Source organism: Eubalaena glacialis, chromosome 13 (assembly GCF_028564815.1).
Source record: "Eubalaena glacialis isolate mEubGla1 chromosome 13, mEubGla1.1.hap2.+ XY, whole genome shotgun sequence".
Lineage (NCBI taxonomy): Eukaryota > Metazoa > Chordata > Mammalia > Artiodactyla > Balaenidae > Eubalaena > Eubalaena glacialis.
Genome location: NC_083728.1, coordinates 78,811,143 through 78,950,825, shown reverse-complemented (window position 1 = coordinate 78,950,825; position 139,683 = coordinate 78,811,143). Strand labels below are relative to the sequence as shown.

The following is a 139,683-nucleotide window of genomic DNA, read 5'->3' as shown; positions in this document are numbered from 1 at the left end:
TCACATGAGGAAATAAAGAACATCAATAAAGGAAACTATATAAGTACATAGAAAAGACAGTATAAATATATTTTGTTTATAATTTTTATATTTTAAAGACAACTGCAAACATTATAAAACAATATACCCCAATAAAATAAAAAATAATAATAATTAAAAAAATAAAGACAACTGCAAAAAGCAATAATTGTAAAACTGTGTTTATGGGCTTATAATAAATAAAGATGTAACTTGTATGACAATAATAGCACAAAGGGGACTTCCCTAGTGGTGCAGTGGTTAAGAATCCGCTTGCCAATGCAGGGGACACGGGTTTGAGCCCTGGTCCGGGAAGATCCCACATGCCGCGGAGCAACTAAGCCCACGCACTACAACTACTGAGCCTGCGCTCTAGAGCCCGCGAGCCACAACTACAGAGGCCCGCGAGCCACAACTACAGAAGCCTGCACACTGAGAGCCCATGCTCCACAACAAGAGAAGTCACCGCAATGAGAAGCCCACGCACCACAACGAAGAGTAACCCCTGCTCACCGCAACTAGAGAAAGCCCATGCTCAGCAATGAAGACCCAAAGCAGCCAAAGATAAATAAATAAATTTAAAAATAAAAATAATAGCACAAAGGAGGAGTGAGAGAAGGGAGCTATATAGGAGCAAGTTTTTATATACTACTGAAATTAAGTTGGCATTAACATGAACTAGATTGTTTTTTTTTAAATAAATTTATTTATTTTATTTATTTATTTTTGGCTGCATTGGGTCTTCATTGCTGCATGCGGGCTTTCTCTAGTTGCAGTGAGTGGGGACTACTCTTCATTGCGGCGTGCAGTCTTCTCATCGCGGTGGCTTCTCTTGTTGCAGAGCGTGGGCTCTAGGCACGTGGGCTTCAATAGTTGTGGCACGTGGGCTCAGTAGTTGTGGCTTGCAGGCTCTAGAGCACAGGCTCAGTAGTTGTAGTGCATGGGCTTAGTTGCTCCGCGGCATGTGGGATCCTCCCAGACCAGGGCTCAAACCTGTGTCCCCTGCATTGGCAGGCGGATTCTTAACCACTGCACCACCAGAGAAGCCCAACTAGATTGTTTTAAGTAGAGATGTTAATTGTAATACCCAGGGAAACCACTAAAAAAGTAACTCAAAAGAATAGAATAAAACAACAAGGGAATTAAAATAGAATACTAGAAAAGATTTAACACAAAAAGAAAGTGGTAGTGGAAAAACATAGGAACAAAAAAGAAAAGAATTATAAATAACAAATAGCCAAATGACAGACATAAATCCTATCTATTAGCAATTACATTAAATGTAAATGGACTAAACACTGCAGTCAAAAGATAGAGATTGGCAGAACAGATTTTAAAAACCCAACGTGATCCAACTATATGCTGTCTTTATAATCAATGACATCAATAGGTTGGAAATAAAAGGATACAAAAAGATATGCTATGCAAAAGCAACTATAAGAGATGTGGAATGGCTATACTAATTACCAGACAAAACAGAATTTAAAACAAAACTTGTTACTAGAGACAAAAGACATTTTATAATGATAAAAATGTTGATCCCTCAGGAAGACATTATAATTATAAACATATATGTACCTAAAAACAGAACCCCAAAATACATGAAGCAAAACCTGACAGAATTGAGGGGAGAAATAGACAATTCAACAATAATAGTTGGAGACTTTAATACTGTACTTTCAATAATGGACGAAATAACTAGACAGAAGGTCAAGAAGGAAACAAATCCAACAATAGTGGAGTAGGTTTCCCATTTATTTCATTGCTAGGGACAGTGAACAAATACCACTGCCAAAGATCTCTGCTAGCCAAGAAATCAGATTGCCTGGTGGTCCCTGCTGCCCTTTACAGTTAATGGGTCCACCTTATCTGGATCCCATCATACCCACTGATAGCAGGGAGTCCAAATAAATGGTGATACCCCCTACAGTCATACCTGGCCTACAAAAGAGAATAACCAGAGCATGGTTATTTCAAGCATGGAGATGCTCCCTTCAATGTTTTAGCAAAGGAATTGTCTCTGGATCCTCTCACTGAATACAGTTGACAGATTACACATGATAAATCAGTCTATCACCCAAGCCTTTGGATTCTCTCTTCTGTGTGATGCCAGGAGAACTCTAGTATCTCAACTTCACTAAATGTAGACCACTATTAGGTCTAAATTTCAGTCAGCTAACCAAATAACTTCTTAGTGCCAACTTCAGGTGTGTGAGCTAGCACATTAAATCTGGGATCTTTAGTAAATACACCCATATAAGTGAATGTGGCCCTATCTAGTGTTATATTCTACCCTCATTGGTCTAACACCCTTAGAATCCATTCTCACACACTCCTTAGGTTTCTGCCAACGTATTAGCAATGTATTGCTATTCTTTTGATGTGTAAGCTGTTTCTTCCTGGATCATGGTGTGTACCTGTCTTCCTGAAATGTGTTGAGACTTGACCCTTGTTAAAGGCTTAGAGGCAACAGGGTAGTTGTGGTGAATTTTGAGTGGAATGAGCACCCCCTTTCAAGGCATTTGCTCCAGGTGAGGTTATCACAGGGTTTTCAGACAGAGAACAGCTAGTCTCATCAGACACAGAAGAGCAAGCTACTTCCACTGGCAAAGGAGACTCAGAATGACTTGGGAGTTCAATATTGTCTGCTTCATCTGATTCCAACCAGATGCACCCTTCCGAATTTCTGGACCTTATTCTTCCCTGATTGATGCCCTAGTTTTCCCATGACAAATTTGATAAGAGTGTGAATTCAACTGTCATTATAAATCATCAACTTACACAATTAAATTTTGTGTTTGACTTTTAGCAATATCAGCCCTGGGTCTACATAATTAAAAGATAGTTTTAGGACTGTCATGTAAGTATCCTGGTTCTCAGATTGTGACTTGTGCTGGAAGTTAAGAGACCCGAGTTTGTCATTTTCTCTCTGTAATCACCCAAGTGCACTGCAAAGAATCCATCCTACACCACAGGTCTGAGTCATTACTACTGCTGTAGGAGTCAAGGGCAGCAGCCAGTTGGGCTCCCAAGGCATGAGCTTCAGTTGGCACCTCATCACAATCAACCACAGGTGAGAGTTTGATTAACTGTGATGCCACTGCATACCATGGATTGCTAGCATCCCATTTCCCATTGGTTAGGAGCTCAGTACCATATCATTGCAAAATCCCATCTTTGTGAGTTTTTCTCCTGGGACCACTCCCAGTACCAATTATTATATCAATCAAGGTCTAACCAGGAGAAAGAAGCCACAATGGGAAAGTTTAACATAAAGCATTATTAACAGGGGATTGGAATAATAGGGAATTGGCTAATTAGAGCTAAAGACAATTCTGAAGAATACAGAAACAGCGGTATTAAGATCAGCTACTCTCCCTAGGACTGAGATAGAGAGCCCAAGGAAGAGTCCTCTCCCACCAGGCTGAGATCCAGACTTCACTTGAAAGGGCATGGCAGAGAAGTCGCTGACTGCCTCACCAATGAGACTTCCTGGAAATTTGCCCTCTGGGGTGTCATGCTAATCATGGAGCACTGCTGGAACCAAGATTGTAGGAAGTGTTCTCTACAGGAACCCAGTGCTGGAGAGAGCTTTGCCAGTACAGGGATCAAGCACTGTAGAAAGTCATACCATTGTGCAGTCAAGAGCTAGATGTATAATCAGGGAGAGCCCAGTGCTGGAGAAAGCTGCACCAAGAATCAAGCACTGTTGACGTTAGAGAAAGTGCTCTCGGTAAGAGCAGAGTGCTGGAGAAAACCAGACTGCTACCAAAGTCAAGTGTTGGAGAAAGCTTGCTCTGCCGGAGATCAGTGCTAGAGAAAGCCTCATGAGGTGCAAAAGAAGTCTGAAGTGTTGAGTCCACTCACTGCAAAGTCAGCTTGTGGTCTGGGGTCTGTGGTGATCACGTGGGGGTAGAGAGGGTGTGGCAAGGTGGTTGCAAGTTGGGGGCTGCAAGCTCCTCAAAGGACTCCTCACTTTCACACACATCTAAGGCAGGGAACCACTGGATGTGCCCCTGCAAAACTGTGCAGCAAGCGCAAGAAAAAAAACAAACCTCAACAGGACCAGAGCCAGGAAAAGCATCCCCTTCCTCTTTCAATGTCCCTCTAGCGCCCTCTACTGACAAAGCTTAACTGCAAGGAGAAATGCATAAATAGTCCAGTCCAGTCCAGTATCTCAGAGCAGATACTAGAGCCTGAATTTGGAGCTGAGAGGCAATAAATTGAAAACTGTCATAGTGGCAGAATCCCCACATAGGGTCTCTGACCCACAGACTGGGGACCAATATGGCAAGGAGGGCTAAGTGAAAGTCCCACTTCCTACAAAGACAGCAAACCAGTAAAAATACCACATCCCTGGGAGAAGTGCAGAGATTCATGCCAAAGAATTGAAAGAAGAGGGGTAGTGAGACCTATCACATACCCATTTAACCCGCCAGTCTGGCCTGTGCAGGAGTCAGATGGAAAATGACGGTGGACCTTCATGAACTTAATCAGGTGACACTTCCAATTGCAGCTGCTGTCCCAAATTTAGTACCTTTCCCCTGGTATTTGGTATGCAGCTATCAACTTGGTTTTTCTTCCATACCAGTATGCAAGGTCCACCAGAGCGGTTTCCTTTTTAGCTGGCAAGGCCACCATGTAACTTCAGGTGACCTCAGGGCTCTGTCAGTTCCGCTCTGCCGTAATAGAGTCTACAAAGATCTTAATCATTAACATCCCACAAAACACCACACTGGTCCACTATATTGACAACATTACTGGATCTGATGAGCAGCAAGTAACAAGTACTTTAATTGCCCTAATAAGACATATGCAAACTAGAAAGTGGGAGATAAGCCCCACTAAAGATTCAGTGAAGTTTCTGGAGATGCAGTGGCCTAGAGTATGAAAAGGTATCTTCTCCAAGGTGAAAGACAAGTTGCTCCTCATACAACCTACTCCCCCTAAAAGAGGCCCAGTGCTTGGTAGGCCTATTTGGATTTTGGAGGCAGTGTATCTTAACAATAGAGTCACCTGGGAGGTGCCAGTTTTGAGTAAGGACAAGAGCAAGAGAAGGCTCTGTGACATGTTCAGGCTGCAGTACAGCTGCCCTATCTCTTGGTATTTATGATCCCCCAGAGCCAGTGATACTCCAGCAAGCACCAAAAGCAGAATCAAAGCACAGACTCATAGGATTTTTGATAAGCGTAGGCTCTTTTCTATAGATAACTATTCTGCTTTTCAGCAACAGTCTCTGGCTTGCTATTGGGACTTGGTAGGAACTGAACACCTAACAAGGTGACATCAGGTGACCATGCAACCTGAGCTTCTCATCATGAATGGGGTGTTGTCTGACCAACCCAACCACGAGGTTGGGTGTGCACAGCAGCAATCTATCATCACTTGATATAAGAGACCAGGCTTGGAAAGGTCCAGAAGGTGCGAGCCATTTACAGGACCAGGTGGCTCCTGTTGCATGGTCTTCTCTCCCTCAATCACTGGCTATGACTTTCTGGGGTGTCCCTTACGCCCAGCTGACTGATGAAGACTCAAGCCTGTTTACAGATGAGTCTGGCTGATAGGCCGTTATGACCTGACAGTGGACAGCTACAGCCCCCGCTCCCCAGCTGGGTGAACCTGGAGGACAGTGGTGAAGAAAAATCCTCACAGTGGACAGAACTTCGAGCAGTGCATTTTGGCTGTTGACTATGTCCGGCATGAGAAATGGCCAGAAGTACGGACCTATGCTAATTCATGTGTCAGATAGGATTTCCTTCCTTTTCAAGGCTGAATAATATTCCATTGCATGTATATACCACATTTTGTTTATCCATTCATCTGTTGTTTCTATCCCTTGACTATTGTGAATAATGCTGCTATAAACATGGATGTTCAAATACTTTTTTTGAGACTCTGCTTTCAATTATTTTGGATATATACCCAGTAGCAGTGGAACTGCTGGATCTTTTTTGAGGGCCCACCATAATACTTTCCATAGCAGCTGCACCATTTTACATTTCCACCAACAGTGAACAAGGGTTTCAATTTCTCCACATCCTCACCAACATTTATTTTCTGGGTTTTTTTTTTTTTAATAGTAGCCATCCTAATGAGTGTGAGGTGGCATCTCGTGGTTTTGATTTGCATTTTCCTAATAATTAGTGATGTTGAGCATCTTTTCATATGCTTGCTGGTCAGTTTGTGTATGTTCTTTCGAGAAGTGTCTTTTCAAGTTCTTTGCCCATTTTTCAGTCGGGTTGTTTGTTTTATTGTTTTTATATTGTGGGAGTTCTTTAGATAGCCTGAATGTTAATCGCTTATCATAGAATCTAGGGATCTTTTTGATGGGACCTGTAGATCGGTATTTTTTAAAGCTCCTTCGCATGTCATCTCTTAGGAAATGAGACAGTGTGTTTAAGTTAGTTCTCATCAGGACAAATGGGTATATCATCCTATAGGAATAGAGCGTTGACATTTCCTACCTGGTTACTGTATGTATCCGTCAGTGCTGTCCAGTCATGGTAACCCTGTTCTTCCAGGGTCACTGGACTCACAGTTCCCTGGGTCTATTCTTTCCTCCTTGCACAGATAGAAATGAGTTCATATTTATGCCTTATAAATAGAGGAAGAATAGAAGAAACAAAATATCCATATATTAACACTCTCCTACTTATAAAAAGCATCAAAATTATACATATCTATTCTCATCACCTTTCTTTATGTAAGAAAGGTAGTACAACTACCTTTTTGAAGACTTGATATTAACTATACTTTTGGGTAGCTTAGGGTCTCACAGCCTTTCCCAGATATTTCCCTTAAGCATAACGATCGTCATATTTTTTAGGGTGCTCAAATCGTTACAGCTTGGACAATGGCAGTCCATTTACTTAGCGTCTTTCTCTTTGTAACACTACCCCTGACATCCTTGAAAATATCCTTGCTTTCTGGCCTCAACAGGATGCTTGTAGACCCATCCTGATTTTTCTTGTATCAAGAAATGGAATCCACTACCCTCCTAGGACTCCTGGTTATTTTAATGGTAAATAATATGACACCAACATCTGGGCATTAGGGGTATACATGAGAGTTAGTAGCGGGGTACTGGACCTCACCTGGTAGAAAGAAGTGTTCTTTTAGGTACAGGTTTTTTGGTTTTTGTTTGTTTTGTTTTGTCTTTTGTTTTTGTTTTTTGCTGTGCGGGGCAGCTTGTGGGATCTTAGTTCCCCAACCAAGGACTAACCGGGGCCTTCGGCAGTGAACGTGTGGAGTGCTAGTCACTGGACCGCCAGGGACGTCCCCATTACAGGTTTATATTGATCTTTCCAATTTAACATATCGCTGCTGTGCCCTGCCTTCCTGGCGGTCTGTGGCTACCATGATGCTGCCCTTACTATTATCCCCACCCGATAGCTGAACAAACTGAGACTTTGTAAGAGGTTATGTAACTTGCCTGAAATCACACTGCAAATAAGTGTAGAGCTGCCCGGCTCTATCAAATTTCAGAAACTGAGCTCCCACAGGGCCCGGCCTCCACCTCTGCCCGATGTCAGAAATACATCGTTTACAAAGACTTTCCACCAAGTTGCCCCACTTAGAACTCCCAAGGCGGGGTCTTCCTAGTCTTGGCTGGGGTGAGGAGAAGAGAAAACACTACAGCTTCTTCTTTCTTCACTGCAGGATTCGGGAGTGAGGATGACCAGGAGAGCCCTCCACGAGAAAGGCCTGAAAACAGAGCCCCTCAGGCGGCTCCTTCCCAGGAGGGGCCTCCGGACAAACGCCCGGCCCAGTTCTGCGGTGCCTCAGGACCCCAGAGCTCCCGTGGGAGGAAGCAAGGCCCCGAGGGCACCGAGGACGACCCCCCAGGGGAAGGGGAGGTGAGCCTGCTCCCCAGGCAAGGCGAGGCCCTTAGGCTTCCCTTGGCCGCCCCAAGATCCAGCCACCCACCCGTGCCCCCGAGGGTGCAGAGAGCTTCCCAGCTCCACAGCCACCGCGGGATCATCGGGGGCGAGCGGTCCCAGCCTGACCCGAACCTAAGGCCACAGCACCCATCTGGCTCGCCACCGACACCCGCACAGAGCGGGCTCGACGACACCCCAAGTGTGGGAAGGGCTTCGGGCACAATCGGACCACATCGAGCGCCTGAGGACGCATCGCAGCCAGAGGGTCCGGAGTGCTGGGTGCGCGCCCGGCCTCCACCCGGGGAGGGGCTGCACGGGAAGCGCCCGGGCCTCCGCCAGCCTCCGGCCAAGGCCCGGGGAGGCAGCGCACGCGCAGAGACCCTGCGTCACACGCCCATCTCCCCACCCCCTCCCTCCTGCCTCCCCAAAGGCCCACGGATGCCCCGCCTGCGGGTGAGTTCCGTTGATCGCTGGAGGACCTGCAGCAAAACCTCCCGGCGGGGCCAGCCTCGCCAGTTCCCCGGGAGCCCACGGGGTCGGAGACCTTCCCGCCCAGGCGCCCGCCTCGCCCAGGTGGGGATGCGGAAGGTGGCCTGGGCTGGCTGGCGGGGAGCTCACGACGCTTCTGGCACAACCCTGAGCCGCCCCCAACAGACCCGGAAAATCCCCACCTGGAGAAGGCCCGGGGCGAGTGAGCCCTTTGAGCGGTTCCAATGGCCGTCACCGAGTTCTTGCTTGCCCACTCCACTGCTGGGCCCGTCGTACTACGAAATAATCACGTCTCCCATTGGTTGAGGGCTTACTCCGTGCCAGGCTTTGTGATTTATGGGAATGACCTCATTCAATCCTCACCACATTCCTGTGCCATTGGGGTTCTCATTATCAGCATTTTACAGAAGGAGAAACTAAGTCTCAGAGAGGTTAAGGGACCGGCCCAAAGTCACACAGCCAGTATGTGGCAGAACCAGCATTCAGACCCAGGTCTGCCTGCCTGACTCCACAGCCCGCCCCACGGCACTGCTTCTCCTGCCGGTACACGAGTGAAGGGTGCAGGTTTGACAGGACATCTGCTTATGAAGCATTCATTTTTCTCGTGGTAATTACCTAAAACACTTTTTATACTAAAGTGAGCAGATACTCCCAGGAATGAAAGTGAACATTTGTGCCAAGATGGAAATGCAACTTGAGACGTCGGAGATATTCCATGCCAAGGTCAAGGCTTCAGGCTCAGCCCCTGACTCCCTGAACTGACCTCTTCTCAGACCTCTGCCTTTGGAGGGATGTTGACCAGGGAAGCTCTGCTGCAGGGCCAGCTTCTGTGTGGAACCTTCCTGGAGGCCAAGAAAGATGGCCTCTCCCCAGTTTGCCATCCCACTGAATTGCTTAGGAAGGTCATCGAGTTTCTCTGGGCTAAGGTTTCTAAATTCCCCACACATATCAATCTAGGATTGGGGATTGAAAAATTGGAATTCTTAGGAATTCCTGAAGTCATGTTATTCTGTATTTTTCATAACTTTCTATATTTTTTTTAATAAGAAATAAACATTTAGTAGTAGTTACAAAGAACTGTAGGCTATAGCAAATATTCAAAACCAGGAAAATACCAGAGAACATTACTGGGTAGTATTTGGATAACGAAATGTTTAAACCTTCAACAAGATCAACTACACTACACAGAATCATGTGTTGAAATTGCCAATTTAAGGACTTGTTTCTAAAACTTTTTACTTCTCAGAACATCATTCATAGAATTTGTATAAGATATACAATACATGTAAACAGGTTAATATTTTAATCTGTGAGAATGACTCACTGTTAATAACGAGTAGGGCCACGAATACGTTTTTTTATTTGTTTGTTTGTGGCGGCTTGTGGGAACCTAGTTCCCCGACCAGGGATCAAACCCAGGCCCTCAGCAGTGAAAGCGTGGGGTCCTAATCACTGGACCGCCAGGGAATTCCCACGAATACGTTTTTTACATGGCAACAGCTGCAAAAAAAAAGACTGATTAGTTGTGATCACTTATCTCCTATGTACTTCGGTCCCAAGTTCCAGAAATGTCTACCTTAACCTTGGACTCTGTATCAGCGTTTCCTTCTCGTGCCGTGCTTTTTACTTGACATCAGTGGATTCCTTCAAACCAGGAATTCCTTGATGTTTATCGTTAAGCATTCGTTCTCACAGGAGAATTATAATAGTTTTTCCTGTTTTCCCAATTTCTTGACTGATTATTTTTGGGATTCAGAAAAACACAAATTTCAGGACTTCCCTGGTGGTCCCATGGTTAAGACTCCACGATTCCACTGCAAGGGATGCAGGTTTGATCCCTGGTCAGGGAAGTTTTGCATGCTGCGGGGTGCGGCCAAAAACAAAAACAAAAACAAAAACAAAAACAGAAATTTCCTGAAAATGGTCGGGAAGGACTTCCTGCATCAAAATGCTCTTCTGAGCTGAGTAGGGTTGGCAAGGCAAATATGCTGCAGAAGTAATTATCCTGTATAGCATAAAGCCCAGTCACTGAAGTTTCATGGTTTCAGGAACCTCAGAATCAGAAGATCCAATGATGGATTCCAGCTCTGCCAGTTCCTGGTTGTGAGACCTTGGGCAAGTCACTTTACCTCTCTGAGCTTCAATCTAATGGATAGAATGATACCTGTGAAATAACATGCTTGCTTTGTGAGGCGGTACTGAAGAAGGGTTAAAAGTGTGGCTTTGGAGTCAGACAGTCTGAGGTTTGAATCCACTGCTTACTACCTCTTTGATCTGGGGCAAGGTCTAACCACTCTGAGCCCCATTTTTTCTCTTCTGTAAAATGGAAAAACGGATTGAACCCATTTCATAGGATTTTGGTGAGTTCAAATGAGATCACCTATGAAAACACTTAACACAGAGCATGGTACACTGTGAATGCTTGATGTGTGTGGACCAGTATAGTTATTACCTGCTGTATCTACTACCTCACAGGGCAGTTGTGAGGATGAAAGGGAGGTTATATTGTGGAAGTGCTTTCTAAGCTGTGAAATGGTCATCCACACACTTCCCTTTCCTTCAGAGATGAGATGGCCAGAAGCTCCTGGCAGACATCAGTGGTTTCTCCCAGTAAGGAGCCCAAGAATACCTACCTGTACCCACAGAAGGTAGCTGTGTTGAGGAGGCAGTGTCACCATGGTTACCTGGAAAAGAAGGTTTAGTTGCCATCAGGTAGGCAAACTCCAGCATCATCTGACTGTGGGCACACTTGGGGGAAAGCCAGTTTTCAGAAGGAAGCTTTGGAGGAAGGACAATATTTAACAGAGCCTGCCCACCATAGGTTTGTTTAATAGGGATCAAATCAAGAGAAGGGGGCGTGTAATAGAAGGTGGTGAGGGGCTGTTTGACTGTTGTCTGAAGCCCTCTTATTGGCTGAACTTAGGAAACAATTCTATTAGCCGGAACCACTGCATCCTGCTCCTGCCATGTGTGCACTTATGATGCTCATTCATTCTTAGACTGTGGACAAAACACGAATCAAAGGGCTCTCCAAAGATGATCTTGTGTAATCCTGACAGCAGCCCCATAAAGTAAATACTAGCATTACTCCCGTTCTGTAGCTGAGGGCTTGGAGTCTGGGAAAGTTAAGTCCATCGCCCAAAGTCACAAAGCCTATATGTTGTGGAGTCAAGATTCAGACCAAGTCCAAACCCTTAGCCTCCGCCAGTCTTCCTCAACTCACTGGGTGCCAGATGCTGAGCTTGAACAAGGAAGAAGGAAACACAGACGTATAGGATTAGTGCCTCAAGTGGCCTCCTCTCTTGCCTTCTGTAACAACTCTCTCTCCCCATACTATGCCTACTTTTCTGGACACTGTTTCTTTGCTTCCAGGGATGTTTTTCTCTGCTTAGCCCTTAAGTCCAGGTTTTCTGGGCCCCATCCTTGGACTCTTTTCTTTTGTACAGTACTGTGAGAGATCTTTATGTCCACAGCTTCAGCTGCCAGTCATCTCTCCTATTTTTTATTTTTTTATTTTTTTATTTAATTCTTTGGCTGCGTCATGCGATTTGTGGGATCTTAGTTCCCCGACCAGGGATCGAACCTGGGCCCTCAGCAGTGAAAGCGCAGAGTCCTAACCACTGGACCGCCAGGGAATTCCCCGTCTCTCCTTCTAATCCAGACTGCCCCTCTGAGCACCAGCTCAATCCAGCCAACTGCCTCCTTGACATCCCCTCTGACGTTCCAGCCTCCCAACCGAATTCATCCTCTCCCCCTTAACATGCCTCGCCTCCTGAGTTCCCCTTCCTCCTTACCATGGCCTCCTAGTTTCAAATACTGCTGTAGTGGTGAGGAACCCTAGAAGTCTTCCTAGATAAAGCCTCTTGAGTCAGTTCTTGGGGCTGGAGAGGGACTGTGGGGTGTGTGCTTTGAGAGCTGCCATGGGTTTGGGGGTGAACTTGGAGGGTAGAATGCATCGTTTAATCAACTGTCTGCTAAGTGCCCGGCAGTGGGCCTGGTCTAATAGCAGGGGTGGAGGACACAATCATGAATGAAACAGACAGGATCCCTGGCTTCAGGGAGCTTTCAGGCCACTAGAGAATACGGACCTCAAGCAATCCTCCCCAAATACCAACTCTTACAAACTGTGACAAGTATCATGAAGGAAACGTTCAGGGTGCTATGAAAGAACGTGGTAAATCTATACTGGGTGGGGGGAGGGGGGTCAAAGGCCATTTGGAGAAAGTGACAATTACTATATTCCTGAGAACTGAGTTGAGGGAAGAGAATTCCACATAGAAGCAACCGCAGGTACACGCACAGAGACCCAGAGGTGGATGAGAACGCGGTGTGTTGGGAAAACTGAAAGGCAACTCGTGTCTATGGCTCTGAGTATGCTGGGGCATGTGGGCAAGACAAGACTGGCCTGGTTGGCTGGGGACGGTGGCAGGTGCCTTGTGGGCCATGGTAAGGAGCCTGGATTTTTTGGTTTAACTTTTTATTTGGAAATAATTTTGAAGTTACAGAAAAGTACGAAGGGCATCCGTATGTCCTCTACTCCAAACTCATCTGTTAAAAATTACTTGTTCTCCCTCTATATGTAGTATATACATGCGACTTTTATTCTGAACTATTTGAGAATAAGTTGCGTACATCTTGTTCTCTTACCCTTAAATACTTAGAATTTCCTGCCCCAGTGCAGTACAGTTATCCACTTCACTAAATTTAACATTGATGCAATATGGTACCTAATTTACCATTCACTTTGTCAATTGTCTCAATAATATCCTTGATGTAGTATTTTCCCCTCTAGTCCAGAATCCAGGCTAGAAACGATGTATTGCATTAAATTGTCATTTCTCTTTAGTTTCCTTTAATCTGGAATAGTTAGCCTTTGTCTTTTATGACATTGACATGGTGGAAAATGCCGTCTTCCCCTTTAATAGAATGTTTAATAGAATGTTCCTCATTTGAGCTTTGTCTACTGTTTCTTCATGATCATATATGGGTTAAGAATTCCCGGCCGGAAGACTGCATAAATGTTGTCGTATCCTTCTCAGTGTGACAGCAAGAGGCACACCATGTCTGTCTACTCCTCCTTAGTGATTTTGTCTGATTTCTCCAATCTCTAGTTGAAATTTTCCCCTCATAACTGATAAGCCGTCCGGGAGATACATTACAACCATGCAGCTACCCTATTCCATAGATTATTAAATAGATGAGATTGACTGTCTCTTCATGATTCTTGCCTGAATCAGATCAGTCTTTATTACGATGGTTACAAAATGATGACTTCAACTCCAGGACTCCCTCCACTTGACATTCTTCTGCCTACTTATTTAATATTTATTATTAGTAGGGACTTTGAGATTTATATTATTTTCCAATAGTTTTATAGTTATTAACCTTACTTATTTTGGTGCTCAAATTGCTCCAGATCTGGGCAGTGGGAGCCCCTTAAAACTAGAAGCCTGGTTTTTATCCCCACTTCAGTGCAGTAGCATGATTCTGTTTGCACATATGACCACCTTTTATTGTGTGACAGTGTCGTAGGGGCACAGACATAGGGAGACCTGATGGGAAGCTCTTGTGTAGTTCAGGAGGGAAACGTGGCTTAGACTGGGGTGGTGACATATTGGATGGAGAGAATGGATGGACGTTGGAGGAACTTTGGTGGTAGAATCGGCAGGACTTAGCGGGTGCGGGTGGGGGGTGAATGTGTGAGCGGTCAGAGAGGGAGAAGTCAGGAGTGACCGAAGTGGCTGCGGGGATGGTGGAGTCGTTTACTGACGTGGGGAAGACAAGCAGAGTAAGGGGGTCAGGTGGGATGGGTATTTTAGACAGTTGAGTTTGAGATGTCTTTGACATCTGAGTGAAGGAGTCAAGTAGACAATTGGATATATTGTTCTGGAGCTGACGAGAGAAGTCCAAACCAGAAGAAAATTTAGGACTGCCACAGATGGATGATTTCTGAATCCACGGTCCTGGATGAAATGCTGTGAGAGGGAAGTGTAGAGGAGAGAGAGGGATCAGGCAGGGGAATCCTGAGGGACTTCACTGTTTAGGGGTCTGGAGGTGCGTGGCAGGAGATGGCAATGGACGGGTCTGTGGGGTCAGATCCCATGGAGCCTGGAATGTCAGGCCAAATCCTGAAGGCTCTGGGAAAGCATTGAAGCGTTCTGAGTAGGGAAGTGAGTGACAGGGAATGATTTGAGTTTTAGAAAGATCGTTCTGAGAGCCAAGCAGGGATGATTTGGAAGGTCATGACAGTAGCTAATGCTACGGTTCTTTCTAAAGTATATCGGTTTCTCTTTTGCCACTGGAGCTTGCTCAGATGGCCACATGCACCTGAATGTCCTCTCCTTGTCCATCTGGGCACAAAAAAAGATAATCCAAACATCTGCCCCAGCTGCTCTTATCAGTCCCAGGTAATGTGACAGCAAACCCCCATCTCCTTGCCTCATTTTGGCTGGAGGCTTTTTTGGGGGGGGCGGGGGATTTGAACCTTTTGAGTCAGACAAAGTGTAGGTGTGCAGGGGATGGTCTCTGAGGTTTGTGAGAGTCTGTTTAGAGACGGTGATCCTCTGCCCCGGCCTGCTTTGAGTTTAGCGTGGTCTCTGTCCCCCGGGCAACTGCCCATTTAAACCTGTATGTCGTCCCCTCCCCACACCCACACATGCAGGGGGAGGTGGGTCGCATCTGGAACAACATCTCAATGCATCCTCTCCTTAGCAGGGGTGGTGCTGTGCAGGGGACCTGCAGTTCTGCCCAAAGGGTGTCGGCACCTGTTTGGATGGAGACACAAACAACCAAAAGCGGACATTTTAAGAGGCCAGAGGGAGGGGCAGATGCTCTGGAAGCCCAGGAAAGGCAAGATTGTTTCTAGTTGGAGAAATCAGGAAAGGTCCCCTGAGAAGGTGGCATTTGAATCAGGCCTTGAGGGTAGAAGATTATTCAGTGGAAAAGAGGAAACAAAAAAAATCAAAGTCCTGCGTCCTCATATTTTATTGACATTGTCAACACAGTTGTTATTGGTTGCATAAATATCCTGTTAGGCAGATCCTCCATTGTTAGTTCTCTGACTGTTGGAATAATTCATACCAGGCCTCGTGACATTGGCTTGGGGCTTGGGGCTGGGCAGTGGGGACAGAAGCAACTTGGGACCAAATGCAACTCAGGAATCAGTGCTTGAGCCCACCGGCTCATTCCTCCATTCAGCAAGACCCACCACATCCCAGGCCCTGAGGCTACGACGACGATGAGGAGGCCGTGGTTCCTGTTCTGAAGACCTCACGTTGCTAGAAAGGGCGTCACAAGTGGAGAGGATTTATTGTAGGGCGTGGGTACATGCTGCCGTAGAGGCACAGCGCATACAAGAAGCGGTGCTGACACAGAGAAAGCGGCTGAAGGGAGCTGAGGCCTTGGGAGCAGATGAGTATATCAGGCAGAGTGGCACAGCGAGAAGGGGGGGAGGTCGGAGGACACACGTCAGAGGACCAAGTTCACATGGAGCACAGCAACATACTTCTCTGTCCACAGGTCGGAAGGCACATCTCTCCTACTCTTAGGCTCCTGGGCATTCATTTTTTCTGTTTTCTATTTCAGATATTTCCTTTCCCATTTTGGGGGTGGGGGAGTGTTTTATACTCTTTTCCAAAATCTCAACTTGCATGCTTAATTCATTTGTTTTATTTTTCTCTTTTTGACACTAAAAGCATTTAATGCTATTAATTATGCCTCTGCAGATAGCTTTGACTGTATCCTTTTTTTAAAATTATTATTATTTTCTAAATAGTTTGCTTTTTATCCTTGATTTACTTCTTGTCCTAAGGGTAATTTGAGATGGTATTTATGTTTTTCAGTTTCTGAGTGGTGTGTTTTATGTTATTGTTAGTTCTACTGCATTTTGTTCCGAGACTGACTTCTAGAATTCCCACTTTTCAAAATTTACCAAAATATTCTCTGTAGCTTAATATTTATTGAATTTTGTCACTGTCCATGAAACTTGAAACGAAGGTACACTGTTTTCAGAGTCAAAAATTTATATGTTCATATCTTTTATGTCCTTATTTATTTTTTGATTATTTGTTTGGAAAACGTGTTAGAATATTTCCAATAAAACTGTTTCTCATGTTTCTTCTTGTATTATGAAATATTTGATTGCATGGATCTTTGTTGTTATTTAACACATATGAAATTAAACCCCTTCACTGTGAAGTATACCTTTTATTTTTAATTTTATTTTACTTTTTATTGACGTATAGTTGATTTACAATGTTGTGGAAGTATACCTTTTAGAGAGTGAGGTTAAGAGCTCACATTCTGGAGTCAAGACAGCCTGGATTCACACCCCAGCTCCACCATCTCTCAGCTTAGATTCCTTATATGCAAAATGGAGCTAATAATGGTATTTCCAAGTTTGGATTTTCTAAGCACAAGCTGCCTCTTCTCTTTGCTTGGCCCTGCAATTTTTTTTTTAAAAAATGGTATTTCCCTTGTCTCTTGTATAGTTGTTGGATTAAATGAGATGATGAATAGAAAGCATTTAGAATGCTGCTTGGCACAAGGTAAGCGCTCAATAAAGCCAGAATTCACTGTTACAACCATTGTTATGTTGCCTGACTGACCATTCCTGGCATTCGAGGCCTCTGTTGTGGAGAAAAGGTCTCTAGGAACCTCTTTCTTTTTCTCCATCCAGTAAACATTTGGTAAACAGAATGCTGCTTCATGCAGAACTTTAGAAGACATTGTGGGGAATTCCCTGGCGGTCCAGTGGTTATGACTCCGTGCTTTCACTGCCAAGGGGCAAATATTCAATCCCTGGTGGGGGAAACTAAGATCCTGCAAGCTGCGCCATGTGGCCAGGAGGCATTGTGGAAAACAGGAAGAAAAAAAAAAAAGCTGACAACTTCCCAGCATGCAAATGCAGTGACACACTTTGGCTTTGATGGTGGGATCACTGGGTGAGTGTCAGTGGCCTGCTGCCACTAATGTGGGGGTGGGGAGGGCAGGTAGGACGGGAAAAGAGGGGGAGGACCCAGTCTTCCCTGGATATTGTATTGAACACTACTGTCCAGCCCTCAGAGCCTCACATCCCTTCCACCAGGGCTGTGAGCCGGAACGCTATAGGATTCCTGCCAATAGCTTCCACCTGCAACCTTCAGATGCTTGCCCTCAATGCTGGAGCCACTTTCCCCATGGGAACTTGCATGTCACCATGCCCTCCCTCCCCCAAGGGAGCTTATAGCCAAAGACTGGTGTGAAGTACAAAAGCCCAGCTCCTTGGCCTGAAGTAGGACAAACTCTAAGGTGTTATTTATATCCCAGAGCTGCTAACACACTTGCTAACCTGCCTACTTCACTCCCTTACTGGTTTTTCCTGGGAACACTTCCTTAATACATCACTTGTACTTTATTTATTTATTTATTTATGTTGGCTGCGTTGGGTCTTTGTTGCTGCGCGCGGGTTTTCTTTAGTTGCATCGAGCGGGGGCTACTCTTTGTTGTGGTGCGCAGGCTTCTCATTGTGGTGGCTTCTCTTGTTGAGGAGCATGGGCTCTAGGCGCGCGGGCTTCAGTAGTTGCAGCACGTGGGCTCGGTAGCTGTGGCTCGCAGGCTCTAGAGCGCAGGCTCAGTAGTTGTGGCTCACGGGCCTAGTTGCTCCGCTGCATGTGGGATTGTCCCAGACCAGGGATCGAACCCATGTTCCCTGCATTGGCAGGCGGATTCTCAACCACTGCGCCACCAGGGAAGCCTCCATCACTTGTACTTTAATCCTTGGCCCAGGTTAAGCTTCCAGGAGAATCTGACCTAAGATAAACTGCTTCACTCCCTCCTAACAGGAGGAATTCGGATGTGGAGAGAACATAGTAGTCAGTTTTTGTCTCTTTGGTTGCAAGGGACATCAACCCCAAAGGTACTAGCTTAGACAAAAGGGGGGAGTGGTTAGAAGGATGCTGGGATATCTTAAGTAATCACAAGGAGGAAATGAGTACACCTGGGCCACAGAAGCATCTGGAATCAGGACATTCTCTCCCCAACATATTTTTTCTTTTTGGCCGCACCACGTGGCCTGCGGGATCTTAGTTCCCTGACCAGGGATTGAACCCGTGCCCTCAGCTGTGAAAGTGTGGAGCCCTAACCACTGGACCACCAGGAAATTCCCCTTTCTCCAACTTTACTTATGCTTTTACTCATGTCTGCTTTATTCCCTGAGAGTTGTATTTCCAAATAACTGGAAATGAGGCTGCAAAAAGCATCTCCACCTCACCTTCCTCAGCTCTGCCCCTGGTTTGTCCAGCATGCTACCAAATGGCCACAACTGGGGATAAGGAGTTATCTAGTCCCCATGAATCTCTTCTATTCCTAGTGAAAGAGGGGCTGTGACCAGAAGGAAGGAGCGGTGCTGGACAAAAAACAAAAACAAAAACAAAAACAAAAAAAACCTAGATGCCCACCACACAGTTCTTTTGATGAAGAATGAAGTTAAAAAGGCATGGCTTACTTGTATACCCATGTTCACAGCAGCACTATTCACAAACCAAAAGGTGAAAACAACTCAAATGTCCATCAACAGATGAATGAATAAACAAAGTGTGGTATATACATACAATGGAATATTATTCAGCCTTAAAAAGGAAGGAAATTCTGATACATGCTACAACATGAATGAACCTTGAAAACATTAGGCTAAAGAAGTAAGTCAGACACAGAAAGACAAATATTTGTTATGATTCCATTTATATGAAGTACCTAGAATAGGCAAATTCATAGAGGTAGAAAGTAGAATAAAGGTTACCAGGGGATAGTGGGAAGGGGCATAGGGAGTTATTGTTTAATGAGGTCAGAATTTCTGTTTGGGGTGATAAAAAAGAAGTTTCAAAATGGATAGTGGTGATGGTTGCAAAAGACTGTGAATATATTTCATGCTAATGAATTGTGCACTTCAAAAAGGTTAAAATGAGGTGTTAGGCAGGGTTCTCCAGAGAAACTGAACCAGTAGGATAGAGATATATATATAAAGAGATTTATTATATGGAATTGGCTCGTGCAGTTATGCAGGCTGAGGAGTCCAGACCCAGGACAGCTGATGGTGTAAGTTCCAGTCTGACTCTGGAAGAATCATGGAACAAAAAATATATGACACACATAAAACAAATAGCTAAATAACAGAAGTAAATTCTTTACCAGCAATCACACTAAATGTAAACCCTTCTATTAAAACACAGATCAGGACTTCTCTGGTGGCGCAGTGGAATCTGCCTGCCAATGCAGGGGACACAGGTTCAAGCCCTGGTCCGGGAAGATCCCACATGCCACGGAGCAACTAAGCCCGTGCGCCACAACTACTGAGCCCACGTGCTGCAACTACTGAAGCCCGCGCGACAAGAGCCCATGCTCCACAACAAGAGAAGCCACCGCAATGAGAAGCCAGCGCACTGCAATCAAGAGTAGCCCCTGCTCACGGCAACTAGAGAAAACCCGCGCTCAGCAATGAAGACCCAACGCAGCCAAAGATAGATAAATAAATAAATAAATAAATAAATACAGATCAGTAGCTTGGATTAAACAAAAACAAAAACAAAACAAAAAAACCCCCCAAGGCTTCCCTCGTGGCGCAGTGGTTGAGAATCTGCCTGCCAATGCAGGGGACACGGGTTCGAGCCCTGGTCTGGGAAGATCCCACATGCCGCGGAGCAACTGGGCCCGTGAGCCACAGTTACTGAGCCTGCGCGTCTGGAGCCTGCGCTCCGCAGCAAGAGAGGCCGCGATAGTGAGAGGCCCGCGCACCGCAATGAAGAGTGGCCCCCACTTGCCGCAACTAGAGAAAGCCCTCGCACAGAAACGAAGACCCAACACAGCCAAAAATAAATAAATAAATAATTAATTAATTAAAAAATAACAAAAAAAGAAGGCCGCATCTTGTGATAGGAAGTGAATAAAATTTCAAAAAAAAAAAAAAACCCCAAGGATCCATCTATATGCTCTCTACAAGAGACTCACTTTAGATATAAGGACACAAAGAGTCCTTTAGAAATAAAGACTCACTTTAGATGTAAGTAAAAGAATGGAAAAAAAGATATTCCATGCAAGTAGTAACCAAAACAGCTCTGGATTGGCTGTATTATTATCAGAAAACATAGACTTTAAATCAAAAAAAGGTAATAAGAGACAAATAAGGACATTATATATTAATGTTTTTTTTTAAACAGGGTATTTATTTACTTATTTATTTTTGGCTGCGTTGGGTCTTCATTGCTGTGCGTGGGCTTTCTCTAGTTGCAGCGAGCGGGGGCCACTCTTCATTGCAGTACGTGGGCTTCTCACTGTCGTGGCTTCTCTTGTTGCGGAGCATGGCTCTAGGCATGGGCTCTAGGCACGGGCTTCAGTAGTTGCGGTGCATGGGTTCAGTAGTTGTGGTACACGGGCTCTAGGTGTGCGGGCTTCAGTAGTTGTGGTGCAAGGGCTCAGTAGTTGTGGCTCACAGGCTCTAGAGCACAGGCTCAGTAGTTGTGGTGCACGGGCTCAGTTGCTCCACGGCCTGTGGGATCTTCCCGGACCAGGGCTCGAACCCGGGTCCCCTGCATTGGCAGGCAGATTCTTAACCACTGCGCCACCAGGGAAGTGGTTAAGAGTTTTTAATTTCAGTTATTGTACTTTTAATTTTTAAAAGTTCTATTTGATTCTTTTCAAGTCTGCTTGGTCATTTGGTGGCGTTATTATTTCCTGCTCCTTGGCAGATATTTTAAGTCTATGTTTTATTTCTTTAAACATAATAATCAGAGGTATTTTATAATTTGGGTGTGATAATTCCAATATAGGAAATGTTTGCAGGTTGGTTTCTTCTTTTGGTTATTTCTCTGTATCATTGGATATTTCTATCAGTATATTCTCCTTGAAAACTTATTTGGGGGAATTTGTATTTGCTTCTGTCAGGGCCCAAACACAGGCAATCGACAGCCAATTTAAATTTACAGCTTGATGTTTTTGCTTTTGACCACACAAGTGAGGTGATTTGGAGCTACATATCCACCCCAGGGCTGGCTTGTCATCACAACTTCTCAGAAGTAGTTTCTTCTCCCAGCTCCTGGTTTACTGCTGTTCAATCACGGCAGGGGGTGTCTCTCCGTAAGCACCGGGCAGACGCAGGGCTTGAATTTCTGTTCCGTGAAGCCTGCTAAAGTTCATCTAGTTTGGCATATGCTTTCAGGGTAAAAGAAGTTTGTGTTCAAGTTCCTCTCTGGGTTCACACTTTCAGCTAAATTTTAGTCTGATAATTCCTTCTTTGTTCTTCAGTACTTTTAAGAAAATTTATTATTATTATTATTCCACATTTTTATTGTTTTCAGCGAATAGATTGCTCTGAATAGCCTGCCATATTTACCAGAAAGCATTCTATGCTTTCAAGCTTCAAAAAATATTATTTATCTCTTATCTTCTCTCATTTCGTCTCTAGTTCTCTTTGTCTTGTGTACTTCAACCTGTTGAAAAGGTCTTTACTTTCATTTTAAAGGAGTTTTAAGAAAAGTCAGAGATAAAGTGCCTACAGACCACCATATTTAACCAGAAGTCTCCCATTAACGTCATTGTTATATAATTTTTACAAATAAAATAATAAAATTCTAGAGGCTGGACAGGATGCTTCTCTCTGGTCCTGTCACCTGATGGCTAAATTTCAACTTGGGGGAAGGAAATAGTTGTTCCACAAGATGAGCCCTTTACTAGAGAGTAGATACCCTTCCCTCCCTCTGTCTTATCAGCCTCAGTCTTCCTTGCTGGACTGACTGCACACACCACTGCTCGCACCACTCCTTCCCCCGCCCCTCACCATAATCAAGATTTGGGGGAATAAAGATTGCCTCCGTGGTTTAGATTGAAAAGATTTCCCAAGTGATTCTGATATGACCTCATCATTAATTAGAGAATCACTGGGGTAGCTTACATAAGTGAGAGGAAGCTTTCTTGATTCTCAACTAAGTTAACTGAACCCTGTTATGTGCTCTGGTCACCCCTGTGTTTCTCTGATTGAAAAACTCCACCTGTAAATATTGATTTTCCCAAGACCCCAAGTCTGGTCCACCCCCGGCCTTTTCTATGTCAATTGATGGCGATTCCTTCCGTTGTTCAGGCCACAATCCTTAGAGTGATTCTTAATTCCTGTCTTTATCTCATATCCCATTTCCAATTTTGGGGGAAACCTTTTGGGCTCTACCTTCAAAATATATCCAGAATCTGACCACTTTTCACCACTTACACCACCACCACCCTGGTCCAAACTACCCTCATCTCTTACACACTAGCAGGCCTTTTTTTTTTTTTTTTTTTTTACCAAGCTGCTTTTATTTTATTTTAATGTCTATCTATCTATTTATTTATTTATTTGGCTGCACAGGGTCTTAGTTGCAGCATGCGGGATCTTTAGTTGCGGCATGCAGGATCTAGTTCCCTGACCAGGGATGGAACCTAGCCCCCTGCATTGGGAGCACAGAGTCTTAACCACTGGACCACCAGGGAAGTCCCTTATTTTATTTTTGGCCATGCCGCTCAGCTTGAGGGATCTTATTTCCCCGACCAGGGATGAACCTGGGCCCTCGGCAGCCCGAGGAGTGTGGAGTCCTAACCACTGGACCACCAGGGAATTCCCTAACATGCATTATGCAATTACCTTGTAGCAGACTTCCTTGCTTCCATCCTTGCACCTTCGATTGATTACCAACACAGCAGCCAGAAGGGTTATTTTAAATATGTCACGTAATGTCACTCTTCTGCCAGAAACCCTGCAATGGCTCCCTATTTCAAAGCAAAAGCCAAGCATACAAGACCCTGTAAGATCTGCACTCCCTGTCCCCTCAATCGTTTCCCACCACTCTCCCTTAACTCACACGCTCCAGCCACAGTTTTCTCCTTGCCGTTTTTCAGTAATACCAGTCAGATGTTCCCTCTTGCCTTGGATACTCTCCCAGATAGCCCACTGGCAAACCGTCTTGCCTCCTTCAGTTCTTTGTTCAGATCTCACTTTTGCACTGGTGTCCAACCTGGCCACCTCGTTAATGATGCAACCTGCTCCATCTTACCTTGCTCTACTTTTTTTTGGGGGGTGGTGTTATTCATCTTTTTATTGTTAAATTGTAAGAGTTCATTATTATGACTCCAAGTCCCTTCAGATATATGAGTTCCAAACATTTTCTCCCATTCTGTAGGTTGTCTTTTCACTTTTTTTTTTTTTTTTGGCCGGGCAGCACGTGGGATCTTAGTTCCCCGACCGGGGATCAAACCCACACCCTCTGTGTTGGCAGCGCGGAGTCTTAACCACTAGTCCTCCCTTGCTCTACTTTTTTTTTTTTTCCCCACAGCCTTGTCCCATCTTCTAACACACTACGTAAGGTATGATCTTCCCTCGTTAGAATACAACCTCCAGGAAGGCAATAATCAGGTTTGCTCACTGAGCCCAAGCACCTAGACCAGTGTCTGGCACCCAGCAGGCGCTCAATAAATGTTCAATTTAAACATTAAATGCTTGTATTCCTCGCAATACTACTACCACCGAGAAGTATAACTAACAATATCGGGTGGTTTTTGGACTCCCACTACCTTCGCCCACACCTAGGAGAGCAGCTACTTCGAATTGGAAACACGGAATCTTCAGTTCACCAAAGCTCTTTCTCTGCTCAGCTTCTCGAAATTGTGTGTCCCAGGCTCACGGTTTCCAACCTGGGCGAGGTCCCAGTCCCCAGCCCCAGGGTCACGCCAGTGATTGTACCCAACTCATCCAACTAACCAATCAAAAATCGCCGTCCTTTTTTTTCTCTTGCCCCCGTAAAGGACTTCGCTTTCCGATTGGTTGTGCCAAGAGGGGCGGGACGAAGCAATTTTGGCAAGGGGGGTTTTACTCTAGGGCGGTTGCCTAGGTCACCGCCCGGCTTTCCGGAAGCTGAGAAAAATGGGCGGAGCGAGGACACCCCGCCCCTATTCACGATCTGGCTTGGGATTGGTTCGCAGCTTGCGGGCCACGCCCCTAACCCGGACTCGCACCGCGCCCCAAGCGGTCCGCTGCTCCGAGCCGGGTTACGAGGAGGTCCTGAAGGCTCCTCCCTGGGAAGGGGACCCCAAAGGCCAGGACACCTGAGCCCCGCCCCGAGTAATCGCCCCGGCCCGACGCAAGTAGAGGTGCCTCTGCTGGCAGGAACCCCTAAGATCACATTCATTCATGCTACAGTGCGAGACCGTAAGTCTGGATCCAGGTCCAGTAAATTCCGAGAAACCTGGCCGGGGCCGGCACCTCTTCTAAACCGCTGTTAAAAGAGGTTTTGGATTCTACATTACCTCAAAGGAGCCTTCCCCGACTGACAGGCCCTATTCTTCATGGAAGTCTCTGGGCTCCAGCTTCCTCAAGTGTAAATGAATAGTGCCCCGCTATGGCACTCACTTGCTGTTTGGCCTTAGACAAGTTATATCCTATTTCTAGGCCTGTTTCCTCATCTTGACATGAAGGGACTGGACTAGATGTTCTCCAAGGTCCCTTCTAGTATTCCTTCCTAGCTATGAAACAGCCCAGGTAACACGTATAAAAGTTCTTCATAAATATTTGACCCGTTATATAAATTGTAAGCAATGTACGTCGCTATCTTCTCATCCTCCTTACTTTCTGTACCCAGCAGTTCCAGGAATGGAGGAAGAGTCTAGGGTGGCACCTAAAAATGAAATACGGACTGTCAACAGATACAGAAAAGGCTGACTGCCTGCCGCTCAGGAGATGATGCTGGAGAGGAGGGTGGAATAATCTTTAACCCCCTCATTTTACAGAAGAAAAACTTTGAGAGGAGCTGAGTCAGGCTGCTAATGGGAAGAACCAGGTTTCCTGACTTGACTCCATGATTGGTCCCTTTACACTTTACAGTGTTGGCAAAGAGATGGCATAACTGTGTTAAAACAGGTTAAAAAAATTGTTCACAGAAATAAAAGCAGACGATGTAATCTGCAGCACTTCCCACTTTCATTTACTTAGGATTCCTCTCCTCCTGACATTTGGGGTGACTTACAAAGAAGAAATAGAGCAATAAAAAATAAAACAGAAGCAAGTTATTTCCGTCTTCTGCTTTTCCTGTCACCTTTGTCTCCTTGGAAGAGCTTCTCAACTTCTAATGTTCCAAACCCACCTTTGTAAGACTCTTCAGTGGTCACCCACCCACCTTCCAAAAAAAAGGGGGAAAAAAAAAAAGGCAACTAAAACCAAAACCAAAGTGGGCCATTTATACAAAATGTCCAGCCTAGGCAAATCTACAGAGACAGAAAGTACATTAGTGGTTGCCTAGAGTGGAGGGGGTGGGAGTGAAAGGGCAGAGGGGAGATTGGGAAGGGGGCGGACAAGAAGTGACTCTGATAGATAGGATGTTTATTTGGGGAGTGATGAAAACGTCCTAAAATTACGGTGATGGTTGCACAACTCTGTGATTAGACTAAAATTCACAGAATTGTCCACTTTAAGTGAAGTATACAGTATGTGAATTCTACCTCTATTAAGCTGTTATAACAAAAGAGGCATATCAAAAAGCAAAACTAAAACCAACCAACATGTGCCTTTGCTTCTTCCCTAGGTTCTGTGTGTTTAATCCTCTCACTCTTAGGGGATCTGGGCCATCTGGCCCTGCAGATGTTTCCTGAATCTCCAAATGTGTCACCTCCAGGGTTGCCTGCCTCCTGCTCCTGCCACCTCTTCACATTCTGCAAGGCTCCATGTAATAGAAGGAAGCATGCTAGTTCCCCTGACCACCTGCTCACCCCCCTCCTCTGCCACCTCATTTCTTGGCCACTCTGGATGGCACTGGGATAAAGAAAGGAAGGACAGACAAGGCAGAATAGAGGTGAGTCTTGCAGGAGATTGGAGAAGTGAGAATCGATCTAGGGCAAAATGAGAAGAAACGAGGGCTTACCCGGTGGCGCAGTGGTTGAGAGTCCGCCTGCCAATGCAGGGGACACGGGTTCGATCCCTGGTCCGGGAGGATCCCACATGCCGCGGAGGAGCTAAGCGCGTGTGCCACAACTACTGAGCCTGTGCTCTAGAGCCCGTGAGCCACAACTACTGAGCCTGCGTGCCGCAGCTGCTGAAGCCCGCGCGCCTAGAGCCCGTGCTCCAGAATGAGAGAAGCCACTGCAATGAGAAGCCCGCGCACCACAACGAAGAGTAGCCCCCGCTCACAGCAACTAGATAAAGTCCGCGTGCAGCAACGAAGACCCAACACAGCCAAAAATAAATAAATAAATAAATAAAATTAAAAAAAAAAAATGAGAAGAAACGAAGGGGAATGTTGAGAAGGAAAAGAATCAACTTCACTTTTTGTGTTTTCTTTTCCCCCTCCTGGAATACTTCAAGGATAGCAGATGGCACCTGAGTCGCTTTCCTTGGTCTAGGTTGTCTTCTTTCTAGAGTTCTTGAAGGGAGCAGCAGACAGGCAGTCGTTACACATCTGCTTCCTGTCAGTCTTTCACATGAAAGCTCATCTTCTTAGAGAAGTCCCCGCCCAGCCTCCCTCTCCAAAACTGCAACAACTTCCCTGACCCCGACACTTCCTAGCCCCCTTCCCACTTTGTTATTTTGTTTTTCTGTCTTCCTTAGAATGTAACCTCTGTGAGGGCAGGACTTTTTATTTTTTTATCTGTTTGAGTCCCTGGGTCTGGCCCAATGTCCTCCTCAGTCTCAGATTTTTTTTTTTCTTTTAAAAAATTGAGCTAAGGGACTTCCCTGGCCGTCCAGTGGTTAAGACTCCACGCTTCCAATGCAGGGGGCATGGGTTCAATCCCTGGTTGGGGAACTAAGATCCCACATGCTGTGGTGTAGCCAAAAAAAAAGAAGAAAAAGAAGAAAGAAAGAAAAAAAATTGAGTTAAAATACACACAACATAAAATTTACCATCTTAACCATTCTGAAATGTGCAGTTCTTTGGTATTAAATAGAGCCTCAGATGTTTGGAAGGAGCAGAGTGCTAAGCTCAAAAGCCCTGGAATCAACCCACGTGGACTTAGCTCCTGGCCAGCCTGTTACTATGTGGCCTTAGGTGAGTTACTCAGGCATTAGAGCCTCGGCCTTCTCTCTGTGAAGAGGAGATACTCACAGTATTGACGCCATGGCCCTGGAGAGGCTGGAAGGCCATGGGTGTGAAGCACGGGGCAGTGCCTGGCTCAGAGAGAGCCTCAGTACATGTGAACCATTGTTGTTATTCTAGAGCTTGGAATTCAGAATCAGAATCAGGTTGGGTTTCACTCACAAGGTCACGTGGATACAGCTCGGTCCTAGATGTAGCTTTAGCTGAATCCTGAGCAGAGCCTCCAGGTTGAGGGATCTGTGAAGTGCTCCTGGCTTTCAGGACTGAGTAAGCCTCTGCTCTCTGTTCTCTGGGGCTGCCTCTCCATTCCTCTGGGGCTTGGGGGAGCAGGGGGTGCTGCTTCCAGCCATGGGACTGGACTGAAACTCGGTATTTATTGCTTGTCTGGGTCACCTCCTTATGCTCCTTATGGCACCTATTTCCTTAGCCATTACCACGTGTCTGCTATGTGCCGGGTACTGTAATGGTTGCTAGGGCAGTGCAAAGATAGATCCAATTTGGACCCCATCCTCGAAGATCTTACAGCTCAACCAGGAGGATAAGACATGTGTGACTGGGCCATTTATCAGTTGATAATTATTTATTGACTGCCTACCATGTGCAAGATGCTGTATAAGACATTGATTCAGGCACGGCCATAGAAATCCAGGGGAGGGAGAAATGATGGTGGCTTAGTCATACTCATCTAACCTAGTGCCTGGCTTCCAGAAATGCTGATGAGACGGATGGGGTTGGTTGGATGTTTGGTTGTCAGGGAAGGTTTCACAGAATAGGAGAACAAGCCGAGGACATTGCTGAATAGAATCTACTCACTGGAGAAGATACTGCAAAGATATGGTCCTCCGGTTCATCTGAGAGGCTGTGAGGCAATCTAGCTGGATGTGAGGGTTCCTGTAGGGCAAGTGGAAAATTCAAATGGAAATGGGGTCCAAGAAAGAAAAGGAAAAGCATGAAGGATGCTGGGAGCTTACTCCCTCTGTTGTCTTTACACAAAGGTCCCTCTGGATTTACTTTCCATTTGAGTCCTTTTGATAGAAACCCAGGAGCCAAAACCTACTTCTCTATTCTAGGAAAAACATCAGTGCAAGCACAACAGCTGATCCTCAGGCTCAGAGACAGGGAGGATTCGGGAGTGGACGGGACTAGGGTGAACTGGGAAACACAGCCCTATCTAAAAGGGGGCAGCCACTGCTCGGTTCAAACTAGATGTTGGAGGCAAGAACCTGGGCCGACTGTTTCCAGCTCTTTTGATGGATTGAAAGCTGGAAACCTGTTTGGTTTTTTCTTTAATGGAATCTCCCAATGTTAAATATCAACTCAAATTTTGTTAATTTTATTTCTTTTTTGGCCGTGCCACGCGGCACATGGGATCCTAGTTCCCCGACCAGGGATGGAACCTGTGCCCCCTGCATTGGAAGCACGGAGTCTTAACTACTGGACCGCCAGGGAAGTCCCAACTTGAATATTGAAAAGAAACTCTGCGACCATTGAAACACATTTTCCAACTGTAGCTATCAGTCTATAACCTCTATTTAGGGAACCAAGACAGATCAGGTTAGAAAGATGGGCTGAAGTGAAGTTTCAAATGGTCTTGAATGCCATGCTTATAGAGGTCTGACTTGAGCCTATAGACTTCAGTTTAATAGACTAAAAGGGTTGTTTGAACAGGGGAGTGGCTTGATGCAAGGGTTTGGGGGCAACTGGAGTAAAGTGGGGAGGTGTGGCATATGAAATAACAGGGGAAGCAGTCAGGATTGAAGGTTACTGCAACAACGCAGGTTTGCAACAATGAAAGCTGAAAGATGGTGGCAGTGGGACTGGAAAGAGGTTGGGAAAAAAAAAATAGATAAAGACTAACAAGATGTTAAGGAAAAGATGGGGGAAGCAGAGGGGGTGGCAGGAGAAAAGATAACTGGGAGTTCCAACTCGACTTAGAATGAACCAGCTCTCTCGCAAAGAGAAAAGGCCAACCAGCTTGGTTTCAGGCCTGCTGAGTTAAAAGAAGTTAGCCTGATGCTAACCCACCACCCGAATGCTGAGCCGGTAATGAGTCCGCGGGCCAGAGCACCGCGACGCGGTCCTGGCTCCGCTCCTGGCCCCCTGAGGGTCTGGGACAAGCCCGTTTATAAATTGACTTTATGAATCAGTCGCCTACAAAATGGGGGTGATGCCGCCGGCTTCTCAGGGCGGTTGTGGGCGTTAAGCAGGAGGCGGACGGGACCGCACTTGGGAGCGGGGAGGAACGAGCGAGCGCATTCTTACCCCGGGCTCTGGAACGTTCGAGGTCTCGGGGAGAGGCCGGCGAGGGCCCCGGCGGGCGACCGGGCTGCTGGCCCTTCCAGGAGAAACGGCCGCCCGCCCCGCGCCTCCCCCGACCAGCCTGCGGCGGAGAGACCACAAGCCTCCGGGAAGGCCAAGTTCAGGGGCACCACCCCCCACTCTCCGCACCCCGGGGGGCCCCTGGTCTGCGCGGGCCGGCCCTCCCCTCCCCAGCTCAGTGCCCCCTTTCTGGAGCCCTGCCCCTCCTCCCGTCCCCAGCTCATCCTCCCCGCGGGGAGGCCCAGGCCGAGGCGGGGTCCGAGCGCCGCAGCCCGGAGCCAGCCCGCCCGATTCCCGAGTCCCGACACTGCCGGAAGCGCATTTTCCTCCCGCCCCCAGCGCGGCCTCTCTAGGAACCCGGGGTGCGGGCTTCTCAGTGAGAATAACCCCTTCGGCCCCGGCAAGTGAAATCGGCTTCTGGAGGAATTGGTACACTTGCTCCCTGAGAAGGGCTGAGTTGCCTGGTGCTCACTCTGGGGGACGTTTTGATGATTCTGGTGCCTAGATCAGGAGGGCGAAGCCCAACTGCCTCGGTTTCTATCCCAGCTCGGCTGAGGTCATTTCACCTCTCTGAGCCTTGGCTTTCTTATCTGCAAACATAACCAAGCTAGCTCAAAGGCTTGCTGTAAGGATTCGATGAATTAATACATGTAAGCACTTAAAAGTGTGCTTGACACATAATAAGTGCTCAATAAATGCTAGCCAACGTCATTATTATTACTGTTGTCTTTTTAAAAAGGTCTGTCGGTAGAGGGTCAGTTTTGTGACACAAGAATAAGGAACACGGTAGAGACAATAGTAAGGGCTGCTATTGATTGAGGACCTTCTTGCTAGGTTACTTACAGACCTTATCTCTATGGCCTTAGGGCAATTCTGTGAAGGGAGTATTATTCTTTGTCCCATTTTATAGGTAACTGAGTGTATGTCAGTCTGATTTGAACTCAGATCCCTCTGATTCCAGGGCACATGCTCTTCTCCTCCACACTGCGTCTCTGATATTGAAAACTTTTTCTGGGAATTCCAAACTAAAGCATCAAAACAGACATGGATGTCTAGTTAGTCCAGAGCTGAGGAGGCTGTGCAAAATCACCTAATTCCTCCAACAGGACAAAAGTCAATAATGAAGGGTACTGCCCCAGGATGGACACCATCCTTGCCTAAAGAAAAGGATCTTGTGACCTTAAAAAGAAGCAAGTTGCGCGGATTCCCCTGGAGGTCCACTGCAGGGGGTACGGTTCGATTCCTGGTGCCGGAACTGAGATCCCACATGCCATGTGGTGCAGCCAAAAAATAGGAGGAAAAAAAAGCAAGATGTAGACGTCCAAAGAGAGAAAGGCATTGAGCATACATTTTAAGGATAAATTAAAACCATGTTTTTATGTGCAAAAACGATTACCATCCAGCCCGACCTTTCACACACCCTGTGGAAACCTCAGGGGCCAGTCTGACTGGCCATTTCTTCCTGCTTCAACTCCTCAGGGTCCCTCTGGGCAGTTTTCACTGGGCTCTAGCACTTAGTACTACTAAAGGTCCTTAGAGTGTGTGGAAGCCTGGAGAACGTGGGCGGCTGTTCTTTCTTCCTTTCATGCTCTAGGGATTTAGCAACTAGACAGGCATGCAGGAGAGCAGCCCAGGAGAGGGTGGGCCTGGAAGCTGTGAGTGAAAGGGGTGAGAGGCAATGGGAGATGAGAACTGGAGTTGGTGGGCACCAACTTTCTTCCCCTCTCCCTCCCCATGTCCTTAGCCACGCTGCTCCCTCTGCCTGGTTGAAGCTTTGAGACAGCTAGACATTGTCCATCCTGTCGCTTCTGCGAGAAATTGTGGGGCTTTCCCAGGATCACTCCACAAGTTAATGGTTTAGTCAGGACTGCTTAGGACACAAATATCTCATTTAACGTACCCAAGGCAGGAAAAGGAGCGTGAGGCCACAATGGTTCAAAGACCATACACACTTTCTCCAGTAAGGAAAACCATGTCCATACAATACAGGGGAGATGTTTTCTAATAAGATTTCTTTTACATTTTTCCTTTTCACTTCTTTTTATATTTTGAAAAAAAATTCAAATGGTATAAAAAGATAAAAGTGCAAAGCCAGCCGGCCTCCTGCCTCTGGCTGCCCCATCTCCTACCAACATCTGCTGAGGTGAGCATGTTACCAATTTCTTATGTATCTTTCTAGAGATACTTTATGCATATGCAAGCATCTCCTTGTAGAAAAACATAAAAATGATAGCACACTGGAGATACTTGCTTTTCCCCTGGCTTTTTTCACATAGCAACATTTTTTTAAAATAAATTTTTAAATTTTATTTATTTATTGTTTCTGGCTGCATTGAGTCTTCGTTGCTGTGCGCGGGCTTTTTTCTCTGGTTGCGGCGAGTAGGGTCTACTCTTCGTTGCGGTTCATGGGCTTCTCGTTGCAGTGGCTTCTCTTGTTGCGGAGCACAGGCTCTAGGCGTGTGGGCTTCAGTAGTAGTGGCACGTGGGCTCAGTAGTTGTGGCGCATGGGCTTAGTTGCTCCGCAGCATACGGGATCTTCCTGGACCAGGGATCAAACCCGTGTCCTCTGCACTGGTAGGCGGATTCTCAACCACTGCGCCACCAGGGAAGCCCTCACATAGCAACATATTTTGGAGAATGTTTCGAGTCAGTTTGTACATAACTAGTTCATTTATTTTCACAGCTGCTGAGTATACCATTATATGGATACACCATAATTTATTTAATCAGTTCCCCTATTGGTGGACATGTAGGTTATTCACAGTCTTTTGCTATAAAAACAACATTTCAGTGCATATGATTGTGCATACATCTTTGTGTGCACGTGTCACCAAGCCTGTAGGATCTAGAAATGGAATTGTTGGGTCAAAGGGTGTGGGCATTTTGAATTTTGATCCGTGTAGCAAATTTTTCCTTCCTCCAAAGAGGCAGTGCAGATGTATCCTCTTATTAATCATGTTTGAGAGTGTCTGTTTCTCCACAAAGTATATAATCAGGCTATTTATATTTGATAACTTCTTAGGTTAAAAACAGTGTTTCATGGTTGTTTTTATTTGCATTACGAGGTGTTTTTTTAAAATAAATTTATTTATTTTATTTATTTATTTTTGGCTGTGTTGGGCCTTTGTTGCTGCACGCGGGCTTTCTCTAGTTGCAGCGAGCGGGGTCTAGTCTTCGTTGCGGTGCACGTGCTTCTCATTGCGGTGGCTTCTCTTGTTGTGGAGCACGGGCTCTAGGTGAGCGGGCTTCAGTAGTTGTGGCATGCAGGCTCAGTAGTTGTGGCTCACGGGCTTAGTTGCTCCGTGGCATGTAGGATCTTCCCAGACCAGGGATCGAACCTATGTCCTCTGCATTGGCAGGCGGATTCTTAACCACTGTGCCACCAGGGAAGTCCCTGAGGTTTGTTTTATAACCAACACTGGTGAGAGAAAATTGAAACCTGACATTGGAGGTGTGAGATTTTAAGAAAGCATCATGCTGCTTTGAACTAAGTCACATCTGATCTGACTTGGACGAAGAGAATGAGAAAATTTGCCAATGAGCTCTAAGCCACCTGACTCCTTGGAGAAGAGGTACAAAAGACAGAGACATGAAATCACGATTTTCAAAAAAGGGGAAAGATATCAGTAACACAAACCAACGGCCAGGAATCTTGATGTTTAACTCAGCTGGAATTCTAAACCAGACCATCAAATGGATGATTTGTGAGTACAACGGCATGGTGTAGGGAAGAGGAAGGACACTGAGTCCTATCAGACTGCAGTAATCACAGCTTTTACCTAACAGGGTGACCTTGGGCAAGCTACTTCATATATCTCTGAACTTCTACTTTTTCAGCATAAAATAGGGGCAGTAATAGCCATGTGCCAGACTTATGGCAAAAACTAAAATAACTCATGGAAAATGCTTGGCACAAAAGATATCAGTGGGAGTTCCCTGGCGGTCCAGTGGTTAGGACTTGGGGCTTTCACTGCCGTGGGCCTGGGTTCAATCCCTGGTCCAGGAACTAAGATCCCACAAGCTGCACAGTGTGGCTGGAAAAAAAAAAAAAAAGATATTAGTTAAAATGGAAGGAAGGAGGTCAAACCTGAGCCCTCTGAGGTTATAGGCCCTAGACATCTGAGAAAAGGGGAAGAAAGCTGGACAGATGATCTGGAGATAGAACAGCTGTAAGCCAGAGCAGCTTGATTGCCCCTGTAAAAGGCAGTCTTTTTCCAAATCTAGTGATCAGATCTCAAGGGTGAAAAACCAGACAAACAAAACCTCCAAATACTATCCCCCTTAAAGCTTGAAACAAAACCATCTTCTTATCAGTTGGGTATTTCTAGGGCCACCATGTTTCATTGTTTGTGAATGGCCCCTGGAGATGACAAGGAAGAGATACTGTGTATCTAATCTACCAACCCCAAAAAGCCTAAAGATGCATGTTGTAGTTAATCCCCTTATTGGGATTATGACTGGGATGTGTAATTTGTAATAGTGTCTTTAAAACCGGCTGAATTTATGGCAGCCATGCTGCTTATCATGCCCCGTCGGGGCTTTGTTTGCCATCTGTCTCTGTGTTGGACTGGATCCAGAATTAGGGGATGGGTTGAAGACATGGCCCTCGGCATCTCAAAATGTCATCTTGATGAGGACTCACAGGAGAACTTTCTCCCAAACCTCACGTGAGTTTTGTAACCAATATTTGCTTGGGCCTCTAGAAAGCTCAGCAAATCTGTAACCCACTTTTAGCAGTTGTAAACAGAGCTTTATACATATGTATTGTATACCAACCCTAGATTCATGTTATCATTTCACCCCCTATTTTCCCTTTGCCATTTTATTTTTTATCTTGATCGTGATACTCTACTACTGCTACTGTCTGTAATTATGGCCAGCGTTTTAGCGGCTGTGAGGCTTACTACATGCCAGGCACCTGTTGCAATGCTTCAAGTCTTTGTTGAAACCAAGCAAGGTACAAATAAAGAAACAAACACAACTGCCAGATTCCCTCATCTCCCTTATGGTACCAACTTAAAGGGGTCATTTTAATATCTGAGGCCATAAATCTTAGAGAAAGGCTGCATATCTTTGACTTCATAGTTCTGCTTATGAACTTGTATTTGGAAATAAACAGACCTACAAAGCAAAACAAGAACCTCTCAGCAGTCAGAAGGCATCAGTCAGGGAATTCCCTGGTGGTCCAGTGGTTAGGACTCTGTGCTTCCACGGCAGGGGGCCCGGGTTTGATCCCTGGTCGGGGAGCTAAGAGCTCGCAAGCCGCTCACTGTGGCCAAAAAAGTAAAAGAAAAATGAGTCAAATTGAAGGAAAAATATCAAATAAATAATAGTACAGTGGGTACCCGGATGTGGCAAAGATGTTAAGTAGAACTTAGGAATCCCTGAGGTCAGACCCAGACAAAGGTGAGGGCAGTTATCTAGGAGACACTGTAGTCAGGGAAGGAAGAGGTAGGATTTAGCTGGATTTCGAAGGAGAGAAGCCGAGTCTTAAAGCTGGGAAATCCAAGACCCCCAGATCCCAAGATTTCACAGTTGATCTGTGGCCTAGAACATGTTATCTGACTTGTTTGAAGTCCCATTCCCTCGTGAGTAAAAAGAGGATGATAATACTTGCCTCTCAAAGGTATCAGTAGAAACAAATGCCTTCATGTGAATGAAAGTGTAAGTTGTAAAATGCTTACTCAATGTGAGCTACTATCAGGGCCTAGATTTAAGTTGGCTGGTATTTGGTCAGGACCCTGCAGACACACCAGACTCAGCTACGTGGACAGGAGGAGGGGAAGCGCTTTAGAGGAGGGGGAGGGAGTCAGGGCTTGGTGAAAGGCCCAGAAGCAGGACAGCCCTTACTCTGTCAGGGGATGGGTGGGGTGGAGCCCTTGGTACGTGCGAGGGTGGGGATTACCTGTGAGGGAGGCAGAAAGGCTGCGTTAGGATAGGGCCAGGCCCTCCAGGGGTTTGAACTTCACTGTTCTACAGGCACAGTTCTAGGTTCCTTGAGGGATGTCAATGGTGGAATCAGGCTTCAAGCTTTTGAGAGCTTCCCGATTTTTTTAAAAGCATTTTAATGTGTGTGATAATATAATACTCTCCTCCATCTGTCTTCAGCCTCCTTTCCCTTGCTTAGGCCCCAGCAGAGCATTTGTTCCCAGGGCTGATGGGAACCTCTCCAGAAGGTTAGTCCATGCGTCACATATGGGTAGGAAATCAGTTGAATCGACTTAATCTGACTTGGATTAGTACAAACCTGAAAAGGAAATCAACTTTTTTTTAAATCCCACAATCTCCACTCTTAACCTTATACTCTAAATATTTGCCATTTAAAAAGTGCTTGTTTTTTCTTTTTCTCTAAATTGGAAATCATCAAACAGAACAAAAGATTACAAAGCTAAGTCTCGCTCTTACTTCAGATTCTCAGTTCTCCTCCCCAGAAGCAACTACTTCCAGGTACTTATGCAAACTCCCCAGAATAGTCAAGATATACACAAAAGTTATTCACAGAGTCGGACTCTTGTGGTTGGAGAACATCTGAGCGACCATGTCATTTTGCAGAGGTGGTAACTGAGGCACTGAAAGCTTAGCAATTAGAGTTAGTTCAGATCATACCTTAATGCAAATATTTGGTTTCAACACAGTATACAAAGATTTCGTTTCTCTTCATTTGTATTATATATATATAGAATATACACATTTACTTAATATATAAGTTAATTTTATTGAATTTTTTTTTAAACTTATTTATTTTTGGCTGTGTTGGGTCCTCGTTTCTGTGCGAGGGCTTTCTCTAGTTGCGGCAAGCGGGGGCCACTCTTCATCGCGGTGCGCGGGCCTCTCACTATCGCGGCCTCTCTTGTTGCGGAGCACAGGCTCCAGATGCGCAGGCTCAGTAGTTGTGGCCCACGGGCCCAGTTGCTCTGCGGCATGTGGGATCTTCCCAGACGAGGGCTCGAACCCGTGTCCCCTGCATTGGCAGGCAGATTCTCAACCACTGCGCCACCACGGAAGCCCTAAGTTAATTTTATTTATGCAATGATATATGTGGTCTTCAGTAACTTAATCAAAGTTATTTTAACTTTATAAAAATAGAAAAGTTCTGTAATTTCCAAAAATTAAAAAAACAAACAAACCATCTCTGTTGAGAATGAGGACCATGGAGTCATTCAGAGGGCAAACACTGCAGTGCCTTTGGGGAGACCCATGGGCACCAGATGGGCAGGGAGAAGTGAAGGACACTGGAAGCAGGACAGCCGCCTGGAAAGTCACTGTGGTAATTCAGGAATGAGAACCAGGGGGCTGCAGTGGCCTGGGACAGGGGGATGGAAGAGGTGGATGGACTCAGCAGGGGTGCCATAGGCCTGAGGACCTACTGGCTAAGGGGTACAGAAGATGGCACCCCCCAGGCTTGGTATTGTGTAGGGAAAAGGAGTCGGCGAATCTGGGATGAGGGCGAAGTGGACGGGTCTGTTTGGCAAATGGAGAGAAAGAGCTAAGGCTTTGAGGACGGGGCAGAGCTGGGCAGCTAACAGCTAAGGATTTGGAACTGACCACATGCAACAGGAGATTTCTGAGGAAGAGAATGTAAAGGAAGGACTTGGTTCTGAGCCTTAGGGGACACGGTGGTCGGGAGGCACCAGGAGGGAAGGACTTTTTGTGACAAGGCTTAGGAGCCAACACTGGCTCTTGAGCAGTTCCTGAGTCTGGAATCTCAGACTCTCAGAGGTGGAAGGGACCTCCCAGGTCCCCAGACCCAGCTCTTGTCCCACATTTGAGGACCACATTCCTGAATAGCAGCTCCCAATATTCCCTGTGGGCATGCACATCTCTGGGGAAGAAGGCCCCATCTGTTCCTGGTGGCAGCGTCTGGCAGCCTTTCTGCCGGTGGTTAGACAGCTGTCCTGGTGACAAGGTGCCTGGGGTGGTGAGGTGAGTGGCCTCCTCCGGCTTCACCTTCCCAGTCCTTGCATCCTGCCCTGAGAGCGTCCCCATCCATAGAGCAGGGGATTGGAGTGTCTAGTCGTGGCCCCAAGTCCTCCCAGATTACTCAGGACATGGTTTCCAGACTCCTGGCTCTCCTGCCCACCAGGCTGAGGGCTGTGCCCTCTGATGAGGAAGACTGAGGCAGACCTGGCTAGAGTTGGTCAGCTCCAAATTCTTGCATCATCTCATTTAACCCTCCCGTCCCTTGGAAACCAAGGCTCATCCTCTTTCCAAAGAAGAGGAAGTTAAATCTCCAAGAGGCAAAGTGAGTTGCCCAAGATCATACTGGCAGTGAGGATGGAGCAGGGTTTGGATCAGGATCTACCTCAGGACCTCACTGCTCTCAAAGCAACCTGGGCCTCAGGGCACAAGGCCCTGTATTAAGGGGCCATGTGGGAGGCTCGTGAGCTGTGACCAAGAAGAACATGGTGGTGGGTTGTCCATGAAAGGCAGGGAGTCAATCCAATCCTCATCCTTCCAGGAATCCCCCTGCCAGGAGGGTCTCCTTCATGGCCACTGTGCCAGCTGACTATAGGCAACAGGACAGCACACTGTCGTCTATAGTCAGAGCGCCCTTTGCCTCCCTGGAAGCAGGACAGGAAACTTTCTGGAAAATGGCTTGGCCCACCCGGAGTGCCCTGCCCTTCCCAATTCCTCTCTCCAGCTCCTGGAGCAAGATGAGGAGAGAATGGCGCGGCTGAGAGGCTTACCCTGTGGTCCCAGAAACACACACACACACACACACACACACACACACACACACACACAGACACACATACACACGCAGCCAACCTGAGCCCTGATGGTTCTGAAGTCAGCATGCCTGGGTTTGAATCCATCTCTGTCACTAGTAAGCTGTGTACAAGTGACTTACTCTATCCTCAAATAATAATAATATTGGTTTCATGAGCTGTTTTGAAGGTTCATGGAGTTACTACACGTAAACCCTTGGAATAGTGCCCAGCACGTAGTGAATAATCAAAGGAACTACGTCAGCAGACATCATCCTCCTATTTATTACTCTGAACCTGGTAGACACAGATCAAGGGGTACAGAATCAATAGCTACAGTTAAGTGGGTGCTGGAGCATCAACAGTGAAAGATGATTAATATACTGAAACCACCTTTCAGCCTCACGGTTGGGGAACACAAGAGGAGTGACAAGTACTGTGACAAACTGGAAAGCCAGTGCCCCTCTAAAGAAGGAAGCTACCGCCCAGCCAGTTGTTGCCATGTGAAAATTTGGGTGATGTTGCCACATCTTTGGATTTTCCAAAATTTGAATTTTTATATGAAATGTACCAATTTTTAAATGTGGCAATTAATTCAGTTTAAAAAGAAACCCCAAAACCTTGTAGGCCAAATTCAACTCTTCTGTGAGCCTCCAGGGTACAGCTTTCGTGTCGACTTACTGCCCAGGGCCAGGTCAGGCTTTTGCAGCCCTGGGAGGGCAGAAGAGAGCCTTGAGGGCCGGATCTGCCCACAAGCCTCTCTGATCCCAAGTCGGCCTCCTTCTCACCTGTCCCTCAGAGCAAAGGGGAGAGTGGGGATGTCTGGGAACGAATGTGATTGTGCAGTGGAGGCTCTGCCCAACTCTGCCCCATCTGTCCAGCCTAGGGATTAATCCAGAAACAGATGGAAGAGGCAGGAGGATGACTTCATTCCACGCACTGAGCGCCTACTACCTGCCAGTTATTGTTCTAGGTGCAGTGGAGACAGCAGTGATTACAAGAGGCCAGGCCCCTGCCCTGATGGAGCTGATCTTAACCCCTGTGTGTGTGGGAGGGGAAGGCAGTGCCAGAGGTGATACATGCTTCGACAAACAGAGCAGGGGAAGGGGGACCAGGAGGAGCAAAGGCCCTGAGGCGAGACTGAGGTGTCAAAGGTGACAGAAGCCAAGGATAAGATGGAGATATGCCTGCTAGGGAAGGTGGAAGGAGACAGCTCTGATAAGGAGCAGAGGCAGGGCCAGCAGGGCCTCTTCTGCTGGTCACACTCTCTAAACCGCAGATGTAGGCCCAGAGGAGTTGCGTCCCCTTAGCAATTTCTGACAGTTTGTTCCTCCCCTCACTCCCTCACATCTCTGGACAGATAGCCCTTTTCACATTCTCTCTGTGAATGTGATTTGTAATTCCTTTGTGTTTATCACACACACACAAACACACACAATCAAACCCCTTGAGTTCTTGAGGGTAGAGAGCGCAATTTTTGTTCAGCTCCGAGGTCTCCCTGCCGTTATGTTCCCCACAGTGCCCAGAAATAATAGGCTTCCATATACCAATGTGTTAAACTGAAATAATGGCATGGTCTTAAGCACGTTCCCTCACTTCTCACACCTTAGTTTCCTCTCCTGTAAAATGGGGATAATCATTGATTGTGGTGAGGAGGAAAAGAGAAAAAGGCTATAAAAATTGGGGGCCTAGAAAACCTGGACTTGAGGCCACCAGGGTTTTTCTCTTGCTCTGAGCTGGGTGCCCCTGGAGCTACTGGGAAACGTTCTTGCCCTCCTCCCTCCTGCCACCACGGGGCCTCAGTTTCCTCCTCTGAGGGGAGCTAACTGGGGAAGAGGGGCCAGCACACATTTCCCAGTGAGGCTGGGGCTAGGGACACAGGCTGCCACAAATCTTTCCTGGCTGCGCTGGTCCCCTCAGCCCAAATGCTTGTTGCTGTGACTTCTTATTTCACCTAAGCCATTTTTGGTCTGTAGGATGTTCCGTCTCCAGGTCTGTCCTGCCAGACCTGGCTCCCACCCCACAATCCAGGCATCCAGGACCCATGCCGGGGTCTGAGTCCCAACAAAGGCAGGCCCCGGAGACCAGCAGCCAACAAATCAGAAATAGGGCTTTCTGGGAGCGGCAGGCGGAGCCCCTGTGAAATGGAGGGTGGCCAGAAATCCGGAGCCCCTCACTGGTATCTGGGGTCCCCCGAGAACCGGCTTCCACTGGAGACGGAGAGAGGGGCGTCGTCTCAGCCACCTCCCTGCTTCCCCGTCCTCTTTTTCTCCCAGGCTGTGGGAGGCAAAGGGTTAAATCCCATAGAGCTGATGCTCTGACTCCAGGCTAGAGGGGCCCGGGAAGCTGGGGTCACTTCCTGCTCCGTCCCAGTCACCCTGAACTGGTCCCCGGGTCCTCAGCCTGGGATCACCCCTTGAGAAGGACCCCAGAGTCCTCGGCATCTAGCCCGCCCCCCGAGGCAGGGCATTCAAGGGGTTAAGTCCCCTGGGGCTGGATTCTGCCTTCCGGCCTTTCCCAGACCCCAGAGCCGTGAGTTGGGGGCGCCTGGGTTCCCGGGGGGTTGGCCCGGAGGGCCCGGGACGGCCGCCGGGGAACAATGGGGCGCGAGAGGCAGGGGCCGGGCGCGGGACTGAGCCCCCTCCCCCGCCCCCGGGCCGCCCGGGTTAGGGGTGGGGGCCGGGAAGGGGCCGTGAGGGCCGAGGATTCTGGGAAGAGCGCGAGGGTCTGGCTGTGGGGGAGGGGAGGGCGTGAGCATTCTGGGAAGAGGGAATTCGGCCTGGCGGGCCGGGGGCCGGGGCGCCGCGGGAGAGCCGGGAATCCTGGGTGTCCCGGGCGGGGGAGGGGAGGATGCCAGGCTCGGGGTTGGGAGCCGGAAGGAGGGTCGTGGGGACCGGCTGGAGCAGAAGTCCAGGGTCCGGGCTGGTGTGGGCGTCGGGGGGCCGGGGCCAGGGTGGCTGTATTCCCGCGGCTGCCTCCATGTCAGGGTCACCCTGGGCCGCTCTCCACACCTCTCTGTGAGGCAGCCTCCTCCTCTCCTTCCCTCCCTCCCTCCCTCCGTCCGCAGTGGGGCTGGCCTGAGGTCGAGGCCGCTGCAGGCCCAAGCACTTCTTGCCTCCCTCGGTCTCCCCACTTTCATACTCCATGTCGGCCTTGTCATTAACCCCTTCCCTTCTACCCTGGACCGCTGAGTTTGAATTTCTCGAGAGACGATCATGGTACATAAATTCTTACCTGTCCTCAGCAAACACAGCAGGCCTCTTCAACATAGTCAGGCAGCCCCCAGCTTGGCAGAAGTCCCTGCTTCCACCTTCCCAAAGACACTTACAGATGGGGGTGGGGGATTCTCATAGCCTAAGGAGCTGCGGAGAGGAAGAAATTCATTTACTTCCTAACATCTAAGTCCTCTCTCTCCTACTGCTGTTTGGCAGGCTTCAGCTAGCTCCTGCTTCACTTTGGTCACCACCCTGCTGCCTTCTCACAAGTCCTTGCACCACCGCCCCCATACACACAGTGGTCATCCCACATGGCCACTCAAAGCCCAGGCCCTCTCCAGGGTCTCTCTTAAGGGTCTAAACTTTGTGGGGAGTTCTCCTCCTAGCACTTAGCTCCTGTGGCCCTGTTCCCTCATCATGGAATCATATCACTGTCTCTGAAGTGACAGCTGCCTATGTTTTACTCTGAACTCCTGCTCCTCTGCTGCCATCCCCTTTAAAGGCATTGGACCAAACAGGTTTTCTCGGAGTAAGGGGCATCTCATTCATTCATCTTTCGTTCATTCAAAATTTACTGAGCACCTATTACGTGTTAGGGATGGGATACAGCAGTAACGAAAGAGAAGATGGATTAGAAGAAGGGGTACCAGGATGGCAGTGGTAGTGGAAGGCTTCAGTGGGGCAGTACTCTGTTTCGAGTTCACAGCTACAGATTGTCAGGATCCAACCCCTCCTTTTACAGCCAGGGAAACCTCTTGATCCCAGGAATTTCTCCATCCCGTTCCCATGGCCAGCAGGCTCTGTCTGAGCTTCTTTCCCCAGCTGCCCACGTTTATGAGTTTCACATGACTTTCAAGGTCATTTCCCTCTCTTAGAGGCTGCGACAAGCCAGACACAGAGCCTTGCATATCTGGTCTTAGCTCTGCCACTTCCCAGCCTGTGACCTTGGAGAAATCTCCCTGGGCATTGACTTCCTAATCTGGAAAATGGACAACCTGATTCCTGGGTCTCCTCACAGGACTGTGGGGAGGATCGGGTGAGACGATGAGGACAGCACAGCAGGCACTGTGTCAGCTAGCTGTCAGCTGCCAGGTGGTCTCCACACACTCATCCCGTCTCTCTTTTCCTTTCCAATTCCCTCTCAAGGTAGTTCCTGCAGAAGCCCCCGATGGCTTTAAACTGCCCCCTCTCCCTACCTCTGGCCCGAGCTTCGACCTTCTTTCTGTGCTTGGATAACGGGAAAGTGCCCCAGTCTTTTGGAGGGCCCTGTCCCCTCAGGGAAATCAGGGTGGTTACTTTCTTTTTTTAACTCTTTAAGTGTTCCAGGCAGTCTTGGTTGTCTACGGGGCTCATAAGGAAAGTTTATTGGTCCCAATTAGCAGCCCCATTAAGGAGGAAAATTAGAGTCTTTAATGAACTTCCTCTGATTAGCAAAATAACAGGTTTCCCAGCCTCTGGGCATCAGAGGGGTAGGGTGAGAGCCTGCTTCCCCTGTGGGTGTCAGATAATACCTCTCCAGCCCCCAGTCTGGGTTCAGAGGGTTATGACTGATGAGCTTTTAATTACACTCTTAAATTCACCTACTTGCTTAGTTGTGATCTGAAGATCTGTAGCAGGAATCTGGCCTGCGGGGGCGGGGGGGGGGAGGAGGGGGATGGGCGCGGTGAGAACTGATGCCCAGAAAAATGGGGAGGTAGGAGACTGCAGTTCAGATCAGGAGAAATAGGGGCTGGGGGGGTGGGCAGGTGGGGAAGTGGGGCTGGGGGAGTAAAGGAAGGTGGGAGGTCAGCTCCCATGGTGTGCTCTCTCCCCTCCCCTCCCCAGGGTCCCTGGAGCACTGGGCAGTCCTGAGTTCTGGGATGGAGCCCGAGGCAGCGCTGTGGGGCCCTGATCTGCAGGGTCCTGAGCTGAGCCCCGACGATGCTCATCGAGGTGAGGGACACAAGAAGGGACTGCGGTCCTGACAAGACAGTGGCCCCAGTTCAGGGAGGGGCGCAGACTCTGGGGGAAACCCAGGGGAGGGAAGTGACGCTCAGCCCGTGTTCTGAAAGGAAATGGGGGCTGGAGACTCCCTTTCTCTCTGTAGGTGCCGACAGTGGGAACGAAGAGGAGAGCCCTCAGCAGGAAAGTTCTGGGGAGGAGGTCATCTTGGGAGATCCAACTCAGAGTCCAGAATTCAAGGACCCACCAGAGATGCCCCTGGAGACACCCTCCCAGGATCCCTCAGTCCCCCAGGACCCCCCGGCCCCGCTGGGTCACTCCAACCCCTCAGACCACCAGACCCCTCTGGACCCCCCCACCCCCGAGGTAGTCCCGACCCCATCTGACTGGACCAAGGCCTGTGAGGCCAGTTGGCAGTGGGGGACTCTGACCACCTGGAACAGCCCCCCGGTGGTCCCGGCCAACGAGCCCAGCCTGCGGGAGCTGGTGCAAGGCCGCCCTTCCGGGGCCGAGAAGCCCTACATCTGCAACGAGTGCGGCAAGAGCTTCAGCCAGTGGTCCAAGCTGCTGCGACACCAGCGCATCCACACAGGCGAGCGGCCCAACACCTGCTCCGAGTGCGGCAAGAGCTTCACGCAGAGCTCACACCTGGTGCAGCACCAGCGCACGCACACGGGCGAGAAGCCCTACAAGTGCCCCGACTGCGGCAAGTGCTTCAGCTGGAGCTCCAACCTGGTGCAGCACCAGCGCACGCACACGGGCGAGAAGCCCTACAAGTGCACCGAGTGCGAGAAGGCCTTCACCCAGAGCACCAACCTCATCAAGCACCAGCGCTCTCACACGGGCGAGAAGCCGTACAAGTGCGGCGAGTGCCGGCGGGCTTTCTACCGCAGCTCGGACCTCATCCAGCACCAGGCCACCCACACGGGCGAGAAGCCCTACAAGTGCCCCGAGTGCGGCAAGCGCTTCGGCCAGAACCACAACCTCCTCAAGCACCAGAAGATCCACGCCGGCGAGAAGCCGTACCGCTGCACCGAGTGCGGCAAGAGCTTCATCCAGAGCTCGGAGCTGACCCAGCACCAGCGCACGCACACCGGAGAGAAGCCCTACGAGTGCCTGGAGTGCGGCAAGAGCTTCGGCCACAGCTCCACCCTCATCAAGCACCAGCGGACTCACCTGCGCGAGGACCCGTTCAAGTGCCCGGTGTGCGGCAAGACCTTCACGCTGAGCGCCACGCTGCTGCGGCACCAGCGCACGCACACGGGCGAGCGGCCCTACAAGTGCCCCGAGTGCGGCAAGAGCTTCAGCGTCAGCTCCAACCTCATCAATCACCAGCGCATCCACCGCGGCGAGCGGCCCTACATCTGTGCCGACTGCGGCAAGAGCTTCATCATGAGCTCCACCCTCATCCGCCACCAGCGCATCCACACCGGCGAGAAGCCCTACAAGTGCTCCGATTGCGGCAAGAGCTTCATCCGCAGCTCCCACCTCATCCAGCACCGGCGCACGCACACGGGCGAGAAGCCCTACAAGTGCCCCGAGTGCGGCAAGAGCTTCAGCCAGAGCTCGAACCTCATTACGCACGTGCGCACCCACATGGATGAGAACCTCTTCGTGTGCTCCGACTGCGGGAAGGCCTTCTTGGAGGCGCACGAGCTGGAGCAGCATCGGGTGATCCATGAAAGGGGCAAGACCCCCGCCCGAAGGGCTCAGGGCGACAGCCTCCTGGGGCTCGGGGACCCTGCCCTGCTGACCCCACCCCCCGGAGCCAAACCACACAAGTGTCTCGTCTGCGGAAAGGGGTTCAATGACGAGGGCATTTTCATGCAGCATCAGAGGATCCATATTGGAGAAAACCCCTACAAAAATTCAGATGGCCTCCCTGCACACCCCGCCCCCAAGCCGCCTCAGTTTCGACCCCCCAGGCTCCCTTTTGGAGGAAATTCCTATCCAGGTGCTGCGGAGGGCAGAGCTGACCCCCCAGGACAGCCCTTTAAAATGCCTGATGGGCAGGAGAGCTTCAGCCAAAGGCTGGGTCTGCTGTCCTCCAAGTCCTACATCTGTTCCCACTGTGGAGAAAGCTTTCTGGATCGCGCTGTGCTCCTCCAACATCAGCTCACCCACGGCAACGAAAAGCCCTTTCTCTTTCCTGATTATAGGATTGGCCTAGGGGAAGGGGCAGGGCCCAGTCCCTTCCTAAGTGGAAAGCCCTTTAAATGCCCCGAATGCAAAAAAAGCTTTGGCCTCAGCTCCGAGCTGCTGCTGCACCAGAAAGTCCACGCCGGCGGGAAACCCCAGAAGAGTCCGGAGCTGGGGAAGAGCTCTTCGGTCCTCCTGGAGCACCTCAGGAGCCCACTGGGGGCCAGACCCTACAGCTGCTCAGATTGTGGGGCCTCCTTCCTCGATCGCCTAGCCCTCATCCGGCACCAGGAGACCCATAGCCAAGAAAAGTCCCCCAAACCTGAGGACCCCCTCCCAGAGCCAGGCACCCTGTCCACAAGCCAGGAAAGTGAGGAGGAAGCCCCCGTCCCCACAGAGAGCAGCAGCCATGGGGAAGGCGGAAGCCCCAAAACCCTCTTGGAAGAAAAACCCTATTTGTGCCCCGAGTGTGGAGACGGCTTCACAGAAGTCGCAGCCCTCCTCCTCCATAGGAGCTGCCACCCAGGGGTCACCCTGTGAAATGGGTCTGGAGACCAGGGGCCTCTCTCTCCTGAGAGGAACACTGGATCTCCCCAAAAATTATGTGGGGAAAGGAGGAAAACTCTATCAGATTGTAGAGAGGCAGAGGATAAAGAATGGTGGGTAAAAATAGTGCTTTTACATCAGTGATGAGAAACCCTTTAAAATTGTTGGTGGGAACCACTTATAAGGCAGTAGAGAAAAACTGTTGGGTTAGAAACCCTATAAATACGTAGGAAAAAAAAGCCCTTTAAGTCTGTAGCAGAAAAACCCTATAAACCATAGTGGATAAAAGCCCTATTAATTGTAGGAAGAGGTCCCAATATGTCTCTAGACAACCCTATAAAACTGTATTGAAATCCTTGTGAAACTATAGGGTCAAGGAAGTGCAGGGAATATGACAATGGCGTTGACTTGGGAGGAGTGACCCTTAGAAGGTATAGAAGAACCTCCCATGAACTTGCTCCACAGCATTCTCTCCCCTTGGAGTATGGGAGGGAACCTCTCTCCCAGAGCCGTGGACAATTACACTGAGGAAACTGCTCGTCTGGGGAGGAGCGCGGGAATGGGGTGGAACCAGAAAAGGAAGAAAACAGAGGAGAAAAATAAGTGATGAGGAGCCCTCAGATCCACAGAGGAGAAATGACCCAGGAACTAGGAAGAGAAGGTGTAGCTCAGGACACTGGGGGTTCCTTGGGGTACGAGGGCAGTCTTAGATGATTGTGTGTGTGAAAGGAAGAGGCCCGTGGAATTCCTGATCAGAAAGAACCCAAAAATGGGGAAGGAAAAAAATATCCAGCCTTTTTAAAGGCTGAAGTTTGGGGTGCATAAAAGCTTTAAGTATAAGGAGACCAGAAAAATTAGGGAGGAAGAGTAGGGGGTTTGTTAGAGTGCTTTGAGGAAAGCAGACCAAGGTGGAGAAACTGTTCCAATGGAACCCAACAAACTCCAGGCTGCCCAGTCTTCCCTGTCTCCAGGAGCTTGTTAAACTGCAAGTGCAAGCAGATCCCAGCTCAGGCCATCAGGGTTCCCCCCACCCCCAAAGCAGGCAGGACTCCCCTCTCCCCAGCCCAGCTGGGGACGTCTACTCTCAGAGGCCTCCAGGGATGGAGGGTCCCTCCTGCCACGTTCTCAGGTCTCACTGTCAGGAGGCTTCTCCTGAAATCTAACTGCCACCAGTCCTGCTGCAGTGGCAGCCCATTTCCTCAAATTCTGTCCTCAGTCGGAGAGGGAGAACCGCTGCTAGTCGACCTCCAAAGAATAAAGCCCTTCAGAGACTCAAGGCCTGTGTGTGGTTAAATCCTCCCCAGACTTCTCTTCTCCAAGTCAAGAGAGCTATGTGTGGGCTCTCTGTGGCAACGAGGGACAGCAAGTTGACAGAATAGAGAGCTTTGATTAGACAGCAACCTGATTTTAAACCTCACTCTTTCATCTGAGCTGTTAGCAAGGCTGCTGGCAGGACAAGCCAGCCTGCACACTGTGATGGGTGTCCAAACACCCCACAGACTGGACCGTGGGTCCCTGAAGAGTATATGGAGACCCGACCACCTGGCCACCTCACCCTGGTACCTGGAGCCCTCTGAGGTTGTTAACAACCCAGCCCGACTGGGGGCTTGCAAAGGGACAGATTCCACCCACTTGGCTCCTCTCCTCCTTAGCCAGAAACCTTCAGAGGGAAATGGAAGGATGAGAAACACCCCCCCCCCGGCCAGGCTTGTCTCCAGTCCTCACACACCACACACAGTGACATACTTTCATTAACCCAGCCAAACCCGCTCACATGACTGCGAGTGTGTGGCAGGGGAAACAGACGGTTTTCTTCTAAAATGGTTGAAGAGAGAAAACTCTTGAAATATCCGTAACGAGAACCCCATCCCCTAACCCTGGATACCCTTGAAGAAGGAGAGGACTCAGTCCAGTGCTGGGTTCAAAGGAAGTGCCCACTGACCCCAAGCTGGCCCCAGTAACGCACTGTGGTCCTGAAGTAAGAGGACTGAGATGCCAGGTGAGGAGTCACATCCCTGGAGAGGGTGACCCAGCTTCCTACAAACCTGTGGAAGAGGCCTCTGATTCCACTACCTAAAAGTTCAAAAGGTGAAAGTCCTTCACCCTTCGTCTATCCTGTTCCCAAAGGGATGACCCTCAAATTCAAAGATCGAAATCTAGAACGCTGTAGGAGGAAAAAGCGAGGCCTGCTGGGGAGAAGGAAAAGGCAGGCCTTGGATGACTACGGGGAGACCCTTGTTAACACCTGCATAAAGCCCCACCCCACCCAAGTGCCAGGTCAGAGAGCACCACCAAGAGGGGAGAAGAAGGCTGCCTGCCTCTACTGACAGCATGGACCAAGGCGGTGTCCCTCTGAGACTGAGGAAGAGGAGATGATTCTCCAAGCAGGTTTTTTTCCCTGTAAGATGGCAGCAAGAAAGAAACTTCAGTTGTAGAGACAAACCCCTTGTAAAGCTAGAAGCAGATCCTCTCAGAAACAGGTCTGAGGAATCTGTCTCCAGAAGGGTCCTGGAGAGCCCTTGGGGCTCCAGGGTCAGTCCAGGGGAAGATGGTCAGTGTGGTCAAAGGCCGACTGAAGGCCAAGTGAGGACTAGGGTGTAGCATACGTAGTAGGATGCTCGCATGTTGTAGGGTGAGGGCCATGGGTCTTGGCTCCGGTACTGAATGGATGATGTGGACACAATTAGTTGGGGTCTGGGGTTTCATAGCAAGAAAGGGGGCAGAGTCAGAGACCTTTGGGGTGTGACCTGTTCTCTGTTGCCCACCTCCCCAAACTCTTTTAGCTGGGTACTTTCCTCCCAGAGCAAGCTACATCTTGGGAGGAACTAAGCAGGGAACAGGCTGGGGGAGGTGGCAGTGTCCAGAGTCCCTCTGACCAGCTCAGGCCAAGGCCCAGGGGTCGTGGCACTTTCCCACCAGAACTGGGTCTGGAAGGCAGAGTGTAGCCAAACCCTCTCGTTCAACTCCACGCAAGCCTGACTCTTAAGAAGTGCCCTCAGTGGAGGAGTGCGACACAGGGTCACAGCGTCATTGGTGAAAGCAGAGGGGAGAGTAGAAACTGATCTGAGCTTAGGCTGAAACTTGAAACTGCTATGGATATGGAGGTCACAAGGGAGCATGGGCATGAATCCTGAATGGTGGGGCAACTCGAAACCATCACAACCAAGAGGTGGGTTCCATGGCACCCGCCCCTCAGGTGAGCAGCCCCGACTCCTTTGCCCCCATGAGGGAAGCCCCACTCACCTGACTTGTCCCCCTGGAGTGAAGAGAGGCCCCACTTTTGAGTGTTGTGTGTCAATAACAGTGTTGTGTCACTGGTGGTCATGTTGATTAGTTGAAGAGAATAAAGGGAATAAGATTTCCCAGGTGTTTTCTGTCTTCTCTTTCAAGCCTAGAGCCAGCTGAGAGAGCCCGTCCTCTCCCAGGGCAGCTTCCATGTGTAACCTCAAAAGCTCAGCCCAGCCCCAGGCCGCCCTTGCAACCCTCTTCCCAGAGGCCTAAAATCCCCATCCAGAGCTTGCTGGTGGGAGCCTGAGGGTTTATGGAGTTTTAAAATCTGCCCCCTTGGGAGACAGGGGGAGAAATATGTTGAGAAGGTGGCAGAGCCAAGCAGCACGACATGCCGACTTCTGGGTGGCAGCCTGGTGACTCTGGCACTGGCTGACTCGGGTCCAGCTGTGCTGCCCCAGGGAGGCCTCTCGGGCCCCAACACCCGCACCCTCCCCAGATGGCCACAAGGCAAAGTGCCTAAGATTCTAGTTCCAGAAGCCGGCAGCCACCTCCCGTGGTTCGCCTGGGTCCTGGACCTGGCCCAGCCCTTCCTCTGGACCAGAGCCTCCTAGACCCCGGGGAGAGGTGGGTGGAGACCTGGCTCGTCATCTCACTCTCAGGATGTAGCCCATGAGCCCCCAACGTGTGGAGAGGCTGAGGCTAACAGGAGGCAGCCATTTGCCTAAGATCTACTGCAAGGTGGTGAGGGAAACCAGAATGGCCAGGAGCAAGCTCTGCACCCAACCAAGCCTCTCCTCCCCCACCGCTGGGCCTGCGTGGGCCTGGCCTGGGCTCCACACTATCTGGGCCAGGCAGGGGTTGCTCCGCTGAATCCGCCTTGCAGGCTTGCCTCAGCGCTATCTCCTGAGCCTAGACCTGGCCATGGCCCCTGAGTGGCTGCTTGAGGTCAATACTTGCTCTGACCCGTTGCCTGCCTCTGCCCCAGTCTGCTGGGGGCCCCTGCCCCAGCCAGGAAGCTGTCTCCCCACCTTCCCTGTGCTTCTCTGACCCAGACTCCCAAGGCAGACTCAATTGTCTCTCCTTCCCCTTTTCCATCTGGAAAGCAAGGGGGGGGCGGTGGGGAAGAGGGAAAGAGAGGAGGGGAAGGGGGAAAGAGGAGGGAATTGCGTTTCATGTAGAAGCGAGTAATGAAGGCTATTCTATATTCCCTGGGGACACTGAGGTACCTCAGCACAGGAGGATCCTCAGCAAAGTGAGGGGACTACAGGGGAAGAACAGACACTGGAGCACACTGATTCATACTTAGCAGAAGGGGCTGTGGATCCAGACGTGGTACCTGCCACAGCAGAAGGTCAGGAAACTGGCAGAGGAAGTGACCTGAAGGTTGGGGGCTGCAGGAACAGGAAATAGTAAGTGTAGGAGCCAGGGGTGTGGTGGGGGATAGAGGGTGCATAACAGTTAGGTGTAGGCTTAGAGCATAGTGGAGTGGGAATTGAGAAAAGGGAGAGAGCAGAGCCTGGAGTGTAGAGCATCCTGTTTGAGTAACTTGGGAATAAGGGCACCATTGGCGGGGGGTGTGGGGCGGGTGGGTGTTAAGGAGAGTGACATGATCTTATCCCCCTCCCCCAACCCTGGCCACAAATGATGGTGATTTACCAGGTCTGGAGCTCAGGAAAGACAACTGGGTTGGAGGAGTTGGGCCTTAGCAGCCTAGCTGTAGCCATGGTCCTGGATAAACACACCCAGGGAGAGCAGTAGAGTAGAAAGGAGAGGGTCTAGCTTATAGGTAGAGGAGGAGGACCATGAGAAGATAAAAAGTATGAGGAAAAGCAGGAGAGTGTAGCACCACAGGGCCCAAGGGAAGTTTTAAAGAGAGTGGTTAATGTCAAATGCTCCCCTGGACCCTGTGGCCAATCACAGACAGTAGCCTTAATTCTGGCTAAAACACGTAACTTTGCCACTGAGGCCAAACATCTGCTTACCCCCAGAGGCCAGCCAAGGTCAAGATTCAGGAGGAGCTTTGGCTTGCCCATCTCAAGGGCCCAGGGTATCACACAGCCACTGAGGTTACTGGGGGTTGTAAGGGATCAAACATCCTGAGTGGAAGGGCCTGACCAGCCCCTAAGGCAGATCCTCCCAGCACTGGGCAGGCTCATTGCAAACCAACGTTTATGGTGAGTTTACTCTGTTCTTCCTGCAGCATCAGTGCTTGCTCCTCCCACAAATTCTGGGATTTTTATCCCACTCCCTTGGTCTGGAGCTTGAGAAAGTGGTTTGGTGCCTACTTTATTAAGCATGGGGACTCAGAGATTTTAGCCCTTCTGGATATGGAGACTAGCCCAGGAGAGATATTTGGGGAGGTGTTGCAGTCACTTGCATTTATTAAGGAGCCCACGTGGAGATGACTCCCGGGAAAGAGGGTAGTGCTCACAGAAGATTGGCTGACCCCGACCCGCTCCAGGGCGCAGCGCTCCTCTCAGAGCCAGGCGGCATCTCTATGATGCAATATGCTGCGTTTTTTCTCACCCTGGCCACCACTGCCGGGGGCCACGGACACTTCCTCGACGGCCAGATGCCATCTCCCGCCTCGGCGAGCGCATCCCCTGCCGCCAGCCCTGCGCCGGAAGTCACTGTAGCCCGCGTCTCCGTCTCCGGTCCGACCTGGTCCAACCGCTGCGGCCTCGCCGAAACCTTGGGCGCCAGGTGGAGCCCGAAGGCGGACAAGTCCGCGAGCCCCAGCGAAGGTGCGACCTCTGATAAAGCCGCAGCGTCGCGCAAGGGCGTGACTGCTGACACGTCGGCTGCCGCTCCCATCGCCATGGCTCCAGTTCCAGCTCCAGCTGCGGCACCAAGCCCGGTCAACACCGGCCCAAGCGCGAGCCCCAGTGCAGCCTCGGTGAAGGCTCCGGCCGCGGACCCGACAGCACACTGAACCCACAGGCGCCGCTGGACACACGGTTCCCGAGAACAAGGCCAGTGGCCAGTGCAGGTCGCAATGAAATGTCACCCCCTGAGGCGTCCTGTCTGTCCGTCCGACGGGGAAGGGCGGGTGAAGCCACTGGGGAGAGACGGCCCACAGACTGGGTCCAGGCCCGCCTCTGGCCAGCACAACCGGGGACCCGGCTCTCCCCTCCGAGGATCTTGCCTACAGGTGCCAATACGGAACTACATTTCCCAGGATGCACTTCGGGGCTCCCAGCATCCCTGCCGCCAAAGACTGCGCGGGCTGTAACGAGCCCGCACGGACCGGGCCGGCAGACCTGCAGAGATCCAGGGTGTGTCAGCCTTTCCCGATGGGAACAGGAGGGGCCGGCTGGCGACAGAGTGCTGACCACGACGCTTTCTCCCTGCAGACGCGCCCCTCCCACGGGCCCAGCCTGGGATGACGGACGACAGTATAACCAGGTTTTGGGAGTGGGCAGGAGTGGGGTCTCATTTGTGCAGGCCCTCTAGGTTCACACGCCAGCCAGAGCAGCGCCGGGAACAAGTGTAACAGCCAAAATCCGGAACCACATTTAGGGCAGGAAGCCTGGCTACTCGGACTATAGGCTGAGGGTTGGACGTTTATTCAAAACAATTAACAGCCTATACAAGACATCTCTAGAGCAGGGGCTGTGGGTCCGAGTGGAGCCTTGCACCTCAGCAGCTCCACCTTCCAGGCCCCTGCACACTGCCTTCACAGCCCATAGTGTTTGCTTGGGCAGGCAGCACAGGAAGCATTGTGGGTATAGGCTCAGTCACAGGGTGTTAGATGAAGCTCTTCTACCTGGAATGATTGGAAGTTGGCCCAGCAGGCTACGTCTGTCCCTTTCCCCCTGGAAGTTCTGCCTCCACTAAAGTTAAGGCCACCAGGATGAAAGCAGGGTCAGGGATGGGGACCCAGCGGAGCCCTGGGAAGCATCAGGTGGGTGTAAGTGGGGCCTGGGAGTGAAGTAGAGATTGGGAGGGGTCTGATTAGAATAGAAACTGATGATCTTAGTTCAGCACTCCCAAGATGAGTGCAAGGTGACTGCAGCAACCTTAGAGCTTCCCAGAAGAAGACAGTGCCCCAACCAAGGAGGTGCTCTTAGTATAAGACCAGACCAAAGAGCCCAAGGAACTCCACAGGAGGGAAGGTCTGCCCAGGTCTGGGGAGCAGAGGGTAAAGAAACTCCCTGGGCCCCAGAGCCCAGTCTCAGAGCAAGGAGCTGGGATCTGACCCACCACTGGTCCTTACTTGTGGGTGTGTAAGCAGGTAGTGAACTTCCACTTGTGTGGGAAGTCACAGCCTGGGGAATTTCCCCTTTAGGGCTGGGATGGGCCCGTGGAGTCAGTTGGAGAAGGTTTAGGGCCAGGTTCCAGGAAGTTCCGTTGAGTGCTCTGGGCCCCTCAGGCCTCTCACAGCAGACCTTTCGTGCAGGGCAAGTGCCCCCTAGGCTGTAGTTCTGACCTTGGGGAAAAGGTGAAACTGAGCTTGGTTAATCCCACTCTCACTAGCATGCACTGGGGCCCCCAAAACCAACTACATGGGGAGGGGCTGGGCCCACAGGGTCCGGAATGGAGGGTGGGGGCCACTGGGTGTGGGGTGGGGAGGGACTGGAGGCACAGCCCCCAGGGTCCATGGGTGTTCCAAAGTCCCCTGAGTTATGGGTTCAGCTGATGTAGACACGGTGGAAGTCATGGGCACCAAAGGCTGCGTTGCACTTGGGGCACTTCCTCTGGCGGGCCTCATAGCGGCCCCGTACACACTCGAAGCAGAAAACGTGGAAGCACTTGGTGAGGACTGCATCCTTCTTGCGGGTGTTACAGCAGGGGCAGGTCAACCGCGCCTGGGCAGGGCAAAGGCATCAGATCAGGAACAATCCTGACAGGGCCCGAATCCCAAGCTGATAGCAAGAGGTGGTCCAGACTAAGGCCACCACAGAGCAGACTGCACCTAACTCTCACCATAGCCCTAGAAGTAGGGATAAGCACTCTCCAGATGAGGAAACTGAGGCTCAAAAGCCCAGGTTTCAAAACTAGAAAGTAGCACAGTCTAGACTCTAACCTGGGTGGTGATGGCCAGTGGTCACATGTCCCCTCTAAAGGTCAATGACCCACAGGCTCCAACCTGAGCTCCTCTGCCCTGGGGCTTCATCTCTTGCCCCTCTGGCCTTCTCTGGCAAAACCCCAATCCTGGCTTAAACCGACTGTCTACCTTCTCTCCACCTGCACCTGGTAAGTCACAGCTGGGCATGGCAGTGCCACTAGAAATCTGCTGTTCTCAACCCTCAACTGGGCCCATCCCTAGTGCTGCTCAGAGATCCTGCTGTGGGTCCCGGGATTCATTTCTCTCTAAGGAGGTTTTACAAATCTACCCTCCTATCTTGAAACTTCCCACCTGCCACCAGGTCTCACTTCCAACTCCAGACAGGAAATTCCCTCAACTCAGCATTCCCAACATTCATCCTCTGCCCTGCCTGAAATCCTAGCCCAGCCTGCCACCTCAGCAACTCCCCACAAGCATCACCTCTTCCCTAGCTCTCAGAACCCTACCCATCAGCCTTTGACAGGCTGCAAAGTCTGTTGCTTCTCCAAAAACCCTTCCCTGCTCCCTCATGGCTGCCTCGAGCTGCTTCTGCCCCTTCAAGGCCAAACTGCTTCAACAGGTTGTCTATTTACTGACTCACTCTCCACCCTTTCCTCACTCCAGTAGGTGAGAGTCCAGGTGATCTGACCTCCACCTCCACCTCTGCCCAAGAACTCCCACCAAGACTGCCAAATCCAAGAGGCATCTCTCAACACTTGCTTCATTTGCCTTCTTCGCAGTTCTGAGCTCACCCCTGCCTCCTTGAAACTCTTCCCCAATCAATTCCCTCTAGATCGCTCTCCTTCCTCCTAAGCTACAGGCTTCTCTTCCTCTGTCCATCATTTAAGCTTCGAGGCTCCTCAGGGGGAGTGACCCCTGTTCCATGTCATGCCACAGACCCTCCCTGGGTGACCACAGTTATATGTGGCTTCTACCTTTGCCTCTGCTGACAATCCCCCACAAACTCCTGTCTTCCAGACCAGCCCTTTTGCTTTGAGTGCCTTCCCAGACAGCCTCCCAAGAAGTCCCACAGGCACCTCATCCTCAACATCCTTGAGACGTCGCTCTCTCCACACTGACTAAAGGATACGCCAAGCAGCTCAACCTGGTTTACAAACCCTTCAGGATCTAACACTGCCCAACCCCCACCAGGCTTGTCACTCACCACAAAACCCATGTTCTGTCCTCCAACTACGACTGTCCAGCTCTGTCCTCCAGCACGCCTCTCTCAACCAAGGGCCTCCACCTCTGCCTTTCCCTCTGCTGGAACCCTTTCATCCCCATTCATCACGGCCAACCCTGACTCACTCTTCAGTTTTCCTTTGGATGATATTCCTTCCAGAAAGCCTGCTGACCACCAGGGCTGTTAAGGGGCTCCCCTGATTTCCCACAGCCCCTCTGGCCTCTGCCATCACACTGCTCATCACTCAGATAGGAGAATTACTTGGCTGCCTCCTCCAACAGACTGTCACTTTCAAGAGATCTGAGACCAGGTCTAGTGCCTAGCCCTCTCACACCTAGCCAGGCACTCTGCCTGGCACACAGTATGTGTACCATACTTGATAGTTATCTGATTCTCCACAACGGGTTCTGCCCAGGTTTTGCCATCCTACCTTATTTCTGGGTTCCCCAGACTACCCACCAGAGCTCTCACCAACCCCCCATCTAAGATTCCTAGGTCATCTAAGATTCCTGGAGCACAACCCAGCCCCAAGGCCCCACCTTGTACTCCTTGATCTCCTCCTGGAGGATTTCATCGGCATCTGCGTAAACCTCCACCTTCCTCTGCTTCTCCAGCTTGCGCCGCAGCCGTGAGATGTCCTCCTGGGGCAGGAGAGGGGCTAGGCTGAGTGCAAGGGTCCTCAATCTGAACCTCCTGCCCCCACCCCGCCCCCACCCCCTGCCCGCCACACACCTGAGCCCTCTTGAGGTTGAAGCTCTCTTTCTCACGGGCAGCCCGGCTCTCTGCCAGGCAAGGCTGGATCTCTCGCAGCCGTGTCTGCACGTGCTCCAGCTGCACCTTCAGGTCCTCGGCCAGCTGAGCTGCTTCCACAGCCTGAGGTGGGTGGAACGGGGAGGAGGGGCACCGTTTGCCTGAGCCTGGGGAGTCAGGCATGTGGAGCCATGGCCCGCAGATGCGTGTGTCAACCATCCAGTGATTCCTGCTCTCGGGATAAGTCCAGTATCTTCACTGGAACTGGTTCTAGCTCCCGACCTCTGAACCCTCACCTCCTCCTAGTCTACCTCATTCCCAACACTTTCAGTTCCTCACCTGCATAACGCTCTCTCCTGTCTTTGAGGCTTCACCGGGCTCCTCTCTCTGCTCCCCTCAACTCCCTCAACACACATATTTTTTTCCTGCAACCCCCTGAGGCCTCAGCTCAAATGTCACCTCCTGAGACAGGCTGTCCTATTTTTCTTTCATCCACCTCTATTTCCTTCATAAGACATACTGTGAGTTCCCTAGTGGCCTAGTAGTTAGGATTCCAGGCTTTCACTGCCATGGCCCGCAAGCTGTGCAGCGTGGCCCTCCCCCGCCAAAAAAGACATGCTATGATCTGTAATAATGTTATTTTATCTGTGGGATTATTGGCTTGCTATCTGCCCCTCAAAACTGGAAGTTTCCACTTCCAGCAGGGCGGTCTTGTTCCCGTGATCTCCCCAGCACTCAGTGCAGGTCCTGGTATACAGCAAGGGTATGACTAATACTGCTTAAATGAATGAGCCAAATGGAGAAGAAAAAAAGTCCAGGAGGGAAAAAAAGATGAAAATCAATATTAATCTTAAGCCTTTACCATAAGCTAGAGGAGTGACGTCACCAAGAGGGTGCCACAGGTCATTCCTAACTCTGTTACCCTCAGAAGAAGAACTACCACAAGCTAAACATTTCTTAGGTTTAATACAACTACATGATAGAGACCATCATGCCCATTTCACAGCTAACCAATGCAGTGGTCAGGACGTGGGGCTGTGGAGCCAAGGAGACCCGGGCCCAAATTCCAGTTCCACTCTTTCTTGAGCAAGTCAACTACCTCCCTGAGCCTCAGTCTTCTCACTTATGAAAGGTAACAACAAAAACTGTTGTAGGATTATTTTCAGACTGAAATGTGACCAAGCATGGAAAGTCCTCCAGCACACAGTCTGGAACACACTAAGTGTCTGAGACATGAACTGGGCTGTGAGATGAAGCAGAGCCAGACTTTGGCCCAGGTCATCTGCTTCAAGTTCTCTAGGCAGAGTCACAAAGTGAGGCTGTGAGCCAGCATCCCAGGTTACTGTCGCCTCCCATAGGTCTGGCCTCACCTTCCTCTTGTTGAGCTCCAGGGCCTGGCTGCGCAGTGTCAGCTCCTTCTCCACACCCCCGAGGCTGCCCTGCAAGGCCCGCTCTTTTTCCTCCAGCTTCTGCACGGTCAGCAGCTGGGCATCCACCTGAGGACAGGGGTGGGGACTCAGTGCTAGGGAGCCCCTGCCTCTCCAGCTCCACCCTAACAAGCCCAGGGCAGCCATACCTGGGACTTGAGGCCAAGAACCTGCTCGCCCAGCTCATCCTTCTCCTCCCGCAGTAGCTTATGAATCTGGTTGGCCTTGATCCGCTCTGACATCAGCTTAAAGTTGGCATCATCCTTTTCCCGCAACTGCTGTAGCAGCCGCCCATTCTGCTCCTGCATGTCCTCAAAAGCCTGGCCTGTCACATCCATCTCTGAGAGCAGAGCCTCCTCCTCCTGCAGCAAGTGGGCAGGGACAAGATGGAATGTAGTAGATGGACGACAGTGGGGAAACCACAGGAAAACGTGGCTGAGCAAAGAACCACAGAATGGACCCAGGCCATATGCTAGAACAGGAGGTTTAGGGAATCTCAACATTCAGAAGCAAGGGGACCAGAACGGGGTTGCACCTGCTTGGTGGCACCCAACTTGCGTTGCAGGTGTTCTATCTGCTCCTCTGCCTGACGAATGCGCCGCAGGGCATCCTCATCCGCGATCTTCTTGCTCTCCCTCCGATCCCTCTCCTCTAATTCCCGGATGCGGCTCCGTAGCTCATCGACCTATAACCACCAGAAGGAGGGAGCTCTCTTGTCACTGCTTCCTGCTGACCTAGGGCTCTGCTCTGGTTACAACCCCCTTGGGCAGCCTCTCTGCACACCCCATAGGCCCTACCTGCCCTCACCTCAGCCTTTGCCTTGCGTTCCGCTGCCATGAGCTGCACCTTATCCCGCTGCTCCTTGGGTGCAGACTTATACATGTCCAGCAGCAGTTTCATCTCCTTCTGACTTTCCTGGGCCTTCCTGGGGGAGGCACAGGAGGAAGGCTTGGTGAGCAGGGTTGGAGGCCACTTGGCAGGGGTGGGAAGGAGAAAGGAACAGGGCCTCACTTGAGCTCTGCTCGTAGACCTTTGAGGAGCTCTGACTCCTTCCTCTTGGCCTCCTCCACCTTGACTTTCTCCCGATCAGTCCTTGAGAGAGCTGAGGCTACAGATGGGGGTCCCAGCCCAGGCCCTTCCCGCTCCCGAAGCTCCCGCTTGGGTTTGGCCTCAGGTTCTCGGCCCCGGGAGGAGGGGCCCTGGGCCCCGGGGGTCAGGGCCTGGGCCTCTTCCTCAGAAGGGACCAGGTCTTCCTTCTTCACCAAGGAGATAGTAATGGCAGCGCCAGGCATTGAAGCCATCTCCTTTCTGGCGTCAGGGGCACCAACAGGGCCTGGCCCACCCTCTTCTTTCCCTGGGGCTGGGGCACTCAGGCCAGAGTCCTCTGGGTGGCCCAGGGTGGGGATGGAGTGGGTAGAGCCACTGGCCTGGGCCCGGAGCTGCAAAGCAGAGACAGAACAGGGCTGAGGTGAGACGTGCTCACTGGGGTCTAGCCGCAGCTTTCCCCAGGCAGCCCCCTCCTCACCTTGGCAATCTCAGCCTGCACTTCCCGCAGCTTCCGCTTGTATCGCTGAGCATCCCCCTTTAGCTGGTGGTTGTGGTTTTGGAGGCTGCTGATCAGGTGGCGCATCTCCCGGTTGATGGGCCCTGGAAGAGTACAGGAAACCAAGGCTGGACTGGTCCCTGGGTTAGGGGCCCAACCCCTCAGTGGGGGAAGAGGCAGTACCAGAGCCATCACTCTCAGTACAAAGAAGATAACAACTGAAGCCTTATGTAGAGTGTGTGATCTCATCAAATAAATGAAGAGAATTCACCTGAACATAACTTGACACTGCCTATGTGTGTTATTTCTGCTAATGCAGATTTTTAAAATATTTCCAAATTTCCTTTCGAAGGAACACATAACTAACTGTGAATTCACAAAAGTAAGTTAGTCCACTTCTTTTAACTTTTTAAACAAATATCATCTTCTTAGTTACATTTCCCTGGCATTTCTCATAATACTTCCTGTCTTCCCTCCCTGCTTTATTTTTCTTGGTATATTTGTCACAACCTAATATACACGTTAATTTTTTCCTTTGTTGTCTGTCTTCTCTCACTATAACACTGCTCCACAACAGGGATTCGTCGTGTTTTGTTCACTGGTATCATCCCAAAGCCTAGAACTGAGCCTGGATCATAGAAAATGTTCAATAAATCTGTGAAAAATGAATTAGTATCTCAGAGAGGCACCATAAGGCCAGAGAAGCATGGATGAGGGTGACAGCTCCCGTTCTGGCTGAGTCTGCTCCATGAGCCACCTCATCTGGCTGTAAGCCTCACTGCGCCTTTGAGCCAGGTGGTGTGGTCCCCATTTTCCACAGAGAGACAACGCTCTGAGAGAAGAAAGGACTTAACCTCCTACATCTGGATAAGCATCTGGCCACACCAGGGCCCAGCAATCCCAGATAAGGCCCCACCTCAACCCTGTCCTCACCACATACCCGCCTGCTCGTTGGCCGCCAGGTTCTGTTCAAACTCGATGCGCAGCATCTCGTACTCCTTGCGTACCTGGGCCAGCGTATCCTCCAGCTGGATAACCTCTGTGCGCAGCTTCTTCTGCAGCCCCAGCTCATCACTCTGTGGGTTGAGGCATTAAGGACCCATACAACCCCTTAGCTACTGGCAAGCCCCCCCTACCTCAGGCCTCAGCAGCTCAGGAAGAATTTACTCCCAAGGGACCTCTGGCAGGCACATAGGGCCTCTGACACCCTTGACCCAGGAACAACCTGACCCTAAGGGTCTGGCCTTTACCCCTGTCCCTGGCCCCTGTTCCAAGGGCATACCTCCATGTGCTCAATGTGCCTCAGGTGGGAATTCTTGGTGGCCAGCAGCAGCCCACGGGCCTCGTCCAGCTGGGTCTTCACTTGCAGAGACTCATTGTAGAGCAGTGAGAACTGCGCCTGCAGCATTCGATATTCCCCTGTCTCCCGTACCACCTCCTCAGGAAGGCTCCGCAGGGCTACCTAGGGGTAGGGATGTCCAATGGCAATCAGTAAAAGGTTTCAGAGCCAGCTCCTACCGTGTAGGCTCAGGCCCTCCCAGCCCCAAACACAGCTCACCTTGAGGCGCTCATTGGTCCGCACAGCCCCCTGAAGTTCGGCCTGCAGCTTCTCCAGCTCTGCCATGCGGCTATTGGCCAATTCCTGGTTTTCCTCCAACTCCGCATTCAGCATCTCAAACTGTGGAGTGGGAAGGGCCAGGCCAGGATGCATGCTTCCCTCATAGCCCCACCATATGCCCTACCCAAGCTCCCCTCTGCAGAGCAGTGATGTATTCTGAAGGCCCAGGGACAAGCCGGACCCAGGCACTTTCCTAAGGGCTCCCAGGCAAGTAGGAGAAAACTCAGTACTGTCTGATCAGTGCTGGGAAGCAAAGCTTGTAACTGACAGGGGGTCAGGGAAGCCTTCCTGGAAGACCTGAAGAGCAAGCTGAGCAAGGGGAGACAGGGCCCAGTGACCCTGCAGCACCAAAAAAGTGTGCAACGACCAAGAATTGAGAGAGCAAAAGCAGGACAAGGAATGAGACAGCGGCAGCAAGGCCCTTTCTCAGCTACACAACTGAGAATGCCAGTTGACTCCAACATACCCCAACATCTCTTTTCTAAGTGGTACTTTTAACCAGCTGATGTACGACCTTACCTAATTCTTGTCAGTTACCCAAACTAGAACTTAAGCTCCATGAAAGGTTTAATTCCTGTTTCGTTCTCCAAAATGCCTGCTTCCTATACAGTACCTAGCACTTAGTGTTCAGCAATTATTTACTGAATACACATATGAAAGAATGAAATAAAGAGCACTGTGAGTAACGGGGAAAAACCTCCGAGGCCACAGTTGGACGTCTGTCCTTAATTCTGAGGGAACGTTCAAGGGTAGGGTAGAGAAAAGGTTGTGGGAGGGACTAGGAAGAATGCTGCTGCTCACCTTCTGCATGCTGAGTGTGATCTGGCCCCCGTGAAAGCCTGAGGAGCTCCCAGATACATAGTAGCCAGAGTTGAGCTGTGGAGAGAAGACAGAGGAACAGATGGGTGTGGAGGAGAGAAGCGAGGGCCCCAAGTACCCTGCTCTGGCTCCATCTGACCCAGTGTCTGACCCTACCTGCTCCAAGGCCTCCGCTAGGTGCTTATTGAGCTTTTGCTCACGCTTCCGCAACTTCTCAATGTCCCACTGCAGGTCTTCTACTGTCGTCTCCATCTCCAGCACTTTGGTCTCTGCAGATGTCACTTTATCCTGGAGCTCAGAGTACTGGGGACAAGGAAGGGGATAGGTGCTTAGATAAGAGACCCGGCTCCCTGAGATCCTCGGGTGCCCATCTAATCCAAACCCTGCCCTGGTTCTAATCCCACCCTAAAAGCCCAACTCCCACCTCCAACGAGATGCGGTGGTGCTTCTCCTGTAGCTGGGTGGCCAAGTCCTGCAGTCGTCGGTTCTCACGGCCCAGCTCCCGGGTGCGTGCCCGAGCCGCCTCACTGGGGGGCTCACTGTCCCCTGGGAAGGCAGGGCTCGGGTAAGAGCCAAGTCCAGGGCAATGGGTCAAAGTACTAACTCATTCTGGAGTCTGCTATGTGCCCAGTGTGATCCACCAGCTGTCTTGCCATTTTCTCATGACAAAGCCAGGAGTCTTTGTCCCCACCGCACAAAGGAGGAAACCAGCTCAGAGAGGAGAGCCATCTGCTCAGAACGCCCAGGCTGGACTGACAGAACTAAGGCTGGGAGAAGTCAGTCTGCCTGCAAAGCCTGGGCACTTGCTGCTATGCCTCGTGGATCAGCAACTGCCGCCAAGATTTGTGCACAATGCTCCCAAAAGGTCTCCAGCCACAAGGGGGAGGCTCCCCCAGCACCAACAACTCCTCCCACCCATCTCTCTAGAGCTCAACTCCAGGAATCAAAGCGAGAACCACCATCAACAGCCTAACCCTTCCCCTGAAAACATGGCTGATTTATTCTTTGCGGAACTGTGGCTGCCTCTGGGCCAGAAGCACTGAGGAGGGGATACCATAAAGATGCAAATGGAGTTGGACACCTCTGGGGTGGGGGCACAAAGAACTAACCTCGGCTGTATACTCGCTGACAGAGTTCCTCCACCTGGCGCTGTAGGCGGTCGGAGGCCTCCACGACACGGGACACAGCTGCCTTGGAGAATTCCATGCGGCCCTGCAGCTGCAGCTCCACCTCCTCACTACTGCTCGCACCCAGGGCCACCACAAAAGCCAAGGCTGGCTCACTGAGAGGTGGCCGCAGCTGCATTGGCAGGGGCTCTGGGAGGGACGGACAGACCCTCATGAGGATAATGGTAACAGTTACCACCACTCTGTACCAAGTTCCAGATCGCCTCCTTTAACTCTCTATGGCTCACTGAGTCAACATAACCAACACCTGTAGTACTATGTTATCCCCATCCTAAAAGTGAAATAACTACAGTTCAGTGAGGTAATTTCCTCAAAGCCAGAGAGCTACCAAATCACTTCCTCAGGGAAGGTCTTCTCTGCCTTCCCAAGCTAAACTAGTGTGCACACACACTAATTCCCATTCAGAGACCCCTATACTTTTTTCTTTTGGTTTATAATCACTTTCTCCCTAATGGTTGGGGCAGGAAATATTTCTTTTTTATTTTGTCTGTCTCCTCCAAAGCTACAACAATGTCAACTACACAATCAACATTTAATACTTTTTTGAACTGAGTGTCAAAACATGAATTGCACTCTTAACCATGTCACTCAGATTCCAAAACGTGTGTTCTTACCCACTGCTCTTTGCTGCCCAGATATGAAATCAATTTGTGTGTGTGTGTGTATGTGTGTGTGTGTGTGTGTGTAGGCAGGGAATTCAGTAGCCTAATGTCAAAGTCCCCTCCTCTCCAGGACCTTCCCCAGAACTTAATTAAGCTTCCCAGATCCCAGGGCTCTGGCCCTACCCCTCAGCTCCGATGTCCCTGGCTCTGTGAGAGGGGTCTCATCACGTGTTGGCCCCTCCTGGGTCCCAGGCGCCTCTGTCCCTGAAGACAGCTCCCCCTGGCTCTCATGGTGTCGGAGAAGGGCTTCCACAGTTTCATCCAGCTGAAGGGAGAAAGCACCAAAAATGTTATGAATCCCTCAGGTGCTTCCCAGCATGATACTCCTTTCCTAGCAGAGGAGTCTGAGGATTGGCAGCTGGATCAAGGCCAGGTCTTGGAAAGTAGAAGGGCATCCACCTGGGCCCAGTAGCGATTGACAATAAGGAGTGTGGCATCATCTGTGGCCTGCCGCTTCTCCAACTTCTCAATTCGTTCTCGGAGTTCATCTTCACAAGCCTGTCTCTGTTCCAACCGCTCTGCCAGTTTCTTATTCTTGAACTGCAAAACCTTCAAGTCCATCTCCTCCTACCAAGGAAACAAAAGGGCCGAGGAGATGGTCAAGCAGGGACCAAGAACCCAATCACAGCAAGAGACAAAAAAAAGCAAAATGGAATGAGTGGGAGAGGGGAGTATCCCCAGACTAACTGCTAACAGGATTTAAAGAGGCTCAGACACCCACAGAGAAAGCGTCTCGGTTGTGAGGAGGGTCACGTTCTGCTTCTGCCTCTTCCTAACTCTGAAGTCTTTGACAAGTCACACGCCCTCTAGGAACCTGTTTTCCTATCTGTAAAGGGAAGGCAGACGTCGTGTCCTCGGTTTCTTTCAACAAAGTGTTCTGAAAAGTGGATCTTGCTAAACCTGGGGAACTGGGAGTAAGGTTCTGGACGACGTGGACGGAGAAGAGATGGGAGTTCTGGCAAGTTGTGAGGCCTGAAACAGGAGCCCACGAACCGTGGAAGAGATGCCCCCAAGACGAATGGGCTCTATAAGCGTGGTTGTGGTCTTCTCCTCGCGACTCAGCTTCTTCTCTGGGGGCCCCGAGCCCCCATCGCCGGCGGCGCGTTTGTTGCCGGGCCCAGACATGGCCGCGGCGGCGAGGAGCGGCGCAGGCTCGCCCGAGGCACGTCAGGCAGGCGAAGGCGACGCTTCCGTCACCTGCAGAAGACAGAGAGCAGAGATGTGGAAGCGGCCGGAGCTCCGCGGCGCCGAGCCTCCCCCGCACCCACCTGCTGGACCCCGCCCCGCCAGCCCCGGGCCCCTCACCGGCAGCAGAATCAGCCCAGCGCCGCCATCTTGGACTCCCCTGGACGTCACTAGCCTCCCCAGCACGGAGCGCAGGCGCCACAGGCAGTACCGGATGTGGCGAAATCTTTTCCACTTCCTGTTTCTATTGGTCGCGCTTTGTCCCGCCTTTCGGGTCCCGTTTGGTGTCTTTCTGAACACCGCCTCTTTCTCTCAGTGATTGGCCAGTAGACAGTTCCTATGGTAACCGACAACCCACTTCTACTCTCCAGTCCTAATGACATCGCCTGCCTCAGAATAGAAACTTTGAAGCGAGGGCACGGGGGCGGGCCTTGCAGCTTATTACGCACGCGCATTCCCTTCTCACTGATTGGCGAGCGCCGTACACTTTCTCCCTTGCTCCAAGAACCCTCTTAGCAACGGTCACTGTTGAGACGGAGGAAGACGCCCCCAGCGGATTGGCTGCACCGGGCCTCTCTGCAGCGTAGATTGGCTGAAGCGTCGATAGAGGGCCAGGCCTTGGCAGCCGCTGCCGGAGAACCGGCTGTCCCAGAACCGAGGCAGGACAGAACCTGTGGTGCCCCGCGGCACAGAGGAGGGACAAGATGATCCGCCGGAAGTCCAGCCAATTCCAGGGACTGAAAATGCAGTCGGAGCTTGAACAGCACTACGAACTGCGGAGAGAACCCAAGAAAGACCTCAGATCATTGGATGAATCGGCCACGCGGATGGGAACAGGTGTGCACACCGAGTCGGGGACCGTGGCTTCGGTGAATGCGGATGAAGATCCTGCAGCCAACTTGTTCCCGGTGAGGACTGGACAGAGTGGTCCGCTCATGAATGTTTATAAAAGGGTTCCCCAGCAGGGCGCCACCTGTCGTTATGCTTTCTAACGTTCAAGATGTTTCCCGGGCTGCCTTGGTGAAGAGACAGGGGTGTGTGACACCCCCTGTTAATATGCTAATGAATAGTACTTAGGGGTCGCTGAAGCCCAGCCCGCCAGCATTGCTCGTAGCTAGTCTTTAAGATGAGAAGGGAAGTTAGCGCGTTCTTAGGCCCGCTAGAGATTCGCAACGGCTCAAGAACTAGGGGCTATGAACAACACAGCTCTGCCTTTCCCAATCCGCTTTCTCTCTGCAGCCGCCACTGCCCCAGCCCCGGATCTGCATATGGTGAGTGTGAAGAGCTTTGGGGGAAAGTTACCCTTCACACTTGTATTATTCCTTTAGGGCTTCCCCACAATCCTGTCAACAGCGACGGTATCCTCATTTTACAGATGAGGAGACTGAGGCCCAGAGATGCAATTACCCGAGATGACTAAGTCAGGTCTCCTGCTGCCCCAGTCCAAAGAGAGTGTGAGAAGAGGGGAGCCAAAGACTGAGAATGTAAATGTAGTATCAACGCCTCTATGGAGCATTGTACAAATGGGGACACTGAGGTTCACAGAGGGAGACTTGCCCAGTTATACAGTAAGGGAGTGGCAGAGACCAGAACTCAAGTTTCCTAACCCTACGCTTTAGAAATGAAGAGGATCATAAGAGTTCATTTTGGCCATACCCTCTATTTACAGATGGAGAAAGTGAGGCCCAGAGAAGGAAGTGACCTGCCTAAGGTTACACAGCAATTTAGTGGAAGGGCCAAACCTCTAACTCAGGTCTCTTGGTTCCCAATCCAATGCTCTAGCCATCATAGCCCTGTCATGAGACTAATGCATAATGGCCACCAACACCTTTTCCCCTCTTTTCCTATGACAGGAAGTACCTGGACATCCATTCCATGCACAGGCTGGAGAAGACAGCCAACGTTGAGGAGATGAGGGAGTATGCGGGGGGAGCAGGGAGGGGAATAAGAGCTAGCTCTTGGGGAAGGCTGGGGCGTGGGTGGGCTGGGAAGGCATGAGGAATGCCTGGTTCCAAAGCCTGTTGTACACTAGTGTGGGGCGGTGAAGGGAGGCCCCGGTTGTCACTCATTCCTTCCTCTCTCCCTCCCAAGGGTGCTGGCCGAGCTGTTGGGGCTAGGCTCTCCTGCGCAGAGCCTGCGGGACGCCATCACCCTGGACCTCTTCTCCCATGCACTCATCTTCTGCCGCCAACAAGGCTTCTCCCTGGAGCAGACATCAACGGCTTGTGCCCTGCTCCAAGATCTTCACAAGGCCTGTATTGGTAAGAGGAGGCCCCCGAAGGCTCTGAGTCCAGGGGAGAGGAAAAGGCTGGCACAAGTGACCAGGGGAAGTAAAAGCAGGATTAGCACCTGACATCTTTGTTCCGTCATCACTAGCAGCAGTATCACACCCAAGTTATTTCACCTTTGAAATCCTCTATTTCCTTATCTATAATAAGGCTACAGCACTAACGTTATGAAACTGTTCTGAGAAATATTATATATAATATATGTAGATATATGCACAGTGCTCAATAAAACAGCTCTTGCTTTACTCCTGGAACTAATTTTCTACAGAATGTTTAACGAGAGCTAAACTATGTATTTCTTGGTTTATTGTCCGTCACTTCCACTAGAATATATGCTTCTTGAGGGCAGGAACTTGTTTGGTTCAGTGCCCAGAACAGTGCATAGTGGGTACTCAATATTTGTTGCCTATATCTTTCTACTTCTAAAGCTCATGCTCAATAAGTAGCTGTTGAGTGACTAAAATGAATGATTATCAGGGAGGGTACTCACTGTCACATCTTGCCTTCCCTCCCAGCAACCCCCTTGGGCAACGTGGAGGAATGTTACCGCTACTTCACCAGTGTTCTTTTTTGCCATGGAATCAGGGTCAGTTTCACTCTCCCCCCAGATAAGGTCTAGCCCAGCCTCCCACCCTCTCTTACACACATGACCCTCATCTTCCTCTGAAGGCCACAGTGGGCTCTTCCTGCTCCTGGATTGCTGGGCACTTGGAGAAAAGGTGAGGGCTTCAGGAGGTGGTCAGTCCTCTAATTCCCAATCATCCCCACAGCGGCCCCCTTTCAGTATCAACCTCTTTAAGGAGGAACAGCTGCTGGCCCTGGCAGATTATGTGGTCAACACCTACTTCCGCCACTTCAAGCTCTACAAATATGTCTTCACACCCCAGGTACTGGGCCATGGACTACAAGAGGCCACCCCGCATCTCCCCCCTTTCCCTCAGTGCAGACGTCTTCCTCCCTCTTCCCAGGTGCGGCTGGATCTATCTTTGACTTACGTGGGGCTACAGGCACCCAAGCTCTGGCCAAAGGATGAGACGGGTAAGGGAGAATGCCGGGGCGAGGGCTGGACTGCGCTGGGGCTGGGTCTGAAGCCTCCTCCTGCCTTCTGGCTTGCAGAGAAAGAAGAGGGCGAAGAGGTGGAGGAGCAGGCAGTCACCCCAGAGGAGGAGGAACCGGAAACAGTGGTCCAGCCAGAGCCAGAGCCAAGTGAGGACCTGGAGGGGTTAGGGTTCCCTGTGACTTTGGGCAGGTGTGAAATGAAGGGTTTAGACCATATCGGGACTTCAGACTTTTTGTTTTAGTCATGGTGTCCTTTCTCCAAATGATTCCTTTATGCAGAAGTCCAAGATGGCAAACAGATAAAAGCACAGCTGCTGGGGGTGAGGCAGGAGTCCCAGAAAAGGATTCTAAAACCAATGACAATAGGGCTTCCCTGGTGGCGCAGTGGTTAAGAATCCACCTGCCAATGCAAGGGACACGGGTTCAAGCCCCGGTCCGGGAAGATCCCACATGCAGTGGAGCAACTAAGCCTGTGCGCCACAACTACTGAGCCTGCGCTCTAGAGCCTGTGAGCCACAACTACTGAAGCCCGCGTGCCTAGAGCCTGTGCTCCACAACAAGAGAAGCCACCACAATGAGAAGCCCGCGCACCACAAGGAAGAGTGGCCCCCGCTCGCCACAACTAGAGAAAGCCCACGCATGGCAACAGAGACCCAACACAGCCATAAATAAATAAATAAAAATTAGAAAAAAAACCCAACCCAATGACAATAGCCAGCACACATTTGACAACACTATGTGCCAGGCAGGCCCCATTTTAAGCATATATATATATATATATACTTTTTTTTTTTTTGCCTGTGCCGTGTGGCTTGCAGGATCTTAGCTCCCCGACCAGGAATCGAACCCGTGCCCCCTGCAGTGGAATTGTGGAGTTGTAACCACTAGACCGCCAGGGAATTCCCACATTTTACATATATTAACCCATTTAATCCTCTCTCAATCCTAGTTGCTAGGTGCTATCATTATCTGCATTTTACACAGAGGAAACTGAGGCATGGAAAGGTTAAGTCACCTGCCTAAGGTCACAAGGCTACTAAGTAGCAATCCAGAAAATGCAGCAGCATAGCTACTCTGCCCATCTTTCTCTCACAGAAGGGCTGGCTGACATTTCCTGAATTGAAGCAACACTGCCACTAGTGTAGCTCCCAGGGGCACCCTGGAAGGTTGTGTTTGCCTGGCTAGGGGCAATCCCTCAGCCCCAGACGGCATCTCTTCTGACCCGTCCCTTCTTCCCTGCCCCTGCAGGCCAGGTCTCCGTCCTCCGGGCCTACATCAAGACCCAGATGAACAAGGAACTGGAGCAGCTCCAACAACTGGTGGAGGAACGGCTCAAAGCCAGTGAGGAAAGGCTCGGCAGCAAGCTGACCGCACTCGAGCGGCCCCTCCAGCTACCTCCAGGCAAAGGCAAGAACAAGACCAAGTGACCCCCAGCGTCTTCCCCAATAAAGGCCTGGACCAAAGTGGCCCTACCCCGCCCCCCTCCTGAGCACCTTCTGGGCTTCCCTGCCAAAGCCAGGCACCAGACACAGGACGCTGGCTCTCCCTGGCGTGTAGCAGGTTTTATTGCATACGTGGCACAGGCAGCATGGATAAGGCCAGGCACGGCACTCTGGGTGGCTCTCTTCCACCTCAGCTCTGATCTCAAAGCCCTGGCCAGTGGGGGTAGGTGTACAGGGCTGGTCTCTATGATAGTTTGATCAGTGGCGGGCCTGGCCAGGCATGGGGGGGCCTGAGGCCAGAGCCCAGAGGAGCTGGAATGATAAAAATCCTCCTCCTGGAGAGTTCTGCTTCCTGGGATTCCTCAGGGCTGAAGTACTAGCCCAGCACCAGCATGGCCTCATCTTCAGTGATAGTAGCTGAGTCCCCCTCCTCTTCAGGGCCCATCATGGGAAAAGGCCCTGGGGGCCGGTGCTGGAAGAGGGCTGCCCGGTTCTGCTGCTCACCCTTCTTCACCCAGTGTCCATAGAGCCGGAAGGCACAGCCGTCAATGAGGCGCCGCACTGGCCGCAGCGCATAAGGGTCCCTCAACAGTGCACTCTTGGTCAGCGGCCGTACACGGTGGGTGCTTAAGGCCACCCGTCCAGCAGCCAGCACTGTCCACACTGCCACCTGGGAAAGGGGGCAGTGTGAGCTCCACTGGCACATCCACCACAAAAAAAATCATGGGACAGAGGAGCAGGCCCAGACCCTGACACTCTCAGGCTTACCCGGAACCGCTGGCGGGGGGTGAGGTTCCAGGGTTGGCTGCCTTCACAGCGCTCAAAGAATGGGTGCTGTAGGGCTTGCTCAGCTGTCAGGCGCTCCTCAGGATCCACCTGCAGCAGCCTCGAGATCTACGGGAAATGCCAGAGCATGAGGGGCAGCTCTTGGGCCTCCCTCCTTGCCCTCTCATGGCCCCAGCTCACCAGGTCTTTCACAGTGTCAGAACGGTCATCCCACTCAGGTGAACTAAACTGGTACTGGCCCTCCATGATCATGCGTAACATCAGGATCTGGCGTCGGTGCCAGAATGGTGGCGAGCCAGCCAGGAGTGTGAACAAGATCACCCCACAGGCCCAGCTGAGAAAGAGACCACAGGCAGGGAGGACTAGGTGAGCGAATGTGTTGAAGGACACTACACAAAGGAGGAGGGAAGGGGGAGACCAGAAACTCACAGATCGACCTCCTTGCCGTAGCCTGGGTGGGTTTCATCCATGGAGCACTTAAGGATCTCTGGTGCTAGATACCCTGGAGTCCCACACAACTCTGGGGAGAGAGGCCTGAGATTGATGGGATGTCACAGCCCCCTCAAGGACCCTTAACACCAGATCTCTGCTGGAGCCTCAACACCACCAGGGCCCCAAGTGTTCCCATTCTGCTCCTGCCTGCCTTCTGCCAAGTCTCGGTATTAGACCCTAGCCCTGCTGAACAATTCAAGGACCCACCAAGGCTCCTGGTGGCCTTCCTGGGAAAACCTGATTTTTAGATTGACTTCAAGGTGCTATCCAACTGTACCACTTGCCTCCCCCAACCCTCCAGCCAACCCACTCCTTACACAACTTTTTATCACGTTTTTACATATATACACACATAGAAAACAAAACTTAAATCTTTTCTGCATTCCTTTCTGCCCAAATCTATTCCTCCTCCTATAATCTCTACTGTGGTTAGTGGAACCACCACTCAACCAAGGGGAATGAGTAGGAATATGGGATTTCTTAAGGCACATTCTGGGTAAATTGTTTAAAACCCTTCCCTGGCTTCCCATCATGGCCTCAGGATCAAGTCTAGATTCCTACAGCACAGAGCCCTCCATGACTTGATCTAATCCTATATTTTTAGTTTCTTCTGGCACCAATTCTTCCATCCCAGCAATTTACAAACTGTGATCCATGGCACACTTCCAAGAGATCTTAATAGGCCTGAATTGAGAAATTGAATTTCTCTTGGGAAATTCATTCCAACTCAAACTATTTACTGAACGCCTACCATGTGCCAAGCACCACACTAGACACAGTGGCGAATTTGATGTGCCCTTACCAAGCTCACCACCTACCAGAAAGCAAACAAATAACAGAGTAAGGCAGGTATCATGAAGTGGGGGAGATATAAGAGCAAAAAGCAAGGGCTCTAACCTGACATAGAGCTTTAAAGTAAAAGCTGAATTATCCAAGCCAAGGGAGAGGCTGGAGTGGGCAGGGGCAAAAATGATTCAGAATAGGGAAGTGTATGTGGCAGCCCAAAGGGACACAAAGCACAGCATCTGGAAGATGTGTAAGTCCACAGATAAAGACCATGAACTCTGGAGTCATACTGCCCAAGTTCAAATCACACCTACGTGACCTTGGGCAAGTCACCTCACCTCATTAAGCCCACTTATAAAATAGAGACACAAATACTATTTCAGAGCTGTTGAGAGGATCTAGAGAAATAAACCATGTAGACTCAGCGTGGTGCCTCACTCACAGTAAGTGCCCAGTGAATGTTAGCTATTAGTAAGTCCAATGCAGAGCCACTGAAGGAGAGGAAGTAGTATATTAAAGGCTCTGAGGAGTCTCACAGTTGAACTTTGTTTAGTTTTCCACTTGCACTAGAAATGGTTGTCACAACAAATGTGTGGGCACCAGGTGAGAAGGGCTGTCGCGCCACACCAGACTCCTCACAGCACCTAAGCAGCACACTGTGGACTCTGCCTCCGCCAGACCCCAAAGGCACAGCTGAGCCCTGCTATCCCTCACTCCCTTTTTTTCCTCCTGCGACAAGCCCTGCCTCCCCAGGCCGAGGTCCGAGCCCCTTCCTCTGTGGGTCCCTACAGCTGAATCAGGTACTCCTTCCTGGCTTCCTGGCATGGCCCCTTGCCTGCTGTGTGCCATGATCTGCTCACTTGTCTGCCTCCAGGTCAGGAAGCCCACATTGATTTGCACACGAGGCTCTGCACCCAGAGGGGACCTGGCAAGCGCTCAATGACCTTCCTTTCCTTGGTACTTGGGACCCAGTTCTCAGACCCAGCCAACCAGCCCCAGGCCTGAGCCTCTTTCCCTCCCAAGCCTCTCAGGGTACCAGGTCCCCTCACCTCGAAGCTTCTCGTCAGGTTCCAAGTGGCAGGAGAACCCAAAATCTGAAAGTCGGATCTGCATATTGTCATCTAGGAGAATATTCTCAGGCTTCAGGTCTCGGTGTACAATGTTGTTGGCGTGGAGAAAGCTCACTGCTTCCAGTAGAGACCTCATGATGGACCTGAGGGAGGCACAGTCTCCTTTGCTTCTCCCTGCCCCGCCCCACCCCTGCTCATCCCAGGGGCTGCAGGCTCAGCCATTACCTGGTTTCCTTTTCTGAGAGGGCCACCTTCTCTGTGAGATAGTCAAACAGCTCTCCCTTCCGCATCCTAAGGGATAGGAGGGGTTGGGAGATAGGTGCACCTCACAGTGGCGGCTGAGAAAAGAAGCCAGTGCTCACAGAAAATACCATGGAAAAGGCCAGTAAAGAGATCCCTCTGTAGACAAATGAAAGGGTCTCGAGACAGAGCACTCCAAGAGTGAACCGGATGTCAGGGGCACTTTGGCCCAATGGGTTGGCCGTCGAAATATCTGCACTGTGCCACAAGGGGGCTATTTTAGCAAGAATAAGTGCCTTGTGATAATAATCATTTACAGGAAGTCTGTGTTATCTGAGAATACACTCAAAAAACGCCTTTTGAAGTGAATCTATTTAGACCACGGACCAAAATTTTACAGTTAATAGTAGCAAGAAAGTTGAATGGGACTTTATTTTGAATTTTGCTTATTTTATCTTGTCTTTAAAAACTGAGGCTATAATTGCAACTCTGCGTCAATCCTTGAAATAAAGAACACATCAGGTTCTTCAAAGTTGCATGGTGGTGTAACAGATACTTCCCACTTCCCCTCGACTCTTGCAGAGGGTCATTTCTGTCTGAAGACTTTGTAAATTTCTTCCAAGGGCCTCTCTTAAACATCTGGTATCCAAACCATTCTCTTTTGAAGTACCTTTGCAACTGGTTTGCATTATAGCACTGTATAATATCTGACATTCAGCTTTAGACCGACCAGAAAAAGAATTGATGGGCAGAGAGAGACTCCAGTGGAGGGTGTTGAACACCGGGCGACTGGTGAGGGAGAGTCTGTTTATAAGTGGTCAGCTCATGGATGAACATTCTCCTCCTAAAACAGGGTCTCATGAAGACCCTTTGTACTTAGCTGGTCACTATGACTCTTGAAGAACTTGCCTCAATCTGGGCACCTAGGGAGAAGGGCCAGAGCCCTGAGCTGGCAGGCAGGCCTGAGCGGGAGCAGAGGAAGGTGTGAGCAGGGTGGTCTTCAGCCCACTGTGCTGTAAGGCTGGGGCCATGCATGGAAGTGAGGAGGAGGCTTCTCGATTGGGGCCGGGAGATACTCACAGGTCAAACACCAGGAACATGAAGCTAGAAGACTCGTAGGAATCGATGAGAGTGACTGGGGAAAGAGGCAGAAAGGCAAAGAGACAGAGATGGAAAGGAGCAGATGCACATTAAAGGGCCTTTTCCACCCTGAGGCAGCAGTGGGCTGTTACTGGGAAGGAAGGAGAACCAAAGGAGGCAGTAGGGACCCAAAGGCTGGCCACACTTTGAGGTGCAGCGGAGCCAGGAGTAAGGGAGCAGAGGCGTGGAGGCAGTGCTGGGGGAAGTGGGCTGTGGGCAGGGCTAACAGGAGCAGGGAATGCAGCCTCACTGATGTGGGGGTGGCCGGCGACCTGGCGAAGGATGTGTGTCTCTCGCCGCGTGGCTTCTCGCACCTCCTCCAGCTGCTCAGGACTCAGCCGCTCAGCTGTCACCTCCATGATCTTCACTGCAAACTCACAGCCAGTAACTCGATGAACGCAACGGCGGACTACAGAGCTCACTCCTCTGCCAGAGTCAGACAACACACAAGTCAGGGCCTCCTACTCTCTCATTTCCACGCAGAGTAGAGCCTCGGCAGCCTCACACCCACTATGCCACACTCTGGAAACCCATTTAGACAACAGGGCGAACTCCCAAGGAGCTCACCCTGGCCTGCAGGAGCTTCACAGCAGCCTCAGCAAGCAACCTGGGCACCCAGCAAGGTGCAACACAAAGCTCATAGGGCAGGCAGGCAGGGGTCCTGGGTTCCAGTCTCTGCCACTCCCTCCATGGGTGAGCCTAGGCACTGGGCCCCAGAACCTGCCCCTTGCCCTAGAACCCCACAAGGAGAAAGTGGGAAGGCTCCCTCCAGATTTTACCCACGTCCACGGTTACCCCATCTAAATCCCAAAGTTCCCTTACAATACCTCAAGTGAAGGAGGCTCCAAATAAATATTGGGCCACTGACCAGAAGACCAAAGTTGAGAAGTAGGAGATCTTGGTTTAGGCCCCAAATCTGTCACTAATTAACCTCCAAGTGACCCACTGACATAAGATCTCTGGGCTTCCACTTCACCTGCTCTGAAATGTAGCCAACAATATCTTGAAGGGATGCTGAAAGGCGTTAATGAGGTAGAGACAGGAAAGCCCATTTGGCTTTGTAAAGACAAAGTCCTAGGGAATTCCATGCAGTCCAGCGGTTAGGACTCCACGCTTCCACTGCAGAGGGCTCGGGTTCGATCCCTGGTCGGGGAACTAAGATCACACAAGCCGCATGGCACGGCCGAAAAAAAGAAAAAAAGACAAAGTCCTAGACAGGGATCTCCTTGCTTGGGCTCTGTCACCAACTCTGTGTGACCCTACAAGTATTTCAGGCTAAGGTGCAAATCTCTCCAGGATCTGACCTCATACCACATTTCGCATGCTGCTTCCCTGGCTGCCCTTCACATAACCTCACTGCTGTGCTCCCAGGGCCTCCTTGCCTTTATGTAACTCCTTTTGCTTGAAATGCCTGTCACCCACATCTCTGGTTCAATCAGTGGATGCAAACTATTGACCCTCCAGGCAAACACAGCCCACAGATATATTACACTGTGGTCAGTGCATTGTTATTTACAAGTCTGAATTCACATATCTTAGTTGGAACAAGAACGCTCCAGCTGCCACAATGCTCACCACTTCCTACTCTTTTACTCTTGGCCACTTCACAGTTTTCATTTTCTGCCCAACTACTAAGGGCACCTGAGTTTGAGGTCCCTGGTCTTATTATTACTCATCTTTTAATGAACCTCTGAGAATTTGTGGAAAGCTGGAGACCTCTGCCACATATATCCAACATTTTTATTATTTCGGGGCGGGGGGGGGTGGTCAAAGATCCTTTGAAGTCATAGAGCAAAGAATCCCCGCTTTAAGGCCCAAAATGAATGCTGCGTCTACCAATTCTTTGTTTATTCTCCAGGAGGGAGGGACCACTCCCTTCGCTGGTATCCTATAGCATTTTACCTGTAGGAGCATTCCCCTTTTTTTTTTCTTAATTTATTTATTTTATTTATTCTTTTTTTTTTTGGCTGCATTGGGTCTTCGTTGCTACGCGTGGGCTTTCTCTAGTTGAGGCAAGCGGGGGCTACTCTTCGTTGCGGTGCGCGGGTTTCTCACTGCAGTGGCTTCTCTTGTTGCGGAGCATGGGCTCTAGGCAGGCAGGCTTCAGTAGTTGTGGCTCGTGGGCTCTAGAGAGCAGGCTCAGTAGTTGTGGCGCATGGGCTTAGTTGCTCCTTGGCACGTGGGATCTTCCCGGACCAGGGCTTGAACCCATGTGCCCTGCATTGGCAGGCGGATTCTCAACCACTGTGCCACCAGGGAAGCCCCTACCTGTAGGAGCATTCCCTTTTAATTAAGCCTTCCTACTATGTGTCATGACTATCTACATGGGAAACCTGGGTCTTCAAAGTCCAAACTCTTCCTACTGATGCACCCCAGTACCTTGTTCTCTGCCCACCCCTTAAATGTTAAGACTTCCCCAGGATCCCATCCTTGGCCCTGTTCTCAGGCTACATACACTCTCAGTAATCTTATCCACCTCCATGACTTCAACATTCATGCCCAGATTGTCTACCCCACCTCCCGCCATTTTTTTTTATTTTTGGCCGCACCACACAGCTTGCGGGATCTCAGTTCCTCAACCAGGGATTGAACTCGGGCCATGGCAGTGAAAGCCCGGAAACCTAACCACTAGGCCACCAGGGAACTCCCCCAGATGTCAGGCCAACACATCTTACTGAATGAATTGCTTCCCAAGGATCCTAGAGACCTCTCACTGTCATCATGACCACTGAACACTTCATCTTCCCGACACTAGCTCAATTCCTGATCTCAATTAATAGCAATGCCATTCAATCCGACTCCCAAACTAGAAACCCTGGTGCCATTCTTGGCTTCGCCCTCTCCTTCACAATCTACCACATCCAACCAGTCCAGCCCATCTTGTATTATCTCTCAAATCTGTTTCCTAGTACTCCATCCCCACCACCACGATGGTCTCCTAACTGATCTCCCTGCTGCTAATCTCAACCACTGCCATCTATCTGCCACACTGCTTTGAGAACTAGCTTCTTAAAACAGCCCCAATCGTGTCATTCGCTGCTTAAAAACTTCCCTGTTTAAATTCTTTACTAAGTTCTGTGTCCCCTCATTCCTCAGCAGTACCCCTAAAGCAACTGTCCTCTTTTTAAATGATACCTAATACTTTCAACCTTACAGTTACCTGTGGAATGCATTCAAAATTCTTGTTTTCTTTCCATACTGCCTCCCTATTACTTACAAGATAAAAATCAAATCCGAATTCCTTCATCTGTCACTCAAGGCCTTCACCAACTTCTTAGTCTCTTTTCAGCCTCATCCCTGGCTATAACCCTGCTCTTCAACCTTTGTTTCAGTGACTTATAACTCATCACCAATTTCCAGAATGTGTCAAGCTCTTTTAAAGCTTCAGGTCTGAAATTGGTACTCTGGAAAAAGTAATTTAGTTAGAGTGTGCAGGTAATTTACTGTGCAGGAAAAACAAGAGGGAAAAGGTAGAAGAGAGAGACGAGGGATGATGCTACCACAGTAATTTTGGAATGAAATGATAAGGACCCTACTCTCTGATCTGCCTTCTTCAAAACTGGTCCTTCTGTGCCCTTGGCAGTGGAACCACTGTTTTTACCTAAGGGCTCTTCCTAGCCTCAGTGCATCTTCCCTCCCCTGGTCCTGAAACCTTGCAGCATCTCAGGACTTGGATCTCAGCTCTCTTCTTTTCCCAATATTCTCTCTTCCCTGTGACCTCCATCCAGACCCAGGGGCTTTTTTTTTTTTTTCAATTTTGGTCACGCCGCGCGCAGCATGTGGGATCTTAGTCCCCTGACCAGGGATCAAACCCATGCCCCCTTCAGTGGAAGCACAGAGTCCTAACCATTAGACCGCAGGGAATTCCCCCCAGGGGCTTTAAATACCAACTATGTGCAAATGCTTCCTGCTACGCTGTCTCAAGCCTTGATTTCTCTCCAGAATTCCTGATTCCAACAACCTTTTTGACATCTCCATGTGCTATCTAAAAGGAGTCTGAACAAATCTAATGGTCACACCCCCATTGGATTTCCTGGCCTCAGCAGCATGTGTCACAGCAGACCACGCCAACCTTCCAGAAACATACTCTTCCTTTTTTTTTTTTAAAGTTGGTGGTTTTTTAAATTAATTAATTAATTTGTTTATTTATTTTTGGCTGCGTTGGGTCTTCGTTGCTGCGCGCGGGCTTTCTCTAGTTGCAGCGAGCGGGGGCGCTACTCTTCCTTGCGGTGTGCGGGCTTCTCACTGCCGTGGTTTCTCTTGTTGTGGAGCACGGGCTCTAGGCGCGCAGGCTTCAGTAGTTGTGGCACGTGGGCTCAGTAGTTGTGGCTCACAGGCTCTAGAATGCAGGCTCAGTAGTTGTGGTGCACAGGCTTCACTGTTCTGTGGCATATGGGATCTTCCTGGACCAGGGATCGAACCCATGTCCCCTGCATTGGCAGGTAGATTCTTAACCACTGCGCCACCAGGGTAGTTCCAAACATAGTCTTGTGTTTGTCTTTTTAACTCACAGATGGCATCTCTGTAGTTTCCCTTGCTGGCTCCTCCTTCTCTAACTCCTTAATGGTGACACGCCCCACGGTCTGAGCCTAGGCGTCTTTCACTACTCTACATTTCTCTTGCCAACTACTATCTATATGCTGATGCCTCCCAAGTTAACATCTCTACCCCAGCGCTCTTGCTTGAGTTCCAGACTCACATGCCCACTGGACAGCTCCAGTTGGTGGAACTCTTGACTTGCTCACACCTCCCTCCAGACTGATCTTCCCCAGTCTTCTTCATTTCAGTAAATGGTACTCAAGCACTCAAATCCAAACCTTAGAATTTATTCTTGTTTTCTTCCCTTTCCCTTGTGGTCCATATCCAATCCTTCAGGAAATTGTATCAAGTCTCCCTTCAAGCCATCACCTAAATTATCCACTTCTCTCCATCTCTACCACTACCACTCTAGTCTAAACCATCACCATCTCTAGCCTGAATGAATCAGTAGCTTCCTAGCTGGTCTCTATGCTTCCATTCTTGCCCCTCTCCTATCCACTCTCCACATAAGAGCCAGATGATCTTTTTTAAATGTAATAACACACCTGTATTGAGCACTCACCATGTGCCAGGACGTGTCCTAAGAGTATCATATTAACTCTTTCTATCCTCACAGCAACCTACAAGGTAGGCTCTTTTTCTAATTCTCCCATTTACAATGGAGAAACTTTGAGGCATAGAAAGATTAGGTTCCTAGGCCCCAAGTCACAGAAATGTAAATCAGATCATATTACTACCCTACTGGAAACCACCAGTATCACCAGAATAAACTTTACATTCCTTATCCTAGGGAATTCCCTGGCGGTCCAGTGGTTAAGACTTTGCCTTCCAACGCAGGGGGTGCGGGTTCGATCCCTGGGGAGCTAGGATCCCACGTGCCTTGCGGCCAAACAACCAAAACATAAAACAGAAGCAATATTGTAACAATCAATAAAGACTTTAAAGACGGTCCGCATCAAAAAAAAATCTTAAAAAAAAATTCCTGGGGCTTCCCTGGTGGCACAGTGGTTGAGAATCTGCCTGCCGACACAGGAGACACAGGTTCGAGCCCTGGTCTGGGAAGATCCCACATGCCGCGGAGCAACTAGGCCCGTGAGCCACAACTACTGAGCCTGCGCGTCTGGAGCCTGTGCTCCGCAACAAGAGAGGCCACGATAGTGAGAGGCCTGCGCACCGGGATGAAGAGTGGCGCCCCGCTTGCCGCAACTGGAGAAAGCCCTCGCACAGAAACGAAGACCCAACACAGCCATAAATAAATAAATAAATAAATAAAAATTAAAAATATGAATATCTGCTTAAAAAAAAAAAATTTCCTGGAACTTCCCTGGTGGCGCAGTGGTTAAGAATCCGCCTGCCAATGCGGGGGACACGGGTTCGAGCCCTGGTCCGGGAAGACCCCACATGCCGTGGAGCAACTGAGCCCGTGCCCCACAACTACTGAGCCTGCGCTCTAGAGCCCACGAGCCACAACTACCGAAGCCCACGCACCTACAGCCCGTGCTCCGCAACAAGGGAAGCCACCGTGATGAGAAGCCCGTGCACCGCAACGAAGAGTAGCCCCCACTCGCCGCAACTAGAGAAAAGCCCGAGGCAGCAACAAAGACCCAACACAGCCAAAAATAAATAATAAATAAATAAATAAATTTATTTTTAAAAAAATTCCTTATCCTGGCCCAAGGCTCTACATAATCCAATCTCTATTTACCTCCCCAACTTAATTTCCTCCACCTTTTCCCACTCTTACAACATTCTAGTCACTATGATCTTCTATCTATTGCTTGAATAGGCCCTTTCCTATCTTGAGCCTTTGCACACGGCAGTTCCCTCTGCTCGGAATATATCCTGCCTCAGCTCATGACCTGTTCATTCTCATCGTCCAAGTCTCAGCTCCATTAATTACTCTTGTTCCATAACCCTATTTATTTTCTCCCTAACACTTACAATGAACTTTAACTTGTTTTCGTGTTTACTGTCTCTCTCTACCACTAGAACATAAACTCCAGGAGAACAGAAACCTTGTAAGATGTTAAGGTGTGGGTCTTACATCTCCAGTGCCTAGCACAGTGCACCCAGCACATTGTACATGCTTAGGAAACCTTGATGAATAAATGTATCGGCCACTGCCTCTACAGGTGACGGCTTCCTTCTATTTGGTGTGTGCTGAACTCCTACTCATCCTTCAAGACCCAAATATCACCACTTCTGGGAAGCTGTGGTTTTCTGAGACCCAGCAGCACTTTTCACACAGCCTGATACTTTTTATACGTTCATGTGTCTCCTTCAGTCACATCACTTGGAGTACCTCCAGGGCATAAACATCTCTTCTACCCTCCCCATATTTACCTTTGTGTCTGGCACCCAGTAGGTGCTTGAATTATGTTTCTTGAACACATAAATGAATGAATTCGTGAAAAAATGGGGGCTGACCCAGAATAAGAGTCTAGCCACCAAATGTTCCTCCACTCACCACTGACCCTTCCCATTTAGAACTCTTCACCCCTCAGAGGGAACTGTGTACCCTGGCTAGGACCTGACCTCTCTGGACCTCTGTTTCCCTGCCGTGGGCTCACCTGCCAATGACGTCCTTAGGGTCGTACTTCTGGTAAAACTCCTTGGCCGCAGCCCAGTCGGGCAGCTCATCCTCCGGCCCCATGTCCAGCGTCATTTTGAAGTAGGTGGGGGCCTGTGTGGAGGAAACGGAGGGCAGTGAAGGCAGGGAGGCCCACAGGCTCTGAGAGGACGAACATCGCGGCTCGCGGAGGCGCAGCCCTTGCGGCTGGGGAGCCAGGATCCTGTGGGATGGGGACGGGGTGGGGGAAGGACAGGGACTAGGGAGACCCCACGAAAGGGCCTTAGGGGTCGGGACGGGATGGCAAGGCAGGGAGGGGGGCGGGGGATAGGAAGGGAAAAGGTGCGGAGGAAGAGGGGAAGGGGCACTCCGGCTGGTGGCTGTTGCTGCGCAGGCGCACTTGGGCGAGCGCTGGGAGGGGGCGCGGGGTCTCGCGCGGGCTCACCCGCGGGGGCGGGGAGAGAAGTCAGAGTCGACGCGAGGCCGCCCTTTCGCCGGGTTCGCCTCTAGTCCCTTACCTTATCCACAGGCAGTGCCGGCGACAACCTCAGGCCCCGCCCCCATTCTGTCCGCCAATGGCCAGCGCCACCCGAAGACTGAGGTTCAAAAACCCTTCCGATTGGAAACTGGTAGTCCAATAAGAAGCCGACAGTCCCGAGGCTGGCGCGGGAGTTGGAGCTCGGAGTTACCTGAGGTTGCGACGCTAGGGCGGGGCTTCAGATACGGCCAATCAGGGCACGGCATCTGCAGGGGCCAGCAGGGGGAGGAGCTTATTGACCAGTGGGGCTGGAGGCCTGGAACGGGACCCGGAAGTTAGATTTACCGGTAAGTGTGACCTTCGTGTAGCCGGGACGCGGGACTCGCTGCGCCTCCGACTCCCGGACTTGGGCATGGTCCCCTCAGTCTCTCAGAATCCCTATCTGAATTCGGCTTTTAAAAATATTAGCAGCCTAGTCCAAAGCGCCTGCTTTGAGGGGCAGAGCATGCAGCTTGGACCTCAACTTGGCTGCTTGGTACGAACTTGTACGAGCCACGGCCCGTCAGCCAGAAGAGGCTTTCTCGTACTGTGGCTGCTCCGACTCTTGAATACCTCCAAAGCCCTAGTGCTCACCATCTGGGGTTATACATTTTCCCAGTCTTCCACCGCCACCTCCCGAAAGCCTTGGGGAATATCACACTTTGTTCGAAGCCTACCAGGTTATGAGATTCTGCCAGGAGCGACTCACTTCATAAATCTTCTCAGTGCACAGCTCAACCCTGGCATTCACTTACTCATTCAACAAATATTTGTTGAGCGTCTAAGAGTTAGACTAATAGCAATGAAAAAAAATAAGGTCCCTACCCTTGTGGAGGTTGTGTTCCAGGAGGCAGAGAATGAATTCATTTAATCTTCTATCTTAGAAATGTCACTTTGGGATTGCAAGCATGTAAGAGGAGAAAAACGAATCCAAGTAACTTTTTAAGAGTACTTTGACCTTATACCATTAATCTAAAGACAAAATAGTTGCGAAGAAATCTTGTACTTTACTTAGTAGACTTGTTGTTTGGTAGCATAATGGGATAATTATTTTGAAATTGAGCAAATGAATAAACATTGATGTAGTTGGCAGCCTAGATTCTTACTGTGGGAATATGGAATCTGGAATAGGGAAAGGAGAGCACCTTATGATTGATTGAAATTGAAGGTATGATTTTAAGAAGTTATTTTAGATAAAATTAGATATTTTCTAGCTCTAACCTCTGAAAGGGCCTAGAAGCAATAATGTCCCAGCAGAGTGAGCAAAGCTAGTGTCTAGATACTGATTTCAAAGTAACAGTCCTCAATAAAAGGAACCAGGGCTCCTTGGGACAAATGGCCAATTCCCAGGCTGGAGCAGAGAAAGTACAAGATGAGCCTGGAATAATTCGTGCCAGAAAGCAAGTGAAGAAAGATGGGGACTTAGACACAAGAACCAGGTTGAAATCAGGGACAAAAACGATAATGAGACTGAGAGGGCTATGAGGGAGCCTTCTGATGTACTAGAAATGTTCTGTTCACCTAGGTGGTGATTACACAGGTGTGTTCGTGTAAAAACATTCACCATTCGGCACACATAAGATCTGTGTACTTTACTGTAGGTAAATTATACCTCAACAAAACAATTTAAGAAGGCTAATGACAGTTATGGATATAACAAATTGAATTTAAAAACAATCTGAGACCATACTGACACTGAAAATTGTAAATAAATAAATGAAAGAGAAAAAGACCTTCTTTATAGTAGAATGCCAACTAATAAGTATAGAAAGAATGATAAAGTTAAATCATCAACATTTTGTAAGCCTCAGAATAACTGACTTGGGCAAAATGGGCATTAAAGTTACTGGTAAAAATTTGCTGAGGTATTTATACAGGTAACTTTTTTTTTTTTTTGGTAAATTTATTTATTTATTTATTTATTTATTTTATTTTTGTCTGCGTTGGGTCTTCGTTGCTGCGCGCGGGCTTTCTCTGGTTGCGGTGAGCGGGGGCTACTCTTCATTGCGGTGCATGGGCTTCACACTGTGGTGGCTTCTCTTGTTGCAGAGCATGGACTCTAGGCTCTCGGGCTTCAGTAGTTGCAGCACGCAGGCTCAGTAGTTGTGGCGCACGGGCTTAGTTACTCCACGGCATGTGGGATCTTCCCGGACCAGGGCTTGAACCCGTGTCCCCTGCGTTGGCAGGCGGATTCTTAACCACTGCGCCACCAGGGAAGTCCCTATACAGATAACTTTTTAATTACAAAGGAAAAAAAGTATCTTTACCTCTGCAGAAATCTGACAGACACTACCTTAAAATCAAGTTGTCAATGTTACCTCCACCAATAAAAGGGCAAATTGACATAGGCCTCTCGATGTGATGTATTGAGGACATACAGCTTATGTAATATTTCAGCCAAAAATGCATAACCTGAATTCAGTCATAAGAACCCAAATTGAGAGACATTCTACAAATGGCCTCACCTCAAAAATGTCATGAAAGACAAAAAAAGAAAGGGTGAGGACCTACTAAAAATTGAAGAATGCTAAAGAGATATGACAAACTAAATGCAGTAAGTGTTCCCACACTGGACCCTAAAGCAAAATTGCTATACAGGACATTATTGGGACAACTGGCAAGTTTGAATATGGACTATATATTAGAAGATAATATTGTACTGATGTTAACTTCTCTGAATTATATAATTGTACTGTAGTTATGTGAGAGAATATCCTTGTTCTTAGGAGATATAGATGATGAGGTATTTAGAGATGAAGGGCCTTCAACTTACCCTCAAATGATTCAGCAGTAACAATTATGTATATTTACAAAGATATAAAGCAAATATGGTGAAGTGTTAAACATAAATCTAGGTAAGAGTACACGAGTTCATTGTACTGTTATTGTTCTATAGATTTGAAATTTTTTCAAAATAAAGAGTTAAAAAATAGCAAGACCTCATGTAATCAGTTTGGGGAAATGGGATATTCTAGTTAAACTGAAGCTGCTAATTAATCAAATACTAGCTTTAAAAATTTTTTGTAAAAAATCTCTCTAAAATGAGTTATCCTGATGCCCAGGCAGCACCTCACACAAATTAAATCAGAATCTCTGGGGGGGTAAAGCTCAGGCATAAGTTACTTTTTAAGGCTCCCCAGGAGGTTCCATTGTGAAGTCAAAGTTCAGAACCACTGCTGTTTATATGGCTTCTACCCATTGTTGTAGTTCTAACCTCTGGACCAACAATGGATTCCCTTCACTTTTTCTTCCTGAAACACTTTGGAACACTGAAAACAACCATCATGTGCCCCTCCTTCCCCTTTAATCTTCAGTGTGCAACATCTCTAATTCCTTTAGGTGCTCTTTTGGTCTCTCTGCTGGTGAAATAACCCCAAAATTTCATTCCCAGGGTACATGTACTTCAAAAAACATGTACAAGAATGTCCAAAGCAGCATGATTCATAATATCCTAATGGGAAACGTTCCAAAAGTCCACTAACAGAAAATGGGTAAATTGTAATATAGTCATATAATGGAATACAATACAGTAATGAAAACTACAGCTACACCAAATATTGATCAATCTCACAAGCAATGTTAAGTAAAAGAAGGAAGACATAAAAAGAATACATATGATTCCATTTATATAGTGTTCAAATGCAGGCAAAACTAAACTACATTGTTAGAAGTCAGAATACTTGTGGGTAACAAACAGAAAGTTACCTGTGGGAAGAAACGAAGGTGTAGTGATTGGGAAGGGTATAAAGGAGGCTTTGGAGTGCTGGCAATGTTAAATTGGTTAAATTGACTGAATGGTGGTTTTTCAGATGTTTTCTTTGTGTTAACTTATTGAGCTGTATATTCTGTTTTGGATATTTTGCTTTATGTACCTCACAATTTTAAAAATGTTTAAAATATTATCACAAGGCCCAAGATAAAGGATATGAAAATTCATTATAATCATACAAGTTTCTACATACAGGGTGGTGGTTGCTATTATCCAATCCTTTCACTCCTCTCTCAGCTCTGGAACTAACTGTCTAGGTTGAATTCCAGCTCTGCCACTTACTAGCTGTGTGACCTTGGATAATCTGTGCCTGTTTCCTCAACTATAAAATAAAAACAGTAGTACCTACTATTGAGTGATTTTGAGGACTGAAGAAGTTAAGAAATATAAAATGCTTATTAGCACACAGCCTGGAATATAGTAAGCACTCAATAACTAGTAGCTGCTGCTACGACTTTTCCACTGTGGCTTAAGGGTCTCTGTTGATAGGTAAGGGAGAAGCTTGGGTCTTTCCAAGAAGGGAAACTTCCAGAAGAAGAAGGAAAAGGGGGAAAAAAATCCTTTCCTCCTCTTGAAGCTCCTAGGTAAGGGGAGATGCAGGCTTCTGCCATCAGTCAGATGTCCAGTCTGGCTCTCACTAAGGGCCCAGGGAAAAGCAGGGGAAGAACAATTAGACAGGAGCATTTCGCCACTAAAAAAGATTTTTATTACAAAACAAATACTAATAAAATCAGGCCTGGGCTTCAACCCCACCTCCTAGAGGCCCCTAGGATGGAGGAGATTGGGGGGAATAGGGGATGGTGGGCACTGAAAGAACAGAGCAGGCTGACCTCCCCTCATCAGTCTCAGCTGCTGCCTCTCTCTTCCAAAGCCCTTTGAGAGAGGCACCATCCTTCCAGCCAGGAAGTACCATTGTTGGCACCAGACCCTAGCAATGCCGCATTGCAGGATCCAGGATGTCTCGGCTGACTCTCAGCAAAGGCCAGCCAGGGTCACTCAGCCTGGGCGATGGCGTAGGAGAGCAGCCATAGAAGCAGCGGGCCCAGAACAAGGACAGCAAGCCAGACGGCAAAGCTGGCCAGGATGAACCTCCGGGCCCGGGCCCCCCAGTGCACTGCCTCCTCCAACCGGCCTGCCTTATGCCGCTCTTCCGCCTGTGGGGGCAGGTTTTTGGTTAGGTTCTCCCCCTGCTTCTGCCCCAAAATGCCCACTGCCCCACTCCAATCCTATATCCTCATCTTGGCTCAAAATCTCACACCCAAACCCTCCACCTCCCTTTCCAGTTTCTAACTCTCATGTCTCAACTGCAAAGTAAGGTACCCACTCTGCTCTGCCTCCTTTTCAGGACGGCTGTTGTTTGCTCAGAAGATCACATATGGGAAAATACTTTTCATTTTATTCCCCATCCTTTTCTACTCATTTCAGATTCATTCAGAATTTGGAATTCTTGGCAAGAAACAGTGAGCAATCTTGGAGTATTTCACTCATGTCCAACCAAACAACACTCCATTCTCATTAGCCCAATGGGCCTCATCTTTTTCATTAAGGATTCTTTTTATGATTTTGCCCTAATGAAACCCAGAAATTATGATGATAAGAAAACAGTTTGATAAAAATACAACTAGGGTCGAGGAAATTCCAAAAGGTACACGCGCAGTTTCTGTTAGATGTTTTGAAATGGTGAAGCCCTCTCAAAAACTTCATAGCTTCTTCTGAACTCCTATAGATTGTTCTAGTTACTGCTCGGCTGCCCTGAGTCTTGCCCCTTCCCATTCATCCTCTTTATAGGCCTTGAGAGTGGACCTTACTGCAACACAAATCTGACCATGTCATTCTCCTTTGCAAAAATCCTTGAAAGGCTCCCCAGTACTTCCCAGATAAAGCTGAAACTCCTAAGCACAGCACTGGAGGCTCTTGGGAATCTGGATCCTCTGGCTTCATCTCTCACTATTCCTTACTGGTTCAGTCATGCTGAACTAACAGTCCAGGTTGACTTTGTATAGGCTGCCTGTGCTCCCTTCGCCTGGAATGTGCTTTTACCCTTATTCACTCATCCTTTAAGATTACTTTCTTTTTACTCCCTTAGGATGCCTTTCCTGTCACCTACTCTATTATACACATACATGTACTTACATACATATACATACACATACATAGCTCCTGGAATACCCTGTGCTTCCTCTATCATAGTACTGATGAGCTGTATTCCATTAATCATTACCTATTTTCACAGCCATCTCTTTTGCTAGACTGTGGGCCCTTTGACGGCAGGAACCATGTCTTATTCCTATTTCTGGCACCAGGCCCACAGCCAGGCTCTGGCAGGCACTTATTAATTGTTTGATCAATGTAGATAGATCAGGTATACAGAACCATTGCCTTACTACACCCACAGCCCTGCTCCCATAGGAATTGCTTTCCTCACCTTGATGGCAAATACAAGGGCCACGACTCCCAGGCAAGAGCAGCCACATATAATGCTAGTAGCTGCCAAGTAGCGGAGGCGGAGCGAGCAGCAGCGAATGGGGGATGGAGAACGAGCAGCTTCCGTGTTGCTCACCAAGCTCTCCACTGCCTTCTCCTCGTCCTCCATCACCTGTGGGCGATACAGTCAAGACACTTGTAAGCCCAACAACTGAACCACTGGTAGAGTCTTGCTCAGACTCTACCCGTCTCTCTGATCATGTCATGGCCTAGTCGAACTCTCAGGAATGCTGCCTTACCTGGGGAATTCCCCTAGTGACTCATAGACTGAGAGGAAATGTGTGTCTGGAATCCTTTTTCCTCAGCCTAAGGTTCCCAGTCTTTAAAGGCAAGCTGGTATGAATGTAGCATTATCTGTATTACTTACTGTTTTGGCAAGTGGGGAAAAGCAAAATGACAGGTGCATGCTGAGAGGCAGTAGAAAAACACAGAATCTCAAAAACTGCTAGGAGTCTGAGACTACCCAATTCAGTGATTTTAAACTGTATTTCAAAGGGCCCTGAAGTTCCTTAGAGGCTGCCCTCAAATATTAAGGAGGAATCAGAGAATGGCATCCTAGGTCCTGTACTCCACTTTAAGAAAATCAGCCATTTCATGTGAAAACACAGTCCTGGGGATGGGGGAAAGGAGGGGAAAAGTACCCATCTAAGCTCTCTTTGTAGCTGAGGAAACTCAACTTCAGAAACACCTCACCCTCCCCAAATCAGAGCCTCCCTTGCTATGCTCCCTTCCACCTCCTCTCTCCATTTTACCCAGGTCATACAACACAATCAGATTAACACCGAGTCCAAATGACCTCATAAGCCACACAGAAACCTGCATGATGATGCCCTACTTAATCATTTCTCATCTCCCTATTTCCCAAGCCCTCAGAGCCCTGGCATCAAACTGCCTTTCTACCTTCATCCCCAACCATTCCCCTTCATCCTAGACAAAATGAAAACATTTGCAGTTCTCAGAACACAAGTAACAAAGGATAGGAAAGGTTAAAGAGAAGAGGCAAGACAAGAGCCAAGAATGATATGTGCCACAAAGCTGCAGGAGAATGGATATGAGCAAAGAACTGAGATGAGGTAAACAGTACAGTCATCAGGGGAGAACACAAGGAGAGGGTCCAGGGAATTGAGATCAGAGAAAATGTAAAAACAAACGGAGACTCTTACCTGGCTATAGGCCTTGAGGAACTGTGAGTTTCGGCTCCTGCCTCAGGTTTGATTTGGCTTGGGTGGAGATGGAGCTGACTCAGGGCTCCAAGCCAAGCCCAGGGGTGAGGTTGGGTGGCCAGCCACCATCCGAAGAGCCCCAGAAGCTCGGAAGGGGGTGTGGCTGATTCAAACCAGTCTGGCTAGATGGAGTAACTGGAGGTAGAATGCCTGCCTTCTGGAAAGGGAGTGAAAGCACCTGAGCAAGAGGGATTAAAGCAGGGAAAGTCTGAGGCATCAGATAGCTCCCAAGGAAAGTCCAGCAACCAAGGGAATAGAAGGGAGGAGAGGAAAAGTATGAGTCTGAATGACTTAAAATTGAAACTTTAGGGAAAGGTACCCTACCAGATAAGATTTGCCATTCTTCCCTCTTCTTGCGTGGAGATTTCTGCCTCAAAGATACATAATTCTGAGTTAGAGATCAGGTACTAGGGTCTTAGCAAGAGCAAGAGAGAAGAGAAAAATGATACCCAAGTTCCCACCCAACCCTCCACCAGACCAGAAAATCAGAAGCCTCCTTACGCGGATGCTCATACAGAAACTAAGTTTATTATTTTTTTCTTCTTAAAAAAAAAAAAAAAAAAAAAAGGAAAAAAGAAAAAAAACTCATTGTAGAGAGAAGCCCCTCCCCCTTCCCCTAAGGGTGGGGGGCTGTGAAAGATAGCTGGGGAAATCAAGTACAAGGGGGTGGGGACAAAGACTATCTTGCCACCCTTAACACTGCCCAGCCATGTGGGGTGGAAGGGAAGGGGATATGTGAAGAGCCCCGTTTCCATGACAACCAGTTGCCTACCCCCTACTTTGGTGGAAAGAAGGGAGAAGGCCCCTATGTCTCCCTGGAGGATTCCCCCCTCAAAAGACTTCAAGTAGTGGTTAAGAGTCAGGCCTGGTCATGGAGGGAGAGGGGCCATGGCAGAAAGCCTAGGTGAAGGGGGGCAGCCCACTCACGTCTTGGCTTTACGGCCTCTGTGACTAATGGTAGGGCCAGCCAAGTGGGGAGGGGCGCTGCTGCGCAAGATACGCTGGTCCCCTTGGTTGGTGGCCCCACCAAGCCGGCGGGGGCCAGGCCGGCGCCGTGGGGTCCCATCCCCTTCCTCCTCCTCACCTGAGGCTTCAGCCTCAGACTCCTCTAGTGAACCCTCAGGCCCCAGGGGACTTGGGGGCTGCAGGCGGCTCCGCTTTGCCAGCCCAGGACCACCGCCAACTGGGGCCCCTGCCCGTTTGCGAGGCACCTTCTCAGTCTCTAGTGGGGGAACTAGAGACCCTGGACGCAGCCGGGTCGAGCGCAGTTTTGGAGCCAATGAGACCACGGGAGGTGTCAATTCTAACCCGCCTGGCCCACTATCTGCTAAATCCAGATCATCCTGAATTACAGCTACTACCATGGACCCTTCACTCTTTCGTCCCCTCATTCCTTCTGCTTCAAGACGTAAGCGGGCCAGGCGGGTGAGGGGGCGGCTTCCATCCTCATCAGATGAACTACCCTCACTCTCCCCCTGGCCCTGGGGTTGCCGCTGCTTCCCCAATCCACAGCTCTCAAGGACAGAAGAGCTGTCGCGGTCCAAGACAGGGAGCTGGCTGGGCCGAGGTGATGGTGGATTCTTGGGAGGTCGGCCCCGCTTCCGCTTGGGTGGGGATGTTGAAATGGTGAGAGTGGTGACAGTGTTGGCGACAGTAGCAGTGGGACAGGCTAGGAGTGGTGGGAGTGGTGGCAGGGGTGGCGGTATCGGGAGTGGCTGTGTCCGGCTCTCTAAGCTGCCATCCCCTGGAGAGGAAATGGTCCCAGGAATGGGCAAATCTCGGGCCTTAGGGGGCCGCCCACGCCTTCTTTTCTCCACAGGTGATAGGATGACAGGCTCGGGTCTATGAACTGGCTGGGGTCCAAGAGGCTGGGGCCCAGGAATAAGCTGGGGTGCCAGGACAGGCTCCGCAACAATAAGGGTCTCAGCCCCAGGGACTGAGTCAGCCCCATTGGTTTTTCCCTTAGAGGTGGATGAAGGTGCCTCATCCACCCCTCGCCCAGCATCTGCTGGAGACCTGTTCTTCTTGGGGGGCCTCCCCCTGCGACGTTTCACGGCAGGAGGGGTGATGGCAAGTAGTGCCCCTTCTCCATTTTCTGGGCTGCCCCCACCAGTCAGCCCCAGCTCAATGCGACGGCGAGCTATGAAGGGCTGCTGGGTTGGGGTGGGCAGTGTGGATGGGGGAGCAGCTTCACAGGGACCACTGGTGGGAGATGAGGATTCTGGCCCCGACATGCTGCGGGTAGATGGGCTTCCCGGGCTGGCACCAGTCTCAGAGACCCCAGGCACTAGGGTGCTGGCAGTTCCCCGCTGCTGTCGCCGTCGCCTCACCAGTTCCTTTTCCTCTACCACAGTCACTAGCCGTCCTGGCAGCTTGCGAAGCACTTTGGGACCTGGAGGCTGCCCTGGCCGACCAGCCCCCTGACCCCTAATTTCTACATCGGCACTGGTGCGACGCCGAGGGGGCCGAGCAGGCGAAGGACCCTCAGGTGTGGAGGTGGCTGAGGATGAGGTTGATGGGGCTGCGACCTCAGCTGAAACAAGTTCCTGTGGTTTCTCTGGGGTAGACGTTGGGGTCTGGGCCTCCACCAGCTCTTCTGAGTTCTTGTCAGCCTCCAGTGGCTCCTGAAGTAGCTCATCAGATGCTGCTGAGGGTGGGAGCTCCAGCCTATTGCTCTCACTCAGACACGTGGCCACTTCCTCACCATCAGGCAGCACTGAGAGGATGGTCGCCTCGGCAGGCTCGGGCACCTCCTGCTCTTGACCGTTGGGGACGCTGCCAGCTGCCAGGTTTGGGCTAGGTGCAGAAGAGGTGAGAGAAAGGTTCTTCTCTGACATAGGCAGGATCTCAACAGCAACTGGCAACAGATCCTTAGGGGGCACAAGAGTAATTGGGGAAGTCTCGGAACTGGCCATATCAGCCAGCTCCAGGGACTCAGTAGATGCCATTGCTTGTGCACACAGCTCTGCCTCAGGCCCCATGCCCAAGGGGAGGTTGGTGACTGGTGGGGAAATGGGCACAGAAGGTAGACCAAGCAAGAGAGGGGAGGAAGGAGTTAAGAGAGAAGTTTGGGCTGGAGGTGGGGTATGAGCTGGTGGAGGGGTACAGGCAGGAGGAGGGGTACAGGCAGAAGAACAAGAGGGAGGAATCTGTGCAGAAGGAAGAGGGGGAGAAGGCAAGATATGGACAGGAAGCATGGTTATTGGATTTGGGGCTGAAATGGGGATTGGGGCAGAGACTGGGGCAGGGACTGGGGCAGGAATTGCAGCAGGAGCTGAAGCTGGAGTCGGTCGAGGCCTAGGCGCTGGCCGGGGAACTCGGTCCCTGGCAGGGCTGCAGCGGGGGGGTGTGGAGGTGCTGCGGGTATGATGCGTGGATGTGACAGGAGTGTGGTTTGCCCCTTGAGTTTCAGCCCGGGCTCCACGAAGACGCTCACTGACGCGAGTCCCTGGCCTTTCGGGGGCCTTGGCCTTCTTACTGCGCCGGTGGCTGCCTCCACCAGTCCCACAGGAAACCTCATCCCCAGCCCCTGGCCCCTCCTCCTCCTCCTGGGGTAGGCGGAACACCTCCTCCTTCGCTTGGTCCAGGTCCTTGCGGGCAGCTTCCACTTGCTCCTACCAAAAACAGAGCCCAAGGAGTGGTCAGAGGGAGGCAAGCGGCATGGGGAGTGGGTGGAAAGCAGCCATTTCCACTTCTATCCCCACCCCCATACTCACTTCTGCCTGCTTGAGCTCCTCTCGGCTCACCTCCTCCAGTGAGGCTTCCAGGAATTTCATGGCATAGCGCTCAATGGGGGTCAGCTGTGGGGAAGAGCAGCGATGATGAACATAGGGACCTGGTGCCCAGGGCCCATCACCCTTGATTATTTTCACCAGAGAAGACAGAAAGACGGTCGCAGAGTCCAGAGGAAGGAGTTGTGGAGGGTGAGGTTGAGAACTAGTGGATCCAACACTGACCTGTTCTACAAGGGCAGCAATTTCCTGCTCAGCCCGGGACATCTCCTCATCTTCAGCCCCAGGCCGACCAGCCTCCTCTCCATCAGCAGCAGGAAACCCATCATTCTCATTGAATTCTGCAAGCTCAGCCACCTGTTCAGCTTTGGCCTGGGTGGCCGCACGGATATCCTCTTCATCCTCTGCCCGACACAATGCCTATGAGGGTGTGGGGAAGAAAAACCATGAGAATTAAAGAACTTTACATCCTGTGATTTGATTCTGGCAAACGTTTGAGGCCACGTTTACACCAAACCAGATTTAAATCAGAACTCAACTCTCTTCTGGGCCCCCAAAATTACCAAAGCAACACAGTGGTCCACATAGGACGGAACAGATTCAACCAGGAGTGCCACCAGGGACAAAATAACTGTTTTAGAGACCTCTAGTTCCACTTACTTTCTATTCAAGTCAGCCTCAAATCTCTTTAAAAAAGCAATCCCAGAAGTTTTGAATACAAAATAATCCACAATTCTTTTTTGCACTGAGATGCCTCATGACAACAGATTAACATATGATCATTCCCCTGAGATGAATATCCAGGGAGATCACACCAAAGTCACTGAGGGAAGTAGCCTAGAGCATGAGAGGAAGGCACTTGGTAGGGGAAAATTTCTCCATGATAATCCACACCTATAGTTCCTAAACATCTGTCTACTTCTGAAAAAATACAAATGCCCAGACCTCACCACTCAAAATCATGATTTAAGTAGACTGTGAGATGGGACCCAGGAATCAATCTTTTTCAAAGCCTTCCAAGTGATTCTAGTATGCATTAATGTTTGGGAAATGAGTTTTACACCATATACAAAGCACTTCTTACATCCACTATGCTATTTAACCTTCAGTTACTTCCTTCTAATTTAGCATTTCAGAAAAGTGGGAAGTGAGGCTCAGAAGATTAAATGGATGTGGCTTAACGAACACTATTAAGAAGCACTGTTGGGGCTTCCCTGGTGGCGCAGTGGTTGAGAATCTGCCTGCCAATGCAGGGGACACGGGTTCAAGCCCTGGTCTGGGAAGATCCCACATGCTGCGGAGCAACTGGGTCCGTGAGCCACGGCTACTGAGCCTGCGCATCTGGAGCCTGTGCTCCGCAACAAGAGAGGCTGCGACAGTGAGAGGCCCGCGCACCGCGATGAAGAGTGGCCCCCGCTCGCCGCAACTAGAGAAAGCCCTCGCACAGAAACGAAGACCCACCACAGCCAAAAATAAATAAATAAATAAATTTATTAAAAAAAATAATAAGACAACAGGCCCATAACGAAGTTGCTTAAAAAAAAAAAAAGCAGCACTGTTGGAGTTCAAACCTAGAACCGTGGACTCCATATCCTGTGTTTCTATCTATGAAATCACGTGAACCAATAAGCAATCTACTCACAACTGTCAAAGGCCAACTGTAATCTGGGAAGCAGCAGAAATAGTTTTTTCCCCTTGGACAAACTCAAAAGACTGAGAGACGACACACACTGCAACCATTAGGTCTACTCTAGGGACTGCCTACTCTTTTTCTGCGGCGGGATCTTTGTTCCCCGACCAGGGATCAAACCCGTGCCCCCTGCAGTGGAAGCACAGAGTCTTTTAACCACTGGACGGCCGGTGAAGTCCCTGCCCACTCTTTTTTCACCTGCTCCAGGATATGGGTCTGCTTGCTGGCCACAGTCTCTTCCTCATCTTCAGGGGCAGAGGGTATAGATGAGCCAGATGGTTCCTCCAGAGGCATATCAAACAGCTCTCGGATGGTCTGCTTTGGAAAGAACATATGAAAAGTGTCAGAGCCAACGGAATGTTGGTCCCAGGTCTATAGCTATGAAGCTGATAGCTCTTAGTAGTATCAGAAGTACCACCGGGGCTTCCCTGGTGGCGCAGTGGTTGAGAGTCTGCCTGCCAATGCGGGGGACACGGGTTCGAGCCCTGGTCTGGGAGGATCCCACGTGCCGCGGAGCGACTGGGCCCGTGAGCCACAATTGCTGAGCCTGCGCGTCTGGAGCCTGTGCTCCGCAACAAGAGAGGCCGCGATAGTGAGAGGCCTGCGCACCGCGATGAAGAGTGGCCCCCGCTTGCTGCAACTGGAGAAAGCCCTCACACAGAAACGAAGACCCAACACAGCCATACATACATACATACATACATACATACATACATACATACATACATAAATAAATAAAATTAAAAAAAAAAAAAAAGTAGATTAAAAAAAAAAAAAAAAAAGAAGTACCACTGGTTGAAGAGGCAGATCTGTGGAGGCCAAAGCATCCTTTTTAATAAGCAGTAGTAACTCCTACAGGCATAGCAGTTCTCTCTTGCACAGACTAGAAGATCTTAGTACCTGTTTAAAATAGGCTGTGGTGAAGTTGCCTCCCTCAATTGCCATGTCTCCCAACATTCTCTTCTGGTTTGCCTTTTTTAGGATGTTCTCTTCCACTGTCCGTTCACTGATAAGCCTAGGGGGTGATAAAGGACATGTATAAACAGCCAAATACATCAATAAAACCCTATTAGCAAAGGGAAAGTAAGATAAGGGGAGACTAGGCAATACCTATATATGTGGACATCTCGGGTCTGGCCAATTCGGTGACAGCGATCCTGGGCCTGAGCATCCATGGTAGGATTCCAGTCGCTGTCATAAAAAACAACAGTGTCTGCCCCCGTCAGGTTCACGCCCACACCCCCACTCCGAGTTGAAAGGATGAAGCAGAATATGCGTTTGTCTGCATTGAATCGTTCCATCAAGGCCTAGAGGAAAAGGAAAAAAAGATAGTATTGGGAGACATATCCCCAAAAACAGACCAAGGCTTAGTGGGGGCCCCTCCTGGGACTCTGAGCCCTGGAAAAAGGAGACAGAGCTGAGGCGAGCCTCTAAGGGCCGGAGATGCCTGGGTTACCTGTCTCTGTTCAACTCTAGTAGACCCATCCAGACGCAAGTAGAGGTGGCCATGGTAGGTGAGAAACTGCTCCAACACATCCAGCATTCGGGTCATCTGGGTGAATATGAGCACCCGGTGGCCCTCTGCCTTGAGCTGTCGCAACAGCACTGCCAACGTTTGCAACTTTCCTAAAGAGATATGAAGGGGTACAGGAAGCTAGCTATAAACTGGAGTGGGAAAAACACAGCACTGGAAGCCTGTGTAGTTGAAAGATCAAGTTTTACGCCAGGGTTTCGATCAACCCAGGGGAATCAAAAATATTTAACTTTATATATTTTTTTCCCTTAAGGGTTCTTCCTCTTCAGTCTGCTCCTGTCTTGGATCTGACTTCTTTCAGTCTAACTAGGGGTAGGGTAATACAGACCCTCGGGGGAAAAAAGAAATCCTCAATGGTGTATGAGCAAGAAAAGACCTTCAAGTCCTACACTGAGTTATACCAGCTGCAGCACAAGCCATTCACAAGATAAACATCAACAAATCCACTGATGTCATAGCTCACTTGGATGGAAGGTCACTGAGATAAGAACCAGAGAGGCAGGATCTTATGAGGTTATCTAGTTTAACCTCCCATCAAACACGAAAATAGTGATTCAATCAGTTTGAACACTTTTAATAGACTTTCAACTCACCTATTCTGAATGATTTCAAATGTTATAAAATTATTTTTTTGCTAAAATATTTATTGAACACATATTAAAAATTCTGCTGACTTTCTTATGTTCTAAGACATTTAAGAAATCTGCAAACATGTTACTATAGAAATACCTGTGCACAGTTGTGGCAGAAACTATTCACTACTGTCCAACAGCCATTCTCGGTTAACAGAACCCGATTAATCCTATGGACACCTGGCAGAGATCCCTTGATTCCCAGGGAAGGCGCACCCCAAACCAACCCCAGAAGATGAATCATTATTGTTCTAAATAAGCCACAGTTCCTTTTTCCCTTTGTCAGTGATTACTCTAAGGATGGGCATATGGCCCAATCTGAGCCAATGAATTTTGAATCAAAGTCAACTGGGAGGGCTTTCTTTCCCAGAAAAAAATGAAAGACTTGCGAGAAGTGTTTTGTTTCAACCCCTCGCTTCCTGCTTGGAGCATTGGTGTGCTCCCTGGAGTTATAGCAGCCATCTTAAGACCATGAAGAAATAACCATGAGAATAAAAAGATAAAAGCTAAGGATAGTAGGTAAAGTCCTGGGTCCATGAAGACACCACTAAGCTGCTGAACCAGCCATATACCACCGTTCTCGGCATTTCTCGTTTAGTAAACAATAAATGATCTTGTGTGGGGCTTCCCTGGTGGCGCAGTGGTTGAGAATCTGCCTGCCAATGCAGGGGACACGGGTTCGAGCCCTGGTCTGGGAAGATCCCACATGCTGCGGAGCAACTAGGCCCGTGAGCCACAACTACCGAGCCTGCGCGTTTGGAGCCTGTGCTCCGCAACAAGAGAGGCCGCGATAGTGAGAGGCCCGCGCACCGCGATGAAGATTGGCCCCTGCTTGCCACAACTAGAGAAAGCCCACGCAGAGAAACGAAGACCCAACACAGCCAAAAATAAATAAATAAATAAAATAAAAAGTTACCTGGATTAGTCCTTTAAAAAAAAAAAAAAAAAAAAAAATCTTGTGGTTTAAGCCTTTGGTTGGTTTTCTGTTACCTGCAGCCTAATTCCTTCTAACCAATAAGATTCCATTCAAAAGACAAGCATCCTTGTTCAAATCTTTCCCCAAAACAAAATCTACTATTTACTTTTTTTTTTTTGGCCACATGGCTTACGAGATCTTAATTCCCCAACCAGGGATGGAACCTGTGCCCTCAGCAGTGAAAGCGTGGAGTCCTACCACTGGACCGACAGGGAATTCCCCCAAATCTACTATTTATTGTGCAGTCTTATACCACCACACACCTTTCCCCATAAATCTGAAAACTCCACGCTGTGCTATGTCATTTGCCTTTGTATCCCAAATGATGTAACAGATGTTCACAAAATAATCACTGAATAAATGAGTTAGCAAACATTTTCAACTTTCATCAAAGTCAAATTCATGAATGCCAAGAATCTATCATGAGGCCTACATTTCTTCATCTCACCCAGAAGCATAACCTAAAGGACTATCTAATGTTTAATGAAATCCACCGAGACCTTATGTACAGCATCCCTTTGATATAACGGTCTTCAGGCTAAGACAAGAAAAGAGGTCAAGAGACCCTCACTGGCCAATGAACTCACCGCAATCATACTGGATAAGCCTCAAGTCAGGAAACTGGGTACGCATGTTACACACAATACGGTGCAAAGGACGAGCCCGGGGCCAGAGCTCACGAGCCAATTGCTCCTGAAAGGCTGCCTGACGTGGGGCCAGCCAAGGAGGTGGGTGGCAGGCGTGCAAGGAAGGGGGAGGTGCCTCCACAGGAGGCATGACAAAGATGAACCTGTAAAAAGAAGGCAAGCAGTATAAAATATGGAACTCTGAATGGCCCCAGAAGTTACCACCTTTACCAGCCCTAACCACTAATATCCACTCAGAGGCCCCAAGACCCACTTCCCATTTGTGCTTAGCCCTGCCAACCTCTCAATGATTTCTGACAGCTGGTCTAGTCGTTGCTGGGGAAACAGTACAGCCTGGCGGGCAGCCTCGGTATTAGTCCAAAAGGTGGGGTGGCTGGGGCCAGGAGAACGAGGGCCGATGGGGCTGGCAACAGGTTGGGGCAGGGTACAGAAATCCAAGACTTCAGTCCCATACACGGGTGCCAGGGCCCCATGAGCCTCACTAAGTTGGAAAATCCGTTCCAGGCGTTCAGACCGCTGCTGCTTCCGCTTTTCCTCCAGAGAGTCCTGAGGATAAGAGGAGAAAAACACAGAAAAAGTAATCAGCGTCCTTATAGAAAACCTGGCAGTTCCTCCAGAATTAAACATAATCTGTGGAAACCATAAGATTCAAAAATACACTATTTTAGTTCTTCCAAATTGTCAATAATGGGAGTTATTCTTTTCCAATGTTAAACGAAATAACTTCTCTGCAAAAGAAAACTGATCTTCCCTGTATGCTACCAAAGCAGATGCCTGAATATTCAAAATTAAGATCCATATGTTTGACAAACTTATAGAATGGATGATTTGCGTGAGTTTTCCCATATAACACTTAAATCCAGAACATCCAAGTTAATTTATCTTCTTGCAGTAGATCCAAAACAATTATTAAAATCCCTCCTCAAATCACTGACCAGGATACAGAGAGGCTAATCAAATCCATGGCAGGTTTCTGTCAAAGGTCAGACTGGAATGGGGTGGGATGGGAACAGCTAACCAGACATCTAGGTAACTCCGAGAGAGAAAAGTGGAGTGCCCTGGCTGACAGGATACCTGTATGACTTTGACCCAATCCTTTCCCATCTTTGTGCTTCCAGTTTCACAGGCTATAAAACCACCTAACTCTTTTGTAGCACTTATCACACTTGTAGTTTTACATGTATAGGATTCTTTGATTAACATCTTCTACCCACTAAACTGTAAGCCCCTCACTGTAATCATCCAGTATCCAACTCAGTATCTGGCACAAAGTAGGCTCTCAATAAATATGTTATTAGAATGAACAAATAATGAAGGAGACTGGACCCTACAAGATGGTCCTGAAAAAAAGCAGTGTCCCAAATCTCCCTTCCTGACTGCTATCTTAAGCTTGACCTCTTGGCTCCTGGTGGTCTAAGTGAGGAAGGAAAGCATCCTGGCAGAGGGAAAAATCATTAAGGACAGCTCTCATTAAGTAGCAGCAAAGGAGACAATATTTGCAAATCATCTACCTGAAAAAGGACTTGTATCCAGAATATATAAAGAACTCTTACAACTCAATAACAAAAAGGAAAAGAATAAAATAACCCAACTAATAAAGGGAAAGGATCTGAATAGACATTTCTTCAAAGAAGATATACAAATGGCTAACAACCACTGAAAAGATGCTCAACATCATTAGCCATCAGGAAAATGCAAATCAAAACCACAAAAGGGACTTCCCTGGTGGTGCAGTGGATAAGACTCTACTCTGCGCTCCCAATAGAGGGGACCCAGGTTCGATCCCTGGTCAGGGAACTAGATCCCACATGCATACCTCAACTAAGAGTTCGCATGCCACAACTTAAGGAGCCGGCGAGCTGCAACTGCAGTGCCCTGGAGCCGCAACTAAGGAGCCCCCCTGCTGCAACTAAGACCCGGCGCAACCAAATAAATAAAATATTTAAAAACCACAAGATACCACTTCAAACCCACTAGGATGGCTATAATCAAAAAAGACAAATAATAACAAGTTTTTGGCAAAGATGTAGAGAACCTGGAACCCTCAGAAGGGCTGGTGGGAATGTAAAATGGTACAGCCACTTTGGAAAACAGTTTGTCAGTTCCTCAAACAGTCAAACATAGTTACCATAACCCAGTTAATTCCACTCCTAAATTTACATCCAATATAACCGAAAACATATGAAAAGATACAAAATCTTATACATGAATGTTCACAGCAGCATCATTCATAACAGCCAAAAAGAAGAAACAAACCAAATGTCCCCCAATCAACTGATGGATATATAAAATGTGGTATATTCATACAATGGCATATTATTCAACAATTTTTAAAAAATGAAGTACTGATATATATACACATATATGTCAGTTATAGCATAACATGGATGAACCTCAAAAATATTAAGTAAAAGAAGCCAGTCACAAAGAACCGTATATTATATGACTCCATAAATAAATCTACAGATACCAGTTACTTAGAGCTAGGAGGGATGGAAAGGTCAGCGATGATGGCTAAGGGTGTGGGGTTTCTTTTTAGGGCCATGAAAATGTTCTAAAGTTGATTGTTGTCATGGTTGCATAATTCTGTGAATATACTAAAAGCCAATGAATTGTATGGTTTAAATAGGTGAACTGTATGGTATGTGATTTATATTTCAAAACTGTTTAAAGAAAAACGGTCAAGAAGCTGCTACCTACTTGCAGAGCAATGAAAATTTTAACACAGACCATGGGGTTGCACCCTTGGGCTAGTATCTAGGCTCTCATCTCTCTACTTCCAAAAAGCCAGACCAACCTGGCAGCATTAGAGAAAGACCAAAGGTGGAGGCAAGTGGCAAAGATGGAGGGTGGGGGACTGGGGCCGAGAATAAGAAGCAGCTCTATTATCAGAGTGAGAAAAAGACAAGAGGGCCTGGAAGGACTCACTAGATCTTTCTCATTATTAGGTCCTGGGTTACTTACTCTGAGTTGCAACTTTTATTTAACCAAATATATATACAACTATATATATGATAGAAAAAAATGGCTACCAGAAAGCTCATGAAGGGACAGAGAAGAGTTCTTTTTATTGCCCACTTAATCACCATGGAGGTAAAAAACTACAGCAAATGACCGTCAAAGTCAAACGCTCATGATCTTCAGGGAACTGTATTCCGTGGTGTCCTTCCTCCCCTAGAAGTTCAAATACTTAATGGTGACAGTTTTAGCAACTGAGAAAAATCCTCCTGTCTCTGAGGACTGCCTCTTGTGGGGAAGAAGAGAAAGCAATGGAGTCAGCACATCTGTGTTCTCACAAGTTGTATAAATTTTAAAACATCATTTAGTAGGCTAGTTTCATCTGTAAAATGGGGCAATGAGATGCCAACACTAACTCAAAAGAGTAAGCAAGAACCAAAGAGACCAAATGTAACAAGCCTTGAACACATCAGTGAGTAATAGTTTTAAAAGCACATTATGTCCTCAATTACTCCTCTGTGAAAAGTAGGACATGGATTATTCTTCCCATTTTACAGGTAAGAGTAAAGGCCCAGGGAAGGGCTTTGTCCAGTGACATTCAAGTATTAGGTCCACAAAACTACGCTTTGTAATTTACCAAGATAAAGGTGACATTATTTTGTTCCATCCACTCTGTAGCAACACTCCAAAGAAATTCAATTTCCTGTTCCCTCTCCTTTGAGGCAGTAAAACTTACCAGATAGAAAGGGGAACGAGGTGGTGGTGGGGGCTGGCGTCGAGGTCGGGGACCACTGAACGAGGTAGCAGTGGAGGGAGGGCTGGGGGGACCAGAGCGTAATGTCAGTGTCTCAGGCTCATCCTTGGAAACAGGCAGCCGGGATACCATGGTGACAGGCAAGGGAGCGGCACCGGTTGCTGAAACCACGAGGGAAGATGCCTGGGAAGCTGGGGCCTGTGTTGAGGCTGGGGCCAGTGCCAGAGTCTGAGCTGCCGCTGGGCCCAAGGTGGGCACCGGCACTGGGGCAGGGCTCAAGGTCAGTGTTTGCACTGAAGCTGGGGCCAGGAGTGAAGCAGATGACGACACCGTAGCCAAAGTCAGTGTGTGAGCTGGGGCCGGGCCCATCGGAGAAACTGGAGCCAGAGGGGGTGCTGGAGCCAAAGACAGCGTCTGAGATGGACACAGTGGTGGTCCTGGTGCCAAAGACAGTGTCTGGGCTGGAGCTGGTACTAGGGATGCTGCTGGAGTCAATGACAATGTCTGAGCTGGAAAAGAACCTTGGGGGTTCCCAGTTCCCAAAGACAGTGTCTGAGATGGAGACGAGCCGCCAAGAGTGGATGCTAAAGCTGGGGGTAAAGCCAGTGTCTGCGTAGAAGCCGGACTCGGGAGAGGTGACGGAACCGGGGCTGGTACCATAGTTTGAGCTGATGATGGAGCCAACACAGGAGCTGGGGCTGGCACCAGTGAGGAAGCTGAGGCTAAAGGAGTTCCTGGAGTAGATGATGAAGCCAGAAGTGGAACCGAAGTCTGCGATGGAGCCAGGACAGGAGTAGGACCTAGTGATGGAGCCAGGACTGGAAGAGGAGCCAGAGAAGGAGCTGGAGAAGGAGCCAGGATTGCTGTCTGTGGAGCCACCATGGGAGCCAGAGAGGTGGCTAGAGCCTGAGATGCAGTAGGTGCTGGAGCCAAAAGGGAAGCCTGAGCTGGAGCTGGATTTGATGCTGCCGGAAAAGGACTGGCCAGAGCAGAAGCTGGCACCAGGACAGGTGAACATGCTGGGGCCACGGCTGAGTTCAATCCTGGAACATGTGAAGAGGCTGGAGCCAACAACAGAGGATGACCAGGTGCCTGAGATGGGGACAGGGATGGAGTTGTGGCCAAACCTAGAGTCAAGGCTGACGCTGATGGAGAAGCCCCAACTGGTGCCAAAGAGGGAGGTCCAGGAGCCGCTGAGACAACAGGTGCCAGTGTTGGAGTCACATTAGTCAACAGAGCTGGGCCCGAAGCCGAAACAGGCAAGGGGGCTGAGATGGGGATGGTGAGTGGAGCTGAGGCTGGGGAAGGAAGCGTTGTGCAGACAGAGATGGGGAGTGAAGATGATACCGGAACTGGGACTGTAGAAGACACAGGACTAGCAAGGGGAGAGGAGTTGGGAACTGGCATTGGAGAAGAGGCTGGCCCAGGGAGTGAGGATGGCACGGGGAGAGGAGAAGAGATGGTCAAGGGAGCAGCTCCGGGTGCTGAAGCTGTGGAGACAGAGGATAAGTTAGCCCCAAAATTCTTTTTTTGCTCCTTCTATTACCCTGTCCCACCCCTTCCCTTACCCCCAAGCTTCACCTGTTTCCCAGAAGACCTTCACTCCCACACCATGAGATCAAAGATTCAAGGAATCTAACAATTTAACATTTCCTTTCCCTCCAAAGTTCCAACTTATGTATCTTGGAATTAGGCAAGGGCTCAGAAGACCATTTTGGGGGCTAATGCAAATCAGTATACTGATAACGAAAGGATCTATTGTGACGTAGAAACCCTCTGGGCCACCCTATCTCCATTCCTGGCAAAAATTTTTGGCCTCAGCCACCTGAACTCACCACTGACTTCAGGCGTAGGACTGTGGACCAGCTTGAGAAGTGGCCTCACCAGAGCGGACGTGGGTATGGGGGCTCGGGCAGTACCCAGAGCAGGTGTGGGTAGCCGGCCAGGGGTTAATGTGGGGCGTGGAGTCAACACAGCTGGAAGCCCAGAGCTCGGAGGCCGGGGTGCTGGGGCCAACGGAGGAACAGGAGTCAGTCCATCCCGAGGGGCCTGTCTCACTACAATCTTCACCACGCCTGTATTATTCACCATGGTTGGTGGCACTGCAAGAGGAAGCTAGATTGAGGGGAAGGTAGAAAAGAAACAAGAGACCCAAAGGATGGAAGAAGTCCAAGGGCAGGAGAGGGTAGCAGACAGATATCAGAGATACTGGCAAAGGAAAACAACACTGAGGGAAGGCTAAACAGACAGTAGCCCAGGGCATGCCTGGAAGGACCAAGGCCAGCAGGGCTAAGTAAGTAGGAAGGCCAGAAGCCTCACCCTGGTTAGCAGCAAGCGGAAGGCTGAGGCCAGTGGGGGCAGGGGTGGTGCTGGGGGTCGAAGAAGGCAGCACAGAGACAGGGGTAGGGCCAGGGGTCGGGGCCACGGCCTGGATGAGGGCCACATGGGCAGGCTGGCTGATGAGGTGGTGCTGCCCCCCTGCTGACACGAGGTGCACCACATTCCCTGGGTTAAGGGAAGAGAGAAAGAAAGAAAGAAGCAGCTATCAGCCGGAGGAGGACAGAGGCAAGAGAAGAGAGAAAGAACGAAGAGGGAATAACTTCTCCAGAATAAACTCATACCTATCTTGATCAAAAGACATCCTCCAACCATTCCCCTTGGCCCCACCCACCAAAAGGTAGGGAAAGAAACATAAAGGCTGACATCTGAAAAGAGCCACAAAAACAAAGGGACAAAGAAGAGGAGAAAAAGGCAGGACAGGGGGTGGGTTTTACCTACTTTGCAGCGGGCGGGGCTGCCCCACAGCAAGCTGGCGCACCTGCGCACCAGTCAAAGTCAGCTTGTTGCCCTGGATTTGGAAGGTGAGAGGTTTGCTTCCCCCTGTACTAGCCACTGGGCGTTGTGCCAGTGAGGCTAACTGCCCGATGCTGACCACTTCACCTGCTATGAATAAAGAAGAGGCTTAATGTACATGGGGCTCACTCTGCTCAACCTCACTTCACAGACCTTCATGAGGCACAAGTCTCCAGTTTCTCCAACCCTCCCCCTCAACTTACCATGTTCCAATAAACTTAGCCTCCACCTACAGCCTTTGAGCTTTTGACATGCTACTCCTTCCAATCCCACCTGTTTGCTTTGCAATCTCCTTTACATCCTCTAACAGCTTTCCACCATACTGAGCTAATCACCACCTGCCTCCGCTATGCTGCCCTTTTACCCCAAATAATTTTTTACTGGTAGGCTTACCACTATTTATTCATCTATGGGTCATCTCCCCCACTAGAGACTGTGAACTACTTGAGGGCTCTTACTTGATTATGAATTACCAGTGCCTGACAAAATACCTAATATATGTTAGCTACCTAGAATTTGATACACTCATGGTCCCGAGCTTTTCTTCTCCAGCTCCATGGCATATAGGCTTTCCTCCCATCTCAAGTCCTTCACCCTCACAGGCCCTGGGAACTTACAGGGCAGGCGAGCTTGCATATCGGGAGACAGGATGAGGCGCTGTGGAGCAGGAGTAGGAGCTGGCACTGCCGTGGTGGGAGCCGTGGCTGTGGTGGTAGAGGTGGTGGTGACAGCAGCAGAAGGGAAGGTATAGCCTGGTGGCACTGTAAGGGGCTTCAACAGGCTGGAGGAGCCTGGGGGTGGGGCAGGGCTCAGGCGAACAGGAGCAGGTGGGGCCGGCTTCAAGGATAGGGTTGGCGTGGGAGGTCGTGAGGTCCCACTCAACACCCCCAGAGGGGATGGCATCACTGTAAACACAAAGCAAACACTTGTCAGATATACCTTGACTAAAGCCTCAGCCTGGTCCTAGAAACCTCCATACATAATCCCTTGTAGCCCATCAAACACCACACCCCTGTCTCCAACCCAGCTCCTCAAACACTAATTTCATTACTTCTCCTCCAATCCGAACAATCTGCCTGAAGTACCCCCCAGCATCCTGGCTCCCTTGCAACTCACCCTGGGGGAGAGGCCCACCGTTTGGCTGCAGTGGGGGCAAAAGAACAGGGCCAGGAGGCCGGGATGCCGGAATGAGTGGGGGTCCGGAAGGCGAGGCCGACACCATCAGTGGTGCTGGCAGCACTGGGGGGGTTGGGCCAGGGGTGGGCTGGGCTGAGAGCTCAGGGCCTGGAGGGGGTCGGACTGGGACAGGGCCCAGGGGAGTCCGTGGACTGTTCACCACCACCACTGTCCGGCCTTCTTGCTTGGGCATTGGCTGCAGCATCCTATGAGGAAAAAACAAGGGGATGGGTAGGGAAGGAGGGAGAGTGAAGAGTAGGAAAAGAAATTAATAAGGAAGATGAGGCAGAAAAACAGACAGATTATAAAAGCAAAGGAGGGAAAGGTAAGACCCAATGGAGAAAGAGGGAAAGAAATCCGATAACCAAAAAGCACAAAGCAAAAAAAAAAAAAAAAAAAGCACGAAGCAGAGAGAGGAGGGAAAAAAAAATCATTGACAAACACAAGGGCCTCTCCCGAAACCATCTTCTGGTTATTCTATCCCCCGATCCCTCCAAGTATTTTTCATCCATCCATATGAACATTCCAGCCTAGCCTCCAACTCTTTCCTTTCCACCCCAATTCCCCCCAGCCAGCTGCAGCCACTTTTTTCTAGGAACCCACTTCCTTATTCCTCAGCCCTGGTACCTGTTGACCTTCATCTTGACTGGCTTGGGCCGGGGTGGGGGGTCAGGAGCAGTAGCCACCTCTAGCAGAACCCGGCGGGAAAGGCGGTGCTGGGGTAGAAATGTGTCAGCCTCATATCTAGAGACACGACCCTCCAGGCCAATGAGATCAAATCGACCCATGTCTATCCGCTGACATAAGAAGAAACACAAGAGCATAGTGTCAAAGGAGCCAATTTGGCAATGATTTCTTGGATATCACACCAAAAGCACAGACAACAAAAGAAAAAAACTGATAAATTAGACTGCATCAAAAGACACTATTAATAAAGTGAAAAGGCAACCCATAGACTAAGACCAAAATTATTTGCAAATCATGTATCTGGTAAGAGGCTAACATCCAGAACACACTAAGTCCTACAACTCAACAAAAAAACCAAACAATCCAATTTAAAAACTGGCAGGAATTTCCTGGCGGTCCAGTGGTTAGGACTCTGCACTTTCACTGCTGAGGGCCCAGGTTCCAGCCCTGCTCGGGGAACTAAGATCCCACGGGTCCCACGGCGTGGCCAAAAAAAAAAAAAAATTAAAAATTGGCAAAGGTCTTGAACAGACATTTCTCCAGAGGAAATATACAATAAGCACGTGAAAAGATGTTCAGCATCACTAATCATTAGGGAAATCAAAATCAAAATCACAATGAGATACCACCTCACCTACTGAGACAGCCGTTATCAAAAAAACAGAAAACAGGTGTTGGCAATGATGTGGAGAACTCAGAACCTTTGCAAAATGCTGGTAGGAATGTAAAATAGTGCAGCTGCTATGGAAAACAGTATAGCGGTTCCTCAAAAAATTAAAAATAGAATAATCATATGATCCAGCAATTCCATTTCTGGGTATATATACCCAGAAGAATTGAAAATAGGGACTTAAACACATATTTGTACACCTATGCTCACAGCAGCATTATTCACAGTAGCCAAAAAGTGTAAACAACTGCAGTGTCCACTGATGAACAGATAAGCAAAACGTGGTATTTGTCTCTATGTATGTAAATGTATACATGTGTATACTCACATACATAGACACATACATGTATACACATACACAAAAACATGTACAACAGAATATTACCCAACCCAAGGAAATCCTGACACATGCTTGAAGACATTCTACTAAGTAAAATATGCCAGTCACAAAAGGACAAATACTGTATGATCACACATACATGAAGTACCTAAAATAGTAAGTTTATAGAGACAGAAAGTAGAATGGTGGCTGCCAGGTGCTGGGAATAGAGGGAGAGTGGGGAGTTATTATTTAATGGGTATGGAGTTTCAGTTTAGAAAGATGAAAAAATTTCTGAAGATGGATAATAGTGATGGCTGTACAACTATGTAAATGTACTTAGTGCCACTGTACCATATGCTTAGAAATGGTTAAAATATTTAAGCATTATTAATATGCCAGGCAATTCTAAAAATATTAACACAATTCTCACGAACATACTGCAGAATAGGCCTTACAACCCCCGTTTTGAAGGGCAAGCAAATTTAGGGTTAAAGGTTAATAATTAGCTTGCCCAAAGTGACACAGTTAGAAAACGATGAAACTGGAATAGTGCTGAGGGGACAGGGGAAGTAAGGATGCAAAAGGTCAGACTCCAGCATAAAGAAAAGAGGTGCAGGGTTGGGTAGGGCCAATAACCTTGGAGGCAACTGCTTACCTGGAGAGGGTGGACATCAGTGGCCCTTAGCACCAGAGAGGCGGTGCTGAAACAGATGCCTGGAGTGATGAAGGGGGATGTAACGGGTCGAGGGTCAAACAGGTTTGGATGATTGCAGACTTTTCGCAGCTGCATCAAAATGTTGATGACGCTCATGAAATGGCCCGTGGCTAGTGTCTCCTTAGTTCTGGGAGAAAGGAGAAATAAATGGGACATCTTGATAGTCACCTCCGCTCCACTGTAGGGTCCCAGGCCCACCCTCAGTCCTCCCTTACGTGGTCTGTGCCATGAAGTCATCATAGAGACAGCGCTGGCGCTTGGAGAGCCGGCAGCGGATAACATGCTCATATTTTTTAGGCATCTGCTTCTCAACATCCACCTTAACTCGGCGCAGCAAAAAAGGCCGCAAAACCTAAAAGCAAATAAGCAGGAGGCTGACAGGAGAACAGCGGGCACTATGCCCCAGCCTAGACCCTCTACCTGGGTCTTGGCCTGATGACCAGCAAAGCGCTGGCTTAGCCCATCAGTAAACTCTCATGGAGCCATGCAGCATGCCGGGAACCAATCACACAAAGGTGAATCAGATGCAAGCCCTCCTCTCAAGGAATTTACTATAATGAAAGAGACGAACATAAAGATAATACCACAACACAAGAAATGATAAAGCACTGAGGACAGAGCAACTAACTAAGCAGAAGGGATGAGTCAAACTACAGTTTCAAGGAGTAACTGTAAATTTACAAGATTGTGAAAGTAAATCCAGCCAAGAAGCTGAGAACAAATCTGTGGCACTGACAGCAGCACAGAAAACCGAAGGCAAATCTGAGATCTCAGGAGATAAAATCTGATATGACATAGTCATCAAGTTGACATGCAAGAAGTGAAAAAAGAGAAAATAAAGAAAGAGGTATAGTTTCACTAAATCTAGTGTGGTAATCATTTCATGATGTATATAAGTCAAATCAGTATGTTGTACACCTTAAACTTATACAGTGCTATATGTCAATTATATCTCAATAAAATGGGAACAAATAATATTAAAAATATTTTAAAATTTTAAAAAGGAGGAAGTATAGTTAAGGAAGACTTCTTGGTTTCTACTGATAGTTTGATTTACCAAAATGATGGTGTGATTGACCAAACTGGAGTAGAAATAATAGGCTATAAGGCTTGAGATGTTTGGCTTATAACAGAGTGAGTTCAAGAGGAACTTTCTGGCAGGGTAGGCGACAGCTGCCAAGGCAGGGCTGAGCCCCAGGGGCTAAGGAGAGAGGGAAGTGCCCCCTGCATTCCAAAAATGTCAGGCTGAAGGCACCAAGCTGAGAGGGAAATTTTTATTGTTTTCTGTATAAAAATGTCCATCAGATGGGGGTCAAAGAGGTTGGGGGCAGATAACAAAAATAAATAAATAAAATTTTAAAAAAAGAGGAACTTTCAATTAAAGACATTATCAGAAATTTAAATACAGGTTGAGTGGTCTAGAGAGTCAAGGAATTACATAAATCAGTATGCCGATGAGATAAGTAAATTGGGTGACAAAAAAAAGTAAAGATCAGAATGCTGAGAAGTGTTATTTAAAAGCTGGACACTGGACAAAGGAAGAGGAACCAGAGAAGACCAAAAATAAAAAAATAAAAAAAATAAAAGATGAAAAGAAAAAGAGAACACAACAAAAATATGTAGTTGTGGAAAGTCAGTCAGGTAAAGAAAAACCCAAGCCAAGAACTGATCAGCATTATCATTCTACTCAAGGAATAAAAACAGAAATGCTACCATTAAAGAAAACAAGCAGAATGATGACTAAGATGAGGTCACTCAATCTGGCAATGAGTCAGTCACTGGAACACTGTAGCTTGACAACTGGGTAAATTCAGCCTAGCACTGACTTCCCTGTTCCTAAGGGTTTTCTGGGTATTGCCCTTAGTTCCTTGCCATTCCCAATGCCCTTGACAAACTGGTACAGGCCCTACCTTGTGAAGGCGTTTGACCAGACCTTCATTGTACTCTTGGCTGCCCTCAATCATGCCAGTTAGGGGATTAGAGAACCATTCTTTGAACTCGCGATGAGACTGGAAGACATGGGGCATCAAAAAGTGCATCAAGGACCACAGTTCCATGAGGCTGTTCTGCAAGGGTGTTCCTGTCAGGAGCAGGCGTCTCTGGCTGCAAAGAGACAGAGGGAATTACAGGGAGGATGGTCAGCAAAGTCCCAACTGTCCAAGCATCCCACCCGTCAGGCCAAGTCAACCCTCCCACGAATCTCAGACATCTCCATCTCCACCTGTTGAAGTTGAGCAATGACTGCCAGCGCTGAGACTTGAAGTTCTTGATGTTCTGAGCCTCATCCAGAATGAGATAGCGCCAGTTCTTACGGCGGAAGGCCTGGTGGTCCTGCAGCACCAGCTTGTAAGATGTGATACACACATGGAAGGCATTGGGCTTGGTCCAGCCCTGCAGTATCAGGAGAAAGTAGCAGAAAATGGGGTGAAAAGAAAGAGCAAAAAGAAAACATCCTGGGCTTCCCTGGTGGCGCAGTGGTTGAGAATCTGCCTGCCAATGCAGGGGACACGGGTTCGAGCCCTGGTCTGGGAAGATCCCACATGCTGCGGAGCAACTGGGCCCGTGAGCCGCAATTACTGAGCCTGCGCGTTTGGAGCCTGTGCTCCGCAACAAGAGAGGGCGCGATAATGAGAGGCCCGCGCACCGCGATGAGGAGTGGCCCCCACTTGCCGCAACTGGAGAAAGCCCTCGCACAGAAACGAAGACCCAACACAGCCATAAATAAATAAATAAATAAATAAATAAAAATTGTATAACTTTAAAAAAAAAAAAAAAAGAAGACATCCTAAGATCTTCAAGGGACAGAAATCAGGTTGGGAGAAAGGAGAAAAGTCCCAGGAGCAGAATGGGGTAACAGAAAGGGAAGGGAAAGGAACTCATTTGAGGAAAGGTCCTAAAAGTATAGGAAACATCAATAGGGGAGGGGAGCAATCACATGGGGAAGCAAACCTGCCGCTTGAGCTTCCTCTCTTTCTGGGCTCCATAGTAAGTAAGGATTTTAAAGCTGGGGCACCAACGTTTCAGCTCCATCTCCCAGTTCAACATCACGCTGGTGGGGACAATGATCAAATGGGGACCCCAGTTACCTGTTTAGCAAAAGAATGAGAGATGTACAACACAGTGACTGCAGTTAATAATACTGTATCACACATGTGAAATTGCTAAGAGAGTAAATCTTAAAAGTTCTCACCACAGGAAAAAACAAAATGTTTTGTAACTATGTATGATGATGAATGTTAATTAGTCTTACTATGATGATCATTCTGCAGTGTATACACATACCAAATCATTATGTTGTACATCTGAAATATAGTGTTAAATGTCAATTATACCTTAGTTTTAAAAAATAAAGTAAGATTCGGAGAGATCTGGGGCAGAGGAATTTTAAAAAAGATGAGAGATAGTAAGGAAATACAAACTTTGGGGTTCTGGAACTAAGGTATAAAACCCTGATGATTCTGTCCTAATGGCCCTTCCTAAGAATCCTAGCACCATAATACAAATGAACTTATTTACAAAACAGAAACAGACCTACAGACACAGAAAACAAAATTATGGTTACCCAAAGGGAAAGGGGAGAAGGGATAAATTAGGAGTATGGGACTGACAGATACACACTACTACATGTAAAAGAGATAAACAAAAAAAATTTACTACACAGCACAGGGAATTAATTCAATATCTTACAATAACCTAAACGGAAAAGAATCTGAAAAAGAACATATACATACATACGTATAACCAAATCACTTTGCTGTACCCCCTGAAACTAACCGAAAATTGTAAATCAACTAAGTCAAAACTCTGGTGGGGGGGGGGCGTAATCCTAGTGCCTACAATGACCTCTCTATACAGTTATTGACCAGAGTCAATGAAGCTACTTAGCAGCAAGAAACTGTTTCACCGTGCTACAGCTGAAATCATTAAATAAGCTTCCCAGGAAATTGGCCAAGGGAGACCCAAGAAGAAGGGCCCGGCCTAGTTACCTTTCTCACAGGCCAAGTGGGCAAGCAGGGAAATGGTCTGGATCGTCTTGCCTAGCCCCATCTCATCAGCAAGAATGCCATTAAGCTTCTTCTCATACATAGTAACCAGCCAGTCCAGCCCAATGTGTTGGTACTCCCGGAGCTGGCCCCGTAGGAGCAGGGGGATGGGTGTCTTCACCTAGTAGGTAGGAAGAGAGGTAACACAATGGAATTGAGGAATCTGTCACTGAGAAACAGGAGAGTCAAGATACGAGAAAGCAGGGGCTTCTCTGGTGGCGCAGTGGTTGAGAATCCGCCTGCCAATGCAGGGGACACAGGTTCGAGCCCTGGTCCGGGAAGATCCCACATGCCGTGGAGCAACGAAGCCCGTGTGCCACAACTACTGAGCCTGCACTCTAGAGCCCGCCAGCCACAACTACTGAGCCCGAGTGCCACAACTACTGAAGCCCACGTGCCTAGAGCCCATGCTCCACAACGAGAAGCCACCGCAATGAGAAGCCCGCGCACCACAACGAAGAGTAGCCCCCACTCGCCGCAACAAGAGAAAGCCCGCACGCAGCAACGAAGACCCTACGCAGCCAAAAATAAATAAATAAATAAATTTATTTTAAAAAAAAAGATATGAGAAAGCAGAAGCTTGGGCCTGGAAATACCTGGGTAGTGGCCAAGGTGTAACCCTTGGGCTGGAGACTTTCAGCTGCTGCAGCGATGTCAGTGATTTCTTTCTTAGGGCCTAGAGTGGTGGTGGGCCCTGGGGTGGGAGGTCCACTGCCCCCATCCGCCTCACTCTGCTCTTCGTCCCTGGCAAGCAAGTACTCCACCCCAAAGTCATCATCTTCCTCCTCTTCCTCATCTGCTTGGCTCTGTGATTGGGACTCCTCAGATTCCTCAGACTCAGATTCCTCCGATTCCGAACTCCCGCTTGTTTCTTCCTCTTCTGAATGCTCATCTTCCTCATCCTCACTCTGTTCCTCAACAAAGTCTAAAGCACAGATCAAGGCTTAGTGTTCACCATACCTACTCCTCCAGTCTTGCCCTCCCCAGCTCTTGCCTCATGACCACACATTCACCTGACTGACTGCTACTATCCTCTTGAGTAGCCTCTTCAGCTTCTGTGGCCCCCTCTGGTTCACAGTCAGAGCTGTTAGCCTCAACTTCATCTTCATCTTCACTACTCCCAGAACCTGGCGCAGAGGCATCAGAGGCATAGGCTCCTGCATACTGCTGCAGTAGCTCCTCCACAGACAGCTCACCTGGAAGAGAAGTGAAGGGTAAGCCTTTACGTGCTTCATGGGGAAGAAGGGGAGGTCTGAGTGGTGTCAGTTCATTTTACCTCAGCTTCTACAGACACTGCTAGGCCCAGGTCTGAGGGGAGGCAAAAGAGTTTACTTTCAGCACCAGCTATTTTCAGCCAAGCCCCGTAACATGGGCTAGAACTGTGGATGGCCCTGCCTTCCATTGGGAAGGATGGTATCAATCTGAGGAACCTCCCCTTTAAGGTTCAGATCAAACATGGCCACTATCCTCTTCCAATAGTTCTTCCCTCCACTCAGCTCTCCCATCACTTTGTTCAAACTTCCATCATAACCAATCATAATTTTCTACTTATAACCATCTATAAATCTGTCGCTGTCATTAGATCTGGAGTATCTCCAGGAGAGATAAAAGTGTCTTATTCATTTCTTTATTTTTGGCATTCTGCACAGACACACCAAGTGGATACTCAGTAAAATGTCTGGTGTCACCTTCTCGAGCCAACTCGCTCAGCTCCATGGCATGATCCACCTCCCCTTCCAACTGCTCCTCAGCTGCTATGGTATCCTCTTCATCCTCCGCTAGGAAAGAGAATGAACCAAGATCAACGGGGACAGAGGCTCAGAACACAGTCCAAGTGGAAGAGGTGAGAAAGCCTGAAATATTAGGTCCAGACAATTCAAGGGGTAAGAGGCAAGAGGACTGAGAACAGGCCTGACCTTCATCTTCATTGGCAGCAAACTCTTCATCATCCTCATCTGGATGCCAAGGCTGTTTGTTGCGCTGTGTGACAGAGGAGGGTGGGGGCTTTACCTGTTTGGCAGAGGATGAAAAAGGAGAAGGCCTATGGTTAGAGCAGCAAGAGAAAGACACAACGTTGAATAAGATGTCACAGAATAGTCTCTGTCCCACTGACAGTTGCCACTGACACAGTCCCAGGGCAAGGATACAATCAAGCGTTTTCAATTTCAATACCAGCTACCAAATCCTGGCCCCACTGCCCAGGGGAGGACCTGTGAAAGTGCTAGAAGAGAAACACAGGCCCCCAATACCAACCCCATGCACTCGGACACATGGAGAAACAGAAAGCTTATGTCCAAAAGAGACTTCAAGGTTACCATCTCCGCTCCGAACCTACAAACCAGCAAGTGAGTATTAGGGCCATTTCACAGAAGCGACAAGGACCAAAGTAAGTTTTTTTTCAAGCTCACACAGCAATTCTAAGAGTACAGTACACTCTTCCATGCATCAGAAATCTGCCCATCTCAGACTGTAACTTGCCCCAAACCCAGGTTCTTTCCTATCCATCCTCAAATGAGAGCCCAACTGCTCAGACCAGGGAGGACTCCTAAAAATCAGAACCAACCTTACAGACCAGAAGAACTCAGTCCTTAAGGCTCTCCCTCTGCTCCCACTCTGAACCCACCTTCTATCCCCTTCTGCCCATACCTTCAACACCTGAGAGGACTCTTCTTCACCACCTTCTTCAGGCCCATCTCGGGTGTCACTATCACGAGATGAGGGGGTTCTTGAGGGGCTGGAAGGCCCTCCTAGCAGCTGAGGGGGGAGGGAACGGAGCAGCTCTTCCAGTGGCAGTTCTCCCTCACGTCGAAGTAGCTCAATCTCACGCCTCTGGGTCTCTGCATCATTGCCTTCCTGTTGTTCTTCAACCTCAATCGTCTCCTCATCATCCTCTTCCTCCTCCTCTTGGGGTTGGAAGTCCCCATCTATAGCAGGAGAACAAGGTCACAAAGTCCACGGGGCCCTGCAAGCCACAGGGTGGGTTTTCAGCTCTGGAAAGGGTACATGAGGAAGAGTAACAGAGCTAAAGAGGACACACACCTTCATCATCCATCCGGGAAACTGGGGGTGGAGGACTAGAGGCAGCTGAGGAAGAGCCAAGGCAAGGGGAGGAACCAGCTTTGCTGGAGGTCAGTGGCTGGTTGAGGCTCTGAGACAGAAGGTCTGAGTACTTTTCAGTTTGCCCCACGATGAAGTCCAGGTGCAGGTCCAGGGCTTTTTTCCGCTTTTCCTCGAGCCGGGACTGTTGTTTGAATTGCACCACCTGACACAAGCATGAAATGGAGGGATCACCAAGATAATCTTTTACTCATGTATTCTTACTCAACATTTAGGGAAGCCTCCTCTATGCTAGGCCCTGGGCTGGCTTTTCAGGAAGGAAGAGCTAAATGACCTTAAGGGTGCTTCTGAGGAAAGCAGAAAGGAAGCACAGGATAGAGAAGAGCCAGCTTAGTCTCAGGCAGTGGGGAAAGACTTACAAATGTATCTGGAGCTGAATCTTAAAAATTAAGTAGGTGTTCCCTAAGTGAAGATGAGGAAAAAGGCATCCCCTGCAGCAGAAAAAGCATGTGTAAATGGCCACGGACATACAAGAGAATGTTTGAAGTGGAAAGAAGAAAAGGAACTGGCAGAATACAAGAATGAAAATACAGACAGAACCCAGGTAATACTTAAGGAACAATTACAGGGACTTCCCTGGTGGTCCAGTGGTAAAGAATAGCCCTTACAATGCAGGGGACACGGGTTCGATCCCTGGTCGGGGAACTAAGATCCCACATGCCGTAGTTCAACTAAGTCCACGCACCAGCGCGCCTCAATGAGGGAGCCCACGTGCTGCAAACTACAGAGCCCATGTGCCCTGGAGCCCGGGTGCCACAACTAGAGAGAGAAAACCCACACGTCACAACTAGAGAGAAGCCCACACACCGCAACTAGAGAGAAGCCTGTGCACCACAAGACCCTGACGCAGCCCAAAAAGATAAAAGAAAATAAACAAAATAATATTTAAAAAAAAAAGAAACAATTACAACTTAATAAATGAGAACAATTAACGAGAACTTTGATGGTATTTAAGCAGGTAAATGGCACACACATGAAAAAGCATACTGAATGGGCTGCAAAGGACAGATGGCCTATGGGAGTCAAGAAGTCCTATTAGCAATCCCCAAAGGCAGGGCCCATATTTTTCCACTGTACTTCTCTCTTCCTCGTAGAACTCAATGCTTGAAAGGTCCAGCACGCAACAGAAATGTCATCAGAGTTGCATGAAATAATTATCCACTCTCTCGAGGAGAACTTTTGATCATTCCTGCTACCATGCTACCCACCAGTCAACCCCAAGGCATTTCCCTTTCCCAATCTCTGCTGCCTACCTTCTCCACATTGCTCCAAAACTGCCTAACATCCTTGGCCATGGTGGAGGCGATTCGGCGCAGCTTGGCCTGCTCCTCCCTCCGGGCCCGTTCCTCTTTCTGCCGCTGCTCCTCGTGGTGCCGGATCACCATTCGCACCACCTGTGGGAATGAGGTGAAAACACTCCAAGGCCAGACCCTTGGCCCGTCCCCAAGTCAAGGGTAAAGAGTAAAGTCAAAGTCAAGAAACCTGGGAAGTCAGAGCTTGCCTCTTGAAACTAGAAGCATTTACAAGCACTGTACACCTTTATGTTTGGTTCCCTTCCAACCAACCTACCCATCAAGAAAAACCAAACCTGAAAACACAATGGAAGGTAGTAGGTCCAGTTGAGGACATACCTTACGGGCCACACCCCGTTTCCAACGGCGCTCCTGAGCAAAGTCGGCAGAGAGCCACTGCATCTCCTCACACAGATAGTCCCAGTGGCCCTTGGGGCGGGGAGGCTCAGGCACTTTAGGCAGTCTCTTCAGTGACCAGAAACCCTCCTTCCGCAGCTCAGCAATCCGAGTCTCAATCTCAGCCTCCTAAGGAGGAAGAGCTAGGTCAATCAAGTTACTTGACATATACTTTACCTCATGACCATGGCTGAATCCCTGAGCTCTGACTACATACAGGCATTGACTGGACTGAGTGTTATATGCTTGTCTTGAGTCCACATACCAATCCTACGAGTTGATATTATATGTTCTTCAGGTGAGCAAAAAAAAGATCAGGGAGATTGAGTGATTTACTCGAAATTACACAGATAGGAGGTGATAAGTACTGGGAATTGAATATAGGTCTGACTCCACACACCAGATTTCATGCTTTTTCCATTTTTTTACACTCCATACCTTATGAATATAGGCAAAACTTAGGAAAACACATCCCAAGGGAAGCTTCCCAGAGAACAAGGTAAGCATGCTTCCTTACTGACTCTAGATGCAGTGAAGGGACCTTCACGGCCGCAGAATTCTACTTACACAAGAGTATGTTCGTACTTAGAAATATGCTATAAAATCCAATTTACATAATCCTGTTTCTGTTTTTTAAAAATATTATTTTCATAAAAATGTACTTTTTTGTGGAAAATACCGAACAGTTACACACAAAAAGATTAACAGTGGTTAGTATTACAAAAAGATAACACTGTTTCTACATTGATTATATCTCATAAAAAGAAAAATGAAAGCACTTGAAATTTTTATTTAAGAGGTGACTTATAAACTCAGGACAATTGCCCTCATTATTTTTGTCCTCTCCTGACAAAAACTAAATCAAAGGAACTAACAGCCACAGAAGAGACAAGGAACTAAATGGCCTGATGGTCACCAAGGAAACACCAAGAAAGACATGGATATTAGACCAACGGCTCTCAAGTTTGAGCATGCATCAGAATCATCTGTAGTGCTTTTTAAGACAGTGCTGGACCCCATGCCTAGAGTTTTAAATGGGCAGGTAGAAGAAGGGTACGAAGAATTTACACTTCTAATAAGTTCCCAGGTAATGCTGATGTTGCTGGCCCACAGACGACATTTACCTCTGGTAAGTTTAACAGAGACTATAGGCGAAAAACGTGAAATAGAAACCAGTAAATCTTAGGAGGCTCATAGCTTACAAAGCACTTTTGTGTCTATTTTCTCCTTTAACTTAAACCTTTTAACAGCCTATTCACTATTACACCAGCCCTATTTTAAAAAAAAGAAAATGAGGCTCAGAGTTCAAGCAACTTGCTCAAGATCACGTAAGTCAAAGCAGAGCCTGTATTGTAAATCAAAGATAAGGAAAGAAATGTAAAATACCCATGGGACATAGGAGTTCAGGGAAGAAGACTCCCAAGAAGCCTCATGGGCCTTCCCAATACGTACATGCTTGGCCTGCTCTGCAATCTCAGCATGGCTCTTCTCCCACTTTGGGCCCTTGTTAGCAAGGTCAGCAGCCTGGGGTAAGCTGAGCCCCTCCAAGGGTACTGTGGCACCATCTGGGGGCCCTGGAGGTCCATCCAAAGAGGAATCTTGAGCTATATGCTGGGGGGAGATGCCACCTGCCCCACTAGAGGCTGGGGAACTGGATGAGGCAGGGGACACAGGATTGCTGCCTGTCATGCCGTCCGACACCATCTAGAAAAGGGAGAAATGATAGATAAGATGAATGCTTAGCAGCACTCTACCATGGGTTTTAAGTACATTACTTCATTCTATCTCCACAAAAAAAAGCTCTGGAGTAAGGTATCAACCTCATTTTTACAAACACAACATTTGGGATAAAGTTTTAATAAGGTACTCAAGATAGCAAAGCCAAGTTTCCAGTAAACACATGCAAGAGGAATTAGAGCCTGACGTTTACACAATTCCCAAATTCAAGACTACTACTATAGCACATGACTTCAACTTTTAATGATCTTTTCAGAACCTCAATGATTTCACTCACATAAACAACTCCCTATTTTTCCCTCCTTTTCACAGCAAGTATGGCAGATTCACCCATGCAAATAAATCTGAGCTACCACCAAATTCAAAAAGCATCAAAAAGTCCAAGATCACCTAAACCTCATTATGTTCATCACCAGTCTCGGTAGTTTCCTTTACTGGAGAGGTAGGAGGGGAAAGGGAGGATTGATCACTGTTCTCAAACATCCACCTATTACAAGGTACCCCATAAGCAATAATAAGTAGAGAACAAAGTCCTACTTAAATGTGGATAGTGAGGGAACTCATGAAATTCACTCTGGCACACAAGCCTCACAGCGTGCCACTCAAATTCCTTCCTCAACTAAATGAAGAAAGACATTGTGTCACATAATTTCCCAGCTTCTCAGGAAAATAATATCAAACCCATAACCATCAAAAGCCTACTGTACGGGAAACCTAGGTCTGTCCAGTTTTTTAAAAGTCATGATTTTCTTCTCCTACCTCCAGCACTCCCTCAATATAAGAAAAAAATGAATACTACACACCATCCATAAGGCTTACCTCGTTCCAGTTCCAAAAGAAACCGAGCTATTCTCAAAGTACGCAGTCTTAAAAGCATTTTGTCACAAACCCCATTTCCAACCTGGCTTAATTCAACTTTTTTCAGGTAATGAGACATTTCCATGCTCTTAGAGATCAACATTACACTAGTGTCAAGTAGAATATGAGTATCCAACAGGCTTGACAGCCCACCTGAGCATCAAAGATTCTCCAAACTCAGCTACCCAGGTAGCTAGGATCATGGAAACACGGCTAAGACCTGCCACATTCCTTCTGCCTCAAAGCCAACAGCCCACAAAGCAGAAGCAGAGAAGGAACCCTCCCCACTTTCAAACCTGTGTTTGCAAGATTGGGAGCTGAGGGTGAGCAGGGGAGGGGCTGCTCTGCATGGTCCCACTCCCAGGCTCCTCTTTGGATGCCTGAAGAACGACTGGGTCGTTGTCACCACTGCTGCTGGCCGAGGGGCTGGCGTCCGGCTGCAGGGCATGCTGGGAGCTGGCCTCATTCTGGGCCACCGGCCACCGGGACCCGCCTTCCAGGGCCCGGGGCCCACTAGGGCGTCCCAGCCTCCACTCAGGTTCACCGGCCTCTGGAGCACCTAAAGTAGGGTAAAAAGAGTAGAAATGGGATTTAGAAAGATTAAAGAATCTTTTTAAAAAACAGGGATAACACTAGCAAATAAAGATAACCAAACACAGTGATTATAGCTTATGTTTCTTGAGCATCTACTATGTGTCAAATACTTTACTGAGTACTTACTTGATGTATTGTATAATCCTCACATCTACCTTATAAACCAGATACTTTTCATGCTATGATAAATGCTTATTTAGTTCCTTCTACATACCAAAAACAGAGCTATGCAGAAAAGACCACTGACATAAATGTAGCTTACATTCTAATATTTCCTCTGTCTTATAAGTTAGGAAATCAGAATACAAAGAGACCAAAAGACTTGCATAAGGTCACAGTAAGGAAGTAGGAGGAGGAGGACAAACCTAGACAGTCTGATGCCAAAACCAAGAGAACGTGCTACTCTCCTTGGTAGAGTCAGGGTGATCAGATCTTTCTCTCTTCATAGTTCCAGATCTGTTGTTGCACCACAATCATTATCTCAAACATCTTTCCCATTAGCATCAGCACATGAAATGGTATTTGAGCCCTCACCTGTGTGAGCTGAGACCACACCCCCTGTGAAAGTCTGTACTTCCACGGTGCCGCCGTACTGAGGGGAATCACGCCTGAAACAAACAGGGACGAAAACAGCAGTGAGGAACTAATCCACATTTACCAACACCCATCAAAGCCTTCTTTACACCAACTTTTGAGGCTTTTAAATATACCCAAACCAGTTCAAAGGTGGAAGTGAATTACAGTAGTAAAAAAAAATCACATTTCAGAAAAATAAAAACAAACCATGTTTTGTGAAAACAGAATTCCCTAGTAACATGAGATTCTGGCTGGGGAGGAAAAGCAGGGAAGTGAAATCCTCCAAACAAGTTTAAAAAGCTTAAGGGTAAAAGGCTCCAACTTCTGAATGGAGGACAAATTAACAAAGCCAAAAAAGCTGTCACATCCAGAAGCTCAAAAGGTGCTGGCTGCCTGGCAGCCGGCTCTCCTTTCCAGTGAGGGCTAAACATAGGAGGATCCACCCTTCCTCAGGGCAGGCCCTGCGACTCCTATACCTGCGCCATATGACACTTCCCCAAACACCAGAACTACAGCAGGAGACCTTAGAGGAGCAGAGGTAAGGAAGCCCGAACAGCAAAGAACCATACCCCGGAAATAGGCAGGGTAAACCCACACAAGGCCCGGAAGTGTTTCCCCAGTGTTTAAGGAAATTCTTTAACCACGGTGCAGCCTTCGATTCACTCCACCTTCCACAACAGAGTCACTGGAATCGAGCTAACCAGAATCCAAGAAGCTTGAGCTCTCGACCCCCGGCTTCATTACCGTCTCCCAACCCGTCCCCACAGCCTGACCCAGCGTGACCCCTGACCTCTGCCCCAACTTGCCACTAGCCCTAAGATAGCCCCGCCCCCTCCTAGACTCCCACCCCACCCAACGTGCGCGACTGGGGGAGGGGCCCGCGCGTGCGCGCCTGGAGGCGGAGAGAGCCGGCTGCGCGCACCGCCTGGGGGCTCCCGCCAGAACCCAAACCCACGCACCCAAGGGTCGCAGGACTAGGAAGCCTCTCATCCCTGCCTGTCAGGGAGCCCCCACCACCAGACCGCGAAAGGCTGAGATAAGAGAGGGCTCGTGCCGCCAGGTCCTGGCTCCTGACTGGATATGGTGGGCGCGGGCCCCGACTACTCGTCCCACGCCCCCCTTCCTCTTCCCGCGCGCCCCTTAGGGGGGACTGGGGTTGGTGGGCGGGCAGGAGCGCACCTGGGTCCGTCCTCTCAGGGCTCGCTCGCTCGCTCAGGCACGCGTGCGCAGACGGGCGGGAGGGGAGAGAAGACGCGCCCGGGCCCAGAGCCGGCCGGCCTGGCCCCCCTCAACCTGTCTCTATGGGCGCGCGCCGACAGCCTCGCGCACCGGCCCCGGGGCCCCGGCCGAAGGTGCGCGCGCAGCACCCCGGGAAGGTGGGAGGGGAGGCGGTGGCGGAAAGATGCGCGCGCAGTCACCCGTCAGGGGAGGGGGAGCTGTGGGGCGTCCGCCATCTTGTCTCCCTCTCCTTACCTGCGTCCTCGGGGGCGTGCACACCACCCCCCTCCCGCCGAGGAGGGGGGAGGGCCCCCTCTTGGCCGCCGCCTTCGCGGCCTTTAAATTCCCCTGGGGCCCGCGGTTACTGCCACCGCCTTGCTTCCACTGCTTCCTCTCGCGGCACAGAGATGCGGGCGGTGGGTGGGAAAAATGGGAGACGCTACTCGCAGCGAACCGCCACCGCCGCTTCCGAGGCCTCACCAAAATGGCCGCCGCCGTCTCGGCCGCCACCACCAACACCACCGCCACCACCACAGCTCACTATCGCTACCGCCGGCGCGGCCCGTCCTCTCGCGAGAGACAGTAACTGGAGGTTCAGGGAGCGGAGAGGTGCGCGTGCTAGCGTAGGGCGCTGCCCGACGCGCAAGGCAGGCTGGGAGATGTAGTCCGCCCGGAGGCTCGGCGCTTGCCCCGCGGCAGAAAGCTTTTACCCTCCACCGCGGAACCTGCCGCTGGGGCTACCTTGCGGCTGCCAAATCGGATCGATCCACCCCTTTTTTTTTTAATAGATCACCCAGAAAGCTGAAGCAATTTCTCAGGTACTTTCAGCAAGTTAGCAGTGATACCTGGGCCTCTGGATTCCCACGACAGTCCACTTACGTAGAGCTGCTTCGTTTTACGCAAGGGTGGTATTCCCAGTAACTCCTAAGCACTTATGCCATATGTTAGCCAACTTTTTAGGTTAAGAACCCCTTTGAGAATATGATACCCTCACCCCGGAACAGAATAATAATAATAACAGATACCTTCTATTGAGGCCACTTTGTACACTGATTATCTCTTTTAATCCCAGCAGTGCTCCATTTTACAAATGATTTGAGGCTCATAGATTAACCAGTGACAAAGTCCAGAACGAAGGTTCATAACCAAGCAGTCTAAGTCACAGAATACAAACACTCACAAAATTTACCACCTAAAGCCCACCCTAGGAGCCAGGTACAGAATCCCAGATAAAGCTCTCATTCAGCTCCTCTTCATCCACTCACTTGAGCTCTTCCCCATTCTACTCAAAGAGTTGATTCTCTCTCTGCGTTGTTGATTTGAAGTCCAGTTTTTGTTACAGCAAAGACCAGGGGTTGAAAGCTCAAAAACCTAGGAGGACCAGGAAGGTAGTGTAAATAAAGCAAAGAGGGGCAAAATACATCAGATTCAGCCACAGGCTGTCAGTTTGCTACCTCTGTCCTATGCTGGAGCCTCAGGGCACACAGCAGCATCCAGGATGAATTGTTTGATTGAAAAAGTGGGTAAGTGCCCATCCATTTAGGCCCAGTTCAAAATCTTTCTTTCCAGGCCAAGCTTACATATTTCCGAGACTCCATAGAACCACACTGAGCTCCCAAGAGATCTCAACATTTCTTGGCCTTCCCATATACTTTTTTATCCTTTTTCAATATTTTTCCTTCAGAATTTAGCTCAAGGGCCACAACCCCCAGATGATCTCTCTTGACTACCCTTAGTCTGGTTTAATACCCCTTCTGGCTCCCATAGCCTCCTGGGCTTCATAAAGAACTGATTGCATTGTATCTGGATTCATGGTCTGTCCACCCCACACCCAAAACTGTTGTTAACCCCTTGAGGGTAAGGACATGGTTTATACCTGACAATTCACTATACCAGTCTCAGAAAGATTATTCAGGAAATTTACTAGTATTATCACACCTTATGAAACACAGAAATAACTGGTATTGGATATGTGAGCTCAAACTCAAGATAAGTCTAAAGTCTATCTTCCATTTTCATTGACTATAACCCTGGTCCAGCCACCATCATCTCTTGGCTTCGATTACTCCTGACTGGGCCTCCCACTTCCACTCCTGTTTCCCTTTACGCCGTTCTCCACACAGCAACCAGAGTGACCTTTTCATATAAATCAGATCATGATGCTCTCACACTTAAGATCATCTTAGTTCTCTTAAATGAAAATTATGTATCACGGTTTAAAATTCCCATAGGACAGACATGTTGAGCTGAAGAAGCCAGACAGGAGAGTAAATGCATATGATTCCAATATATAAAGTTCAAGAGCAGACAAAATTAACTGATGGTGATAAAAATCAGAACAATAACCACAGGGGGAGAAAGATTTTAACTGGAAAGATGCACAAGGGGGATACTAGAAATGTATCAGAGGTTGGTAAACTATATCAGAGTTTGTATCAGAGGTTGGTAACTGATACAAACAAAATGTATCAGAGGTTGGTAAACTGGCCCAAAGGGCAAGTCCTGCCCACCACCTGTTTTTGTACAGCTGGCAAGCTAAGAATGGTTTTTACATTTTCAAATGGTTGAGGAAAGAATCAAAAGAAGAAAAATATTTTGTGATACGTTAAAATTACAAGTAATTCAAATTTCAGTGTCCGCAACTAAAGGTTTATGGGAATCTGACCATGCCTCTTCATTACATAGCAACTATGGCTGCTTTCCTGCTGTAGTAGCAGAGCTGAGTAGTTGCAGCAGAGACCATAGCCCACAAAGCCTAAACTATTTTCTATCTGGCATCTTACAAAAAAAAGTTTGCTGACTCCTGTTCTATATCTTGATCTGGATGAGGTCACATCCATGGGTGTATACAGATGTAAACATTCCCTGAAATGTGCACATAAAATTTGTACACTTTATGTATCTCACAACATGTATTTTATACTTAATTTTTTTCAATAAAATAACCCTACAGGATATGATCCCTGTCTATTTTTTTAACCTCATTTACCCCTCGTTCACTATACTATAGCCACCATGCCCTTCTCCAAACCATCTATCCAATTCACTTCTTCCAGAGCCTTCATCTCCATTGTTCCCTCCATCTAAAAATTTTTCTTGGAATTCCCTGGCGGTCCAGTGGTTAAAACTCAGCGCTTTCACTGCGTGGGCCTGGGTTCAATCCCTGGTCGGGGAACTCAGATCCCCAAAAATAATAATAAAAATAAAAATTTTTCTCATGGCCAACTCTCCCTTTTCATGAAGGTCTTAGTTCAAATGTTGCCTCCTCAGAGAAATTCCCTGATATTAAATAGCCCTTTCACTGCCTGTCGCTCTTTATCACATGCCTTTTTCACAACACTTACCTGAAGTTATTAATTTATTTGTATGTTTGTTTATTGTCTGCCCCCTTCCCACTAAAAGATAAACTCCTTGAGAGCAGGTACATTGTCACAGCGTCACAGTATCTCTAGATAATTAATATATGAAAAACATTTCAAACAACCCTGTGAAGAAGAGATTGTTCCATTAGACAAATGAAATTTTGGTTGAATGAAAAGTGAATAATGAAGACTCAATATTGTCAAGATGTCAGTTCTTCCCAACTTGATCTATAGATTCAATGCAATCCAATCAAAATCCCAGCAAGTTACTTTGTGGATATCAACAAGCTGATTCTAAAGTTTGTATGGAGAGGCAAAAGATCAGAATAGCCAAAACAGTATTGAAGGAGAACCAAATTGGAAGACTGACACTACCAGACTTCAAGCCTTACTATAAAGATGCAGTAATCAAGACAGTGTGGTATTGGCAAAAGAATAGACAGATCAATGGAACAGAATAGAGAGCCCAGAAATAGACCCATATAAATATAGTCTACTGATCTTTGATAAAGGAGCAAAGGTGATACAATAGAACAAAAGTAGTCTTTTCAACAAATGGCGCTGGAATGACTGGACATCCACATGCAAAAAATTTAATCTAGACACAGATCTTATACCCTTCACAAAAATTAACTCAAAGTGGATCACACACTTAAATGTAAAGCACAAAACTATAAAATTCCTAGAAGATAACACAGGAGAAAATCTAGATGACCACTTGTATGTGGCAATGATGACTTTTTTTTTTTTTTTTGGCTGCGTTGGGTCTTCGTTGCTGTGCACACGCTTTCTCTAGTTGTGGCGAGTGGGGGCTACTCTTCGTTGCGGTGCTCAGGCTTTTTTTTTTTAATAAATTTATTTATTTATTTATTTATTTTTGGCTGTGTTGGGTCTTCGTTGCTGTGTGCAGACTTTCTCTAGTTGCAGTGAGCAGGAGCAACTCTTCATTGCAGTTCGCGGGCTTCTCCTTGTCGTGGCTTCTCTTGTTGCGGAGCACTGGCTCCAGGCGCGCGGGCTTCAGTAGTTGTGGCACGTGGGCTCAGTAGTTGTGGCTTGCAGGCTTCTAGAGCGCAGGCTCAGTAGCTGTGGCGCACGGGCTTAGTTGCTCTATGGCATGTGGGATCTTCCCGGACCAGGGCTCGAACTGTGTCCCCTGCATTGGCAGGCAGGTTCTTAACCACTGTGCCACCAGGGAAGTCCAATGGTGACTTTTTAGATGCAACAACAAAGGAATGATCCATGAAAGAAATAATTGATAAACCGGATTTCACTGAAATGAAAAACTGCTCTGTGAAAGACAATGTCAAGGGAATGAGAAGATAAGCCACAGAGGGAAAATATTTGCAAAAGACCCATCTGATAAAGGACTGTTATCCAAAATATACAAAGAACTCTTAAAACTCAAAAATAAGAAAACAACCCAATTAAAAAAAAAATGGGTCAAAGACCTTAACAGACACCTCACCAAAAAAGATACACAGACAGCAAATAAGCATATGAAAAGATGCTCCACATCATATGTCATCAGGGAAATGCAAATTAAAACAAAAATGACATACCACTACACATCTATTAGAATGCTCCAAATCCAGAACACTGACAACATCAAATGCTGATGAGAATGTGGAGCAGTGAGAACTCTCATGCATTGCTGGTGGGAATGCAAAATGGTACAGCCACTGTGGAAGACAATTTGGTGGATTTTTACAAAAGTAAATATACTCTTACCATACAAACCGGTAATCACTCCCTTTAAACACCCAAAGGAGTTGAAAATTTATGTCCACACAAAACCTGCACATGGATGTCTACAGCAGTTTTATGTAGAACTGCCAGAACTTAGAAGCAACCAAAATGTCCTTCAATGGGTGAATGGTTAAATAAGCTGTGGTACATTCAGACAATGGGCTATTTATTATTCAATGCTAAAAAGAAGTGAGCTATCAAGCTATGAAAAGACATGGTGGAATCTTAAACACATTACTAAGTGAAAAAAATAAATCTGAAAAGACTGCATACTGGGACTTCCCTGGTGGTGCAGTGGTTAAGAATCCGCCTGCCAATTCAGGGGACACGAGTTCGAGCCCCGGTCGGGGAAGATCCCACATGCCACGGAGCAACTAAGCCCGCGCGCCACAACTACTGAGCCTGCACGACACAACTACTGGAGCGCACGCACCTAGAGCCCGTGCTCTGCAACAAGAAGAGCCACCGCAATGAGAAGCCCGCGCACCACAATGAAGAGCAGCGCCTGCTCGCCGCAACTAGAGAAAGCCCGCGCAGCAATGAAGACCCAATGCAGCCAATAAATAAATGAATTTAAAAAATTTAAAAAAAAAGACTGCATACTATATGATTCCAACTATATGACATTCTGGAAAAGGCAACACTATGGAGATAGTAAAAAGATCGGTGGTTGTCAGGGATTGGGGGTGGGGAGATGGGACGAATAGGAGCACAAAATCCTCTAAAAATAGAGGATTTTTAGGGCAAAGAATACTCTGTATGATACTTACTGGCGGGTACGTGTCATTATACATTTGTCCAAACCCATAAAATGCACACCAGGAGTGAACCATAATGTAAACTATGGACTTCGGGTGATAATAACTTGTCAGTGTAGGTACGTCAATTATAACAAATGTACCACTCTCATGGGAGATGTTGAAAATGGGGCGATACTATGCATGTGTGGGGGCAGGGGCTATATAGGAAATCTCTGTACCTTCCCCTCAATGCTGTGAACCTAAAACTGTTCTAAAAAATAAAGTCATGGGGAATTCCCTGGCGGTCCAGTGGTTAGGACTTGGTGCTTCCACTGCAGGGACCTGGGTTCTATCCCTGGTCGGGGAACTAAGATCCCGCAAGCGGGATAAATAAATACATAAATAAAATAAAGTCTTAATTTAAAAAAAGGTGAATGATGCCCATCTTTTTAGACCCTCCTCCCATCATCCTCAGAAGATGAGGCCAAGCCAGAGTCTGAATGGATTGAACATAGCCTTGTACTACTAATTCCTTACTATGTGACCTTGAGCAATTCACCTCACCTCTCTGAGCCTCTCTCTCCTCATCTGTAAAGTGGGGATAGAGTTGCTGATGTAAACTTGCTTTGAAAGCTCTAAAGAACCAGCTAAATGCAGGGGGTATTTTGAACCTCTATTTCAGAGTCTCAAACTCGTGATCTTCAGGTCAAGTTTAGCCTTCAGATGTGCTTTACATAATGTATTGATATTCTGAGTATTATTAATACTTTAGGCAGGAGAGTGAAGGTTCTTACTTGCCATAAGCCCCACCATTTCTAATTGTCTTTTACTGGGCGACCTCACACATTCGTCATATCTGCCTGGCTCCTGAAGGCAGTTGAATCTGCAACTTCTTGTTCCTACATGTGAGTGGGAGAGACGGGAGCAAAGATGACACAGCTCTTGCTCTCAAGAATTTAGTCTCATTGCAGAATGAGCTGTGAGCTTGGTAAAAAGTCAGGGCAGAGCGTTTTGATGCCACGGTGGTCAAGGGTTGTGTCAGATCCAGTGGGGAGGACTTCCAAGGGAAGTTGTCGTTTGAGTGTGACCTTGAAAAATTTAGGCATGAAGGGTAGGCACTTCAAGAAGATGACATGGCCTCAGTGAAGCTGAGGGTTGTGGGGGACAGTGAGTAGATCAGCTTATTTTCTTTATAAGGGAACAGATGGAGACAGATAGGTCACCTGGAGCCAGGCTGCCAAAGGCCCAGCATGCCACGCTAGGTAGTAAGGGATTCGTTCAGAGGTTACAGGGAGCTATTGAAAGTTGTTGAGCAGGAATTGGCATGGTCCAGCCTCCACTTTCCAAAGGACAATCTAACAGAATGAATGGGGTGGCTGTAAAGATAGCTGTAAGGCTGGAGATGAGAGGCCAGAGCTGTTACCCAGTTGTAATGGGGGCTACTGGCCAGCAGGTGGCAGTGGAGATGGAGGGAGAGACACTGCAGAGGAAGAATTAGCAGGATTTGGCAGACAGTTTACTGCTAGTGATAACGATCCTCTAAACAGCAGTTCCTCTTGCCTTCTGTGAAGCTAGCCTTTCCCAGTCTCCTCCTACCTCCTACCTCCCTGGACGCTCCTTCTCAGTCTTGCTTACAGGCCACTTCTCCTGGACACCTCCATCAATTGTAGGGGGTCCTCAGCATACTTCCCTCAATTGCCTTCTCTCATCTAGCACGTTCTCAAGGGCAGAGGCAGGTACCCCAAAGCTTCAGGACCCCTCCCTTACAGGGACCCTTCATTACTCGAAGTATCTGGGGGTTATAGAACAGTCTAGGTGAGGTGGGAAAGCCAGGTTGCAACCCGAAAGCATTTGCACGTAAGCATTTCTGATAATTTGCCTAAAGAGAAGAAAAAGACACTAATCCCTAAAGCTCCAGTAATTTGTCATGATTTCATCATGCAGTCTAATGACCACCTCTTAAGCCAAGGACTCGCAAGGATTATTCCCAGCTTGGAACTTGGTTTCCCATCTAACTCGTGGATTCCTCCTGCAGGCATCCCAGGCACTTTGGACGCATACATTTAAAACTAACTCTGGTGGTCCAGGGGTTAAGACTCCAGGTTTCCACTGCAGGCGGTGCGGGTTCGAACCCTGGTTGGGGAATTAAGCTCCTGCATGCCTCATGGCGCGGCCAATAATAAATAAATTAATTAATTAAACTGAACTCATGATCTGAACCACAAATCCGCTCTGCAGTCCACCACTATCCACCCAGTTCAAACCAGAATGGAAGGCAACACCTTCCCTTTCCCTCACACCTCACATCAAGCCACCGAGTCTTTTCCATTACATCTGAAATATTTCTCTCCGATGGATATTTCTATCCATTTCCCTCCAGTCCCACACCCAATTCTTAGCCCTTGATGACTTATAATCAGTGACAGTACCAAGAACTGGCTTGTTGGGACTGCAGGGACTTTAGTCCTCCCCTGCCCCACTACCAGTATCTCTAACTGCCTCCCCACACCATTCTTTGATATGGACAATGACTGTTTTCTCAGTCTTATGTAAAGTGATATGCAAATGAAGCTTCTAGGGGAGTCTAGTCCTCTAGCCTCCTGCTCTCTACCAGCCAGTCAGCTGTTCCTAACCCTCCTAGGGCTTGGGCTGTCTGCACCAGCCTCCTGAGTGGTCTGTCTCCCTGTGGCCAGTCTCTCCTCCCGCTAAAGTCCCAGCTCTGGCAGGGTTTCCATTCCAATGGGGGTAAACAGAGAACAGGCACGAGAGAGTGTAGTACAATGTCAGGGCCTCATAACGTGGTAAAGCAGGTGGAGAGGGGCAGAGGTGGGGGGTCTGGGAGATGCCATTTTAGACGAGGTAGTCTCTGGTGAGGTGGCAGTTGAACAGAGACTTGAAGGTTTCTCCTCCACACAGCAGCCAGGGAAAACTTCTCTAACTTCAAAGCTGATAGAGTCACTCTACTTCAAGTCCTTTCATGGTTCCCATGAAACTCCTTTCTGAGACCCACAAAGCCCTGCTTGGTGGCCTTTGCGAAATCCTCCAGCCTCATCTCTCCCAGCCCTCCACACTCCAGCCACACTGGTCTTCCCACTCGTGTCCCTTTATAGGCTCTTTCTCTACTCTGGGCTTTCTCACACATGGTTCTCTTTCCTTTCCACCCAGTCAAAGCTTACAGGGTAACATCACTGCCTCCAGAATCCTTCCCTGGTTCTCAGACTACATTATATCTCCTATAACATTCTGTGCTTTTTTTTTTTTGCCTCTCAGCACTGTAACACTGGAAATAATTACTCGACTTCCTGAAGGCTCATGGCAAGAGAGGGGGTCACATCTGTCTTGTTCACTTATGTGCACATGTCTATACTCATTGTCTGGAAGAGTGACAGGCACGTACTAAATATCAATGGATAGGGGTTGGTTGTTGTCTCTATGTTTTTTATTTATTATTTTTTTTGGCCGGGTTGGGTCTTCGTTGCTGCGCGCGGGCTTTCTCTAGTTGTGGCGAGCGGGGTCTACTCTTCGTTGCGGTGCGTGGGCTTCTCATTGCGGTGGCTTCTCTTGTTGTGGTGCATGGGCTCTAGGTGCACAGGCTTTAGTAGTTGTGGCACGTGGGCTCAGTAGTTGTGGCTCACGGGCTCTAGAGCGCAGGCTCAGTAGTTGTGGCGCACAGGCTTAGTTGCTCCGCGGCACGTGGGATCTTCCGGGACCAGGGCTCGAACCGGTGTCCCCTGAATTGGCAGGCGGATTCTCAACCACTGCGCCACCAGGGAAGCCCGGTTGTTGTCTCTATGACCCACATGTGTGAGATTCACTCAAAAATTATAACAGTGACAAACACTGTAAGCACCAACCTGTGTTTTTACACAAATTAATTCTCACAAAACCTTACTGAGTAGATTGTCATCCTCATTTTTACAGATGGTAAGAAAAAGATGGTTAACTAACTTGTCCCAAGTGACAGAGCTGGAAAGCAGCAGAGCAGGGACTCGAACCCAGAGAGACTGGCTCATGTGTGTGCCCTTAACTGCTGTGCAACACAGCCTAACAAATCCAGGTCTATGAAGCTCCAAGTATTATTCTAGGCACCAGGAAGATAGTATTGGAAAAACAAACCAGTAAAAAACTCAACATTCAGGTTTTTATTGAGCTGATATTCCTGATGGAGAAAAACAAAAAACAAATTTATAAGCAAGTAAAAGTATAAAATAACGGTAGGTAATATGTGTTATGAAAAAATAAAGCGGGTTGGGGAGAGGGAGTGAGGGGCACGGGTGGTGCTTTTTTGGACAAGGCGGTCTGGTAAGGCATCTCTGGTGTGCTGACATTTGAACAGAGAATGCTTTGGGGGAAGAACATTCTAAGTGAAGGTAAGTTAGTACAAAGAGGCTGCCCAGCTTATCCTGACAGGAAACAACCAGAAGGCTTAGGATGCTGCAGGGGACAGGAGAACAGTAGGAGATGAGGCTGGAGAGGGGGGTCAGGCTTGGATCTAGTTGGGTTTTGAAGGAGTTTAGATGGAATTATAAGTGTAGCAGGAGGGCTCTGAGCAGAAGCCAGTGTTGAGAATGGATTATAGGGGTGAGATTAGAAGGCGACTGCTGTAGCCTAGGTGAGAGGTGATGGACACCAAAATGTTTAAGTAGAATGGGAACCCGGGGATAGGGTTGCCAGATTTAACAAATAATTCCTCCAGGGGTCCTCCCAGAGGAGCCTCCAGAAGTCAGCTGTGCAGTGGGTGAGGTCCCAGGAGCCTAGGAGAGGGTGGCAAGCTGCTAGAATACCTCTCTTGTCTCTGGGAGGACTGGGAACTTGTGAGAACACAGCCAAGCACAGAGACTTTATGGGTTGATTCCAGCACATCTTAAGTAAGCACAGCAATCAAAAACATCCCCAACCCTAAAAGAGGGAAACTAAAATCATGATGCCCGGTTCTAGGAAGGGTGTGAAGACAGGCACTCAAAGGCTGCAGGGGGAGTGTACCTGGGCACAATCATTTTGATTTGGGTTTTTTTTTTTTTTTCTTGGTTGTACCAGGTCTTAGCTGCGGCTCGCTGGCTCCTTAGTTGCGGCTCGTGGGCTCTTTAGTTGTGGCACGCGGGCTCCTTAGTTGTGGCATGCAAACTCTTAGTTGCAGCATGCATGTGGGATCTAGTTCCCTGACCAGGGGTGGAACCCGGGCCCCCTGCATTGGGGGTCTTATCCACTGCGCCACCAGGGAAGTCGCAATTTGCATTTTTTAAAAAGACTGTTTTTTAAAAAAGAAAATAAAACTATTAAATTTAAAAACTATTCTTTGGGACTTCCCTGGTGGTGCAGTGGTTAAGAATCCACCTGCCAATGCAGGGGACACGGGTTCGAGCCCTGGTCCGGGAAGATCCCACATGATGAGGAGCAACTAAGCCCCTGCGCCACAATTACTGAAACCTGTGCGCCTAGAGCCCGTGCTCCGCAACAAGAGAAGCCACCGCCATGAGAAGCCCGCTCACCTCAACGAAGAGTGGCCCCCGCTCGCCGCAACTAGAGAAAGCCCGCACGCAGCAACGAACACCCAATGCAGCCAAAAATAAATAGATAAATAAATTTATTTTAAAAATTAAAAAAACACTATTCTTTCCCCAGAAATTACACTTTTAGAAATTTATTTAAGGAATCAATCCGAAAAATGAGCAAATATTCATGGACAAAGAAGTCCATCACAGCATTGTTTATAAAGGCAAAAAAATTTGGATATGACATAAAGGTTCAACAAAAGAAAAATATGGAATTCCCTGGCGGTCCGGTGGTTAGGACTTGGAGTTTTCACTGCTGGGGCCTGGGTTCAATACCTGGTCGGGGAACTAAGATCCCACAAACCACAAGGTGAGGAAAAAATAAATAAATAAAGACAAGTATGTGAAGAAGTAGTTGGGAGACAAGGAAAGTCAAATCACCAATAAATATATTGAAAAGATGGTCACCCTCATGAATAATCAGGGAAATGTAAAAGTGATAACATTACCATTTCACAGAACTAAGAGGACTTCGCCTTTACCTGTAAAGTTGCGTTTTATTTAACAATTCTGCACCCCAACAATGCACCTTAGCACCCAGATTATGGTCTCTAACTAGGGCTGGTTGCAGAAAAGGCCAAGTCTGTGTCTAGGGCTGAAAGGTACGAGATGAGCCTGGAACATCTTGTAGAGCCAGGAAGCAAGGAAATTTTCAAACAATAACATAGTCTTGTTGGAAAGACAAGGATCTTGACAAAGGGGCTCCCACTGGCCAATGCTAAGACCATTAAAACCCTAAAAAAACCTGTTGGGCTGAGGTCAGTATTGGGCTTGGTCCACTAAAGTATTCACAGAAGAGTGAACATAAAGTACTGAACTCTGTAAAAAGGGTGAATTGAATAAAATACATCCTATTTTATCGTCTTGTTAGTGAAAAAAAATTTTTTTAAATGGAAGCAAAAAAATAACAAAATGTGTGTTTGTTAATTCTAGGAGATGGTACACAGGTGTTTGTTTTAGTTTTCTTTTTTTAACTTAAAAACAATTTTTAAGTGTGTCTAGGATAGAGGTAACACTAATGTTTGCTTTATAATTACTTCGTAAGAAGTACATACGCTTTATACATTCTTCTGATGTATGTTGTATTTTACAATTTTAAAGTTTTTGTTAAAAAAATTCAACAGCTAGGGATTTCTTGATTAAATTTCAGTGTAGCTGTTACATGGCATAATGTGCAATCATTAGAATGATGTACTGACATGGAACATATTGAAAACAGCAGGGTACAGAGTAGTGCATTTTGTATGATTGCAACTTATAAATTGAGAGGATGAATATATTTGTATAGGCAGACAAGGAAATGTGAGCGTGCTCACCAATGTGTTGACTGGGGTTATCTCTGCGTGGTAGGATTTGGGATAATTTCAGTTTTTTGTGAGCTTGTCTGAATTTTAAAGAATTTTGATCACAGGCATGTATCATCATTATAAAAGCAACATGCTATAAAAATCCAAACAACCTCAATCCAATCTCCCATACATAACTACTCTAAACAGAGTTTAATGACTATTCTCCTCGACTGTTTTTTCAGACCTTACACACACACGTTTTCATTTTTCTTTTTTTAACAAAAATGAGAGGACACTGTACCTATTGTTCTACAACCTGCATTTCTTATTTAGCAACACAGTTATAGAGATATTTTGTTTCTGAATCACCCTTGTACAGTCAGAAAAAAGTACAATTATTTATGGTTTTGGAAACAAATAATGCTGTAGGTATATATTATTAACATGATAAAATGTGAAAAAAAGACTAACAACATATGTAATATGATTCCATTTCATAAAAATAACTAAATCTAAATAGGCAAACAAAAAAGCAGACAAAAATTTTTAGAAGAATATACCAAACTGTTAAATGTGATCATCTTGTTGAGGATGAGAAGGCAAAAGCTGTTGATCTTTTCTTCTTTATATTCTTCTTTATTTTCTTTAAAAACTTTTTTGCAATGAGCATACATTGCTTCTTTTTAATTTATGAACTTTACCCCCCCCCAGGTTTATTGAGATATAATTGACATTGTGTTTTGAACTCTTAAAATCTTTTTTTTTTAATCGCCGTAATAAATGTTTGCTCTTTGTCAAACATAAAATCCAGTACTTTGAAGTATAAACCAAAAGGTATGTCTTTCCTTCACCTTCTTAATTCACTCCTCAGAGGTAATCAGTGTTGTTACTTGTATTTCCTCAGAAATTTTCCATGAGTATGTCTTTTATACCTAGAAATGGTATCATACTGTATATATTGTTCTACATCGTGCCTTTTTACACTTAATATATGTGTAACATCTTTCCACATCAATACATACAGACTTATCTCTTACATTTTTTAAAAATAAATTTATTTATTATATTTTTATTTTTGGCTGTGTTGGGTCTTCGTTGCTGCACACGGGCTCTCTCGAGTTGTGGCAAGCCGGAGGTACTCTTCTTTGTGGTGCACAGGCTTCTCATTGCAGTGGCTTCTCTTGTTGCGGAGCACGGGCTCTAGGCGCGTGGGCTTCAGTAGTTGTGGCACGTGGGCTCAGTAGTTGTGGCTCGCGGGCTCTAGAGCGCAGGTTCAGTAGTTGTGGCGCACGGGCTTAGATGCTCCACGGCATGTGGGATCTTCCCCGACCAGGGCTCGAATCCGTGTCCCCTGCATTGGCAGGTGGATTCCCAACCACTGCACCACAAGGAAAGTCCCTAACAGGCTTTTTTTTTTATTTTTTTTAAATTTTTTTAATCAGTCATCAATTTTATACACATCAGTGTATACATGTCAATCCCAATCTCCCAATTCAGCACACCACCATCCCCACCCCACCGCGGTTTTCCCCCCTTGGTGTCCATACGTTTGTTCTCTACATCTGTGTCTCAACTTCTGCCCTGCAAACCAGTTCATCTGTACCATTTTTCTAGGTTCCACATACATGCATTAATATATGATATTTGTTTTTCTCTTTCTGATTTAGTTCACTCTGTATGACAGTCTCTAGATCCATCCACGTCTCAACAAATGACCCAATTTCGTTCCTTTTTATGGCTGAGTAATATTCCATTGTATATATGTACCATATCTTCTTTATCCATTCGTCTGTCGATGGGTATTTAGCTTGCTTCCATGACCTGGCTATTGTAAATAGTGCCCTAGCAGGCTTTTAAAACATCTCCTGTGAAACATCAACTCTACTGAATAAAAAGCTTGGTTTTTATTTTAGTTTTTTCATCTTGACACAAACCCTTGTTGAAAAGACATTCTATGCACAAAGTAAAACAAAAATTCCAAACATTACACAAAGGTATACAGTAAAGAGAAAGTCTCCCTATATGACCCTCCTACCCCATCCAACCCAGATACCCTGTGAAAGGCTGGTGTATAAAAATAAAATTTTCTGTGCATAGGGAGTGAATATTTTCCCCACTAGTGTTTTTTAGTGTAAGGTACATGCTTTTTTTTAGAAAAGACTTCAGGTACTAAGAACTGGATTAATTAAAATCCTTAATAACACATTGTTATTATCTGTTTATAGCCCTCTTTTATTTCTTTATCCACTTGTTTTATGTTTTTATTTCTTTATTCATCTATTTATATATTTACTTATTAATAGTACAATGATATTGACAATAATTCACATCTTCTGATGGGCTCTACTTTTGTCCTGTTCAAGCTGCTTCCCCTTCCCCACACCAGGAAACCACTATCTGGAACTTTGTGTTTATTGTTTTCTTGCCTTTAGTTTTGTAGTTTTGTCCTATCTATGATGATTAAACAATATATTGTTTAGTTTTAGTTATTTCTGAATTTTTTAAAAAGGTTATCATGGTGTAGGAGTCCTCAGGTTCTCACTTTCTGTTTTTACACTCAATGGTCTATTAATGAAATTCATTCGTACTGTTATGTGTAGCTGTGGTTAATTCCAATTTCACTCTTGTGTAATATTTCATTTTGTCAAGGTGCCCCAATGTATTTATCCATTCTCCTGTTGAAGGGCTTTTCGGGTTCATTCTAGTTTTTGGCCATTTGTTCACTGCTCTTATGAATATTCATGTACATGTCTCCTGGAGCACTTGAGCAAGACTTGTTCCTGGATACCTGCCCACGAGTGGAACTGCTAGGCTTTAAGGTGTGTAAATGTTCAATTTGACAAGAAAGAATGATGAATTGTTTTCCAAAATGGTTGTATGGATATATATTCCCACCAGCAATGTATAGAAGACCTACTGTTCTTCTCCAGTACTTGGTGTTTTAATTCTTGCCATAGACTGGATATCTCATTATGATGTTGATTTGTATTTCCTTGAATGATGTTGAACATCTCTCAGTAAGCTTCTTAGCCATGCTTCCTCTTCTTTGAAATGCAAGTTTGAGTCTTTTGCCCGTTTTTCTGTTGATTTATTATGCTTTGTTGGTTCATAGACGGTCTTTAGATCATCTCAATATATATATCCTTGAATAGTGATATGTGTTTGCAAATATCTTCTTCAAATTTGTAGCTTATAATTTTGTTTTAATTTTAATATAGTTTTATTTATCAATATTTCATTTTATAACCCTTTGTGTTTTGAGATTCGTTATTACTCCAAGGTCAGAAAGAAATTCTCTTATATTTTCTCCTAAAACTTTTAATGTTTTGCCTTTGATAATTAAGTCCTTATATCTGGAGTTGATTTTTGTGTATAGTGTGAGGCAATGATTTAATTTCATTTTTTCCTGTAGGGAGGACTTTTTTTCCAGCTCCATTTATTGGATAGTCCCTCCTTAGATCTGCCGTGCCACCCCTGTCATTTATCAAAATTTTTTATATTCATGAGTTGATTTTGGTGAATTTCTATCACTACCAACACCATCTTGTCTTCATTGCAATAGCTTTTTAACAATTCTGGTAGAGCAAGCCTCTTCTCTTTATTCTTCTTCGGAAGTATCTACCTGTTCTTAGCTCCTACTTCTCTGTATATATTTTTTAATTGGCTTGTTGAGTTTCATGGAAAACTCTGTTGTAAGCTTTATTAACATTGCATTGACGGTTACAGATCAATTTCGAGAGAACTGTATCTTTACAATATTGTCTTCCTAGCCATGAACACAAGATAGCCCCACTTGCTTATTAATAATAAATCTTGAAGATTATCCCAGATCTGCATGTTGGGATCTACCTTATATTTTATTTTATTTTACCTTATATTTTAAAAGGCCATACTAGACCATTGTGTGAATGTTGAATGATTTATTTAATCACTCTCCTATTTTGGACAGTTGAATTATTTTCATTCTCTAGCTCTAGGAACAATATTTTTGTGGAAAACCTGTAGTGAATATCTTCACATACATGAAAAACAGTGTTTGATTTTGTTTTTTAAGTCTCTCTTTATTGCTAACTTTAGCCTGTTCTGCACCCAGCACAATGGCTCTAGATGCCCTCGGTCTTTTTTCATCACCGTCTTCCTCCCGCTGTGTCTTCCCCAGGAGACTGGCAACGGCTCTGTGATCCCTAAGTATTGGGGTCAGGGTCCCGTAGAGAGTCTACAATTGCTTCTTCTGAAGCTAGGGGTGGGGTGGGGAGATTTGGAGTAAAATAAAGTGATTTTGTTAGGTAAGAAAAATTGCTTCATTTCTAAGGTGTGTCAAGTGTTTCATACACATTTCATCACAGCCACCCGGCCCAGCCCTGAGAGGTGAGCATCATTATATCGCTGTTATTCCTACATTAGCCTGAGACACTGAGGCCCCAGTTC

At 48.3% G+C, this 139,683-nt stretch overlaps 6 protein-coding genes and 1 non-coding gene across 21 annotated transcripts; 2 read left to right on the top strand and 5 right to left on the bottom strand.

The window, feature by feature from the left end:
• Positions 1–40,875: 40,875 nt before the first annotated feature.
• ZNF629 (zinc finger protein 629) lies at positions 40,876–49,695 on the top strand. Of its 2 annotated transcripts, XM_061209550.1 has the most exons (3): positions 40,876–41,025; positions 43,533–43,640; positions 43,795–49,695. In XM_061209550.1, the coding sequence occupies exons 2-3, from the start codon at positions 43,568–43,570 to the stop codon at positions 46,326–46,328; spliced, it is 2,607 nt and encodes an 868-aa protein (XP_061065533.1). In that variant the 5' UTR covers positions 40,876–41,025; positions 43,533–43,567; the 3' UTR covers positions 46,329–49,695. The 2 variants fall into 2 exon arrangements, with proteins under 2 accessions (XP_061065533.1, XP_061065534.1); XM_061209551.1 differs by lacking the exon at positions 43,533–43,640.
• Positions 49,696–53,108: 3,413 nt separating this feature from the next.
• RNF40 (ring finger protein 40) lies at positions 53,109–65,212 on the bottom strand. Of its 2 annotated transcripts, XM_061209548.1 has the most exons (20): positions 65,107–65,212; positions 64,795–64,998; positions 64,201–64,368; positions 63,925–64,066; positions 63,062–63,268; positions 62,377–62,498; positions 62,109–62,255; positions 61,935–62,009; positions 61,074–61,193; positions 60,798–60,977; positions 60,456–60,591; positions 59,498–59,619; positions 58,984–59,411; positions 58,780–58,897; positions 58,508–58,657; positions 58,122–58,334; positions 57,916–58,041; positions 56,528–56,668; positions 56,335–56,436; positions 53,109–54,373 (listed from the first exon to the last, which is right to left on the bottom strand). In XM_061209548.1, exons 2-20 carry the CDS (start codon positions 64,924–64,926, stop codon positions 54,197–54,199), a joined length of 3,006 nt encoding a protein of 1,001 aa, XP_061065531.1. In that variant the 5' UTR covers positions 64,927–64,998; positions 65,107–65,212; the 3' UTR covers positions 53,109–54,196. The 2 variants fall into 2 exon arrangements, with proteins under 2 accessions (XP_061065531.1, XP_061065532.1); XM_061209549.1 differs by lacking the exons at positions 64,795–64,998; positions 65,107–65,212 and adding an exon at positions 64,523–64,770.
• Positions 65,213–65,495: 283 nt separating this feature from the next.
• CFAP119 (cilia and flagella associated protein 119) lies at positions 65,496–70,797 on the top strand. Of its 5 annotated transcripts, none has more exons than XM_061209565.1 (9): positions 65,496–65,894; positions 66,226–66,257; positions 66,840–66,905; positions 67,078–67,247; positions 67,790–67,860; positions 68,045–68,161; positions 68,243–68,312; positions 68,391–68,480; positions 69,582–70,797. In XM_061209565.1, the coding sequence occupies exons 1-9, from the start codon at positions 65,691–65,693 to the stop codon at positions 69,758–69,760; spliced, it is 999 nt and encodes a 332-aa protein (XP_061065548.1). In that variant the 5' UTR covers positions 65,496–65,690; the 3' UTR covers positions 69,761–70,797. The 5 variants fall into 5 exon arrangements, with proteins under 5 accessions (XP_061065548.1, XP_061065549.1, XP_061065550.1 ...); XM_061209566.1 differs by having other exon boundaries at positions 69,587–69,766; XM_061209567.1 differs by lacking the exon at positions 68,045–68,161.
• Positions 69,870–81,964, bottom strand: PHKG2 (phosphorylase kinase catalytic subunit gamma 2). Of its 3 annotated transcripts, none has more exons than XM_061209561.1 (10): positions 81,916–81,964; positions 81,399–81,511; positions 74,540–74,715; positions 74,230–74,284; positions 73,135–73,200; positions 72,889–73,052; positions 70,991–71,081; positions 70,742–70,895; positions 70,544–70,669; positions 69,870–70,445 (listed from the first exon to the last, which is right to left on the bottom strand). In XM_061209561.1, the coding sequence occupies exons 2-10, from the start codon at positions 81,491–81,493 to the stop codon at positions 70,152–70,154; spliced, it is 1,221 nt and encodes a 406-aa protein (XP_061065544.1). In that variant the 5' UTR covers positions 81,494–81,511; positions 81,916–81,964; the 3' UTR covers positions 69,870–70,151. The 3 variants fall into 3 exon arrangements, with proteins under 3 accessions (XP_061065544.1, XP_061065543.1, XP_061065545.1); XM_061209560.1 differs by lacking the exon at positions 81,916–81,964 and adding an exon at positions 81,843–81,912; XM_061209562.1 differs by lacking the exons at positions 73,135–73,200; positions 81,916–81,964 and having other exon boundaries at positions 81,399–81,764.
• A 4,413-nt stretch (positions 81,965–86,377) lies between these two features.
• On the bottom strand, positions 86,378–89,830 carry TMEM265 (transmembrane protein 265). Its single transcript, XM_061209572.1, has 3 exons — positions 89,331–89,830; positions 88,109–88,279; positions 86,378–86,837 (listed from the first exon to the last, which is right to left on the bottom strand). Exons 2-3 carry the CDS (start codon positions 88,274–88,276, stop codon positions 86,676–86,678), a joined length of 330 nt encoding a protein of 109 aa, XP_061065555.1. The 5' UTR covers positions 88,277–88,279; positions 89,331–89,830; the 3' UTR covers positions 86,378–86,675.
• Positions 89,831–89,873: 43 nt separating this feature from the next.
• Positions 89,874–123,122, bottom strand: SRCAP (Snf2 related CREBBP activator protein). 7 transcript variants are annotated; one of them, XM_061209541.1, is made up of 34 exons: positions 122,822–123,122; positions 121,307–121,380; positions 120,475–120,737; positions 119,036–119,287; positions 117,527–117,712; positions 117,149–117,289; positions 115,818–116,040; positions 115,425–115,702; positions 114,695–114,788; positions 114,467–114,556; positions 113,792–113,974; positions 113,375–113,703; positions 112,722–112,899; positions 111,685–111,821; positions 110,957–111,126; positions 110,646–110,838; positions 108,951–109,087; positions 108,676–108,862; positions 106,969–107,138; positions 106,282–106,547; positions 105,783–106,070; positions 105,091–105,255; positions 104,148–104,414; positions 102,295–103,802; positions 98,881–99,146; positions 98,541–98,743; positions 96,268–96,437; positions 95,922–96,118; positions 95,712–95,826; positions 95,010–95,129; positions 93,347–93,541; positions 93,107–93,190; positions 92,869–93,004; positions 91,979–92,186 (listed from the first exon to the last, which is right to left on the bottom strand). In XM_061209541.1, exons 3-34 carry the CDS (start codon positions 120,526–120,528, stop codon positions 92,071–92,073), a joined length of 7,098 nt encoding a protein of 2,365 aa, XP_061065524.1. In that variant the 5' UTR covers positions 120,529–120,737; positions 121,307–121,380; positions 122,822–123,122; the 3' UTR covers positions 91,979–92,070. The 7 variants fall into 7 exon arrangements, with proteins under 7 accessions (XP_061065519.1, XP_061065523.1, XP_061065522.1 ...); XM_061209542.1 differs by having other exon boundaries at positions 92,001–92,186; positions 92,957–93,004; XM_061209536.1 differs by having other exon boundaries at positions 89,874–93,004; positions 122,822–123,117.
• On the bottom strand, positions 114,877–115,003 carry LOC133104556 (small nucleolar RNA SNORA30/SNORA37 family). Its single transcript, XR_009703620.1, has one exon. It is a non-coding gene; the product is annotated as a small nucleolar RNA SNORA30/SNORA37 family (small nucleolar RNA).
• Positions 123,123–139,683: the final 16,561 nt, after the last annotated feature.

What these genes read in the sequence shown, in the direction of transcription:
- ZNF629 (XM_061209550.1), top strand. Translation starts at nt 43,568, where the DNA reads ATGGAGCCCGAGGCAGCGCTGTGGGGCCCTGATCTGCAGGGTCCTGAG. An exon ending in CCCCGACGATGCTCATCGAG is followed by an intron (nt 43,641 to 43,794) that starts GTGAGGGACACA and finishes TTCTCTCTGTAG; the next exon opens with GTGCCGACAGTGGGAACGAA.
- RNF40 (XM_061209548.1), bottom strand. Translation starts at nt 64,926, where the DNA reads ATGTCTGGGCCCGGCAACAAACGCGCCGCCGGCGATGGGGGCTCGGGG. An exon ending in TTGGGGGCATCTCTTCCACG is followed by an intron (nt 64,369 to 64,794) that starts GTTCGTGGGCTC and finishes TTTCCTTGGTAG; the next exon opens with GAGGAGATGGACTTGAAGGT. An exon ending in TGCAGGCTGAGATTGCCAAG is followed by an intron (nt 59,412 to 59,497) that starts GTGAGGAGGGGG and finishes TCTGCTTTGCAG; the next exon opens with CTCCGGGCCCAGGCCAGTGG.
- CFAP119 (XM_061209563.1), top strand. Translation starts at nt 65,691, where the DNA reads ATGATCCGCCGGAAGTCCAGCCAATTCCAGGGACTGAAAATGCAGTCG. An exon ending in CAGCCCCGGATCTGCATATG is followed by an intron (nt 66,258 to 66,839) that starts GTGAGTGTGAAG and finishes TTCCTATGACAG; the next exon opens with GAAGTACCTGGACATCCATT. An exon ending in TCTTCACAAGGCCTGTATTG is followed by an intron (nt 67,248 to 67,789) that starts GTAAGAGGAGGC and finishes CTTCCCTCCCAG; the next exon opens with CAACCCCCTTGGGCAACGTG.
- PHKG2 (XM_061209561.1), bottom strand. Translation starts at nt 81,493, where the DNA reads ATGACGCTGGACATGGGGCCGGAGGATGAGCTGCCCGACTGGGCTGCG. An exon ending in CTCTCAGAAAAGGAAACCAG is followed by an intron (nt 73,053 to 73,134) that starts GTAATGGCTGAG and finishes TGCCTCCCTCAG; the next exon opens with GTCCATCATGAGGTCTCTAC. An exon ending in CCCCCCGCCAGCGGTTCCGG is followed by an intron (nt 70,446 to 70,543) that starts GTAAGCCTGAGA and finishes CCCCTTTCCCAG; the next exon opens with GTGGCAGTGTGGACAGTGCT.
- TMEM265 (XM_061209572.1), bottom strand. Translation starts at nt 88,276, where the DNA reads ATGGAGGACGAGGAGAAGGCAGTGGAGAGCTTGGTGAGCAACACGGAA. An exon ending in CCCTTGTATTTGCCATCAAG is followed by an intron (nt 86,838 to 88,108) that starts GTGAGGAAAGCA and finishes CTGCCCCCACAG; the next exon opens with GCGGAAGAGCGGCATAAGGC.
- SRCAP (XM_061209536.1), bottom strand. Translation starts at nt 120,528, where the DNA reads ATGCAGAGCAGCCCCTCCCCTGCTCACCCTCAGCTCCCAATCTTGCAA. An exon ending in AGTCCTCTCAGGTGTTGAAG is followed by an intron (nt 114,789 to 115,424) that starts GTATGGGCAGAA and finishes TCTGCCAAACAG; the next exon opens with GTAAAGCCCCCACCCTCCTC. An exon ending in AGAGGAAGCTCAAGCGGCAG is followed by an intron (nt 111,127 to 111,684) that starts GTTTGCTTCCCC and finishes CTGATACTGCAG; the next exon opens with GGCTGGACCAAGCCCAATGC.